General features: G+C 37.9%; 1 protein-coding gene across 1 annotated transcript; it reads left to right on the forward strand.

Moving 5' to 3' along the window:
- Positions 1-19,627: 19,627 nt before the first annotated feature.
- On the forward strand, positions 19,628-79,968 carry LOC128572601 (ankyrin repeat domain-containing protein 26-like). The gene is given in 15 exon segments (XM_053572583.1): positions 19,628-19,758; positions 26,746-26,922; positions 27,999-28,032; positions 34,941-35,082; positions 53,105-53,318; positions 55,072-55,255; positions 55,795-55,932; positions 57,582-58,535; positions 59,872-60,021; positions 65,342-65,632; positions 66,418-66,635; positions 68,211-68,439; positions 77,571-77,616; positions 78,821-78,932; positions 79,761-79,968. Coding segments are annotated over 15 exon segments (3,228 nt in total).
- Positions 79,969-144,179: the final 64,211 nt, after the last annotated feature.

A 144,179-nucleotide genomic window follows, 5' to 3' on the forward strand; every position in this document is an offset into this window, starting at 1 on the left:
TAGAGTTTTAAAGGTTGGAAGTCAATTTTTCAGGCAAACAGAATTCAGAAGAAAAGAGGGGTTGCAATCTTATTTTCAGATGCATGTGGATTTAAAACAACTAAAGAAAAAAAAAACAAAAACAATGATGGTCACTTCATATTAGTCAAGGGAGAAATACAACAATAAGACATTTCAATTCTAAATATTTATGCACCCAATTTAAATGCTCCCAGATTTTTGAAACAGACCTTGCTTAGTCTGAGCACTATAATATCCTATAACACCATTATAACAGGGTACTTTAACACTCCTCTCTCAGACCTGGACAGATCCTCTAAACAGAAATTAAACAAAGATATTAGAGATTTAAATGAGACCTTAGAACTACTGTGCTTTATAGATGTATACAGAACACTCCATCCCAAAGATAAAGAATATACACTTTTCTCATTGTCCCATGGAACATTCTTCAAAATTGATCAAATCTTAAGACACTAAACAAACCTCAACAGAATCAAAAGAATTGAAATTTTACCTTGCATCTTCTCAGACCATTAGGCACTAAAAGTGGAATTCAACTCCAATAAAAACGTTCAACCCCCCACATAGGCATAGAAATTAAATAACCTTCTGCTGAATGACACTTGGGTGCAGAAAGAAATAAAACAGGAAATCATTAACTTCTTTGAGCACAACAACAATGAAGACACAAGCTACCAAAACTTATGTGATACAGCAAAAGTAGTCCTGAGAGGAAAATTTATTGCTTTAGAAGCCTACATTTGAAAAACAGAAAGAAAGGACATCAACAAACTCACAAACCATCTTATGGAATTGGAAAAAGAAGAACAATCTAAGCCTAAACCTAGCAGAAGAAAAGAAATATCCAAAATTGAGAGGAGAGCAAGATGGCAGCCGAGTAACAGCTTCCTTGCATCTGAGCACCGTGAGTCCGGGGAGATAGGACTCCAGGCATCTCTAGCTGGTGGGACCTGCCTATCATCACCCCTGTGAGGATACAGAGAGTCAGCGAGAGACTTCTGGACCCAAAGAGGAGGACTAAAACAGTGGAAAACCTGCGTGGAAAACCTGCAAGTGGTCGCGTGTGTTCAATCGGTCTAAACCCGCCCACAACTGTAAGTTTAGTAGCAGCGAGACTGCAAACCGAAAAGGCCTTACCTGTGAACTGTTTTGGTGTCTTTGGACTTGGCATTTAGTTGAACTGTCTTGGGGAGAGCCTGAGAGGGAATACGGAGAACGTTGGCCATTGTCTAGGGCCCCAGTCTGAGCGCTGAGCCAGACGGAGCTAATAGTGTTTGGCTGTGGGCCACAGGGAGCCATTGTGAGCGATCTGCCCCGGCAAGCTCCACCCTCTGGGTCGCAGAGCTAGAATCTGGTGGGAGCAGGTAACCCAGAGACCAAGTAGCCTAAGGGTGGGGTCTGAGCCGCCTTGCAGCCCTAACCCTCAGGGGCAGAGTGAGACAGGTTTTGGCACACTGGGTAAGTGGATAGCCACTTCAGCAGTGATTCCAGCGACAAGCACTTTCCTAGGAAAGCTTCTGCTCAGCAAGTTTACACGTTCAAAGTGCCTTTTAAGTGGGCTGAAGAGAGATTTAGGGTGTCTACCTGTTGGGATTGAGAAATCAGCAGCCTCCAGTCGTATCAGAAGTGTGATTAACATCTCATACCCCAGAAGACTACGTGTTGCCCAGACAATATTCAACAACATATACATACTGCTTTGTTTTTGGTTGTGTTTTTTTTTTTTTTTTTGGTTGTTTTTTTGTTTATTTTGATGTTGTTGATGTTGTTTTGTTTTTTAATTTCAACCTTTTCCATACCGATCTTTTTTCTTTCTCAATCTTTCTAGTTTATTTATAATTTCCCATTGCTGCCTTTCTTAATAACTAGAACTTCATTTTTGCTAGTGTTTCTACCGCTATGATTTGGTTTTTCACCCAATATTATCCCATAAAGTTTTCTGTTTGCTTGTTTTGGTTTGATTTATAGCATTTTTGTCTTTCCTCTCTACTTGGTGGAGGTGGGGTACTGTGTCTGATCAGGTTAGCAAAGAGCTGCTGACCTCAAGGGAACCACCCAGCTGGGCACCCCCGAAGGTGGTTTTTATTTAAGGTTGTGTCAAAATACCCTACTGTACACCTATATTGCTCTGTCTCCATCTTTCTGTGCCTCTCTTATTTTTGTCAATATTCCTTTTACCCACCCCCTCTCCTTTCTCTAATTTTTTTTTTTTTATTCACTCAGTCCTCCTTTCTTTTATCCCTTTCTTGCTGTTAAACCTTCTCACCCTTCGGGTCCTGTACCAAAAGGACTCATCTAACCCTTAGTCCACAGGCACGAGAACTCAAAGAGCAAGAGGAAGTGAAAGGAAAATTAGGGCAAGGAAACAGATAAAAGAAATCACTCATGAGGAAGAATCAGCAGAAAACTCCAGGCAACATGAAGAACCAGTCCAGAACAACCCCGCCAAGGGACCATGAGGTAGCTACTGCAGAAGATTCCACCTATAAAGAAATGTTAGGAATGACAGAAAGGGAATTCAAAATACACATGATGAAAACCATGAAAGAAATGATGGAAACCATGAAGGAAACTGCTAACAAAGTGGAAAATAACCAAAAGGAAATCCAAAAACAGAATCAAATAAGGGATGAATGATATGAAGAATATAAAAAGGATACAGCAGAGCTGAAGGAACTGAAACAGTCAATTAGGGAACTAAAAGATGCAGTGGAAAGTATCAGCAACAGCTTAGACCATGCAGAAGAAAGAATTTCAGAGGTACAAGACAAAGTTCTTGAGATAACTCAGATAGTAAAAGAGGCAGAAAAGAAGAGAGAGAAAGCAAAATGTTCACTGCCAGAATTATGGGACTTTATGAAGTGTTCCAACATACGAGTTATAGGAATCCCAGAAGGGGAAGAAGAATGACCCAGAGGAATGGAAGCCATACTAGAGAATATTATAAAAGAAAATTACCCAAATATCACCAAAGATTCTGACATATTGCTTTCAGAGGGATATTGGACCCCAGGTCGCCTCAACTCTAACTGAGCTTCTCCAAGACACATTGTGATGAACCCGTTCAAAGTCAAGACAAAAGAAAACATTCTGCAAGCTGCCAGGAGTAAGCGCCAGTTGACCTACAGGGGCAAATCCATCAGAGTGACTGCAGACTTCTCTAATGAAACTTTCCAAGCAAGAAGACAATGGTCATCTACCTTTAATCTACTTAAACAGGACAATTTCCAGCCCAGAATTCTGTACCCTGCTAAGCTAAGCTTCAAAATTGACGGAGAAATCAAATCATTTACGGATATATGAACATTGAGAAAATTCACCACCACAAGACCAGCTCTATAGGAAATACTTCAACCTGTTCTGCACACTGACCACCACAATCAGCAGCAAAGTAAGAACTCAGAAATTAAAGGACAGAACCTAACCTCCACACTGATGCAAAAGATAAAAGTAAGCAATGGACTCTCACAAAATAAGATGAATAGAATACTACCACACTTATCAATTATCTCAGTAAATGTTAATGGCTTGAATTCCCCACTGAAGAGGCATAGATTGGCTGACTGGATTAAAAAACACAAGCCATCCATTTGCTGTCTGCAAGAAACACACCTGGCTTCAAAAGACAAATTAAAGCTCAGAGTCAAGGGTTGGAAGACAATTTTTCAGGCAAATGGAATTCAGAAGAAAAGAGGAGTTGCAATCTTATTTTCAGATTCATGTGGATTTAAAGCAACTAAAGTCAAAAAAGACAAAGATGGTCACTTTATATTGGTCAAGGGAAAAATACAACAAGAAGATGTTTAAATTCTAAATATTTATGCACCCAATTTAAATGCTCCCAGATTCTTGAAACAGACCTTACTCAGTCTGAGCAATATGATATCTGATAACACCATAATAACAGGGGACTTTAACACACCTGTTACAGAGCTGGACAGATCCTCTAAACAGAAATTAAACAAAGATATAAGAGATTTAAATGAGACCCTAGAACAACTGTGCTTGATAGATGCATATAGAAAACTCTGTCCCAAAGATAAAGAATATACATTCTTCTCATCACCCCATGGAACATTCTCCAAAATTGATCATATCCTGGGACACAAAACAAATATCAACAGAATCAAAAGAATTGAAATTTTAGCTTGTATCTTTTCAGACCATAAAGCACTAAAGGTGGAACTCAACTCTAACAAGAACGCTCGACCCCACACAAAGGCATGGAAATTAGACAATCTTTTATTGAATAACAGATGGGTGCAGGAAGACATAAAACAGGAAGTCATTAACTTCCTTGAGCATAACAACAATGAAGACACAAGCTACCAAAACCTGTGGGATACTGCAAAAGCAGTTTTGAGAGGAAAATTCATTGCTTTAGATGCCTACATTCGAAAAACAGAAAGAGAGCGCATCAACAATCTCACAAGCCATTTTATGGAATTGGAAAAAGAAGAACAATCTAAGGTTAAACTCAGTAGAAGAAAAGACATATCCAAAATCAAATCAGAGATCAATGAAATTGAAAACAAAAGAATCATTCAGAAAATTAATGAAACAAGAAGTTGGTTTTTTGAAAAAATAAATAAAATAGATAAACCATTGGCCAGACTAACGAGGAATAGAAAAGTAAAATCTCTAGTAACCCTAATCAGAAATGATAAAAGGGAAATAACAACTGATCCCACAGAGATACAAGAGATCATCTCTGAATACTACCAGAAACTCTATGCCCAGAAATTTGACAATGTGAAGGAAATGGATCAATATTTGGAATCACACCCTCTCCCTAGACTCAGCCAGGAAGAAATAGAGCTCCTGAACAGACCAATTTCAAGCACTGAGATCAAAGAAACAATAAAAAATCTTCCAACCAAACAATGCCCTGGTCCAGATAGCTTCACTCCAGAATTCTATCAAACCTTCAAGGAAGAGCTTATTCCTGTACTGCAGAAATTATTCCAAAAAATTGAGGAAGAAGGAATCTTCCCCAACACATTCTATGAAGCAAACATCACCCTGATACCAAAACCAGGAAAAGACTCAAACAAAAAGGAGAATTTCAGACCAATTTCACTCATGAATATAGATGCAAAAGTTCTCAACAAAATCCTAGCCAATAGATTACAGCTTATCATCAAAAAAGTCATTCATCATGATCAAGTAGGCTTCATCCCAGGGATGCAAGGCTGGTTTAACATATGCAAGTCCATAAACGTTATCCACCATATTAACAGAGGCAAAAATAAAGATCACATGATCCTCTCAATAGATGCAGAAAAAGCATTTGATAAAATCCAGCATCCTTTTCTAATTAGAACACTGAAGAGTATAGGCATAGGTGGAACATTTCTAAAACTGATCGAAGCTATCTATGACAAATCCACAGCTAATATTTTACTGAATGGAGTAAAACTGAAAGCTTTTCCTCTTAGAACTGGAACCAGACAAGTTTGTCCTCTGTCACCTTTACTATTCAACATAGTGCTGGAAGCTCTAGCCAATACAATTAGGCAAGACAAGGAAATAAAGGGAATCCAAATGGGAGCAGAGGATGTCAAACTCTCACTCTTTGCTGACGACATGATCTTATACTTAGAGAACCTCAAAGACTCAACCACAAGACTCCTAGAAGTCATCAAAAAATACAGTAATGTTTCAGGATATAAAATCAAGGTCCACAAGTCAGTAGCCTTTGTATACACCAATAACAGTCAAGATGAGAAGCTAATTAAGGACACAACTCCCTTCAGCATAGTTTCAAATAAAATGAAATACCTGGGAATATACCTAACAAAGGAGGTGAAGGACCTCTATAAAGAAAATTATGAAATCCTCAGAAAGCAAATAGCAGAGGATATTACCAAATGGAAGAACATACTATGTTCATGGATGGCAAGAATCAACATTGTTAAAATGTCTATACTTCCCATAGCAATCTACCTATTCAATGTCATTCCTATCAAAATACCAAGATTGTACTTTCAAGATTTGGAGAAAATGATTCTGCGTTTTGTATGGAACTGGATAAAACCCCGTATAGCTAAGGCAGTTCTTAGTAATAAAAATAAAGCTCGGGGCATCAGCATACCAGACTTTAGTCTGTACTACAAAGCCATAGTGGTCAAGACAGCATGGTACTGGCAAAAAACAGAGACATGGACGCTTGGAATTGAATTGAAAACCAAGAAATGAAACTAACATCTTACAACCACCTAATCTTTGATAAACCAAACAAGAACATACCTGGGGGAAAGATTCCCTATTCAATAAATGGTGTTGGGAGAACTGGATGTCTACATGTAAAAGACTGAAACTGGACCCACACCTTTCCCCACTCACAAAAATTGATTTAAAATGGATAAAGGCACCCTCCCACCTCTGGAAGAGCTGCACGGGGACCCGTGATCGGTACCCTCCCGGACCTCTGTAAGAGCTGCACTGGGACCCACTACCCCGCCCGCCAGGCCTCCCCATGCCCTTGATCAGGAACTCTGGGAGCCACGCAACCCAGGGTCCTCCCTTCTGTACCCACCCCGCCTCCACACCACCCGCTTGTCTGGCCAGGGACTCTGGTAGCCGTGTGCTCTCTGGAGCCCTTCTCCTGGCCAGAGACTGCTGGAGCCTTAGGCACTCTGTGCCAAAGTCAGTGGGCGCTAGGCACTCCCAGAACCGTGGGCACCACCCCCTGCCCTGTTCCTGGATCCGGGGGTGTCACACTCCAGAGCTGCTCCCACAACCAAAGCTCCCTGGCTGGGGCAGTCCCAGAAGAGCTACACAGGGTCACTCCCTACAAAGATCCAGCAACAATAGAGTGATCCCCCCGGGGTCTAATCTCAGAGAGACACCACCCCAACTCTGAGGATGGCCAGAGGCAATGGTGGAAAACAATCATGAGATGAAATCAAAGGAGAAACTCTGGCAATATGAATAATCAGAGTAGATCAACTCCCCCAAGGAAGAGTGGGGCAGACACAGCACAAGATCCCATGCACAAACAAATAGCTGAGATGTCAGAAATTGAATTCAGAATCTGGATAGCAAATAAGATCGAATTAGAATTCCAAGCAGTAACCCAAAAGATGTCTCAAGAATTCAACAAATTCAAAGACCAAATGACCAAAGATTTTGACACATTGAGACGAGAAGTTGCAGTCCTCAAATATTGGAGAAACACAGTAGAATCCCTCAGTAACAGAATGGAGCAAGCAGAATAAAGGATTTCTGACATTGAAGACAAAGCTTTTGAAAGCTCCCAAACTCTCAGGAAGAGAAATGGAGGGCAAAAACAAATTACTCTCTCAGAGAGCTCTGGGATAATTCTAAGAAACCAACATTCATCTTATAGGGATCCCTGAAAGTGATGAAGTGGCTTCACAAGGCATAGAGGCTCTTCTCCATGAGATTATGAAAGAGAACTTTCCAGACATGCCAAGGGATTCTGAATTTCAGATAGCAGACAGTTTCGGAACTCCAGCACGGCTCAACCCAAATAAGACATGCCCCAGACACATCATAATCAATTTCACTAAAGTTAATATGAAGGAGAAAATTCTGAAAGCAGCCAGATGAAAGAAAACCATTACCAGGAAGAATATTAGAATAATTGCAGATCTCTCTGCTGAAAACTTTCAAGCTAGAAGAGGATGGTCATCAACTTTTAATCTCCTAAAACAAAATAACTTTCAACCCAGGATCCTGTACCCAGCTAAACTGAGTTTCATTTATGATTGAGAAATTAAATACTTTAATGGCATTCACATGTTGAAGAAATTTGCCACAACTAAACCAGCTCTCCAGGATATTCTCAGACCTATTCTCCATAAAGACAAGCGTAATCCTCCACCACAAAAGTAAACTCACCCAGAAAATTTTGATCAAATTCCAACTTCCACAGTCAAAAAAGGATTAAAAATGTCCACCGGACTCTCGAAAGGCTTATCAATATTCTCAATTAATGTGAATGGTTTAAATTGTCCTGTAAAGAGGCACAGGTTGGCTGACTGGGATACAAAAACTCAAGCCATACAAGAATCTCATTTTACATTAAAAGACAAATATAGACTCAAGGTGAAGAGATGGTCATCTATACCCCAGGCAAATGGAAAGCAGAAAAAAGCAGGTGTTGCAATCCTATTCACAGATGCAATAGGCTTTAAACCAACCAAAATAAAAAAGGATAAGGATGGACACTTCATATTTGTTAAAGGTCATACTCAATATAAGATTTCAATTATTAATATTTATACACCCAACCAGAACGCACCTCAGTTTATAAGAGAACCTCTAACAGACATGAGCAACTTGATTTCCTCTGGTTCCATAGTAGATGGAGATTTTAACACCCCTTTAGCAGTGCTGGATTGGTGGTCACATAGAAACTTAATCTATAAACTTTATTATTACCTAAATCTTACCTAACTTACTCTATCTAAAATTAACTTGTGGGTAAATATCAAATCTTCACATTAACACAATTTCTTCTGTTTTTTACATTCCTCTCAGACATGCGTCAACTCTAACTACAAATCTGATTAAATGTAATGCAGAAACTGCAGGGGAACTGAGGAAGTGTAACTCCCCATAAGCACATTCAATTTACCTGGGATAGATTTATGGCTTTGTTTCTCCACAGCACAGAGACCTATAGGCTCTTTGCGACATAATGTTTTCACATATGTCAACCTCTGATCCGTGACTCTAGGAGTGAGGCTGTAACACCTGTGACCCCCAGGTCTGATGGAATGCATGACTTCAGAGCCATTGTTCCTGGAATTTTTCATTTCCATGGAAACAAGCCCTGTGTTTGCTCAGGGGAGCCCAGCCCTGTGTCCAGCCTTTTTGCTGTTTGCAAAAGCTGCTTCTGTGTTAGCAAAAGCCAATTAACCCTTACCAGGCTCACTTCATGTGCTTCATGTGGGGAGCTCTGTCACCCCACATAATTTGTTATATTTCACACTGAGATTATTTATAAATTTAAATGCTTTGGGGAAATTCTGGATTTGATTCCATAATTTGTCATTAATTCCTAAGTATATCACAATTCAAAATTCTTCTGTAAGTCCACAGCTACACTTGTTTTCTATTTCTATGTATTCTGTGGCAAATGTGGATAGTGAGGCTTATAAAACAGATGCTCTTTAAGAGATACATGGATTATACTTCTTAGTGGTAAAAATAATTTTTCAGTATTTCAGGAACATTTGATAGGATGTCAATTAATTTATATGAACATTGCAAATATTGACACTAGATTTTAACTTTTAAATAACCTACATTTGGCTAGATGCAGTGACTCATGCCTATAATCTTAGCATTCTGGGAGGCCGAGGTGAGTGGATTGTTTGAATTCAGGTGTTCGAGACCAGCCTGAGCAAGAGTGAGAACTTATCTCTACTAAAAATAGAAAAACTAGCCAGATGGGCCTCTGTAGTCCCAGCTACCGAGGAGGCTGAGGCAAGAGGATTCCCTGAGCCTGAGAATTTGAGGTTGCTGTGAGCTATGATAATGCCACGGCTCTCTAACCAGGATGACAGAGTGTGACTGAAAAAGAAAACAAAAACAAAACGCTTCATTTTCATGCTCAATATCTTTTTTTCTATCTCCTGTGGAAAATATGAAGTTGCTGCTGGTGGATTTTGGCAAGATGAGATCTCAAATGCTGCTGCTAATATTTCTCACAGATTATTTCCAAAGGTACCTTTCTGATTTTCCTAGAATACTAGTTTCTCCTAACTTTTAGTGGTATTTGATATTAAATGTTTGAACTCTAATGGATTTAAATTTTGGAAAATAAATTTCTCCTGTGCCAGGTCCACTCTTGCATACAGTGACAGTATTGCAGCCCACCCTACCTCCCCTGGGACAGGCCTGGGTGCAACTGGGGCCCAGCCATGATAAGATGGATGTGAATTCAGATCAGCTCTTCCTTCTCGTCAGTTATGTGACCCAGGACAAGTCATTGTACTCCTAGGGCCCTCCAAGTAGGAGAGAGGAAAAGTAGGATGGTGGTTTCCAGGGTCTGGGGCAGGGTAAATGGGGAATTATTAGTTAAAAGTATAGGGATTTTTGGTCTCATGCTTGAACTCTAATGTCCCAAATAATCTGTGAGAAACATCTGTAGCACGTGCAGTTGGTATCTGGTCTTGCCAAAATCCAGCCAGCAGCAACTTCGGATTTTCCACCTAAACTAAAAAAAGGAGGTAGTAACTCCATGTTTTATATTAAAATGTATTGAGGATATACTAGTTCAATAATTCTACTTAAAAATTTGAAGTTTACTTTTGGGTTTTCTTAAGTGTTCATATGAAGTAATGGACATTTTATCAATTGTTCCTGGAAATATTAAAAAATTATTTTTATTAATTAAAAACAAAATCCACCTATCTTCTAAAAGTACACTTTTAACATGCCTCATTATCCACACTTTTCAGAAAACATTCGGAAATGGAAGACAGAAACTTAGACGTGAAATTACAGAAATGTTTGGAATTACAATTTATTTAGTAATGAATGGCAAATTATAATCATATGAACAAGTATTAAATAGAAGAAATTTAATGGAAAGCACAGAAACTTCTGTCTCTACAAGCAGAAATCTTTATTCCTTTAAAACAAAACCTCACCCTCTATCCTGAGGACCAAGTCCTGCCTAGAAAGTCCTGACCCTCAGGCTGGGGCTGCTTCCCCACCTGCCAGGTGGGTGAATGGGGACAGGAAGAAACTGGGGTGTGATACTGTCCCTATGAAATGGCACACTCCTCAGGATGTGTGGGTCACATTCTTGTTTCCATCCCCAGGACCCTTAGCACAGACTTAGTTAAACTACCTGTCACCCTCCAATGTGGACCCAAGATCCCTGCCCCCCTCAGCTAGTCACCTGGGGCACTGCAAGACATGAGCCTGGTCTGGCTTGCAAAAGGATGAAAAATGCTACATTTTTCAACTGGTTAAGAAGAAAACAGTTCAGCAATCCTTGGCAGATCCCTCACAGCTCTGGGATTCTATGTTAAATTGTGTGAAACATTTAACTTGAGTAGGTGGATTCAAGTAGACCGCCTGGACCCCAAGCCACCCAGCCTGACCTGACACAGGGCCCTGAAGTCTGTCAGTAGTGACAAGGGGAAGAGTGGTGGGGCCCAGGCCCAGCTACAAGGCCCCGCCTTCTATGGACTACATATCTGTGCCCTTTTACAGCAGCCCAAGGCCCCGCCCACAGGCTGCCTGTCCAGAGAAATTCCACCCCTCTTCAGGCTGATTTGCTTTTTTAATAGTTGATATAGATATTGTTAATTAATTATTACTACTAAAGAGCAAAGATTTATTTTACTGTACAGTGTATGTACTTGCTCATTTTCACCAAATTGTTATTTTAATTGTTCCTGTTCTATGTGTAATGGCACCAGCTCAGCTGCCTCCTCTTCCTCCTCAACTATTTGTTTCATTGATTTTCTGAAGATTCTTTTGTTTTCAATTTCATTTATTTCTGATTTAATTTTGGTTATTTCTTTTCTTCTGCTAAGTTTACAATTGGATTGCTCTTCATTTTCCATTTCCTTAAGATGATTCATTAGGCTGTTGGTGTGCTCTCTTTTTGTTTTTCTGATGTAGGCATCTAATGGATAAATTTCCATCTTAGGACTGCTTTTGCAGTATCCCACAGGTTTTGGTAGCTTGTACCTTCGCTGTTGTTATGCTCAAGGAATTTAATAATTTCCTCTTTTATCTCTTCCTTGATCCAACTGTCCTTCCCCTCCAAGGAAGCTCCAGCAAGCAACCCAGTCCAAAACCAAATTTTAGGACAGCCCTTTCCTGTCTCCAGTGCTCCACTGGAGACAGCCTCTTGCACATACCCAGGCACTTGCCTTCTGCGCTGGTCTTCCTCAGTTCCTGACCTCCTCGTTGGAGTTCCCTACTGCTTCACTGTGCCCCCCCGAGTGATGTTTCTGGGCAGGAATCCTGAGCCGGAGGTGGATAGAGTCAGTGAGTGGCTGGTAAGAGGATGTCTTTAGTCCACCGTCTTGCTCCAGTCACTTCTTTTCTCTCATTAAAAATTTTACCTAATACTATTTGTCTCCCCTCTGAGCATGCCAATCATAGCTTGTTGTTTTATTTATGGCTTTAGTTGTGCAATTTTAGTCACTGGTTCTGAGTTTTCACTACACATTGACAAGTAACCCAGGTTCCCTGTTCAGTGACACTACGCTACTTCTCTGGATGTGCAAGAACCACATATAAAATATTCCCAATTCCTCTCTCCCAGTTTTTTGTAACATTGCTGAATATATATATATATATATATATTCACTTACCCAAACTGTAATCTATTCCTATTATAATCTGTTTCTATTAAGTTATATACTGTTCTATTAGCATTTTGAACAAACTCATGTGTGATAAATACTTGTAGTATAATGATATAAATTATTCTGGTGGATGGCATTAAAGATATGCTGTAGCACCCTATCATCAGCTTTGACATTTATCCTCTCAAGGTCACGAGTCACTCCTCTCATTAAAGGATATTGGTATATGTACACTTTTTAATTAGTTAATGGTTATTTGATACATAATCTCACTTTTAGAATCTTAACTGCATATGATATTAAATCCATATTCCTGTTTTTCTTCAGTATATTTCTGTTGTGTTGCTGTCCTAATAACACCAAAAATCAACAAATGCTAAAGTAAGCATTTTCAAAGCCAAACATGAGGATTCAGCTTGATAGTAACTCTGTGTGAAGGAATGATTGGCTTTGTCAAGTGTATGTATTTACATATAATTGATTATATGTACTATTTGCTTGCTGAGTCTCCTGAGAAATATCTTAACTGGAAAGGAATAACTTTCATATTTTAATCTTGAATTAGTCTTTACATAGTGTATGAAATATACATTATTTTTTAAATACTTTGTTTCAAATCCCATTCAACCTACCATCAATATAAAAGAGTCTACTTGGATTCGGCAATAAGGATGAAGGATGTACAAACATCCAGACCAGGTAAATTTTCCAATACAAATTTAATTCTGGAAAGAAGTATATTAAAGTAATTGAAATGCTTCCAATCTTCTTATGCTTCATTTGTTAATGTTCTCAACTCTGATGAAAGGATTTGACGTAAACAATGTAGACATTTTTGTTGGTACAGGTATACATGTCTGACAACAGGATATGTTCAAGCATAAGAAAAAGATTTTAAACATGTAAATTTTCACTCAGATGTCTCTGCATTTATGTTCTGACACACTAATGTTCCCGGTTTGAAATCAATCCTTATACTTGTTAGGAACTCACAGAGGTGAATTATTAGACTGTACATTTTTTTCAGCACTTCAAATGCTTATTGGAATTCTGATCTTTGCTTAGAGGAAAGCTTTACTTGCTAACATGTCAATTGTGTTTTAATTTTTTCATCTTAGTACCCTATGATCTTAAGTCAAGCAGATGTTCTGATTAGCAGACTATGTGTGTGTGTGTAATAGTTGATAATTAAAAATAAGGAAAGTAATTAACATTCCTTAATGTTAGTAAGGAATGTTACTTACTTACATTTGTTACTTAGATTTGTTACAATGTTACTTACATTTGGGCTTCAGTTTCTTTTTACTACTAAAAATTATTGCATAGAATTAACCAGTATCCTGAATTAAGTGTTTATCATTTCCTTGAACTTTTAAAATATTTTACTACATATGTGTATAGTCATAAATAATATGTAGAATTCATTTTTATGGCCTAATATTTAAGTGACTGTACATGTCATTTGACAACTTTCTTTTGTTGTTCTGCAATTATATTTTTCATATCTAGTTTTATTAACACAAGTAACTCTGGTTCATAGGATTTCATCACAACTGTACCATATTTAAACTCTGTTGATTATGGTAAGGAAAAATGATTGTAGATTTTGTTTAAGTGAGTTATAACTATTGATATTAACTACACTAGTAATTAAAACTAAAAAATTTAAAATACAGGCATGCACATCATACATCCCACTGGTCACATCTACCACGTTGTCTCCCACTAACCTTTGGAGCTGTGTATGACAATGCATGTCTCTGAAAAACTCAGCTGTACACTTTGAAGAAAATGAGTGTGCCATTGGAAAATGACATTTTTTATCAGTAACTTAGTGGACCCCTGAATGAATGAATCTAAGATTCTCAGATCACAATTTAAATCCATTGTGTTAAACCATATTGTTTATGGGTATCAAATGATAAGTGAGCATTTTATAAAAAAAAAAAATGGCCTTTAAAGTTTCACTTGGTTTTCTTTTTTTATTTTACTTCTCTTAAAGAATTTAAATCCAACCATTTTTTGTATGAAGAGAAAAGGACTCACCTAATGTTGCACAATGTGAGGGTGTTCAGCACGCCCCTTAGGTGAAGGGCTCACTTAACTACAACTTGAACTTTATCTTAAAAATGAAAACAATGTATTCTAAACATTTGCACCCTCATATTAATCTGAAATTTAGAAAAAGAAAAAAACTATAAAGTCATGTGAAAAAGTAAAATTTTTAAAAATTTTACTATTTTAAATAATTTAAAATAGAAAAATACTTATAGAACAAGGTTATCAATAAAGAAAATATTTTTGTACAGGTACCCAATGTGTGTTTAAGCTAAGTGTTATTACAAGAGTAAAATTAAAAAAATCTGAAATGTTTATGAAGTAAAAATGTTACAATAAGCTAGGGTTGATTTATAACTGAAGAAATAATTTTTAATAAATTAAAAAAAGAAAAAAGGAAAGTATTTTTGTTATATGTTCATTTCATAGCTCAAGGCCCTCTGAATTATTTGGATACTGTGTGGACCTAGACTTCCCCTCTTTTTACAGGGAAAAATTAGGGCACTTAGAGCTATCATTATTCATGTAAGTTTCTGATGTTTATCCAAGGCTTCCAGTGTGAGTTTAGACCAGAGTTGGAACTCAGAAATGAGGAAAGAAACCCCATCCTCCAAGCTCCCTTCCTCAGGAGTAGAATCTTCCCCATCTGTGCCCAACTGTAAAGAATAGCAGTTGGAGGCTACAAGGCACCAGCTGTATGGAACGGCAGTAGGAGCCTGAGTGGCACTGGTCAGTGGGCTGCTTCTGCCTGAAGACTCCACTCCGAGTGGCTGCTGTTGGGCTGGCAGCTTTTGGCTTTTTAAGAACCCTGGTTGCCCCCAAGAAAGTGTTGTGCTTGGCTGGAGTCCAGACGGAGACCGGAGTGGCTTGACCTCACTTCGGTGAGGGACAGAGGTAATTTAGGGGCTTCTGATTCAGCTGGTGTTGAATGTGGAAGCTGGATGAGAATGAGACACTTACTGTTAGTTAGCAAGTTCTGCAAACAGGAGCATGATGACCTCGTGTCTATGGTCTGTGTCCTGGGCTCTGGCACACCAGGCTGTCAGCATAGCAAAGATTTCTGCATCTTAGTTGGAGGCCCTGCTCAGCAGATGGCTCTGAATTCAAGCTGGGGTCACACTGGGTAGGTTGCCTGTTTATCTCATGCAGTGGAGACAGTAGAGCTTTGCTCTGTGATACCCACTGCCCCACCCTGGCATCACAGGTGGCTGTGGTGTCTCTGGACGCCTTCTCACTTCTGGTTTTGCAGCCTCAGCAAGGTGAAGTCTTTGCCTTTGGTTGTGAGACTGGGATTGTCTCCCTTGGGGACACCTAGAGTATAGGCTGTGACCACATCTCAGCCCCCTACATTCCCTGTGTCATGGGCTGGTGTTCTACCCACAGTGTTACCTGCCTGATCAGTGTGGATTGCTCACTTGCTGTGCTGGACTCCAGTCTTTCCAAGGTGTTTAGGAGCTGAGTCCATAGAGACTTTGTGAGAGATGCTAATTGGTCTCCACTCAGTCACTTCCTGCTTATCCCAGTGGGCTGGAATTATCAGACCATCCATCATATTGTATCCACAGAACCTCTCCAGGCCCCCAGACTTCTTCAGTGCTGATGGGTAGCTTGGATTTAAGAAAAAAGCAAGTCCCATAAGTATCTACTTCTTTGCCTCTGACCCCTCAGTTTGTGAGCTGATTAGTGTAGGAGCCTTCTGTAGTGTGTTGATGTACTAGATCTGTGCAGTCAATAGGTCTGGTCTCTTGCCTGAGGGAGGCTGGATTCTGGGATCCTGTAGTCACAGGGAGAAAAAACTTCTTAAAATGTATGTATGTGTGCATTTGAGTGTGTGTGTAGATGTATAGTTTTTGGTGGTGAGGGCAATAAAAAAATATTCGCACATCTTCACTAAGTATCAGCCCTCCCTTTGTTATTGAACTCACAAGGGGGGAGGATTTATGCTGCTCATTGCACAGAAAGCCAATGACTGAGACAATGACAATTGTCAAGGGAGAAAGGATTTACCACAGGAGATGCAGCTAATGGGAGCGGGTGGCACAGACTACCTCAAATCCCCCGCCCAGCCAACAGGGTCAGGGGTGTTTATGGAGGTAAAAATGATAACGCTTGAGGGGAATGAACATCATGATGTGTTTGGAGTGGAGTGCAAGCGCACAAGTGCAATGAGACATTGTGCTGGTACGTACAGCCCATGAACAAAAAATGGCGGATAAGTTTAGTATTATGAGCCAGGGGTTAACACTGGTCATTCTTTCAGGCTTCTGAGCAGGCACAATCTTCAGTGGCGTATCACTTATCTTGTCTTTTCTGGACAAACAGGTGATGGAAGGCTCTGTAGTTGTCTCAAGGAGGTTCTGCTATTCCTGGGAAAGAAATTCAATAGGGAATGCATCAGTGCAATGGAAAGTTACAAAGTTCTTGTCAGCAAGGCCTTACTGGCCTGGAAACTTGAAACATAAGAGAACTGCAGAACTGTATAAAAAATGTTGAAATGTTAAAAAAAAAATGTTGTCTTGCTTATGGAACTGGTTACACTTTCTCCCCCCAGAAGTTGACAAGAGGGTGCTTTGCTTCCCTTAGGTAGCTGTCTATGAGAAGTGGCCATGTCTAGGTGAGGTACTGGATGTTGGCATCTTTGGATTCTTGGAAGATGCTCTTATGCTATCCATAGACACACAGAGTTAATTTATTTTTATAGAACTTAATTCATCATTACTGTGAGAAACACTTTCAATCACAGAAATACGGTGCAGCTCACTTTGAGGAAGAGGCAGAATATTCACAACTCCTTGCCATTAGATGGAATCAGAAGTGCATTTTTCTGCTTAAATTAAAAGTTTGGCTGGTGCCTGAGTAATGCCTGCTCCCCTCCCCTCCCTCCCCAGTGGCATTTGTATCAGTGAGGAGAGTTTTCTGTCATAGATGCCATAGAGATAGGTTTGGGAGTAATGGAGAGCTTAAAGGCATTTCAGCTAAGTTAGAAAACTGACACAAATTGGTACAAAGAAGTCTGCTACTTTTCCAACACAAGACAGCTTGGATCTGACCTTTTCTTCCTCTGGGCCCCTTTTTCTGGATATAGAAGGTCCAAATGCTTTGTGGCTACTTATGGTTTTTAATTCCAGTATCCAGAAGAGAATCAGAAATACTGCTTGGTGAAATAAAGAGTTTGGTGTTATTTCACTGTTTGGTGAAATAAAGAGGGATTGTTTAGAAAATAAGGTGGAGTTTCTAGCTTTGAAGAAAGAAAAAGTTCAACTTAGAAATATGGGAAGGTTTACTTGCTATTACTCTTTGTTTTTTTTCTGTTTTTCTATTGTCTGATCCATGCTGATTTCCTGCTTGTGAAATGTTCATGTATAACAATGGAGTTATATAAATATATAATTATGTGTAGAAATAAATTGTTTCTAGTAGCTAAACCATAGGAGTTCAGGTAAACTTTCTCATAATCTTTGTTCCTTAATTGACCTAGTCTTCCAACTGGCATATGATCTGGGAAACTAATTTAGCCACATACTATGTGACCTTATGAACCAGGATTAGCATATGGGAAATTGCTAAAAACTGTAATAAGTGGTAGGCTTTTTTTTCCTTTTGACTTAAAGATGAATTGCCTTTATTTAAACAATCAAATGGAAATGTAACAGGAAGGAAGCAATGTCTGAGAGGAGAGATAACAATGTACCTCGCCATGCGACAAGGTACCCAAAGGAATCTGTTCCTTGTATTTTCACATGAGCTACTTTATCTATTTACCTCAAGGTGTTGAACTTTACAATTCTATAATGACAGTTTTAAATATTTGGAAACAAATATACATACTTTCACATATTTAAAAAAAAATCAACAATTCATATATTTCTGTTGAATCAAAGTTTTATTTTGTTTAAAGTATGATAAGTTTTGGCATGTATGATTTTATTATGTAAGTAGCATAAATCCTTAGCCAAAAATTTAGTATTTAACTCCCAAGTAGAAAGCTGAGTTCTGTACATTCTGTACATTGAGTTTTAAAGGTAGACAAACATCTAGAAATATTTTTCTTTAAGGGTAAAAATAGATGAGACCTCCCACCCCCCCACTAAGGTACAAAATTACCTGGCTAAATTCATTTTTTAAATTGATCTAGTTAACTTGACGAATTTATCTGATTCACCATTATGGAATTCTATCATCTCTCTTGGTGTCATAAAATGCCACTTTAGGAAATTTGGATGAATCATTTACTCTTTCTTGATTTTATTCCCATTATCAGTGAATAATGAGACAAAAGTAGATAATTACTTATACTGAGTATCTTCTAGATGTAAAATTTTATAGTCATTGCAGGTAACATTTGGGGAACATCTCATTTTCCAGAATTATGCACTAGCAACTCAGCAGTTTCTTTTCTTTATTAAATCATAACTGTGTACCTTAATGCATTCATGGGCTACAATATGCTGATTTGATATACAGTACAAAATGCTTACATCTAACTGATTAACATAACCATCTCCTCACTTACTTATTTGTTGTGGTAAGACATTTATACTCTATTGTTAATAGTTTTGAAATATGTCATTGCATATGATCAGCAACTCAGCAGTTTTACTGCCCCTCTTGTGTGGCAAACTTTGGTTTCCGTGAGTACCTTCAGTTTTGTGATATCCCAAGATCCAAATGAAAAAAGGAATGATAAGAGGAAAGGATTAAATGAGTAGTTTAATGCAGGAAGGGGATGCCTGACAATGTCACATCCTCTGAAACTGCTTGTTTAATGTAACATCCATGTGGTCAAGACAGAAAAGGACACATTTTGTGTCTTTACCTTTTTATTTCTCTGTTTCTGCCAATCAAATGGGGTTTTAAAGGTAGACAAAAATGGGGTCAAAATTCCTATTAGATAGTGAAGATTAAATAAGCATAAAAGCATGAATTTAACAAGGGCCCTTTTGAAATTTTGGAAAATTCTTTCATTCACCAAAACAGAAATGGAGCAGACTTTACAAAAAAATCCATGATAAAATTATAATAATTATATATTATAATTATGTGATATTCATATGTGAAGGTAAAATTAAAGTTGGCACAAAATGTTTTCATGACCCAAATTATGACAAACTGGGTCAAATGATAAAATGAGTAAAAAAACACAAGTTATTTTTATTGAATAAAGTAATAACAATTATTATTAGTATTAAACATTAATTAAAGGTTGAAGAAGAAAGCAAGAAATAAAAAGTAATGAAATGGAAGTACCAGAAAACCTGTGTGATGCTGCTGCTGCCAACAGTGATGGTAGTGGATCAGTTCAACAAGGAGAGATTAGAAAAACTGATGATCTGTCGTTTGCCAAGAAGGAGGATGTTGAGTGGGACAGGTAAGCCTGTGGCACTATGCGTCTCTAACAGTACATAATTATTATGGTTCAAGAAAAACTAATTCTAATTTGGGCTAATATTCATGAGTAACAAATTTTATACTTTTCTAGGGATATTCTGCCTTACCTGGAAATCAAAACAAAGGCAAATTAGCAAACAATGATACCATTTTTTCAATCATACTGATATTTGATTAAATAATAATAACCACTGTTGGGAAGTATGAGGAAAATAACATTCTCATATACTGTTTTTAATCTTTTTCATGGCTAGTAAAAATTTAGTAGCATGTATCAAAATTTCATATATATCACATACTTTAACCCAGTAGCTTCATTGCTGGGATGAGATATTACAAGAAAGCATGGTTTGTGAAAACGCACATATTAAGGTTATTTTCTATATACTATTACATATAACATACAATAAACCTATATATGTATATATATGATCTGTATAACATATATTAAGGATATATGTGTGTATGATAAGAATATTTATCATAACATTGTCATATCAAAAAGTTGGAGATTGTCTAAATGCCCATCCATAAAGAAATAGTTAAATTGTCCTACCCATAAAATAATATGGTATGCAACCATTTTAAAAAAGAGTTTAGATTAATAGTATACAGAGTATTTCACAATTAAAGTATATTTAAAGCATTTAATTTGATGACAGATCTTAAAATTTTATTAGAATTCTTAGAATATCTGCTGAGTTAGAAAAGGAAGCCATATACTACCTTGGCACTGTACCTTGTTATTAACAAAGTAGCCAGTAATTAAATTTTTAATTTTGTTTATTGTTCTCAATGCATGAATGCTCAGATATTAGACAATCAAATTAATCTGAATATTATCAAAGAATTGCACATAGGGATCCATATTCCATATAAACATTCAATGTAACTTATTAATATAAATCAAAGGATCTTTGATCTGCTAAACCAGGAGTTGGTAAACTTTTTCTGTAAAGAGTTAGGTACTAGGGCGGCGCCTGTGGCTCAAAGGAGTAGGGCACCGGCCCCATATGCCAGAGATGGCAGGTTCAAACCCAGCCTTGGCCAAAAGCTGCAAAAATTAAAAAAAAAAAAAAAAAAGAGTTAGGCACTAAATATTTTAGGCTTTGTGACCCCTAAGGTGTCTATTGTAGTAGATCTGTAATAGACAGTGAGTGGGGTGGCTGTGTTCCAATAGAACTTTGCTTATAAAAACAGGAGTGGGCTGGGTTTGGCCCACTGCACTAATTTGCTGACCCCCTGTACCAAGGTGTTGTTAATGCAGTGAATCAACTTTTCAAAGGTACCCTGCACAGGTACCATTGTCTTTCTTTTGAAAAGATAATATATTTCCAGTATGCACTATAGCCTGTGTTCCATTAGTGGCTTCATATTATATAATTTACAAAAATTTAGTTTACAAAATCAGATTTCTTTTTGCATTTCTCTTCTTCTTGTTATAGAATTCAATATTTTAATATGACTAATTACTTTGTATATTCAGTGAGTATAAAATATCCTGCGCTGGGATGGTTTTTATCAAGCAAGAAATACTGCCCTTGAAAATTTAGTCTTTCCATGGTCCTTATTTGTACACATGAGCAAAACGACATTAGCTTAAATAGTATAGAAATGTTCAAGTGGTCTTTTAGTTTCATAATTTTGGGAATTATTTATTTAATACTTTTCTCTGGCATTAAAAAAATGCCATATGCATATTATTTTAAAAAGCTTTAAAGTGTTAAAATATACCATATAATTATTATCAGAGACTTGAAAAATATAATTAAACACGAAAGTTAGATCAACCATGATCATGTCAGGTAGGTATGATGTCCCTGAAAGAGTTGTTTATACTCACAGCCTCACATTTCTTTTCCATTCAATCTTGAACTCACTGCAGTAATTTTCACTCTCGTCACCCCTCCAAAATTGTTTCACCCAAGGTTACCACTGATTTTCACTTTAATAAATCTAGACATGGTTTCTTAAACCTCATTTGATTGACCTATCAGCAATATTTGACCCAGTGGAAAATTCTTCTATAACACTTTCTTCATTCACTTGGCTTTCAGAATGTCACTCACTCACTCACCTGAGTTTTCCGCCTGCCTTTCTAGTCCTTCCATCCTAGTCTGGTTTGTGCTTCTCCCTCTTCAACCCCCTCACCTTGTACACATGTAAGTGTCAATAAATATTTATTAATGAGTGAATATAGTTTACTTTGAGTGCATTGCTTTTTTATTATTTTATTAAATTATAGCTGTGTACATTAATGAATTTATGGGGTACAATGTGCTGGTTTTATATATAATTTGAAATGCTTTCATCAAACTGGTTAGCATAGCCTCCACTGCGCTTTCTTAACTATTGTTAAGACATTTATACTCTACGCTTAGTAGATTTGACATGTACCCTTGTACAGTGCACCACCAATTCTCTTCTCTCCCCTTCCCTCCCCTTCCCTTTTCCCCTTCATCATGGGCTATAGTTGGGTTATAGCTTTAATATGGAAGTGTGGGTGCTTATATATTGCTTTCATTATAGAGCTGAGTACATTGGATACTTTTTCTTCCATTCTTGAGATACTTTGCTGAGAAGAATATGTTCCAGTTCCATCCATGTAAATATAAAAGAGGAAATTCTCCATCTTTTTTAAGGCTGCATAATATTCCATGATGTACATATACCACAATTTATTAATTGATTTATGGGTCGATGGGCACTTGAGCTTCTTCCATGACTTAGCAATTATGAATTGAGCTGCAATAAGCATTCTGGTGCAAATATCTTTGTTATAATGTGATTTTTGGTCTTCTGGATATATACCTAGTAGAGGAATTACAGGATCAAACGGCAGGTCTATTTTTACATCCCTAAGTGATCTCCAAATTTCTTTCCAAAAGGGATGTATTACTTTGAATTCCCACCAGCAGTGTAGAAGTGTTCTTTTTCTCCATATCCACACCAACGTCTATAGTTTTGGGATTTTGTGAGGTGGGCTAATCTTACTGGAGTTAGATGATATCTCAACGTGGTTTTGATTTGCATTTCTCTCATGATTAAGAATGATGAGCGTTTTTTCGTGTTTCTGTAGGTCATGTACCTGTCTTCTTCAGAGAAGTTTTTATTCAAATCTCTTGCCCATAATGAGATGGGATCATTTGTTTTTTCCTTGCTTATACTTTTGAGTTCTCTGTGGATTCTGGTTATCAAACCTTTGTCAGAGACACAACCTGCAAATATCTTCTCCCATTCTGAGGGCTGTCTGCTTCCTTTACATACTGTGTTCTTTGCTGTGCAGAAGCTTTTAGTTTGATCAAGTCCCAGTAATGTATTTTTGGTGTTGCCTGAATTGCCTGGGGGGTCCTCCTCATAAAATATTCTCCTAGGCTGATTTCTTCAGGTGTTTTCCCTGCACTCTCTTTTAGTATTTTTATAGTTTCATGTCTTAAGTTTAAATCTTTTATCCAGTGAAAATCTATCTTTGTTAATGGTGAAAGATGTTGGTCCAGTTTAAGTCTTCTACAGGTCGCCAGCCAGTTCACCCAGCACCATTTGTTAAATAGGGAATCTTTTCCCCACTGAATGTTTTTGATAGGCTTATCAAAGATAAAATGATGATAAGTAGCTGGGTTCATCTCTTGGTTCTTTATTCTGTTCCAGACATCTACCTCTCTGTTTTTGTGTCAGTACCATGCTGTTTTGATCACTATTGATTTATAGTATAATCTGAGGTCTGGCAGCGTGATTCCTCCTGATTTGTTTTTATTTCTGAGTAATGTCTTGGCTAATTGAGGTTTTTTTCTGATTTCATATAAAATGAAGCATTATTTTTTTGAGGTCTTTAAAGTATGACAGTGGTGCTTTAATAGGGATTGCATTAAAATTGTATATTGCTTTGGGTAGTGTGGGCATTTTAACAATGTTTAACATTAAAAAATGTTGATTCTTCCCAGCCATGAGCATGGTATGTTTTTCCATTTGTTGACATCTTCAGCTATTTCTTTTCTCAGTTTCATAGGTCTCTTTATAGAGATCTTTCATGTCCTTTGTTAGGTAAATTCCCAAATATTTCATCTTCTTTGGCACTAGTGTAAAAGGAATAGAGTCCTTGATTCTCTTGACCATTGTTGGTATATATAAAGACTACAGATTTGTGAGTACTGATTTTGTAACCTGAGACGCTGCTGTATTCCTTGATCACTTCTAAGAGTTTTGTAGTTGAGTCCCTGGGGTTTTCCAGATATATAATCATATCATCTGTGAAGATTGAAAGTTTGATCTCTTCTGATCCTGTTTCGATATGCTTGATCACCTTTTCTTGCCTAATTGTGATGTATAAGACTTCCATTGCAATGTTGAAAAGCAGTGGAGACAATGGGCAACCTTGCCTCATTCCTGATCTGAATGAAAATGTTTTCAATTTTATTCCATTCAATATGATATTGGCTGTGGGTTTGCTGTAAATGGCCTCTATCAGTTTAAGAAATGTCTCTTCTATATCTATTTTTTAAGTGTTCTAATCATAAGAGGATGCTGGATATTTTTTAAAGTGTTTTCTGCATCGATCGAGAGAATCATATGGTCTTTGTTTTTTATTTTATGTGATGTATTATATTTATAGATTTACGTATGTTGAACCATCCTTGAGATCCTGACATAAAACCAATTTGGTCATGGTGTATAATTTGTTTGATGCGTTGCTGGATTCTGTTTGCTAGGATCTTGTTGAATATTTTTGCATCTCTATTCATTAAAGATATTGGTCTATAATTTTCTTTTCTTGTTGGGTCTTTTCCTAGTTTGGGGAATGCATTACTTTAAACATGATACTAATTCAATTCTCACCAAAAAAAGTTTCACCTGGGTTCACTCTGACAATTTTACCAGGCTGTATACATCCGTTGAATTCTGTTTGCTCTATTGTAATTAGCTATATTTTCTTTGTAAATGGTTTTCCATTTAGGGAGAAAAGCCTAATTTTGTGGTTGCTCACTATTTATTCATTTACTGGTAATTATGACAGTTTTAGTTATGTAAGATGGATAAAAGGAATTGTAAATTTCATTTGTATTTAATTAAAAATTGCAATATAAAGATGGTAAATTTCATGGGTTTTTAAAAATCTTTTCAAGTAGTACTGAGTACATTGGATACTTTTTTTCCATTCCTGAGATACTTTACTAAGAAGAATATTTTCCAGCTCTATCCATGTAAACATAAAAGAGGTAAAATCTCCATCTTATAAAACCAATTTATAATCACTCACACTTTCATATGAGAGATAAATCACAACTATAGCCCAGGATGAAGGTGGGAACAGGAGGAGGATGGGAAGGTTGGGGGGTGGTTCAATAGAGGGAGGGTTAATGGTGGGACCACACCTATGGAGCATATTGCAAGGGTGCAAGTCAAATCTATCAAGTATTGAACACAAATATCTTAACACTGTGTTTAAGTAAATAAGGTGAAAGCTATGTTATATAGTAGGATGTAAGCACTCCAAATTGTACAAATAATCAATACATTGAATCCCACAAAGGCATAAATGTATTCATGATCTATGCTTATATGACTTAATAAAAAGAATCTTTTCAAAAGGACTATAAGCCTTCAATATCTCTAGTAAGAGAGCTATGCTGGTCAGGCACAGTCTCTTATGATAGATCAGCTGCTGATATTATATAGGGTTCTGGGAAGAGTAGAGTTTGGGGATTAGCAGATTTTTAGAGGTGCAGGTGGGTTGATATCATTTGCAGCAGCATGCTAATTTGAGACTCCTAGGCATGCTTAGTGGAGTGAGTTTGTTTCTGGCAGTCTTTGAGAAGAAATGAAACCAGTGGTCACTGATGGATTGACTAATTTAAAATTGGTTTTGGGTGCCTCCTTGTTATTGTGGCTAGGGTCATTCCTTTCTGAAGTTTGAAGGGGAACTTTAACCACATGTTTTCTGCTTAAAATTGACTTCCATCATCTAGGTTTAAAAAGAAAAATATTTGTAGAATTGTAGACTGGAAGTTTGAGTCAAGAGGAGTTGTTTAATAATTGTTCCAAAGAAGATCTCCCCCTTTTTGTTAGATACTTAGTCTGAATTAGAAAAGTCATGTATCAGGGTTTTGTTTTTTGCTTTTTGTTTGGTTCATATTGTTAGATTTTTTTTTTTGTCTTGGGTATTTTTAGGGGCTTACATTCAATCTTCTAACATAATGATCTCCAGTGGGAAATTTCAGTCTCTTTGTAAATTAATGTAGGGAGATCCTTATGACAGGGAGATTCTTATGTTTGTGTTTACACCACAAAAAAGTAATCACAAATTTCTACAGGCAAATTCAGCTTTTCATATTAAGATTATATACTAGACTAAAAGTGTACAAAATTTGCCACATTATTTTATCTTAAGGGAAATCATAACTAGTCAGAATATTGCTATTCTTTATATAGAATGGCATATAAGCATTTTAAAAGTAAGGTTTGTCTCACCCAAGCTAGTTTCCCGTTTTTTTGTTTTTTTTTTTTAACGTTACATGTGGCTCAAAACATTACTTAAATGAAATATCATATTTAAAAACAAAACCAAAGATACAGCACACTTTTAACAAACCTAATGATTATTCCCACGTCCAAGCATGTTGCTCGTAGGTGGTGGGCTCTAGCCTTTCAGTGTACCATCAAATTTAGTGCAGCAGTAACCTCTCATTATTTTCTGTTTTTCTTTTCAAGTCCCTAGAAAACACTTAGATGCCATGTGCTCACATTTTGTTCACATAAAGTTTGCGTGCAATTTTAAAATAGTAGAGCTTTATGGCTACCCTGTATATTTACCTGCTTTTGTTGACATAGGGAATATACATTTCTATGTATGTTGCTGGTACTTAACAGCTGTTTTTTGAATTGAGAGAAGAACAAGGTGAAATTTTATAATTTTAAAATTCTTTGTCAATAGAATTATTAGGAAAGAAAACACTGGCTTTTTTTAATATAGATCTTTTTGAAGTAGTGGTCCTGTCTTGCATAGGAAGGAAGTCAAGAAAAATGAAATTGATGAATGGACCTCAGAAGAATCTGTGATGACACCAATGTTTGATGATTTCTTAACTGGTGACCTGCTACAAGTGAATGATGACAGCATTTTAAGTTTAATAGATCAAGATGAAGGAAGGTAAAGTATTTTAAGCTTTTTATTTCCCAGTGAAGGAATGTTAGCAATGGCTTCCTTTATTCTGGGAATAGAATAGCATGGCCTGCCAAAGTTAGTGAATACTCAAGTATAACAATGCTGCTGAAGGACTGATTACAATGAGGGCCAGTGATTAACAAAAAGCAGTTTCAGTAAATAGTAAACATCTTCGACTGGGTCTGCTACTGGCCAGCTATATGGGTTTGGGAAAGTTACTTGGTCTTTTTGTGCCTACTTTCTTCCTTTATAAAAGATCTAATATGTCACCTACCTCACAGAATTGTTGTGAGGATTAAATTCAGTTTAATATGTGTACAGTGCTTAGAATAGTAACTGCATAGTACATCCTAAAACAGCAAACTAGTTTGTATGATCATTTAAAAAGGTTTTCCTTCATATAAGGACATAATATTTTCCCAATAGGTTTTTGTGTCAGTAAAAGCTTACTGGGAAGGGAAGGGAAGAAAGAGGAGGAGGAAGGAGGGAAGGGAACGGGAGGAAAGGGACAATTATTTACTGTTGAAAAGGACAATAAGAAAACTTATATTTCTCTAGTATCTAATTTTTTAATATCTAATGATTCAGTATCTAGTTTTTAATTATTTATTGTTGAAAAGGACAATAAGAAAGAAAACTTGTATTTCTCTAATATCTAATTTTTTAATATCTAATGATTTAATACCTAATTTTTTATTGTTTATTGTTGAAAAGGACAATATGAAAGAAAACTTGTATTTTTTAAATATCTAATAATGCAAGTAACTTGTTTTTCCTTTTGTTTTGACTGTTAGAAAGCTGGATCTAAATTTAGCTCTTTGTTATGACCTTTTTTTTTATTGTTTGTTAATGTTGCTCTTTGTGTCAATATTAATAGTTTAATATCTCTTGTAGAAAATTATTATATTTTACAGTACTTGTGAAACAAATTATCTATAAACTTTACAAATTATAGATGTAAATTATAACTGCAGTTTATTTTAATTTTAAAGCTATAATTGTGTATGCTTTTCATTTTGTACATTTATTATTTACCTGAAAGGAATTCTTTGTTTCTTTAGGCCTACAGAAGAAATGCCTAAGGAAAAGAACAAGGTATTGTAAAAAAACAAATCGTCAAAAATATTATTGTTAAAATATGTTATAAAAGGTAAAGTGATAAAAAAGAGAATCTTTTTTTGTGAAGACATTGACTTTGATAAGGTGATTAAGAAACAATAGCCATTGATATAGGTATCCTTTTAATAAAAATTAGTTCTTTTAAGAAGTACTTGTAAGGGTGAGAGCAAGATGGTGGCCAAGTAACAGCTTCCCTGCAACTGGGCACCGTGAGTCTGGGTAGATAAGATCTCTGGCTGGTGGGATCTGCCTATAATCATCCCTTTGAGGATACAAGGAGTCAGCGAGAGACTTCTGGACCCCAAGAGGAGGACAAAAATAGTGGAAAACTGGCAAGTGGTTGTGTATGTTCAATTGGTCTAATCCTGCTGGCAGCTGTAAGTACAACAGCAGTGAGACTGCAAACTGGAAAGGTCTTACCTGTGAACTGTTTTGGTGTTTTTGGACTTGGCACTCAGTTGAACTGCCTTGGGGAGAGCTTGAGCAGGAGTGCGGAGAACTTGTGGGTGTTGTCTAGGGCTCCAGACTGAGCCGCTGAGCCGGACAAAGCTAATAGTGTTCAGCTGTGGGCCGCAGGGAGCCATTGTGAGAGAACTGCCCCCACAAGCTCCGCCCTCAGGGTTGCAGAGCAAGGATCGGGCAGGAGCTAGTAACCTAGTGACTGAGCAGATTAAAGGCAGGGACTGAGCTGCCTTACAGCCTTAACCGTCAGGGGCAGAGTGAGACCGGTTTTGGCACACTGGGTAAGTGGATAGCCACTTCAGCAGTGATCCCAGCGACAAGCACTTTCCTGGAAAAGCTTCTGCTTAGCCAAGTTTAGAAGTTTTAAATACCTTTTAAGAGGGCTGAAGAGAGATTTAGGGTCTCCACCCTGTGGGGTTTGAGAAATCAGTGGAGGCCTCCAGTCATATCAGCATTGTTATTAACATCTCATACCCCAGAAGACCACCTGTTGCCCAGACAATATTCAACAAGATATATATACTGCTTTGTTTTTTTTTTTTTTTTTTTTTGTTGTTGTTGTTGTTATTTGTTTGTTTTTTGTTTATTTTGTCATTGTTGTTTTGTTTTTTAATTTCAACCTTTTTGGACAGTTTTTTTTATTTCTTTTTCTTTCTTTTCTATCTCCATTTTTCTACTTTAAATACAATTTCCCATTGCTGCCTTTTTCAAAAATTAGAACTTCATTTTGCTAGTGTTTCTACTCCTATTATTTGGTTTTTCACCCAGTTTTATCCCATAAATTTTTCTATTTGCTTGTTTTGGTTTGATGTATAGCATTTTTGTCTTTCCTCTACTTGGTGGAGGTGGGGTACAGTGTCTGATCATGTTAACAAAGAGCTGCTGACCTCAAGGGAACCACCCAAACGGGCACCCCCAGAGGTTGGGGTTTTCTGAGGTTGTAACAAAGTACCCTACTATACACCTATATTGCTCTGTCTCCCTCTTTCTGTGCCTGTCTTCTTTTTGTCAATATTCCCTTTTACCCACCACCTCTCCTTTTTCTATTTTCTTTTCTTTTCTCCTTTCTCTATTTTCTTTCTTTCTTTCTTTCTTTCTTTCTTTCTTTCTTTCTTTCTTTCTTTCTTTCTTTCTTTCTTTCTTTCTTTCATCCCTTCTTACTCTTCAACCTTCTCATCCTTCTGGTCCTGTACCAATAGGACTCATCGAAACCTTAGTCCACAGGCATGGGAACTTTAAGAGCAAGAGGAAGTGAAAGAAAAAATAGGGCAAGGAAACAGATAAAAGAAATCACTCATGAGGAAGGATCAGCAGAAAACTCCTGGCAACATGAAGAATCAGTCCAGAGCAACCCCTCCAAGGGACAACGAGGTAGCTACTGCAGAGGATTCCACCTATAAAGAAATGTTAGGAATGACAGAAAGGGAATTTAGAATACACACGATGAAAACAATGAAGAAAATGATGGAAACAATGAAGGAGACTTCTAATAAAGTGGAAAATAACCAAAAGGAAATCCAAACACAGAATCAAATAAGAGATGAACGATATGAAGAATATAGAAAGGATATAGCAAAGCTGAAGGAACTGAAGCAGTCAATTAGGGAACTTAAAGATGCAATGGAAAGTATCAGCAACAGGTTAGACCATGCAGAAGAAAGAATTTCGGAGGTAGAGGACAAAGTTCTTGAGATAACTCAGATAGTAAAAGAGGCAGAAAAAAAGAGAGTGAAAGCAGAACATTCACTGTCAGAATTATGGGACTTTATGAAGCGGTCCAAAATACGAGTTATAGGAATCCCAGAAGGGGAAGAAGAATGCCCCAGAGGAATGAAAGCCATACTAGAGAATATTATAAACGAAAATTTCCCAAATATCACCAAAGATTCTGAAACACTGCTTTCAGAGAGATATAGGACCCCAGGTCACCTCAACTCTAACTGAGACTCTCCAAGACACATTGTGATGAACCTGTCCAAAGTCAAGACCAAAGAAAAGATTCTGCAAGCTGCCAGCAGTAAGCGCCAGTTGACCTACAGGGACAAATCCATCAGAGTGACTGCACACTTCTCTAATGAAACTTTCCAAGCAAAAACAGTGGTCATTTACCTTTAATCTACTTAAACAGAACAATGTCCAGCCCAGAATTCTATACCCTGCTAAGCTAAGCTTTAAAATTGACGGAGAAATCAAAGCATTTACAGATATACAAACATTGAGGAAATTTGCCACAACAAGACCAACTCTCCAGGAAATACTTCAGCCTGTTCTACACACTGATCATCACAATGAATCAGCAGCAAAGTAAGAACTCAGAAATTAAAGGACAGAACCTAACGTCCACACTGATGCAAAAGATAAAACTAAGCAATGGATTCTCACAAAATAAGATGACTAGAACACTACCACACTTATCAATTATCTCAATAAATGTTAATGGCTTGAATTCCCCACTGAAGAGACATAGATTGGCTGATTAGATTAAAAACACAAGCCATCTATTTGCTGTCTGCAAGAAACACACCTGGCTTCAAAAGACAAATTAAAACTCTGAGTCAAGGGTTGGAAGAGAATTTTTCAGGCAAATGGAATTCAGAAGAAAAGAGGAGTTGCAATCTTATTTTCAGATACATGTGGATTTAAAGTAACTAAAGTCAAAAAAGACAAAGATGGTCACTTTATATTGGTCAAGGGAAAACTACAACAAGAAGACATTTCAATTCTAAATATTTATGCACCCAATTTAAATGCTCCCAGATTCTTGAAACAGACCTTACTCAGTCTGAGCAATATGATATCCGATTATACTATAATAACAGGGGACTTTAACACTCTTCTTACAGAGCTGGACAGATCCTCTAAATAGAAATTAAACAAAGATATAAGAGATTTAAATGAGACCCTAGAACAACTGTGTTTGATAGGTACATATAAAACACTCCATCCCAAAGATAAAGAATATACATTCTTCTCATCACCCCATGGAACAGTCTCCAAAATTGATCATATCCTGAGACACAAAACAAATATCAATAGAATAAAAGAACTGAAAATTTACCTTGTATCTTCTCAGACCATAAGGCACTAAAGGTGGAACTCAACTCTAACAAAAACATTTGACCCCACACAAAGGCGTGGAAATTAAACAACCTTCTGTTGAATGACAGATGGGTGTAGGAAGAAATAAAACAGGAAATCATTAACTTCCTTGAGCATAACAACAATGAAGACACAAGCTACCAAAACCTGTGGGATACTGCAAAAGCAGTTTTGAGAGGAAAATTTATTGCTTTAGATGCCTACATTCAAAAAACAGAAAGAGAGCGCATCAACAAAGTCACAAGCTATCTTATGGAATTGGAAAAAGAAGAACAATCTAAGCCTAAACCCTGTAGAAGAAAAAATATATCCAAAATCAAATCAGAGATCAATGAAATTGAAAACAAAAGAATCATTCAAAAAATTAATGAAACAAGGAGTTGTTTTTTTGAAAAAAATATATAAAATAGATAAACCATTGGCCAAACTAACTAGAAATAGAAAAGTAAAATCTCTAGTAACCTCAATCAGAAATGATAAAGGGGGAAATAACAACTGATCCCACAGAGATACAAGAGACCATCTCTGAATACTAGCAGAAATGCTATGCCCAGAAATTTGACAATGTGAAGGAAATGGATCAATATTTGGAATCACACTCTCTCTTTAGACTTAGCCAGGAAGTTATAGAGCTCCTGAACACACCAATTTCAAGCACTGAGATTAATGAAACAATAAAAAAGCTTCCAAGCAAAAAATGCCCTGGTCCAGATGTTTTCACACCAGAATTATATCAAACCGTCAAGGAAGAGCTTATTCCTGTACTGCAGAAAATTATTCCAAAAAATTGAGGAGGAAGGAATCTTCCCCAAAACATTGTTTGAAGCAAACATCACCCTGATACCAAAACCAGGAGATGACCCAACCAAAAAGGAGAATTTCAGACCAATCTCACTCATGAATATAGATGCAAAAATTCTCAACAAAATCCTAGCCAATAGATTACAGCTTATCATCAAAAAAGTCATTCATCATGATCAAGTAGGTTTCATCCCAGGGATGCAAGGCTGGTTTAACATATGCAAGTCCATAAATGTTATCCACCGTATTAACAGAGGCAAAAATAAAGATCATATGATGCTCTCAATAGATGCAGAAAAAGCATTTGATAAAATCCAGCATCCTTTTCTAATTAGAGCACTGACGAGTATAGGCATAGGTGGCACATTTCTAAAACCGATTGAAACTCTCTATGACAAACCCACAGCTAATATTTTACTGAATGGAGTAAAACTGAAATCTTTTCCTCTTAGAACTGGAACCAGACAAGGTTGTCCTCTGTCACCTTTACTATTCAACATAGTGCTGGAAGTTCTAGCCAATACAATTAGGCAAGACAAGGAAATAAAGGACTAATTAAGGACACAACTCCCTTCACCATTGTCTCAAAGAAAATGAAATACCTAGGAATATACCTAATGTAGGAGGTGAAGGACCTCTATAAAGAAAATTATGAAATTCTCAGAAAGGAAATAGCAGAGGATATTAACAAATGGAAGAACATATCATGCTCATAGCTGGGAAGAATCAACATTGTTAAAATGTCTATACTTCCCAAAGCAATCTACCTATTCAATGTCATTCCTATTAAAATACCAACATCGTACTTTCAAGATTTAGAAAAAATGATTCTGCATTTTGTATGGAACCAGAAAAAACCCTGTATAGCTAAGGCAGTTCTTAGTAAAAAAATAAAGCTGGGGGCATCACCATACCAGATTTTAGGCTGTACTACATAGCTATAGTGATCAAGGCAGCATGGTACTGGCACAAAAATAGAGACATAGTCACTTGGAATTGAATAGAAAACCAGGAAATGAAGCTAACATCTTACAACCACCTAATCTTTGATAAACCAAACAAGAACTTAACTTGGGGTAAAGACTCCCTATTCAATAAATGGTGTTGGGAGAACTGGATATCCACATGCAAAAGACTGAAACTGGACCCACACCTTTCTCCACTCACAATAATTGATTCAAGATGGATAAAGGACTTAAATTTAAGGCATGAAACAATAAAAATCCTCCAAGAAAGCATAGGAAAAACACTGGAAGATATTGGCCTGGGGAAAGACTTCATGAAGAAGACTGCCATGGCAATTGCAACAACAACAAAAATAAACAAATGGGACTTCATTAAACTGAAAAGCTTCTGTACAGCTAAGGAGACAACAACCAAAGCAAAGAGACAACTTACACAATGGGAAAGGATATTTGCATATTTTCCATTAGACAAAAGCTTGATAACTAGGGTCTATAGAGAACTCTAATTAATTCACATGAAAAAAGTCAACAATCCCATATATCAATGGGCAAGAGACATGAATAGAACCTTCTCTAAAGATGACAGATGAATGGCTAACAAACATATGGAAAAATGTTCATCATCCCTACCTATTAGAGAAATGCAAATTAAAAACCACCCTGAGATACCAACTAACCCCAGTGAGAATGGCCCACATCACAAAATCTCAAAACTGCAGATGCTGGCATGGATGTGGAGAGAAGGGAACACTTTTACACTGCTGATGGGACTGCAAGCTAGTACAACCCTTTTGGAAAAAAGTATGGTGAAACCTCAAAGCACTCAAGCTAGACCTCCCATTTGATCCTGCAATCCCATTATTGGGCATCTACCCAGAAGGAAAAAAATCCTTTTATCATAAAGACACTTGTACTAGACTGTTTATTGCAGCTCAATTTACAGTCGTCAAAATGTGGAAACAGCCTAAATGCTCACCAACCCATGAATGGATTAACAAGCTTTGGTATATGCACACCATGGAATACTATTCAGCCATTAAAAAAATGGAGAATTTACATCCTTCATATTAACCTGGATGGAAGTGGAAGACATTATTCTTAGTAAAGCATCACAAGAATAGAGAAGCATGAATCCTATGTACTCAATTTTGATATGAGGACAATTAATGACAACTAAGGTCACAGTGTGGGTAGGGGAAGGGGAGAGCAGAGAAAGGAGGGAGGGTGGTGAAGAAATGGAAGAGCAAAGAGAGGGAAAGAGGGAGTGGGTGGGACCTTGGTGTGTGCCACACCTTTTGGGGACAAGACAGGATTGCAAGAGGGACTTTACCTAACAAATGCAGTCAGTGTAACCTGGCTTATTGTACCCTCAATGAATCTCCAACAATAAAAAAATAAACAAATAAATAGAGAAAAAAAAGAAGTACTTGTGTGTTTTTGCTCATATAAAAAGATGGATAATTAGTATATATTATAACTGGGGCATTTTTTTATGCATATAGTATACATTTTATCATTTTATTTGGGGGATATTTTGAAACATTATTTGTTTTATAGGTCAAAAACCAAATACACTTTGGAGATGACCCTGATGACTTAACTCAGTCATCTGAAGCAATCTCAGAGGATTGTGAGTTGCCTTACTCAAATTATAAGAACTTTACATTGCTCATTGAACAACTGGGAATGAATTGTAAAGGTAGGCCCCTTGCGTAAGTATGGCCTTTTCACGTATCCTAAAGTAATGTATGCACACATTGCTTACCACTGCACCTTGGTGATACTCATTCCATAGTGGGACTCATATCATAAATATGCTTTATGTTTAAAAAGAATAACTGTGGCATATCGTACATTCTCAGCAAAAGAGCTATGATAATTCCACTGTACTTTTCTCAGTGTGAATGGCTATCCATTGTCTTCGGTGACCCTGCCTCTCCCCTATTGTAGCAGGAATTCAGGCAAGGTGGGGAGATAGCGGAGAGAAAGAATCACCTGAACATCGGTGATAGAAGAGGAAGGGGTTTTATTTTAGCCACCCAAGCTGTGACAGACTGGAAGCCAAAATGAGCCCAAACTCTCCTACTAGCTCTGTCCCTGTCCTTTTATGGGACTCACAAGTAGACAGACAAAGGAATTACCATATTACTTCTCATTGGAGGTTTCAATCATGTGCAGGGTTTATAGAAGCAGAAGAAAGCAGCAAGTGTTCGTTTCAAGGACCCAGGAAACTAAGTTTTACAAATTCTTCAGAGCTCAGTTACAAATGGGGGGGAGGGGACACCTTGCAGGAGTGTGCTTAGGCTTTAAACATCCCCCCCTTTATTTTATCTTTTTTGTTTTGTTTTTTTCTTTTTTTTTTTTTTTTATTAAATCATAACTGTATACATTGATATGATCATGGGGCATCATACACCGCTTCATAGACCATTTGACACATTTTTATCACAATGGTTAACATAGCCTTTCCGGCGTTATCTCAGTTACTGTGCCAAAACATTTATATTCTACATTTACCAAGTTTCGAAAATACCCCTGTAAGATGCACCACAGGTGTGATCGCACCGACCCCCCTCCCTCTACCCACCCCCCTCTTTCCCACTTCCCCCTATTGTTAGGTTGTAACTGGGTTATAGCTTTCATGTAAGAGCCCCAAATTAGTTTCAAAGTAGGGCTGAGTACATTGGGTACTTTTTCTTCCATTCTTGAGATACTTTACTAAGAAGAATATGTTCCAGCTCCATCCATGTAAACATGAAAGAGGTAAAGTCTCCATCTTTCTTTAAGGCTGCGTAGTATTCCATGGTGTACATATACCACCATTTATTAATCCATTCGTGGATCGATGGGCACTTGGGCTTTTTCCATGACTTAGCAATTATGAATTGGGCTGCAATAAACATTCTGGTACAAATATCTTTGTTATGTTGTGATTTTTGGTCTTCTGGGTATATGCCCAGCAGAGGGATTACAGGATTGAATGGCAGATCTATTTTTAGATCTCTGAGTGTTCTCCATATATCTTTCCAAAAGGAATGTATTAATTTGCATTCCCACCAGCAGTGCAGAAGTGTTCCCTTTTCTCCGCATCCACGCCAACATCTCTGGTCTTGAGATTTTGTGATATAGGCTAGTCTCAGTGGAGTTAGATGATATCTCAAAGTAGTTTTGATTTGCATTTCTCTGATGATTAAAGATGATGAGCATTTTTTCATATGTCTGAAGGCCTTGCGCCTGTCTTCTTCAGAGAAGTTTCTCTTCAAATCCCTTGCCCAGCCTGCGATGGGATCCCTTGTTTTTTTCTTGCTGATGCGTTTGAGTTCTCTGTGGATTCTTGTTATTAAACCTTTGTCAGAGATATACCCTGCAAATATCTTCTCCCATTCTGAGGGCTGTCTGCTTGCTCTGCTTACTGTGTTCTTAGCTGTGCAGAAGCTTTTTAGTTTGATCAAGTCCCAGTAGTGTATTTTTGAAGCTGCTTCAATTGCCCGGGGGGTTCTCCTCATGAAATACTCACCCAGACCAATTTCTTCAAGGGTTTTCCCTGCATTCTCCTCTAGTATTTTTATAGTTTCATGTCTTAAGTTTAAATCTTTAATCCAATGAGAGTCTATCTTAGTTAATGGTGAAAGGTGTGGGTCCAGTTTCAGTCTTCTGCAGGTTGCCAGCCAGTTCACCCAGCACCATTTGTTAAATAGGGAATCTTTTCCCCACTGAATGTTTTTAATTGGCTTGTCAAAAATCAAATAGCGGTAAGTAGCTGGATTCATCTCTTGGTTCTCTATTCTGTTCCAGATATCTACTTCTCTGTTTTTGTGCCAATACCATGCTGTTTTGATCACTATGGATTTGTTGTAAAGTCTGAGGTCTGGTAGTGTGATTCCTCCTGTTTTGTTTTTATTTCTGAGTAATGTCTTGGCTATTTGAGGTTTTTTCTGATTCCATATAAAACGAAGTATCGTTTTTTCAAGATCTTTAAAATATGACAGTGGAACTTTAATAGGGAGTGCGTTGAAATTACATATTGCTTTGGGTAGTATGGACATTTTGACAATGTTGATTCTTCCCAGCCATGAGCATGGTATGTTTTTCCATTTGTTAACATTTTCAGCTATTTCTTTTCTTAGAGTTTCATAGTTCTCTTTATAGAGATCTTTCACGTCTTTTGTTAGGTAAATTCCCAAATATTTCATCTTCTTTGGCACTACTGTGAATGGGATAGAGTCCTTAACTGCTTTTTCAACTTGACTGTTGTTGGTGTATATAAAGGCTAGCGATTTATGGATGTTGATTTTGTAACCTGAGATGCTGCTGTATTCCTTGATCACTTCTAGGAGTTTTGTAGTAGAGTCCCTAGTGTTTTCCAGATACACAATCATATCATCTGCGAAGAGCAAAAGTTTGATCTCTTCTGACCCTATATGGATACCCTTGATCGCCTTTTCTTCCCTAATTGCGGTGGCTAAAACTTCCATTACAATGTTGAAAAGCAATGGAGACAATGGGCAGCCTTGTCTGGTTCCTGATCTGAGTGGAAATGATTCCAATTTAACTCCATTCAATATGATATTGGCTGTGGGTTTGCTGTAGATAGCCTCTATCAGTTTAAGAAAAGTCCCTTCTAGACCAATTTTCTTGAGTGTTCTGATCATGAAGGGATGCTGGATATTATCAAAAGCTTTTTCTGCATCGATTGAGAGAATCATATGGTCTTTGTTTTTTAATTTGTTTATGTGCTGAATTACATTTATAGATTTACGTATATTGAACCAGCCTTGACACCCTGGGATAAAACCAACTTGGTCATGATGTATAATTTGTTTGATGTGTTGTTGGATTCTGTTTGTTAGGATCTTGTTGAATATTTTTGCATCTATATTCATTAGTGATATTGGTCTATAATTTTCTTTTCTTGTTGGGTCTTTTCTTGGTTTGGGCATCAGGGTGATGTTTGCTTCATAGAATGTGTTGGGTAGTCTTCCTTCTTTTTCTACATTTTGGAACAGGTTGAGTAATATAGGTACTAATTCCACTTTAAAGGTTTGGTAGAATTCTGACGTGAAACCATCTGGTCCCGGGCTTTTCTTTTTAGGGAGATTTTGTATAGTTGATGCTATTTCTGAACTTGATATGGGTCTGTTCAACATTTCCACTTGATTCTGGTTAAGTCTTGGAAGGTGGCGTGCTTCCAAGTGTCGGTCAATTTCCTTCAGATTTTCATATTTCTGAGAATAAAGTTTCTTGTAATATTCATTAAGGATTTTTTGGATTTCTGATGAGTCTGTGGTTATTTCATCTTTGTTGTTTCTGATTGATGAGATTAGAGATTTTACTCTTTTTTTCCTGATTAGGTTGGCCAGAGGTTTATCTATTTTATTGACCTTTTCAAAAAACCAGCTTTTTGATTTATTGATCTGTTGTATTATTCTTTTGTTTTCAATTTCATTTAATTCTGCTCTAATTTTGGTTATTTCTTTTCTTCTACTGGGTTTGGGGTTGGAATGTTCTTCCTTTTTCAGTTGCTTGAGATGTCCCATTAAGTTGTTAACTTCCTCTCTTTCCGTTCTCTTGAGGAAGGCTTGCAGTGCTATAAATTTCCCTCTTAGAACTGCCTTTGCGGTGTCCCAGAGGTTCTGATAGTTTGTGTCTTCATTGTCTTTTTGTTCCAAAAAATTGGTGATTTGTTTCTTAATCTCATCTCTGACCCAGCTATCATTCAGCATAAGGTTATTTAACTTCCATGTTTTTGTATGAGTATGCAGATTCCTGTTGTTACTCAATTCAAGTTTTATTCCATGATGGTCCGAGAAGATGCATGGAATAATTTCTATTCCTTTAAATTTACTGAGGTTAGACTTGTGACCTAAAATGTGGTCAATTTTGGAGTAAGTTCCATGGGTTGATGAGAAGTATGTGTATTCAGTTTTGTTGGGATGAAATGTTCTGTAGATGTCTGCTAAATCTAAATATTGGATGGTTAGGTTTAAATCTAAGATTTCTTTGCTCAGCTTCTTGCTTGAGGATCGATCCAACACTGCCAAGGGAGTGTTGAAATCTCCGATGATTATGGAGCTGGAGGAAATCAAGTTACTCATGTCTGTTAGAGTTTCTCTTATAAATTGAGGTGCATTCTGGTTGGGTGCATAGATATTAATAATTGAGATCTCATCATGTTGAGTATTACCCTTAACAAATATGAAGTGACCATTCTTGTCCTTCCTTACTTTTGATGGTTTAAAGCCTACTGTATCTGCAAATAAAATTGCAACACCTGCTTTTTTCTGATTACCATTTGCCTGAAATATGGATGACCATCCTTTCACCCTGAGTCTGTATTTGTCTTTTAAGTTGAGATGTGACTCTTGTATGCAACAAATATCTGGCTTGAGTTTTTGTATCCAGTCAGCTAACCTATACCTCTTTAGAGGACAGTTTAAGCCATTCAAATTGATGGAGAGTATTGATAAGTCTGGTGGAATTTTGGGTATCGAGTTTTCAAAGGTCCAGTGGACATTTTTAATCCTTTCGCCAGTGTGGATGTTGGAGTTTGATCCGAAGTTTCTGAGTGAGTTTACTTTTGTGGTATAGGATTGGGTTGATCATTGTGGAGAATAGGTGAGAATATCCTGAAGAGCTGGTTTACTTATGGCAAATTTTTTCAACATATGAATGTCATTGAAGTATTTAATTTCTCCATCATAGATGAAACTCAGTTTAGCTGGATACAAGATCCTGGGTTGAAAGTTATTTTGCTTTAGGAGATTAAAAGTTGATGACCACTCTCTTCTGGCTTGAAAAGTTTCAGCAGAGAGATCTGCAGTTATTCTAATATTCTTACCTTTGTACGTAATAGTTTTCTTTCACTGGGCTGCTTTGAGAATCTTCTCTTTCATGTTAACTTTAGTGAAGCCAATTATGATATGTCTGGGGGATGACTTATTGGGTTTGAATCGTGCTGGGGTTCTGAAGCTGTCTGCTATCTGAATTTTTAGATTCTCTAGGCATGTCTGGAAAATTTTCTTTCATAATTTCATGCAGAAGGGCCTCTGTGCCCTTCGAGGCCACTTCATCATTCTCAGAAATCCCAATAATTCGTATATTGCTTTTTTCAAATTATCTGAGAGCTCTCTTAGTGAGTGATCTGTTTTTGTTCTCCATTTCTCTTCCTCTTTGAGAGATTGGGAGTGTTCGAAGATTTTATCTTCAATGTCAGAAATCCTTTCTTCTGCTTGCTCCATTCTGTTGCTGAGGGATTCTACTGTATTTTTCATATCTTTGAGGGCTGTATATTCTTGCTTCAGTGTGTCTAAGTCTTTGGTGGTTTTGTCTTTAAATTCGTTAAATTCTTGAGACAACTGTTGAATTTCTCCTCGAATTCCTAATTCCATTTTATTAATCTTGTCTGCAATCCAAATTCTGAATTCGATTTCTGACATCTCAGCCAGTTGTTTATGAATGGGATCTTCAATCACATCTGCCGTATCTTTTCTTGGGGGGGTTGATCTATTCTGGTTATTCATGTTACCAGAGTTTTTCTGCTGATTCTGCCCCATGGTTATTTTTACTCCCTTTGATTTTTCCCCTGGGGCTTTATCAAGGGCCCATACAGTGTTGTGGCCTGAGAAACTGGGGCCCTGTCTTGTGAGGTGGAGCTAAGTGGTTCTGTCTTGTTTTCAGCTGGTTTCTGTTCGATCCTATTGCAACTTCTACTCTGGCTTGAAGTCTCAGCTGTGTGGAAAAATCAGCAATTAAGTCACCCTGCCTGCCCCCCTCTGGCCCCAGTTGGAAAAGGAGAATCAAACCTTCCTACAACCGCACACCCAGGGCACCACCTGAAAAGTCCTCAGTCTATTAGCCCAGTTCAAAATGTCCAAATCAACTGTCTCAATCGGCACCTGTCTCGGGTGGGAGAGTTCAAGAGGTCTCTGGGAACTGGATCACAGGGGCCTGGTGACTCCTCTGACACAGCTCATCCCAGTGCAGCGTGGAGTCAGGAGGAGCCACCCAGCAAACAGAGCAGTCTCGGAAGGTTGATGTCTCCTTCCCCATTTTGCCCCTCCGTCGGACCCAGTCACTGGTATCTCTGCAGATGGCTAACCCAGTTGCCTGCAGTGAACAGACACTCCAGGGGTTTGCACCTGCCTGAATTGCAAGGAAGTCTGCCAGGCCCCCGCAGACTGCCGCTATTTAGCAGGAGGAGATGGGGCCTGACATCTTTGAGTGCTTGATGCAGGTGATGGGAAGGAGGTGTTCACTCAGGCTTAGCCCCATCCCTGATGGGTGCTGTTAACAGAACAGAACAGAACAGACAACTTTGCGGGGTTCTGTCTCTGTTCCTGCCGAAATCGCCTACAGAAGACAGGCTGTTCTGAGTTCAAACGTCTTTGCTGCTGGAGGTTTGTGTCCTCTTTGCTGCTGAAGGCTTGCATCCGATCACCTCTCTGGGTTGGCCCCGCCCTGGAAGCTTCCCGGGTTTGTGAGCAGTGTCAGGAAATCCCCCGCTCACCGGTGGCCTCCTCTGGTTGCCCAGGGAGACAGGGTGTGTGGCCTCAGAATATCCAGAAGTGAGCTGGTCTGCCGTTAAAGTAAAAACGGCTGTTGCTCTGCCTCCAGGGAACTGCCGCTCTGGTGTGGGCACTCAGCCGACCCTTTTCTCGCGCCCCAGAGTCAGCACTGAGCAGCCGCAGTTTATGCTGGGTCCACACCCCTCGCGAGATCCCCGAAGAATCTGAACTCTTGGGGGACAGGCCCCCAGACCCTGAGTGGGAGTGGGGGGGAAGCTAGAGTTTCATTCAGTTTTATGCCTGGCCGTACTGTTGCCCGCCCTGGGAGGGCTGCTGCACCGCACCGCACCGCAGGGAAGTGCCACCAAGGCTTGATTTCGCCTCAGCAGAGTGCCCTCTCCTCGCTCACATGTCTCAGAGTCAGCGCTGACCTGACGCAGCTCGGGCACTGTGCACTCCCCTCGAGAAATCACCCAAGGATCCGAACTCCTGGGGAATAGGCCTCCAGACCCCGAGTGAGAGTAGGGGTGCTCAGCGGGGAATCTAGAGTTTTATTCAGTTTTGTGCCCGGCTGTAATGTTGCCTGGGGAGGGCTGCTGCACCGCACCGCAGGGAAGTGCCGCCGAGGTGTAACTCCCCCTCAGCCCGGTGCCCTCTCCTTGCTCGCGTGTCTCAGAGTCAGCGCTGACCAGTCGCGGCTCGGGCACTGTGCGCTCCCCTCGAGAAATCACCCAAGGATCTGAACTCCTGGGGGACAGGCCCCCAGACCCCGAGTGAGAGTGGGGGGGAAGCTAGAGTTTCATTCAGTTTTATGCCTGGCCATATTGATGCACAGGGAGGGCTGCTGCACCGCACCACAGGGAAGTGCCGCTGAGGGGTGAGTCCCCCTCAGCCCGGTGCCCTCTCCTCACTCGCGTGCCTCAGAGTCAATACTGACCAGTCGCAACTCGGGGACTGTCCACTCCCCCTGAGAAATCACTCAAGAATCCGAACTCCTGGGGGACAGGCCTCCAGACCTCAGTGGGCGGGAGGGGAGTGTTGGGGATTCAGGGTTGCCAGCAAAGGATTTTTAAAGTTTTATTCAGTTTTATGCCCGGCAGGAGAACGCCACGGCACCCCAGTAGGGGAGGTAGGTCCAGTTTTTAGAAGGTCTCTCCCGTGGAGTGTAGTGGGAGGGCCTTTAATTTCTGCCCGTTTGTTTAATTGTGGGGCTCTTAAGCCAGTCTCATGGGGGAGGGGGACTCCTGTCCACTTGGTGGTGGATTTTGTACCTTTTGTTTGCGTCCTTGTGATCACAGCTTGCCTCAGCGGTGTTGATGTGCGTTCTTCAACCTTCTCTCTTGGTGTGGCTCAAGGCTCAAGTCCACCAGGATACTTACTAAATTCCTGTCCCTTAACTCTCCTTCTGGACGGGAGCCTCTGTTGAAAGCTGGCTTCAGTCCGCCATCTTGTCTCCCTCACTCCCCCCCCCTTTAAAAGTCAGAACATGTTTCCCCAGATATCCTCCTCTCTCATTGTGTTTTTTTTTTTTTTTTTGAGACAGAGTCTCACTATGTTGCCCTGGGTAGAGTGCCGTGGCATCACAGCTCACAGCAACCTCAGATTCTTGGGCTTAAGCGATTCTCTTGCCTCAGCCTCCCAAGTAGCTAGGGCTACAGGTGCCTGCCACAATGCCCGGCTATTTTTTTGTTGCAGTTGTCATTGTTCTTTTTAGCTGGCCCTGTGAGGTTGTCATTTAGAAAAGTTTTGGTGATTTTTTTTCCTTTGATTTTTTTCTTCTGTTTGTCTTCCTCCCTCTTTGGGGACAGGTATTATAGCTGCTTGAAGTTTTCTCGTAATTCACTTAAGTCTCAAATGTATGAATGTTTTCTTTTGTGATGTCCAGTCTGTATTTATTTTTATTCAATGTAGTTTTCATCTCTGACCTTGCAATTTGCATCTCTCTGAGTGCAATTTAAAAAAAAAAGCTTCCGTGCCTCTACTTATCTTTTTGAGCTTTTTTGGAATACGGTGAGTTACTTATTAACAACTGGATCCTTTCTGGTCTTTTATGATTTGGGCTAATTCTCGATTCTGAAAACAAGACCTTTCTGGTTACTATATTCATTATCCCGTGAAGTCTGAGTTTTTCCAGCCTGACTCATGGGAATGGACGCTCTTCCTGGCACTGTGTGAGCCCTGGACACAATTACCTCCAATTTTTTTAGATGTTTTCTTGTTCCCTGGGTCCCGGGTAGTTTTCTAGTGCACAAGCACTGTTCATTACTCTGCCAAAGGGTAACCCAAGAGGCATCTCTTCAGATCTCCAGGGTCCTTTCTGTGTACTGCTGTCTCCTCTCTAATGCTCTGTCCTGTGATCCTGTGATCTCTGTCTGCCTTGCGAGACTCTCAGCTTCATCACCACAACTCTAAGAATCTGGTAGACTCTACCTTGAGTTTTCTCTGCCAGTGTCATGTCCTGGAAACTCTGCCGAGGTAGGGAGGTGGGGCATTCATAAAGCTTACTTCATTTGTTTTTTTGTCTTTCAGGGGTCAAAATCTACTGTCCAAAGTCCACTGTCTTGAAAAGTCCAAAATCCACTGGCCAAAGTCCACTGTCTTGAAAAGTCATTGTTTTATGTGTTTTGCCTGTTTGGTTTTGGTTGTTTTAGGTAAGAAGGAAACTCAGTACTTGTCACTCCATTGTGGCTAGAGGCAGAGAGCAGTAGAGCTTCATTATGTGTCGTCAGTGGCTAGAACGCTTCTTCCCCCTTTGGTTTCCTTCTTCTTTCTCTGTGTCATCTCTGGGAGGAGTCACCTCTTCCTCAAGGAAATCTTCCCCAGGGCCCAGTGTAAATCACATTCTCTTATGTGATCACAGAACTCTGTTTTCTATTTATTTATTTTTTTTATTATTTTTTTTAATTTTTTTTATTAAATCATAACTGTATACAATGATATGATTATGGGGCATCATACACTCACTTCATAAACCATTTGACACATTTTTATCACAGTGGTTAACATAGCCTTTCCGGCGTTATCTCAGTTACTGTGCCAAAACATTTACATTCTACATTTACCAAGTTTCGCAAATACCCCTATAATATGCACCACAGGTGTGATCCCACCGATTCCCCTCCCTCTACCCACCCCCCCCTTTCCCACTTCCCCCTATTGTTAAGTTGTAGCTGGGTTATAGCTTTCATGTGAGAGTCCCAAATTAGTTTCATAGTAGGGCTGTGTACATTGGGTATTTTTTCTTCCATTCTTGGGATACTTTACTAAGAAGAATATGTTCCAGCTCCATCCATGTAAACATGAAAGAGGTAAAGTCTCCATCTTTCTTTAAGGCTGCATAGTATTCCATGGTATATATATACCACAATTTATTAATCCATTCGCGGATCGATGGGCACTTGGGCTTTTTCCATGACTTAGCTATTATGAATTGGGCTGCAATAAACATTCTGGTACAAATATCTTTGTTATGTTGTGATTTTTGGTCTTCTGGGTATATGCCCAGCAGAGGAATTACAGGATTGAATGGCAGATCTATTTTTAGATCTCTGAGTGTTCTCCATATATCTTTCCAAAAGGAATGTATTAATTTGCATTCCCACCAGCAGTGCAGAAGTGTTCCCTTTTCTCCGCATCCACGCCAGCATCTCTGGTCTTGAGATTTTGTGATATAGGCTAGTCTCATTGGAGTTAGATGATATCTCAAAGTAGTTTTGATTTGCATTTCTCTGATGATTAAAGATGATGAGCATTTTTTCATATGTCTGAAGGCCTTGCGCCTGTCTTCTTCAGAGAAGTTTCTCTTCAAATCCCTTGCCCAGCCTGCGATGGGATCCCTTGTTTTTTTCTTGCTGATGCGTTTGAGTTCTCTGTGGATTCTGGTTATTAAACCTTTGTCAGAGTTATACCCTGCAAATATCTTCTCCCATTCTGAGGGCTGTCTGCTTGCTCTGCTTACTGTGTTCTTAGCTGTGCAGAAGCTTTTTAGTTTGATCAAGTCCCAGTAGTGTATTTTTGAAGCTGCTTCAATTGCCCGGGGGGTTCTCCTCATGAAATACTCACCCAGACCAATTTCTTCAAGGGTTTTCCCTGCATTCTCCTCTAGTATTTTTATAGTTTCATGTCTTAAGTTTAAATCTTTAATCCAATGAGAGTCTATCTTAGTTAATGGTGAAAGGTGTGGGTCCAATTTCAGTCTTCTGCAGGTTGCCAGCCAGTTCACCCAGCACCATTTGTTAAATAGGGAATCTTTTCCCCACTGAATGTTTTTAATTGGCTTGTCAAAAATCAAATAGCGGTAAGTAGCTGGATTCATCTCTTGGTTCTCTATTCTGTTCCAGATATCTACTTCTCTGTTTTTGTGCCAATACCATGCTGTTTTGATCACTATCGATTTGTAGTAAAGTCTGAGGTCTGGTAGTGTGATTCCTCCTGTTTTGTTTTTATTTCTGAGTAATGTCTTGGCTATTCGAGGTTTTTTCTGATTCCATATAAAACGAAGTAATGTTTTTTCAAGATCTTTAAAATATGACAGTGGAGCTTTAATAGGGAGTGCGTTGAAATTATATATTGCTTTGGGTAGTATGGACATTTTGATAATGTTGATTCTTCCCAGCCATGAGCATGGTATGTTTTTCCATTTGTTAACATTTTCAGCTATTTCTTTTCTTAGAGTTTCATAGTTCTCTTTATAGAGATCTTTCACGTCTTTTGTTAGGTAAATTCCCAAATATTTCATCTTCTTTGGCACTACTGTGAATGGGATAGAGTCTTTAACTGCTTTTTCAATTTGACTGTTGTTGGTGTATATAAAGGCTACCGATTTATGAATGTTGATTTTGTAACCTGAGACACTGCTGTATTCCTTGATCACTTCTAGGAGTTTTGTAGTAGAGTCCCTAGTGTTTTCCAGATACACAATCATATCATCTGCGAAGAGCGAGAGTTTGATCTCTTCTGACCCTATATGGATACCCTCGATCGCCTTTTCTTCCCTAATTGCGGTGGCTAAAACTTCCATTACAATGTTGAAAAGCAATGGAGACAATGGGCAGCCTTGTCTGGTTCCTGATCTGAGTGGAAATGATTCCAATTTAACTCCATTCAATATGATATTGGCTGTGGGTTTGCTGTAGATAGCCTCTATCAGTTTAAGAAAAGTCCCTTCTAGACCAATTTTCTTGAGTGTTCTGATCATGAAGGGATGCTGGATATTATCAAAAGCTTTTTCTGCATCAATTGAGAGAATCATATGGTCTTTGTTTTTTAATTTGTTTATGTGCTGAATTACATTTATAGATTTACGTATATTGAACCAGCCTTGAGACCCTGGGATAAAACCAACTTGGTCATGATGTATAATTTGTTTGATGTGTTGTTGGATTCTGTTTGTTAGGATCTTGTTGAATATTTTTGCATCTATATTCATTAGTGATATTGGTCTATAATTTTCTTTTCTTGTTGGGTCTTTTCCTGGTTTGGGCATCAGGGTGATGTTTGCTTCATAGAACGTGTTGGGTAGTCTTCCTTCTTTTTCTACATTTTGGAACAGGTTGAGTAATATAGGTACTAATTCCTCTTTAAAGGTTTGGTAGAATTCTGACGTGAAACCATCTGGTCCCGGGCTTTTCTTTTTAGGGAGGTTTTGTATAGTTGATGCTATTTCTGAACTTGATATGGGTCTGTTCAACATTTCCACTTGATTCTGGTTAAGTCTTGGAAGGTGGCGTGCTTCCAAGTATTGGTCTATTTCCTTCAGATTTTCATATTTCTGAGAATAAAGTTTCTTGTAATATTCATTAAGGATTTTTTGGATTTCTGATGAGTCTGTGGTTATTTCGTCTTTGTTGTTTCTGATTGATGATATTAGAGATTTTACTCTTTTTTTCCTGATTAGGTTGGCCAGAGGTTTATCTATTTTATTGACCTTTTCAAAAAACCAGCTTTTTGATTTATTGATCTGTTGTATTATTCTTTTGTTTTCAATTTCATTTAATTCTGCTCTAATTTTGGTTATTTCTTTTCTTCTACTGGGTTTGGGGTTGGAATGTTCTTCCTTTTCCAGTTGCGTGAGATGTCCCATTAAGTTGTTAACTTCCTCTCTTTCCGTTCTCTTGAGGAAGGCTTGCAGTGCTATAAATTTCCCTCTTAGAACTGCCTTTGCAGTGTCCCAGAGGTTCTGATAGTTTGTGTCTTCATTGTCATTTTGTTCCAAAAAATTGGTGATTTCTTTCTTAATCTCATCTCTGACCCAGCTATCATTCAGCATAAGGTTATTTAACTTCCATGTTTTTGTATGGGTATGCAGATTCCTGTTGTTACTCAATTCAAGTTTTATTCCATGATGGTCCGAGAAGATGCATGGAATAATTTCTATTCCTTTAAATTTACTGAGGTTAGACTTGTGACCTAAAATGTGATCAATTTTGGAGTAAGTTCCGTGGGCTGATGAGAAGAATGTGTATTCAGTTTTGTTGGGATGAAATGTTCTGTAGATGTCTGCTAAATCTAAATATTGGATGGTTAGGTTTAAATCTAAGATTTCTTTGCTCAGCTTCTTTCTGGAGGATCGATCCAACACTGCCAAGGGAGTGTTGTAATCTCCAACGATTATGGAGCTGGAGGAAATCAAGTTACTCATGTCTGTTAGAGTTTCTCTTATAAATTGAGGTGCATTCTGGTTGGGTGCATAGATATTAATAATTGAGATCTCGTCATATTGAGTATTACCCTTAACAAATATGAAGTGACCATTCTTGTCCTTCCTTACTTTTGATGGTTTAAAGCCTACTGTATCTGCAAATAAAATTGCAACACCTGCTTTTTTCTGATTACCATTTGCCTGAAATATGGATGACCATCCTTTCACCCTGAGTCTGTATTTGTCTTTTAAGTTGAGATGTGACTCTTGTATGCAACAAATATCTGGCTTGAGTTTTTGTATCCAGTCAGCTAACCTATGCCTCTTTAGAGGACAGTTTAAGCCATTCACATTGATGGAGAGTATTGATAAGTCTGGTGGAATTTTGGGTATCGAGTTTTTCAAAGGTCCAGTGGACATTTTTAATCCTTTAGCCAGTGTGGAAGTTGGAGTTTGATCCGAAGATTCTGAGTGAGTTTACTTTTGTGGTATAGGATTGGGTTGGTCATTGTGGAGGATAGGTCTGAGAACATCCTGAAGAGCTGGTTTACTTATGGCAAATTTTTTCAACATATGAATGTCATTGAAGTATTTGATTTCTCCATCATAGATGAAACTCAGTTTAGCTGGATACAAGATCCTGGGTTGAAAGTTTTTTTGCTTTAGGAGATTAAAAGTTGATGACCAGCCTCTTCTTGCTTGAAAAGTTTCAGCAGAGAGATCTGCAGTTATTCTAATATTCTTACCTTTGTACGTTATAGTTTTCTTTTGCCGGGCTGCTTTGAGAATCTTCTCTTTCATGTTAACTTTAGTGAAGCTAATTATGATATGTCTGGGAGATGGCTTATTGGGGTTGAATCGTGCTGGGGTTCTGAAGCTGTCTGCTATCTGAATTTCAGATTCTCTAGGCATGTCTGGAAAATTTTCTTTCATACTTTCATGTAGAAGGGCCTCTGTGTCCTTGGCAGCTACTTCATCAGTCTCCGAAATTCCTATAACCCTTATGTTGTTTTTTTTCGAATTATCTGAGAGCTCTCTGAGTGAGTGATCCGTTTTTGCTCTCCATTTCTCTTCCTCTTTGAGAGATTGGGAGCGTTCGAAGACTTTATCTTCAATGTCAGAAATCCTTTCTTCTGCTTGCTCCATTCTGTTACTGAGGGATTCTACTGTATTTTTCGTATCTTTGAGGGCTGTAAGTTCTTGTTTCAGTGTGTCTAAGTCTTTGGTGGTTTTGTCTTTAAATTCGTTAAATTCTTGAGACAATTTTTGAATTTCTCCTCGAATTCCTAATTCCATTTTATTAATCTTGTCTGCAAACCAAATTCTGAATTCGACTTCTGACATCTCAGCCAGTTGTTTATGAATGGGATCTTCAATCACATCTGCCGTATCTTTTCTTGGGGGGGTTGATCTATTCTGGTTATTCATGTTACCAGAGTTTTTCCGCTGATTCCGCCCCATGGTTTACTCCCTTTGGTTTTTCCCCTGGGGTTTTATCGAGGGCCCGTACAGTGTTGTGGCCTGAGAAACTGGGGCCCTGTCTGGTGTGGTGGAGCAAAGTGGTTCTGTCTTATTTTCAGCTGGTTTCTGTTCGATCCTATTGCAACTTCTACTCTGGCTTGAAGTCTCAGCTGTGTGGAAAAATCAGCAATTAAGTCACCCCGCCTGCCCACCTCTGGCCCCAGTTGGAAAAGGAGAATCAAACCTTCCTACAATCGCACACCCAGGGCACCACCTGAAGAGTCCTTAGTCTATTAGCCCAGTTCAAAAGGTCCGAATCAACTGTCTCAATCGGCACTTGTCTCGGGTGGAAGGGTTCAAGAGGTCTCTGGGAACTGGATCACAGGGGCCTGGTGACTCCTCTGTCACGGCTCACCCCAGTGCAGCGTGGAGTCAGGAGGAGCCACCCAGCAAACAGAGCAGTCTGGGAAGGTTGACGTCTCCTTCCCCACTTTGCCCCTCCGTCGGACCCAGTCACTGGTATCTCTGCAGATGGCTAACCCAGTTGCCTGCAGTGAACAGACACTCCAGGGGTTTGCACCTGCCTGAATCGCAAGGAAGTCTGCCAGGCCCCCGCAGACTGCCGCTATCTAGCAGGAGGAGATGGGGCCTTACATCTTTGAGTGTTTGATGCAGGTGATGGGAAGGAGGTGTTCACTCAGGCTTAGCCCCGTCCCTGATGCATGCTGCTAACAGAACAGAACAGAACAGACAACTTTGTGAGGTTCTGTCTCTGTTCTTGTCGTCGCCTACAGGAGACGGGCTGTTTTGAGTTCAAACGTCTTTGCTGCTGGAGAATTGCGTCTGAACACCTCTCTGGGTCGGCCCCGCCCTGGAGGCTTCCGGGTTTGTGAGCCGTGTCACCGGTGGCCTCCTCTGGTTGCCCAGGGAGACAGGGGGTGTGGCCTCAGAATATCCAGAAGTGAGCGTTCTGCCGTTAAAGAAAAAACGGCTGTTGATCTACCTCCAGGGAACTGCTGCTCTGGTGTGGGCACTCAGGCGACCCTTTTCTCCTCTGTCCCGCGCCCCAGAGTCAGCACTGAGCGGCCGCAGTTTGTGCTGGGTCCACACCCCTTAAGAGATCCCCCAAGAATCAGAACTCTTGGGGGATGGGCCCCCAGACCCCGATTGGGAGTGGGGCGGGGGGAAGCTAGAGTTTCATTCAGTTTCACGCAATACTACGGTCCGGGGAGGGCTCCTGCACTGCACCGCAGGGAAGTGCCGCCAAGGCTTGATTTCCCCTCAGCAGAGTGCCCTCTCCTCGCTCACGTATCCCAGAGTCAGCGCTGACCTGACGCAGCTCAGGCACTGTGCACTCCCCTCGAGAAATCACCCAAGGAGCCGAACTCCTGGGGGATAGGCCCTCAGACCCCGAGTGAGAGTAGGGGTTCTCAGCTCTCAGCGGGGAGGCCAGAGTCTGATTCAGTCTTGGGCCCCGTATGCCTGGGGAGGGTTGCTGCACTGCACCGCAGGGAAGTGCCGCGAGTTGTGACTCAGCCCAGTGCCCTCTCCTCACTTGCGCACCTCAGAGTCAATGCTGACCAGTCACAACTCGGGGACTGTCCACTCCCCTTGAGAAATCACCCAAGGATCCGAACTCCTGGGGGATAGGCCCTCAGACCCCGAGTGAGAGTAGGGGCTCTCAGCTCTCAGCGGGGAGGCCAGAGTCTGATTCAGTCTTGGGCCCCGTATGCCCGGGGAGGGTTGCTGCACTGCACCGCAAGGAAGTGCCGCGAGGCGTGACTCCCCCTCAGCCCGGTGCCCTCTCCTCACTCGGCGCGCCTCAGAGTCAATGCTGACCAGTCGCACTCAAGGGGACTGTCCACTCCCCTTGAGAAATCACCCAAGGATCCGAAGTCCTGGGGGACAGGCCTCCAGACCTCAGTAGGTGGGAGGGGAGCGCCGGGGATTCAGGGTTGCCGGCAGAGGATTCCCAAAGTTTTATTCAGCCCTATGTCCGGCAGGAGAACGCCACGGCACCCCAGTAGGGGAGGTAGGTCCAGTTTTTAGAAGGTCTCTCCCGTGGAGAGACCGTGGAAATTAAAGGGCTCTAATTTCTGCCCGCTTGTTCAATTATGGGGCTCTAGAGCCGGTCTCATGGGGGAGGGGGACTCCCGTCCGCTTGGTGGTGGATTTTGTACCTTTTGTTTGCGTCCTTGTGATCACAACTTGCCTCAGCGGTGTTGATGTGCGTTCTTCAGCCTTCTCTCTTGGTGAGGCTCAAGTCCACCAGGATACTTACTAAATTCCTGTCCCTTAACTCTCCTTCTGGATGGGAGCCTTTGTTGAAAGCTGGCTTCAGTCCGCCATCTTGTCTCCCCCTCCCTCTCATAATTTGTTCCACTGTCCGACTTCCTTGTGGTAGGAGAGATGGTAGTGAGCCACTGTTTATCATCCAGGAAACCACCACAGCTGCGGCCGCGCACACGCACAGCACAGCCAGCAGCAAGCATCCGCGGGAGAGAAAACCGGGAGCGTCAGGTGCAGAGCGCTCAGATCGGAAGCCCTGGACAATGTGCCTTTCCACAATGGAAACGGGGCAGGAGGCCAGCAGGGACCAGAGCGCCCACCCGCAGCTTGGCGCAGAGCAGAACCTCTGGCAGCACACAGACCGGGGACAGAGGCACGTGGAGAGGGAAGCCCGGCTGCAGCGGCTCCTCACCTTGCCGAGACCCGCCTGGTGCCCGCAGCTCCAGCCGGAGACGCAGCGCCGCTCTGCCCACTCCCCGCGTCTGGAGCCGCTGCCCGCGCTTGCGCCGTCCACTGCGACCGGCACTGCCGCCCCGCCTCCCACGCACAGCCCCGCGACTCCGTGCCAGAACTCTGTTTTCTGATAGCATGTATCTGAATTTATAATTGCCACTTTTTTTTCTTTGTCTTCTCTACACTTTAAGCTAAACACACAAGCAGAGGTCTTGTCTGTTTTATCTGCAGAGCTTGGTATAGTATAGTCACATCATATACATTCAATATATGTTTGTCTAGTGTATAAATGAGTAAATGTTAAAAAGCACAGTCCTTTATATCCAAAAAGGACTAATATATTTTATGTCTACCTTTTTTTCTCCCTGAGACAGATTCTGTCAGCCTATTGAAAATCCAGGATGCAGTTCTTTCGTGTGAAAGATTAATAGAACTTAAGAAAAATCACTGTGAACAACTTACAGCAAAACTAAAAAAAATGGAAAATAAGGTTAGTGTATTACAAAAGGAGCTATCTGAAACAAAAGAAATGAAAGCACAATTAGAGCATCAACAAATTTGCTGGGAGCAAGAACTATGCAGTCTGAGGTATGATATCTTAGTTTTAAAGACATATTTGAACTAATTGACTTTATATTCAAGATATGGAAGAGAATTTCTGTAATTGCTGACATGCCTTCTAGGATTTAACGGGGAGAAAATGTATTAGTCTTGTAGAGTATGAAATTTGGGGGAATAATATAATGAGTTGTTAACTTGAATATTTCTACTGAAAATTGAATAATGTTCTTTTAAATGATGATTTTATTGGCTATATAGATGTCTACCATACAGAAATCTCATTACTTATTTTACAAATTGTATCTTGGTTTTAAACTTTTTGTAGTATAATTAATGCTGCAAGGGCCATCTTTTATGTGTCCCTTTCTACATTTTTAATTATTTACTTTGATTAAATTCTTTGATACAGAATTATTTATTTAAAGTATAGGAATTTTTTATTTTGTTGTTGTTGTTGCTGTTTGGCCAGGGTGGGATTGAACCTGACACCCTCGGTATATGGGGCCGGTGCCCTACTCACTGAACCACAGGCACTGCCCCAAGTATAGGAATTTTTAAAAAGGTCTTTGATCAATATTTTTAAATTGTTCTTAAAAGGTTTTTATTAATTTGTAATTGAACCAACAGAGTAGGCTTTTTTCCTCAATGCAGAATAATTTTTTTAATACAGAATAATTTTTAAAAACTTAGACAGTTTTGTTTTGTTTTTTGAGACAGAGTCTTTCTCCCTGTCATCTGAACTAGAGTGCCATGGCCTAGCTGAGCTCACAGCAACTTTAAGCTGCTGAGCTCAAAGTGATCCTCCTGCCTCAGCCTCCTGAGTAGCTGAGACTACAGGTGCCCACCACCATGTCTGGCTAATTTTTCTATTTTAGTAGAGACAGGGGTCTTGCTTTGCTCAGCCTGGTCTCAAACTCCTGAGCTCAAGCAATACTTTCACTTCAGCCTCCCAGAGTGCTAGGTTAACAGGCATATGCCACAACACTTAGTCCAGTTTTATTGTTAATACTTGTGGAATAAAAAATCAAATAGAAAGTGATTACTGAGTAGTTTTTTCAACGTCTCTATCTTATACAGATAAAATTAATTCAAAGTTCTATGCTGAAAACACACATTATTTTTATTATTTAATTAAATATTAGATCTTATTTAAAAATGGATTTTATAATTCTTTATAAAATACACAATAATCGGCAAGACACATTGAATGTATTACCAAGAATGGAAACATAAATGTGAGGCAATAGATACTTGAGTCTTTAGCTTTGTCTTACTTTATAGAAATCTGCAGGGGTATGTTGTGTGAAGGCATCTGAAGGTTCTCTCTTTTAGGGATACTTTGTGCTATTTCATAAAGATGAAAATTTATTCCTAGTGGATTTATAAATTTTTTTATAAAAAGTGAATTTTTAAAAATTAGTTGACTCTAAATCATCTTTCCTAATTGAGGAGTAATTATGACTGTTTTGGGGGGAAAAGGTAATTTTCAACTTGTAACTTTACTAAATAATTTCCAGTATATTTTTTCATAATATTTACCAGCGTGACTAGGAACAGAAACTTATCAACTAGTAGAATGTTATTTCATCACTACTTTTCAAGTACATATGCCTTTTGGAAGAGCTTGAAATGAGAAATTAAAAACATGAGAACTAGAAAAAAAATTCAAGTACATAGAAATTTACTAGGATAATGAACCAATACATGAAGAATCAGGTCAGAAATTGAATTGTTTTATTCTCTTACAAAATGAATTTTAAGATAAGCTATTTAACTTCAGATTTACCTTAAAACAAGAGGAAGAAAAGAGAAGAAATGCCTATATGTTGTATGAAAAAATCAGAGAACAGTTAAGAAGAAAAGAAGAGGAATATAGCAAAGAAGTCGAAGTGAAACAACAACTTGAACTGACTCTGAGAACACTAAACATAGAATTGAGGACAGTGAGAAATAATTTGGATCAGGTATAAATTGTAGATTTCTAACTTTATTTCATCAATAATACTTACCATAGTCATTCGGTTTAATCTATGTTATTTAGGTTAAAACAAGAATGTTAGCTCATCTTAAATATGAACTATGACATTTGTAGTGTGAATTATTTGTTATAAATCTTGGCATCTAACAGATGCTCAGTATATATTTTCTGAATGAATGGAGGGGAAGTTGAGTTTCATTACTAACATAAATGTTAATGTAGGCATTTTTATGTTAGAATACAAGCTAAATAGCCTTGTACCTATAATGAAAGTAGTTTAATGTTTTGTAAAGATTTTTTTTCACAATACTGTTATCTACTATATTTAAGAACTGCTCTTTGCTTTTTGATCAATTTAGATCTGTCATTTATGCATTTCAAATGTAAGTAATTCTTGAGGGATAAAGGTTTTTGCAATCTAATAGGCTACTTCTTTTTAACAGATTTTTTTTTATGACTCTGCTCTTAACCTTTTAGACTTTTTGTTCCAATGCTGTTAGACCAAAAAAGTTAATATATCTCTAGGTTATACAAGAGCGAAATGATACCCAGAGGAAACTTTCTCAAGAGAAGAAAGACAAAATTTTGCAAGTTGAGATTCTCAATAATCACCGTGATGAACAGAAGACGCTAGAAATGGCTCTAATGGAAATGAATTCTGAGGTATTTTCTTTAGTAATTTTCAAATATCTGTGTTTATGTATTTGTATGTGCATACATTTTAAAAAACAACTATAGGCATCTTGGAAAGTATAGAGTTTTTAAACTATATCTGTATACATATATATGTTTGGAGGATGGGTGTTGTGGTGGTGTTTTTGGGCCAGGGCACCAAGTAATATTCTTAATTCAGATCCATTTGTGAGTATCAGTCAAACAGTGACATTCATAATGGCTTCATCCAAAGGAGAGGCTTTCAGTATTTTCCAAAGGAAATGATGATCTTTCTGTTATCTTGAAACCCTTGCTACTAACAATAGATGTTCTAGTTTTTGGAAGTGATTTTGTTCCCTTGATATGTTAATGCAGAAGTTAGTTCATTACTTCCACTGACGGGTAAGGAGGAAACATGTAGCCAATCCAGAGACCATATTTCCATGTCATTCTCCTGACTTTTGGAAGAAAAAACATGCTAAGTGAACATCTTCCTAGTGGCATCTTATTTTAGAACAAAGAGCTTTTGAAAATAATAACATCCTATTAATATACACTTAGTAACAATTTATTGATAAGCATTTTGTTTTTAGTAGTTAGCTGTATTTCCCCATATTTTATTAATATATTTATTACTGTTTCAAACATTACTAAGAGAAACAAAAGGCATTGCAATCGACAATAATCTCATAATTTTCTAAGAAGAGCTCTATAAATTTTGTTATTTATTATTAGTGTTTTGAAATAAAAGAAGTCTTTATTATTTATGTATTTACCCCACAGAAATAACTGTGATTTGGCAGAGGATCACAGAAGCACACTCAGAAGATCTGGGGCAAATGCTACAGCTTGCTTATTATATTTTTAACCTTTCCTTTTCAGAATTGTGATAACCAAATGAGTTCACTGATGAACAGAGGGTGCCAAAATAATGTATACGAAGTTTAAGAAAGGAAAAACTGGTATTAAAATTGTAATTCTCAAGTCATATCTGACTTCTGCAATGACAAGAGATACAAGATAACAAACATCATTGGTATATATTGAGTATTATAATTTTAATACCGTTTTTTCCTTTCTTAAAATATGTTTACATTTTTTTGGCACCCTCTGTTGTGCTTAGTACAATGTCCAGATTTTTATCAATAAATGTAATTCTTATAACTAACTATAACAATGTCAAAAAACTAGAGTATCTATAGAATATTATCAGGAAAATAGGTGCTTAAAGACATTTGGGAAATTTCATTTGTCCAAACACTACATATGCAGAGTGAAGACTCTTATTATAGGATAGTGTATAGGTCAGATATCACAGTGTAAACAAAATTGTTAAATGTAGTCAAATTTATTAATGTTTTATGTCTTTGAGTTTCTTTGTAATTCAGAGAAAGGCTTTTCCACGTCTGAGATTCTTAAAAAATCTCTACTGATTTCTTTTTTACTTTCATTTTTACTTGAAATAAAGTTTTGGGAGAATTTTTGCTCTATAAAGTTTAAGATTTTGATTCAATGTTTTGTCCAGTTAGTTATCCACTTACTACAAATGTTTCATTGTATAAACGGACAGGTTATTCTTTAATTTCAGAGGAAATCATTGCATGTCATATTTTATTGATTGCTAGTGAAAAGGCTTTTTAAAATTTTGTTTTACTTAGATTTCTCATAGATGTGAAAAAGAAAAAGACTTGTTGTGCAAAAATCACATGTTGGAGAATGAAATTGTGAGTCTAAAACTGGAAATAGACACAATAAAAACACATAACCAGGAAATGGAAAAGAAATATTTCAAGGACATTACAATTGCAAAAGAAAAGACTGAAAATCTTCAAAAGACTATGAAACTGAATAAAGAAGCATTAACACAAACAGTATCCCAGTATAGTGAGCAGCTGAATGTTCTGAAAGCTGAGAATAAAATGCTGGATTCTAAACTGGAGATTGAAAACCAAGACAAGGAAAAACTGGAAACAGAAGTTAAATCATACCGTTCTAAACTGGCTGCCGCACTACATGATTGTGATCAAAGTCAGACATTAAAAAGAGATTTAGAACTGGCTTTCCAGAAGGCAAGAGATGAGTGGTTTAACGTGCAGGACAAAATTAATCGTAACATGTCCAACCTAAAAGATAAAAATGAGATTCTTTCTCAACAACTTTCTAAAGCCAAACAGAAATGCAACAGCCTAGAAAGTGAACTCAATCACACAAAAGATGCTCTCAAAGAAAAGACTTCATTTTTAGAACTTGTACAAAGAGACCTTAGCCAAACACAGTGTCAAATGAAGGAAATTGAACAAATGTATCGAAAGGAACAAGGTAAAGTTAGTAAATACATAGGAGAGCAAGAATCTGTAGAGGAGAGATTATCTCAACTGCAAAGAGAAAACATGTTGCTTCAGCAGCAACTGGAGGAGGCTCACAACCAAGCTGTTGATAACAACAAGGAAGTAATTAATATTGAGGATGAATTTCATGCTATTGTAAACAGATTTCATCTTGAATGTGAAAAGGAAAGGCTTGTGCGACAAGAGAGAAATGTGTTAATCAATGAATGTAATTATTTGAAAGAAAGGCTGCACCAATATGAAAAAGAGAGAGCAGAAAGAGAAGTAAGTATCAAGAAAGATAAATATTTTTTCAACCTTCCTGAAAGAAAATTTAAAGTAACATTTAGTTATAGCTAAATGTTGAATCTGGTTGCATATAAAAATATACAGATTATAAATGTATTTGCTGTATCAGCATAGAAACATAACCTTCTTTCCAGCAAATAAGAGCTGAGAGATGCTTTATTTGGAGTGAAGACATTGTGTCACCTATGAAACTTTAAGAGGTTAAGGCATAAATTATTAATCGATATAGGCTAATATCAGTGTATTCTTATACTGCTGAAATAATAGTTATAATGTTTTTATGCTGCCGCATTTTAAGATCATAATGAATCAGGTAAGCAGAAATGCTTGTACCTGTAATGAGAATTTTGAAATTAAGATGGAATTAAATGGATATCTTTGACAGTTAATTCCAGATTTTTTCCGATGAACTGACGCATAGTGCTTATCTCATAATGATTTTCTATCAGTAGCTTTATATATATTAGATCATGTCAATATGACTGAAGTCTAGAAATATTTCAGTCTCAAATTATGTATTGTTAGGACCTCTCAATTCTCTAAAGGGAACTACCTTTTATTAAATCATAATTTGGGAAAAATGTGAATTTTAGCAAAATCGAATTTGATTTAATCTTCTCCCTGGTATTTATAATTTACTTTGAATGTTTTTATAAAAAATTGCTCATTATTTTCATTTCAAGGCTGAATGACTGTCATTTGGATGTACTGGATATAACTTTGTCCAGCGTAAGTGCAGCTATCTGTGATTTTTATCGGTTTGAGATTGGGTTCCTCTTTCCAGAATGATGAGGGGGTGGCAGGAGTCATGTCTAGCAGGAATGCAGTGAATAGGGGAGAGAGTTGTAGGCTGAGGTCAGGGAGGGAGGTAGAGTCCAGGTTACCTAGAGCTATTGGAAGAGTTTGAGCAAACGATTGAATGTGAGAGGGACTCTAAAGTTGATTTGATCTTTTAATAAAGAAGAGGGAAAATATTTTACAGTGTAGAATTTACTACCACCAGTCTCACCTAGGTATGTATTTCTTTTGAGATTTCAGTTAGTTGTTAAGCTTTTCACATTCATCAGGGGACAAAGGAATAATGGGCTGAATCTGTTGTTTGAGTAACAGATTGTCACCTTAACAGAAAGATAATACCTTCTGTGACCTTAACTGAACTCCCTCATAAACAGGAATGTGTACAAATGAGGAAAAGAAGGCGAATCCATGTATGTGGTAATATTTTCCAAGCATATATGTTAGAGTTAAATATTATTGACATAATTAAGTGATAAGGTGACTTGTTACATCAGTTACAAAAATATTTTACCAGGTATTTGTGAGACAACTTCAAGAACTGGATGATACCCTAAAAAATCTATTTAGGTCCAAGGCTTCATTAGAAGTTATATCACCTTGTCACAGTCATTTGGAAGATGAGACAAAGGATTCCAAAAAGAAATTAGATCAAAGTAGAGCTCAAGTATGTATGAAATTTAACATGTCAACAGTTAATAGCTCAATTAGATTCAGCTAATTGGATGAATAGTATAAAGTGTTTTGGCCCACTAATTTTTTTTTTATGATGTACTTATTTCTTAAAGTCTGAGTTTCATTCTGCCATTTTTAAAATAATTACATACACTTTTTCTCATAATATTTACCCTTAGGAAAGCTGAGGTTCATACATCTTTCCTCACACAAGGTTATGGACATTTTTTCTGTTGAGCAGTATTTTTTACTGGTTTCTCTTTTGCCATGGTGAGGCAAGCCAAGGTAAATCAGAAGATAATAGACACAGAATTAAATAGATTTGTTTTATGGATTTTGGGGATAACTAGCATAAAAAGGTCATTATACTGTTCTCCAAAAACGCATACATTTAGCTTAATTTACAGACTATTTGAAAAGACAGGCATTTTAATTTTTCTTTCATTTAAAATATATTATAAAACCATAGAAATATTCAGATACTATCCAGCATGTACATCCAACTTACAGTAGACTCTCTGTAAGTTGACCACCCAAGAAACTGTAACAAACTAGTCAACATAAATGGAAGGTCAACATAAGGAAGTAGGTCTCCTATATGGACAACGACATGTGGTGCATTAAGGAGGTGGTCCATGTAGGAAGGTCGTCAATTATGGAGGTTCTAACTGAGAAAATTACATCGATCCTACCATTGAGTTTTTAAAAACTTTATTGAGATATAATTTGCATACCACATAGTTAACCCATTTAAAATGTACAACACACTGCCTCTTAATATATCCACGAGTCACGTAACCATTACCACAGTCAATTTGGAACATATTCATCACTGTGACTTTCGTTCCCCATTCCTCCATAGATTTTGTCTCCATAGATTTGCCTGTTCTGACATTTCATATACATACAGTCATACAGTACCTAGTCTTTTATGACTGGTTTCTTTCACTTAGCATGTTATTTAGCTCAAGAGATCCTCCCACCTCAGCCTCCCAAGTAGCTGGAACTACAGGCACATGATGCTGCGCCTGGCTTCCTTTTTTTTCAGTTGACACGTAGGAGATACAGAATGATATTTCAATATATGCATCCAGTGTTTAATGATCAAATAGGGCTAATTAGTGTATCCATTACCTCAAACATCGATCATTTCTTTGTGTTGTGAACACTCAAAATTCTCTCTTCTAACTTTTCAAAAACACACAATCAATCGTAGTTAACCATATTCACCCCAAAAGACCAGAGAATACCATAACTCTTTCCCTCTGTCTAGCTGTAATTTTATCTCTGTTAAAAAAAAGAAAGCTTCTCCATTTCCCACTTCCTCTTAACCTTTCCTCACCTACAATACCTATAATTTTTTCTACTTCCATTGGCTTTGTTTGGTTTCTAGCTCCCACATGAGTGATACATGGTACTTCTCTTCTGGTATTTATTTTGCTTAATGTAACGGAGGTAAGCTCATTCATGTTGCTGTGAATGACACAATTACATTCTTTTCTAAAGTTATATATATCTATATTTTTTCTTTCAGATTAATATGAGGGTACAATTGATTAGGCTACATTGTTTGCATTTCTTTCTTTCTTTCTTTTTTTTTTTTACTAAATCATAGCTGTGTACATTGATATGATCATGGGGCATCATTCACTAGCTTCACAGAGCATTTGACACACTTTTATCACGCTGGTTAACATAGCCTTCCTGGCCTTCTCTCAGTTATTGTGCCAAGACACTTACATTCCACATTTACCAAGTTTCACATATACCCTTGTAAGATGCACCACTGGTGTAATCTCACCAATCCCCTTCCCTCTACCCATCTCTCCCCTTCCTCCCCTCCCTTTCCCCCATCCCCCTGTTCTTAGGTTGTAACTGGGTTATAGCTTTCATGTGAAAGCCCTAAATTAGTTTCATAGTAGGGCTGAGTACATTGGATAATTTTTCTTCCATTCTTGAGATACTTTACTAAGAAGAATATGTTCCAGTTCCATCCATGTAAACATGAAAGAGGTAATTTGTTTGCATTTCTAAGGTAAAGTTCAAGTTGTAGTTGAACTCAGGGAAGTGTGAAGTCACCCAGGGAGCATGCTGTATACCTTTACATTGTGCCCGTTAGGTGAGCGCACACCAATCTCCCTCCCTCCTTTGCTTTCCCCTTTCCCTCCTTTCCACTAGACTCCACTTGAATATACTTGTGTTTTTCTCTTGTGTGGGCTTGTAGTTATTTTTCTATTGGTTTCATATTAGTATTGAGTTACACGGATACTTTATGTCTGTTCTTGTGACACTTTACTGAGAAGAATGTGTTTCAATTTCATCCAGGCAAATACAAATGATGTTAAGTCTCCGTCTTTTTTATGGCTGACTAGTACTCTATCGCATACTTATACCACAGTTTGTTAATCCATTTATGGGTTGATGGACACTTGGGTTGCTTCCATGTGTTGGCAATTGTGAACTGAGCTGCAATAAACTTTCTGGTGTAAATGTGCTTGTGATAAAGTGATTTTTTTTTTTCCTTCTGGGTAGATACTTAGTAAAAGGATTGTGGGATCAAATGGAATGGCCAAAAAAACACATGAAAAACTGCTCATCATCGCTAGTCATCAGAGAAAGGCAAATCAAGACTACCTTGAGATGTCATCTTACCCTAGTGAGAACAGCCCACATCACAAAGTCCCAAGGCTGCCAATACTGGCATGGATGTGGAGAGGAAGGAACACTTTTACACTGTTTTTGGGACTGCAAACTAATACAGACCCTATGGAAAGGAGTATGGAGAATCCTTGAAGAGCTAAATGTAGACTTTCCATCTGACCCCAATTTGATTTTTTTTATGATTGTTTATATATACCACATTTTCTTTGGCTGTTCATCTGTTAGTGATCGTTTAGGTTGGTCCCATTATCTTAGTCATTGTGAATACTAGTGATCATTTAGGTGGATTCCACATCTTAATGATTGTGAATACTGCTGCAATACGCACGAGGGGCAAGTGTCCCTCTAATACACTGATCTCCTTTAATTTGGACAGATGTCCAGTAGCGGGGCTGCTGGCTCATATGGCCATTCTATTCTTAGTTTTTTTGAGAAAATTCCACACTGTTTTTCATAGAGGTTGTACTAACTTAACACTTTTACCTCCAGGGAACTGAGAATTCCTTTTTCCCTGAAACCTTGCCAGGGAAAGGTTACTTTTTATCTTTTTGGTGGTAGCCGTTCTAATTGTGGTGAGATGATACCTCATTGTGGTTTTGATTTGCATTTCTCTAATGATCAGTAATGTTGAATATTTTTTCCTATACTGTTTTTTGGCTATTTGTATTTCTACTTTTGAGAATATCTATTCATATCCTTTGCCTACTTTTTAAATGGATTATTGATTTCTATTGTTGTTGAGGTGTTTCTAATATGTTTTCTGGATATTAGACCCTTGTCAGATGGAGAGACTTCTGCACCCATGTTACAGGTTATCTCTTCACTCTGCTGATTGTTTTCTTTGCCGGGCAGAAACTTTTTAGTTTAATGGAGACCCACTTGTCAATTTTTGCTTCTTGTCATTTGCATTGAAAGTGTGAGTCATAAAATCTTTGCCTACATCAACGCCCTGAAACATTTCCTCTATGTTTTCTTCTAGCAATTTTATTATTTTGGGTCTTACTTTGAAGTCTAATCAATTTTGAGTTGATTTTTCTCCATGGTGATAGATAGGAGTCTAGTTTCATTGTTTTGCATATGGATATCCAGTTTTCCAAGCACTGTTTATTGAAGAAGATGTCATTTCACTAATGTATGGTACCATTTCTTGGCAACTTTGTGGAAAAATCTGTCTGTAAATATGTGAATTTATTAATATTTTAGATTTTTCTATTCTGTTCCCTCAGTATATGTATCTGTTTTGATACTAGTATCATTTTTTTTTTTTTGGTTACTATACTCTTGTAATATATTTTCAAGTCTTATAGTGTGATGCCTTCAGCTTTTTTCCTTTTGCTAGATTCCGCTAAAGGCTTGTCCATTCACATCTGTCAGTTGAAGCTGGCTCTGTTGGGACTCTAGCTGGGGCAGTGAGCTGGAACACCTATGCAGGGATTTACTGTGTGGCTTGGGCTTCCTCACAATATGGTGGCCGGATTCTAACAACAAGCTTCTCTAGAGAAAGAAAGTCTGGTGGAAGCTGTATTACATTTTCTAACCTAACTTTAGAAGTCACACAGAAATTCCACAGTATTATATTCACTAGAAGCCACTTATTAAGGCTAGCTCATATTCAGGAGAGGAAATTTCATGGGATAAATGTCAAACAATTTGTAGATGTCTTAAAACCACCCTTATACTCACCTTTTTAAAAAATCAAATAATCATTATATCTAAAGGTCAATAATTCCCTCCAACTCAGTGCCACAGCAATTCCAATGAGTTTTTTGTTGTTGCTCTTATTTAATATGCTTACTTATTTTGTATAAAGAAACAAAGTATTAGTGAATTAAAGCATTCCCCCCCACCCGAAAAAAAATGTATGGATCATATCACCAAACATTTATACTGGAAGATAATTACCACCAAACATTTATACTAGAAGGTAATTACCTCTTAACCCCAATCATTACTTCTTGGAGTAATTTCTTGGAGTACAATTCAAATTTGCATAAAACATTTGCTCTCACACAAAAGGCTTATAGCATTAGAATCTATATTTATATTTATTAGAGTCCTTTTTTTCTTTTCTTCTTTTTTTAAATTTTTTGGTAGAGATGGAGTCTGGCTATGTTGCTTAGGCTAGTCTTGATCTCCTGGGCTCAAGCAATCCTCCTGCTTCAGCCTTCCAAAGTGCTGGGATTACATATATGAACCATCACATCCAGCATTGTTTTCAAAGTCATAGTCAAAGCCATTCCTTGACTCAGACCTAAATAACTTAATATAATATTCCTAAACTTTCTTTAGAAATTGTGAGGAGTGTTGATTGCAGGTAATAGGTAAGAGATTTTCTCCTAATAGTTAACTTAAAGTCATTTTAAGGGGTAAAGACATGAAAGAGTCATAGAAAAATAAAAGTCTAAAATCAAATGAAAATGTTGGATGGCAAAGATGAGGAGAGTAAAGAACGCGTATTTATAACTCCTGGTGATTTTAACTTTGTTCCTGATTTTCTAAATAATTCAAGGGTCCATATTTTAAGAATCTACTGTTATCTAGATAGCATTTTATTGGAACTGAATTTATTTCAAAACTTGTTGGTATTGTGTTAGTAGATCATTCTCAACCTACTTCCTTTATTATCAAACTATACAATTTTCTTAATGCAGCTTGATAATCTTAAAGCAGAACTGGAAACTGTATCTTTAAAATGTCAAAATCTGGATGCAAAGAATCAAAGTCTTCAACAAGAGCTGAAGTCTATGAAAGCAATACAAAAGAAATGCGAGAAGCTGAAGAAGAAGAACAGTAAGTTGGAAGAAGAAGTAGTAAACCTCAGAAGTCATATGGGGATGGATATGGTAGAACGTAAACAAGTAGACCGGTATAAACAGGACATTGAAGAAAGAGCAAGACAGGATATTGTCGAAAAGTTAAAAGAGGTCAATCTATTTTTACAGGTTAGTTTATTTATCTGTAAGTGCTTTCATTTATTTCACTGCATATTATATTTTGGATATGCATGTTGTATATATTTCCTCTACTTCCCTTATAACAATTTGTTATGTAGATTTCTCCCTTGACATGGTTCAGTTTCCAGTGATCCTCTAATAAGATTGTCAAGAGCAGTTAGTGTAAAATAACATTATCAGGAAAGAAAAGAAAAATTGTGATTTAGAAATTAAGCCATTAGTTCATACACTAGAATTTTTCTTAGTTATATCAGTCAGGCCCAGCCTGAGATGGGCAGATTGCTGGAGCTCTTGAGTTTGAGATCAGACTCAGCATGAGTGAGACACCGTCTTTGCAAAAAAATAAAATAAAATAGAAAAATTAACTGGGCAGGAGCTGCTTGGGAAGCTGAGGCATGAGGATCGCTTGGGCCCAATAGTTTGAGGTTCCTATGAGCTATGATGACACCATGGCATTCTACCCAGGGAGCCAGAGTCAGACTCTTGTCTCAAAAACAAAAAAATTATATTGTTCACACTAAAATTTTTTAATTGATTCTGTTATTCTTTGGATTATTAGATTACATGAATACTAACGTAAGACTTATTCTGTTTTTTATAATTCCAATTAAATTATCAATTTAGTTGATATTGATAAAGACTTCAAAGTTCAGCTTCTTTTTCTTTTTCCACACATTTAAAATTGCTCTCTGAATCATTGTCTCAAAACTAAATGTAACAAATATCTATTAATTATCATTGTTTTTCAAATTTATCTTTTCAATTTGTTTTAGGTTCAAGCAGCATCTCAAGAGAACTTAGAGCAGTTACGAGAGAATCATATTGCTTCAATGAGAAGTCAGATGGAACTCAGAATTAGGGATCTAGAATCTGAAATCTACAAAATGAGAACTTCTCAAGAAGACTTTAATAAAACTGAATTGGAAAAATATAAGTACCTCTATCTAGAAGAATTGAAAGTTAGACAATCCTTGTCAAATGAACTGAACAAGTAAGTCAAAACATAGAGTCATAGAAAATAAATTAAGATCATTACACCTCACAAGCATAATTTCTAGTGATAGTGACACATGAGATTAGTGGGAACTGAAAATGAACTAGATAAAATAATTTCAGAAAATTATGTTAATGAATGAATTTACCTTTAAAATATTAGTTCAGGACAGTTTATTTTCCCTCCCTCCCTTCCTTCCTTCCATTTTTCACTCTTAATATTCTTATAGTTACCTTGATTTATTATCTTTCAGCAAATTATTTTTGAAATTTTATAATTTAGAAAGTGGTATTGTTATAAAATTTCTTTTCGCATTTTCTGAATAGAGCTATTTACATGTTTAACCATTTTTTGGAAGATTAGATCTGAAACTGAAAGATCAACTAATACTGTTCTGCACAGCTGGCACTTGCCAAATTGTGATCTTTGGTATTGCCACTAGAGGGAGCCTTGAGACAAAGTATCCTGCATAGTTTTTCCACTCCTCATACAGGCAAACCTGTAAAATAGGGAGTGATTAACATAGGGATGAAAGGATGTGAATTCACGAAGTGGTTAAAAGTAATACCTCAGTCAGCAGGCGGGTCAGGTGTGTAGAAGACAGAAAGGGCAGGTCCCACCTCTGGTGCCTTGGTAGCAATGTTAGCTGCTAATTTTCTTAGAAGCTGCTTTAGTTGTTTTTGATCACCAGGTCAGCTGTCTCATTCTCCCCTAGAAGTTGTTGCTCTGAATTATTCGTCAGTGCCAAATGCTTAATTTTTCCCAGTTAATGGATGAAATACACAAGGTGACGAAAGCAAATGCCTGAAACTGTCTTTGAGGGACAGTTTGTTAATAGAAGTATTTTCAGCCTTTTTTTAAAATTGTTTGTTTAAGGAGTACATCATTGTGTCTTTTTGTTTGTTTGTTTGTTTTTGTTTTTGTTTTTTGGAGACAGAGCCTCACTCTGTAGCCCTGGATAGAGTGCCGTGGTATCATCATAGCTCACACAAACCTCACACTCCTAGGCTCAAGCAATCCTCTTGCTTCAGCTTCCTAAGTAACTGGGATTACAGGTGCTCACTACAACATTTGGCTAATTTTTTCTGTTTTTAGTAGAGACATGGTCTCACTCTTGCTGAGGCTGGAACACATTATGTTTTGATGCATATTTATACATAGTGAAATGGTTATTATAGTCAAGTATTAACATATTAATCACCTTACATAGTTACTCTTTAATACAAGTATTTCTAATGGCATCCTCAAGAATTTTATAAGGAAGGGCATTGCAGAAGGCTGCAGGTGTTATCTGCTAATAAATAAAACACTGAAAACCATTTATCTCTCCTCCCTACATTGTTTGAATTACTTGCTTGTTAGAAATACCCTAGGAATATATGTACCTCTTTGGAATGATTTTAAAGTTATACTTACATTCAGTAGGCATACTCTGACACATTTTCATTGATAAAACACTGTTTCATGGGCAATTTTATTTACTCATATGGCAACTTTAAAAAAGTGTAAGTCATTTAGAAATCATGTAGGGAAAAATGAAATACTGAGCTTTTTTTTTTGCAATATTCACAGAGGTCATGAGAAGCTAGTGGAGGTTAGGACTGAGCTTCTTGTGGAGCAAGAGAAAAACAGATCTTTACGGAACACTCTTACTAGAAGGCCCGTCCTAGAGTTACCTTGCTTTGGAAGTGTTAGTGATAGTCCAGTTCTCAACAGAACACTGATTCCAAGGGAAAACCTAATACTCTGCACCCCAAGCCCACAGACTTCAAATAATGGCGTGGAGAACTACTTTACCAAGGTTAGTTACATTTTTTCCTTTGTTTTTTTTTTTTTTTTTTGTGGTTTTTTGGCCGGGGCTGGGTTTGAACCCGCCACCTCCGGCATATGGGACCAGCGCCCTACTCCTTGAGCCACAGGCGCCACCCTTTTTCCTTTGTTGATATAATTTTCGTTTTTAATTTAGTGAAACACTGAGTTTAATTGACTTATGCAAGTTAAGGAAACATCATATTTATGTATGCTAATACAGAAAGGAAAGTTTGTATTAAGCCCCTAAACTTCTCACTTTCAAGGGATATCCATTTGTTGATTTTATTCAATAAATGTAACTAGACTGACACATTTGAAATTTTCTCTTTTTTTTGAGACAAGAGACTCAAGCTGTCACCCTGGGTAGAGTGCGGTAACATCACCGCTTACAGCAACCTCAAACTCCTAGGCTTACGTGATTCTCTTGCCTCAGCCTCCCAAGTAGCTGGGACTATAGGCACCTGCCACAACACCCAGCTATTTGTCGGTTGTAGTTTTCATTGTTGTTAGGCAGGCCCAGCTGGATTCAAACCCACCAGTTTCGGTGTGTGTGGCTGGTGCCTTAGCTGCTTGAGCTACAGGCACCAAGCCTTAAAATTTCTTTAGAAGCTCTTTTCAGCTATATTAGAAGTTGAATATGATTAGTTTGAGATGGTCTGACATTTTTTAAAATTTCAGAATTCTACAGGGGTACACACATTTTAGTTACATAATTTACATTTGTACCTTTTAAATCTAATTCCGAAGTGTGATGTGCACCCATGTGTTAAGCAACAGTTTAGGCGTGAATTTACCCTACCTCTACACCCCCCCCAACCTATTTGATTTCCATTGAGTTTTACTTACTTATGTACATATGAGTGTTTATTGACTAGTTCCAATTTAGAATAGAGAATGTGTGGTGTTTGTTTTTCCATTCTTAGTATCTTCTAAGTGATTCTGTACTTAGAGGAATGGCCTCCAGTTCCATCTAGGTTGTTTCAAAAGATACCAGATCACCATATATATTTTTTAATGACTGAGTAGTGCTCCATGTTATACATAGCCTACATTTTATTAATTCATTCATGCTTTGGTGGGCACTTGGGTTGTTTTCATATCTTTGTGATTGTTAATTGTGCTATTATAAACATTTGAGTATAAGTGTCTTTTTTTTATTATTAAATCATAGCCGTGTACATTAATGTGATCATGGGGCACCATATACTGGTGTTTTAGACCGTTTGACACATTTTTATCACACTGGTTAACATAGCCTTCCTGGCATTTTCTTAGTTATTGTGTTAAGATATTTACATTCTAAATTTACTAAGTTTCACATATACCCTTGTAAGATGCACCGCAGGTGTAATTCCACCAATCACCCTCTCTCCACCCATCTCCCTTTCTCCCTTTCCCCTATTCTAGGTTATAACTGGGTTATAGCTTTCATGTGAAACCCATAAATTAGTTTCATACTAGGGCTGAGTACATTGGATACTTTTTCTTCCATTCTTGAGATACTTTTCTAAGAAGAATATGTTCCAGCTCCATCCATGTAAACATGAAAGAGGTAAAGTCTCCATCTTTCTTTAAAGCTGAATAATATTCCATGGTGTACATATACCACAATTTATTAATCCATTCGTGTATCGATGGGCACTTGGGCTTTTTCCATGACTTAGCAATTATGAATTGGGCTGCAATAAATATTCTGGTACAAATATCTTTGTTATGATGTGATTTTTGGTCTTCTGGGTATATGCCTAGTAGAGGAATTATAGGATTGAATGGCAGATCTATTTTTAGATCTCTAAGTGTTCTCCAAACATCTTTCCAAAAGGAATATATTAATTTGCATTCCCACCAGCAGCATAGAAGTGTTCCCTTTTCTCCACATTCACACCAACATCTCTGGTCTTGGGATTTTGTGTTATGGGCTAATTTTACTAGAGTTAGATGATATCTCAAAGTAGTTTTGATTTGCATTTCTCTGATGATTAAAGATGATGAGCATTTTTTCATATGTCTGTAGGCCGTGTGCCTGTCTTCTTCAGAGAAGTTTCTCTTCAAGTCCCTTGCCCAGCCTGCCATGGGATCACTTGTTCTTTTCTTGCTTATACGTTTGAGTTCTCTGTGTATTCTGGTTATTAAACCTTTGTCGGAGACATAACCTGCAAATATCTTCTCTCATTCTGAGGGCTGTTTGCTTGCTTTACTTACTGTGTTCTTGGCTGTGCAGAAGCTTTTTTAGTTTGATCAGGTCCCAGTAGTGTATTTTTGAAGCTGCTTCAATTGCCCGGGGAGGTCCTCCTCATAAAATACTCACCCAGACCTATTTCTTCAAGGGTTTTCCTTGCACTCTATTCTAGTATTTTTATAGTTTCATGTCTTAAGTTCAAATCTTTGATCCAGTGAGAGTCTATCTTAGTTAATGGTGAAAGGGGTGGGCCCAGTTTCAGTCTTCTACAGGTTGCAAGCCATTTCACCCAGCACCATTTGTTAAATAGGGAATCTTTTCCCCACTGAATGTTTTTAATTGGCTTGTCAAAGATCAAATAACGGTAAGTAGCTGGATTCACCTCTTGCTTCTCTATTCTGTTCCAGACATCTACTTCTTTTTGTGCCAGTACCATGCTGTTTTGATCACTATCAATTTATAGTATAGTTTGAGGTCCGGTAGCATGATTCCTCCTGCTTTGTTTTTATTTCTGAGTAATGTCTTGGCTATTTGAGGTTTTTTCTGATTCCATATAAAACGAAGTATTATTTTTTCAAGATCTTTAAAGTATGACAGTGGAGCTTTAATAGGGATTGCATTAAAATTGTATATTGCTTTGAGTAGTATGGACATTTTAACAATGTTGATTCTTCCCAGCCATGAGCATAGAGATATTTCACATCCTTTGTTAGATAAACTCCCAAATATTTCATCTTCTTTGGCACTACTGTGAATGGAATAGAGTCCTTAACTGTTTTACAGCTTGACTATTGTTGGTATATATAAAGGCTACCGATTTATGAATGTTGATTTCGTAACCTGAGACACTGCTGTATTTTTTGATCACTTCTAAGAGTAGTAGAATCCCTGGTGTTTTCCAGATATATGATCATATCATCTGCGAAGAGTGAAAGTTTGATCTTTTCTGATTCTATATGGATACCCTTGATGGCCTTTTCTTCCCTAATTGTGGTGGCTAAAACTTCGATTACAATGTTAAAGAGCAGTGGAGACAATGGACAGCCTTGTCTGGTTCCTGATGTGAGTGCAAATTATTTCAATTTAACTCTATTCCATAGGAAATTGGCTGTGGGTTTGCTGTAGATGGCCTGTATCAGTTTAAGAAATGTCCCTTCTATACCAGTTTTCTTAAGTGTTCTGATCATGAAGGAATGCTGGATATTATCAAAAGCTTTTTCTGCATTGATTGAGAGAATCATATGGTCTTTGGTTTTTAATTTGTTTATGTGCTGAATTACACTTATAGATTTACGTGTATTGAACCAGCCTTGAGATCCTGGGATAAAACCAACTTGGTCATGTTGTATAATTTGTTTGATGTGTTGCTGGATTCTGTTTGTTAGGATCTTCGTTGAATATTTTTGCATCTATATTCATTAGTGATATTGGTCTATAATTTTCTTTTCTTGTTGTGTCTTTTCCTGGTTTTGGGATCAGGGTGATGTTTGCTTCATGGAACATGTTGGGTTCCTTTTTTTTCTACCTTTTGGAACAGGTTGAGTAATATAGACATTAATTCCTCTTTAAAGGTTTGGTGGAATTCTGACATGAAGTCATCTGGTGCCAGGCTTTTCTTTTTAGAGAGATTTTGTATGGTTGATGCTATTTCAGAACTTGATATGGGCCTATTCAACATTTCCACTTGATTCTGGCTAAGTCTTGAAAGTTGATGTGCCTGCAAGTATTGGTCAATTTCCTTCAGATTTTCATATTTCTGAGAATAAAGTTTCTTGTAATATTCATTAAGGATTTTTTTGAATTTATGAGGAATCTGTTGTTATTTTGTCTCTGTAGTTTCTGATTGATGAGATGAGAGATTTTACTCTCTTCTTCCTGGTTAAGTTAGCCAAAGGTTTATCTATTTTTTTGACCTTATCAGAAAAGCAACTTTTTGATTTATTGATCTGTTGTATAATTCTTTTGTTTTCAATTTCATTTCATTCTGCTCTAATTTTGGTTCTTTCTTTTATTCTAATAGGTTTGGGGTTGGAATGTTCTTCCTTTTGCAGTTGCTTGAGATGTCCTATTAAGTTGTTAACTTCCTCTCTTTCCGTTCTCTTGAGGAAGGCTTGCAGTGCTATAAATTTCCCTCTTAGGACTGCCTTTGCGGGATCCAATAGGTTCTGATAATTCGTGTCTTTGTTGTCATTTTGTTCCAAAAATTTGGCAATTTCCTTTTTAATCTCATCCCTGACCCAGGTATCATTCAGCATAAGGTTATTTAACTTCCATGTTTTTGTATGAGTATGCAGATTCCTGTTGTTACTCAGCTCAACTTTTATTCCATGGTGGTCTGCAAAGATGCAAGGAATAATTTCTATTCCTTTAAACTTACTGAGGTTGGACTTGTGACCTAAGATGTAATCAATTTTGGAGTATGTTCCGAGGGCTGATGAGAAGTATGTGTATTCAGTTTTGTTGGGGTGAAATGTTCTGTAGATGTCTGCTAAATCCAAATGTTAGATGGTTAGGTTTAAATCTAAAATTTCTTTGCTCAGCTTCTTATTGGAGGATTGATCCAACACTGCCAAAGGAGTGTTGAAATCTCCAACTATTATGGAGCTGGAGGAAATCAAGTTACTGATGTCTGTTAAGAGTTTCTCTTATAAATTGAGGTGCATTCTGGTTGGGTGCATAGATATTAAGAATTGAAATCTCATCATATTCAGAATTACCTTTAACAAATATGAAGTGATCATTCTTATCCTTCCTTGCTTTTGTTGGTTTAAAGCCTATTGTATCAGCAAATAGAATTGCAACATCTGTTTTTTTCTGATTACCATTTGCCTGAAATATGGATCACCGTCCTTTCACCCTGTGTCTATATTTATCTTTTCAGGTAAGATGTGACTCTTGTATGCAACAAATATCTGGCCTGAGTTTTTGTATCCAGTCAGCTAACCTGTGTCTCTTTAGAGGGCAGTTTAAGCCGTTCACATTAATGGAGAATATTGATAAGTCTGGTAAAATTTTGGGTATTGTGTTTTTCGAAAGTCCAGTGGACATTGTCAATCCTTTTACCACTGTGGAAGTTGGAGTTTGATCAAAAATTTCTGAGTTTGTTTACTTTTGTGGTAGAGGATTGGGTTGGCCATTATGGAGGATAGGTCTGAGAATATCCTGAGGAGCTGGTTTGGTTATGGCAAATTTCTTCAACATATGAATGTCATTAAAGTATATAATTTCTCCATCGTAAATGAAACTCAGTTTAGCTGGATACAGGATCCGGGATTGAAAGTTATTTTGCTTTAGGAGATTAAAATTCGATGACTACCCTCTTCTGGCTTGAAAAGTTTCAGCAGAGAGATCTGCAGTCATTCTAACATTCTTCCCTTTTTAGCTAATGGATTTCTTACGTCTAGCTGCTTTCAGAATTTTTTCCTTCATATTAACTTTAGTGAAGTTAATTATGATATTCCTGGGGGATGTCTTATTAGGATTGAGACATGCTGGGGTTCTTAAACTGTCTGCTATATGAATTTCAGAATTTCTTGGCATGTCTGGAAAATTCTCTTTCATAATTTCATGGAGAAGGGCCTCTGTGCCTTGCATGGCCACTTCATCACTTTCTGGGATTACAATGAGGTGGATATTAGCCTTCTTCAAATTATCCCAGAGCTCTCTGAGAGAATGATTCGCTTTTGCTCTCCTTTTCTCTTCCTCTTTGAGAGTTTGGGAGTGTTCAAAGGCTTTGTCTTTAATGTCAGAAATCCTTTCTTCTGCTTTCTCCACTCTGTTACTGAGGGATTCCACTGTATTTTTCAGATCTTTGAGGGCTGCAAATTCTTTCTTCAGTGTGTCAAAATCTTTGGTGGTTTTGTCTTTAAATTCATTAAATTCTTGAGACAACTTTTGAATTTCTCCTCGAATTTCTAATTCTGACTTTTGAATTGCTGGTCGAATTTCTAATTCCAAATTTTCCTCCATTCTATTAATCTTGTTTGCAATCCAAATTCTCAATTCAATTTCTGACATCTTAGTTAGCTGTTTATGAATGGGATCTTCAGTTATATCTGCCATATCTTTCCTTGGGGGGGTTGATCTATTCTGGTTATTCATATTATCAGAGTTTTTCCACTGATTTGGCCCCATGATTGTTTTACACTGTTTGATTTTTCCCCTGAAGCTTTGTCGATGCCCCATACAGTGCTATGGCCTGAGAAACTGGGGACCTATTTTGTGTGGTGGGGCTAACTGGTTTTGTCTTGTTTTCAGCTGGTCTCTGTTCAACCCTAGTGAAACAATTACTCTGGGTTGAAGTCTCAGCTGTGGAGAAATACCAGCAATTAAGTCACCTCGCCTCCCACAGGCAACAATTGGAAAAGGAAAATCAAACCTTCCTACAACCACACACCCAGGGCACAACCTGTTGTTGGCATACTGATTTGTGTACATTGATGTTGTAATATTGAGACATTGCTGAATTTATTTATCAGTTCCAGGAATCTCTTGGTTGAATCTGTGATCTTTTCTACATAAAGGACCATATTGTCGGCAAAAAGTGATAATTTGATCTCTTCTTTCCCCATTTGGATCTTCTTGATTTTCTTCTCTTGTCTGATTGCTCTGACAATGACTTCTAGCAGTATGTTGAATGAAAGTGGTGAAAATGGGCAACCTTGTCTGGTTCCAGTTCTAAGCAGAAATACTTTCAATTTTCCCCCATTTATTATGAGGTTAGCTGTAGGTTTGACTTATGTTACTTCTATAATTTTGAGGTATGCCCCATCTCTACTGAATATTCTTATTATGAGAATAATAAGAATTTGAATTCATATTTTGAATGAATTCTGAGTTTTGTCAAGTGCTTTTTCTGCGTCAGTTGAACAGGTCATGTGATCTTTGTTTTTGCTTCTATTTTCACATTGTACTGAGGATTGATTACTATGTATATATTTTGCTAATTTTTACTTTCAGTTTTCATATTCTTGTTTAATTCTGGGATGCCTCATCTTATATATGAGAGGTAATTTTTTAGTTTTTTTTTTTTTTTTTGTGTGTGTTCCTTACAGTAGAACCCCTGTAAGTAGACCATCTTAGTTAAGAGCTGCTCTGATAAAATAAATGTTTGCATAAATATAACACATTACTGAAGGTTCTGGTTTCAAAAACTTGACTCAGGACTTGATAGAAACTTGATTGCAAGGGACATTTGAAATTGTAATCCTTCTGATAGACCTTGATTGATTTAATGAATATTTTCCAGGGGCAATTTCTAGATACAATGGTAGTGTTAAAATACAGTATAACCTCTGTAAGTTGCCCATCCAGGGCACTTCATCAAACTTGTCAGCAGCATACAGAGGTGGTCACTATAATGAACTAGGCCAACAGTACTAATAGTACATGTGGTACATGTCTGGTGTATGAAAATTAGGTCAACTTAAGTTATTTGTGTGGTCAACTTAGAGAGCTTCTGTTGTATATGAATATGATCAGTTGGCACAGAAGCCCAGGCACAGTAAGAACTAAAGCCCATTCCTGGCCTGTAGCTAATTGTCTTTGTGAACTCAGTCAAGCTACAATCTGTCTGAGCCTATGTTGCCTTTATGTAAATTTAGGGACTAAATTAGGGACCTCTAATACTAGAATATCATGAATCAAACTAAGCTTGAAAAATCAGTTGTATGGGACTGCAAACTAGTACAACCTTTCTGGAAGGAAGTATGGAGAAACCTCAAAGCACTCAAGCTAGACCTCCCATTTGATCCTGCAATCCCATTACTGGGCATCTACCCAGAAGGAAAGAAATCCTTTTATCATAAGGACACTTGTACTAGACTGTTTATTGCAGCTCAATTTACAATCACCAAAAATGTGGAAACAGCCTAAATGCCCACCAACCCAGGAATGGATTAACAAGCTGTGGTATATGTATACCATGGCATACTATTCAGCCATTAAAAAAAATGGAGACTTTACATCCTTTGTATTAACCTGGATGGAAGTGGAAGACATTATTCTTAGTAAAGCATCACAAGAATGGAGAAGCATGAATCCTATGTACTCAATTTTGATATGAGGACAATTAATGACAATTATGGTTATGGGGGGGAAAAAGAAAGAGGGAAGGAGGGAGGTGGGTGGAGCCTTGGTGTGTGTCACACTTTATGGGGGCAAGACATGATTGCAAGAGGGACTTTACCTAACAATTGCAATCAGTGTAACCTGGCTTATTGTACCCTCAATGAATCCCCAACAATAAAAAAAAAAAAATCAGTTGTAACCTGCATTTATCCTTTTTTAAAGCAAATTTCCTGAAACATTTGTGTCCTTATGAATAAAGGAATGTTAACTATAGTATAGATAGCATAATATTTTTACTTAATCTTTGCCAACAGAATTTTCACATAACATTACGACAATACCACTTCCTCCATGTATATATTTAAGATTCTGTGCTGCAGAGTTGGTAGCACAGAACACAATTTAAAAATCATAATTTTCTAAAAATGGCAAGTGAAAAGTTCACTTTTAGGAAAAATACATTAAAGTGAAAAAACTAATGAAACTTTTATAAAGGGCAAGAGTTTTGCTAAGAATTAAGTAAGTGCATTCTTTGTAAAATATGAATGGAACTGTTTAACTTTTGTAGTAATAAAAGAAAAAATCATTCTGAAATGAGGTATATTCAATATAAATTGCACCTTTTATCAGATTAATCTCAACAGCATTACAATAGCTATCTTCTATTATTTAGATATGAAATAATTAGGAATTTCATTTACTTTTGTGATTCTTTCTCTATTTAAGCAATGCTCAAGTCAGGCCTGGTCTCTGAAAGTCTTTAAAACTTTGTAAAAGATTGAGGTATCACTTACTAAAATTTTGTGATTGAGGTATGATACCCATAATAATAATATACTTAAACCTTGTAAGTAACACTTCATTTATTTCAGATGCAGCTGGAGTTTGAACAAAATATAACTAGAGAACTAGAGAAAGGTATGTTGCCAAAATTTATGAATGAAATTTAGATTAATTAATTGATTTCTGAAATAAATTGTCAGCATAAATGATATCCCTTTCTATTGTTTGCTTAATAGATATTGCATTAAATGTTTTTTTCTTTTACACATCTAATGAAAGGTGTGAAAACATAAAGATTTATATGGAGAGGAATATACTTACTCCTCATTAATTAATCATATTATACAGCTTTAAGATAATCTCAAGAAGTCTGTGTATCTCTTTTCTCTGGCTCTACTCTTTCTTCACTTCTGTAACTGTCAGCCAGCACAATGACACCATCTCAGAAAACAAAGGCACCATCAGCTTCTCAGGTTTATGGTAGTAATTTAAGGCCCAAAGCCCCCAGACTCATCTAGTAGCACTTACAGTTCATAACCAGTCACTTGACAGGTGACATTTTGAATCTCCAGTTATTTACTTTGTAACTGGTTTACCTTTGTCCTCAAGAAGAGTTCAAAATTCCTTCACATGAAAGAAATACAGAAATTGCTCAGATTAATTTGGTCCTTGTCAGGTTATTCAGTCTTGTGTCTGTTTTTTTCTTTTTCTTTTTCAGTCTTATGTCTTGCCGTTTATTGTATGTACTCTGCCGCTTTGCTCTAGCGTCTGGCCCTACCAGACTCCTAGAACTCCCAGTGTCCTTCCTCACCTCCATCTCTTTCCATTTGCTTCTTCCATCTGCCATACTTTTCCTTTTCCTTCAAGTATCAACCCACATACTGCCTTCAGCAAAAAGCCTATAGCATTGACACAACACTGGGATAAATGACGCTGCTCTCTGTGTGTGGTTTTTAGTAGCATCTTATTTTATACCTGTCATGGTGTAAAATGGTGTCAGAGACTCTGTGTGAAAGTTGCCCTTGTGTGTGTTTTCAGGTTGTAGTATATGATTATTGGGGAGGGGCAACTATATCATCTTCATCTTGCAATTTCCTTGCTTGTTGTAGAGCCATAGCACATGGTTGTTGAACAATGAGAAAGCCAGAAGCTCAGATACTTAACTATAATGATAGTTCTATTGTGCAATTATGAGTAAATTATATTTAATAGCAATTTTGTAGTTATAAATTATAGTTATATACACCTATTTTTCAATTCCTAAGTTTTTAACTCTTCATTGACTTAGTAAGCTATGGAATCTTTTAGATAAATATTATTTTTTTCTGTTTCTTTCCAGAAAAAAAAGTTTTTCCTGCTGATTCTAGATCCTCTATAGCTTCTCCTATAGCATCTTCTGAGGATCTACTTAGGAAAGCATCACACGAATATGTACAGATTTTAAAAGAAAAGTATACGCTCTGAAAGATAATAAAATTTATTTTCTGGGGTATTTGCATAGAATTTTCATTATCTTTCATTAAATATATGCTGTGGGGGGGAAGAGGCAAGATGGCCAACTGAAGCCAGCTTTCAGCAGAAGCTCCCGTTCAGAGGGAGAAATAAAGACCAGAACCAACCCAATAAAGTGGAAGATCAGGAGCGAGCTGAGAGGGAGGATTGATAGGTTCGCATCACCCCTGCTGAGGCAAGCTGAGACTCCAAGGAAACAAATTTCAGATACAATACCCATCCCAAAGAGGATGGAAATCCTTCCTCTCCCCCTCATGAGAGCAGCTTGAGGTGAGTAGTGAACAGAGGAATTTTTGTTTCAACAAAGGGGAGAGAAGAACTGAGGGCTGGGATTCCCTCCACAGAGAGATACTACCACAAGCCCAGGCAGTCTCTTGCCTGGGACAGAAGTTGATCTAATATTCTCCCTACCTTCCTGAACTCCCAATCCACCCCTCCCCCCTCTCCTGACAGTCTGGAAGACCACCCTCTGCAGAATCCAGAGTGTCTGACAGATTTTTGCTATGGTGGGATATCTTATGGGCTGTGGGGCAGTTGCACTGAAACTATAACTTTAATAGAGGCAGGGAGTCAAGGGGAGGGAGACTTGCTCCATGTTGGAAAGAGCATAGCATGGGACCTGTGCCACTGACCACTGGAGACTGCAGTGGCACCCTGCCTGCTTCTGCTACCCCAGGGCACCACCCACCAGCTCCCCAGCTCCTGCAACCCACAACCAGTGGCAACCCCCTCCAGCTCCCTGCCTGGCTCCAGTGACCTGTATATAGCAGTACTCCAGACCGTAGCACCACCCCCAACAGTGGCAGTGCCACCCCTGAAAGCAACGGTGGGCCCACAGTCCCTCCCACTGGGATCAAATTTTGGAAAGAGCATAGCATGGGACCTGTGCCACTGACCACCGGGGACTGCGGTGGCACCATGCCTGAGATTTGGGAGAGATACCTCCCCAATTCTGTGGAACACGAAGGAACCTGACCTGACCTGCAGGGGTTCTAGAGGTGGAGTGTGGCCAAGGCAGAGGCATAATCTCTGAGGGAGAGAACCATCCTTCTTCATAGTAACTCCCAACTGGGTACAGATGCAGGTGGAACACTCCCCAGTTTCCAATGATCACCAGAGGGAATTAGGCTTGAACTCCTCCTGCCTGCAGGTTACACAGTGAGATGGCCTGGTTGGGGAGGCATTATCTCCTCTTTGACTTAGGTGCAAATACCTGGTGTACTTGAGTATTAGAGAGAACTGGGCTGCAGCCCTGCAGGGTAACCAGTGACTGTGGATGACGGTGATATAAAGTGAGAAAAGAGGCACCAGCCCCCCTGGAATAATTCTTTTGCTGGGTGGGACTTTCTGACTCCATGAATAACCAGAGTGAGTGACACTTGACCTGCCATTGGACCCCTGCTGTCCAGTTGCTGGAGACCTTTTGAACTTTCTCTCTTGATCTGTGTTTGTGCTGAGTGGGACAATAGGTTTGGAACTCTTGATCTGGACCAATCACTCAGGGACTCTCCAAGGTTATATACCCTGGTTGTGTTGTAGGGGGAAGGTCTGATTCTTCTCTCCAAGTTATTGCCAGTGGGGGGCAGGGTGTCTTAATTGCTTGTATTCCTCCACAGCTGAGATATCAACTCAAAGTCACTGATCCACTAGGATTGGTCAGAGTCTAGCTAAATATAAGACAGAGTCACCTAGCCCCATCATACAAAGTGGATTCAGAGTGTCAGGCTGTAGTACTGAACGAGACTTGGAAAAGCCATAGGGGAAAAGCTGCAGTCACCAGTCCCAGAACTCTGGTAAAGGGCTGGTTAACTACATCTCCAGGAGCCCTCAATTTACTTCCACATTACCAGTCTTTCTAAACAAATAGTGAAAAATAACCATGGGACGGAGTCAGTGAAAACTCATGGGCAACATGAAGGACCAGAGTAGATCAACTCCCCCAAGGTATGACAAAGGAGACACAACAGAAGATCCTATTTATAAAAAATGGCTGACATGTCAGAAATTTGAGTTCAGAATTTGGATAGCAAATAAGATTAACAGAATTGAAGTAAAATTGGAATTAGAAGTTCAAGGAGCAGAGTGAGAGCAAGATGGCAGCCGAGTAACAGATTCCCTGCAACTGGGCACAGTGAGTCTGGGAAGATAAGACTCCAGGCATCTCTGGCTGGTGGGATATGCCTATAATCATCCCTTTGAGGATATAAGGAGTCAGCGAGAGACTTCTGGATCCCAAGAGGAGGACAAAAACAGTGGAAAACTGGCAAGTGGTTGCATGTGTTTGATTGGTCTAATCCTGCTGGCAGCTGTAAGTACAGCAGCAGCGAGACTGCAAACTTGAAAGGCGTTACCTGTGAACTATTTTGTTGTTTTTGGACTTGGCACTCAGTTGAACTGCCTTGGGGAGAGCTTGAGCAAGAGTGTGGAGAACTTTGGGTGTATCTAGGGCCCCAGACTGAGCTGCTGAGTCAGACGGAATTGATAGTGTTCGGCTGTGGGCCTCAGGGATCACTGTGAGAGAACTGCCCTAGCAAGCTCCGCCCTAAGGGTTGCAGAGCAAGGATTGAGCGGGAGCTCATAATCTAGTGACTGAGCAGCCTAAAGGTGGGTACTGAGCTGCCTTACAGCCTTAACCCTCAGGGGCAGGGTGAGACCGGTTTTGGCACACTGGGTAAGTGGATAGCCACTTCAGCAGTGATCCCAGCAACAAGCACTTTCCTGGGAAAGCTTCTGCTTAGCCAAGTTTAGAAGTTTAAAGTACCTTTTAAGAGGGCTGAAGAGAGATTTAGGGTCTCTACACTGTGGGGTTTGAGAAATCAGTGGAGGCCTCCAGTTGTATCAGCATTGTGATTAACATCTCATACCCCTGTTGCCCAGACCACCTGTTGCCCAACAATAATCAACAAGATATATATACTACTTTGTATTTTTTGTTTATTTTGTTGTTGTTGTTTTGTTTTTTATATTCAACCTTTTCTGTACAGATTTTTTCTTTTCCTTTTTTATCTTTCTTTTCTTTGTCCATTTTTCTAGTTTAAATACAATTTCCCATTGCTGCCTTTTTCAAAAATTAGAACATCATTTTTGCTAGTGTTTCTACCCCTATTATTTGGTTTTTCACCCAATTTTATCCTGTCAAGTTTTCTGTTTGCTTGTTTGATTTATAGCATTATTGTCTTTCCACTCTAATTGGTGGAGGTGGGGAACTGTGTCCAATCAGGTTAGCTGCTGACCTCAAGAGACCACCCAACCTCGCACCCCTAGGGGTTGGGGTTTTTGAAAGGTTGTGTCAAAGTGCCCTACTGTACAACTATTGTTCTGTCTCCCTCTTTCTGTGCCTCTCTTCTTTTTGTTAATATTCCCTTTTACCCACCACCTCCCCTTTCTTTATTTTCTTTTCCCTTCTTTCTTTCTTTCCTTTCCTTTCTTTTATCCCTTCTTGTTCAACCTTCTCATCCTTCTGGTCTTGTACCAAAAGGACTCATCGAAACCTTAGTCCACAGGTATGGGAACTTAAAGAGGAAGAGGAAGTGAAAGGAAAATTAGGACAAGGAAACAGATAAAAGAAATCACTCATCAGGAAGAATCAGCAGAAAACTGCTGGCAACATGAAGAAACAGTCCAGAGCAACCCCTCCAAGAGATCATGAGGTAGCTACTGCAGAGGATTCCACCTATAAAGAAATGTTAGGAATGACAGAAAGGGAATTTAGAATACACACGATGAAAACAATGAAGGAAATGTTGGAAACAATGAAGGAAACTGCTAATAAAGTGGAAAATAACCAAAAGGAAATCCAAAAACAGAATCAGATAAGAGATGAACGATATGAAGAATATAGAAAGGATATAGCAGAGCTGAAGGAACTGAAGCAGTCAATTAGGGAACTTAAAGATGCAATGGAAAGTATCAGCAACAGGTTAGACCATGCAGAAGAAAGAATTTCAGAGGTAGAGGACAAAGTTCTTGAGATAACTCAGATAGTTAAAGAGGCAGAAAAGAAGAGAGAGAAAGCAAAACATTCACTGTCAGAATTATGGGACTTTATGGAGCATTCCAACATACGAGTTATAGGAATCCCAGAAGGATAAGAAGAATGCCCCAGAGGAATGGAAGCCACACTAGAGAATATTATAAATGAAAATTTCCCAAATATCATCAAAGATTCTGACATACTGCTTTCAGAGGGATATTGGACCCCAGGTCACCTCAACTCTAACCGAGCTTCTCCAAGACACATTGAGATGAACCTGTCCAAGGTCAAGACAAAAGAAAAGATTCTGCAAGCTGCCAGGAGTAAGCGCCAGTTGACCTACAGGGGCACATCCATCAGAGTGACTGCACACTTCTCTAGTGAAACTTTCCAAGTAAGGAGACAATGGTCATCTACATTTAATCTACCTAAAAAGAACAATTTCCAGCCCAAAATTCTATATCCTGCTAAGCTAAGCTTAAAAATTGACAGAGAAATCAAATCATTTATGGATAAAAACATTGAGGAAATTTGCCACAGCAAGACCAACTCTACAGGCAATACTTCAGCCTGTCCTGCCTGTCCTACACAAAGACCATCACAATGGATCAGCAGCAAAATAAGAACTCAGAAATTAAAGGACAGAACCTAACTTCCACACTGATGCAAAAGATAAAACTAAGCAACTGACTCTCACAAAATAAGATGAATAGAACGCTACCACTTATCAATTATCTCAATAAATGTTAATGGCTTGAATTCCCCACTGAAGAGACATAGATTGACTGACTCGATTAAAAAACACAAGTCATCCATTTGTTGTCAGAAGGAAACACACCTGGCTTCAAAAGATAAATTAAAACTCCAAGGCAAGGGTTGGAAGACAATTTTCCAGGCAAATGGAATTCAGAAGAAAAGAGGAGTTGCAGTATTACTTTCAGATACATGTGGATTTAAAGCAACTAAAGTCAAAAAAGACAAAGATGGTCACTTTATATTGGTCAAGGGAAAAATACAACAAGAAGACGTTTCAATTCTAAATATTTATGCACCCAGTTTAAATGCTCCCAGATTCTTGAAACAGACCTTACTCAGTCTGAGCAATATGATATCCACTTATACTATAATAACATGGGACTTTAACACTCCTCTTACAGAGCTGGACAGATCCTCTAAACAGAAATTAAACAAATATGTAAGATTTAAATGAGACCCTAGAACAACTGTGCTTGATAGACACATACAGAACACTCCATCCCAAAGATAAAGAGTATACATTCTTCTCATCACGCCATGGACATTCTCCAAAATCGATCATATCCTGGGACACAAAACAAATATCAACAGAATAAAAAGAATTGAACTTTTACCTTGTATCTTCTCAGACCATAAGGCATTAAAGGTGGAACTCAACTCTAGCAAAAACATTTGAACCCACACAAAGGCATGGAAATTAAACAACCTTCTGTTTAAAGACAGATCGGTGCAGAAAGAAATAAAACAGGAAATCATTAACTTCCTTCAGCATAACAACAATGAAGACACCAGCCACCAAAACTGGTGGGATACTGCAAAAGCTGTTTTGAGAGGAAAATTTATCACTTTATATACCTACATTCAAAAAAACAAAGAGAGCGCATCAACAAACTCACAAGCCATCTTATGGAAATGGAAAAATAAGAACAATGTAAGCCTAAACCCAGTAGAAGAAAAGAAATATCCAAAATCAAATCAGAGATGAATGAAATTGAAAAGAAAAGAATCATTCAGAAAATTAATGAAACACGGAGTTGGTTTTTTGAAAAAAATAAATAAAATAGATAAACCATTGGCCAGACTAACTGGAAATAGAAAAGTAAAATCTCTAGTAACTTCAATCAGAAATAATAAAGGGGAAATTACAACTGATCCCACAGAGATACAAGAGATCATCTCTGAATACTAACAGAAACTCTATGCCCAGAAATTTGAAAATGTGAAGGAAATGGATCAATATTTGGAATACCACCCTTTCCCTAGACTTAGCCAGGAAGATATAGAGCTCCTGAACAGACCAATTTCAAGCACTGACATTAATGAAACAATAAAATAGCTTCCAACCAAAAAATGACCTGGTCCAGATGTCTTCACACCAGAATTCTATCAAACCTTCAAGGAAGAGCTTATTCCTGTACTGCAGAAATTATTCCAAAAAATTAAGGAGGAATGAATCTTCCCCAAAACATTCTATGAAGCAAACATCATGCTGATACCCAAACTAGGAAAAGATCCAAACAAAAAGGAGAATTTCAGACCAATTTCACTCATGAATGTAGATGCAAAAATTCTCAACAAAATCCACAACAAAATCCTAGCCAATAGATTACAGCTTATCATCCAAAAAGTCATACATCACCATCAAGTAGGTTTCATCCCAGGGATGCGAGGCTTGTTTAACATACGCAAGTCCATAAATGTTATCCACCATATTAACAGAGGCAAAAATAAAGATCATATGATCCTCTCAATAGATGCAGAAAAAGCATTTGATCAAAACCAGCATCTAATTAGAACACTGACAAGTATAGGCATAGGTGGCACATTTCTTTATTTTTTTGGCCGGGGCTGGGTTTGAACCCGCCACCTCTGGCATGTGGGACCGGTGCCCTACTCCTTGAGCCACAGGCACCGCCCAAGGTGGCCCATTTCTAAATCCGATTGAAGCTACTTATGACAAACCCACAGCTAATATTTTAATGAATGGAGTAAAGCTGAAAGCTTTTCCTCTTAGAACTGGAACCAGACTAGAAGTCATTAAAAAATACAGTAATGTTTCAGGATATAAAATCAATGTCCACAAGTCAGTAGCCTTTGTATATGCCAATAACAGTCAAGATGAGAAGCTAATTAAGGACACAACTCCCTTCACCATAGTTTCAAAGAATATGAAATACCTAGGAATATACCTAATGGAGGAGGTGAAGGACCTCTATAAAGAAAATTATGAAATCATCAGACAGGAAACAGCAGAGGATATTAACAAATGGAAGAACATACCATGCTCATGGCTGGGAAGAATCAACATTATTAAAATGTCTATACTTCCCAAAGCAATCTACATATTCAATGCCATTCCTATTAAAACACTAACATTGTATTTTTGAGATTTGGAAAAAATGATTCTGAATTTTGTATGGAACCAGAAAAAAACCCATGTAGCTAAGGCAGTTCTTAGTAATAAAAATACAGCTGGGGGCATCAGCATACCAGATTTTAGTCTGTACTACAAAGCCATAGTGGTCAAGACAGCATGGTACTGGCACAAAAATAGAGACATAGACACTTGAAATCGAATAGAAATTCAGGAAATGAAACTAACATCTTACAACCCCCTAATCTTTGATAAACCAAACAAGAACATACCTTGGGGTAAAGACTCCCTATTCAATAAATGGTGTTGGGAGAGCTGAATATCCACATTCAATAGACTGAAACTGGACCCACACCTTTCTCCACTCACAAAAATTGATTCAAAATGGATAAAGGACTTAAATTTAAGGCATGAAACAATAAATATCCCCAAAGAAAGCATAAAGAAAGCATAGGAAAAACACAGGAAGATATTGGCCTGGGGAAATACTTAATGAAGAAGACTGCCATGGCAATTGCAACAACAAAAATAAACAAATGGGACTTCATTAAACTGAATAGCTTCTGTACAGCTAAGGAGACAATAACCAAAGCAAAGAGACAACCTACACAATGGGAAAGGATATTTGCATATTTTGAATCAGACAAAAGCTTGATAACTAGGATCTATAGTGAACTCAAATTAATCCACATGAAAAAAGCCAACAATCCCATATATCAATGGGCAAGAGACATGAATAGAACCTTCTCTAAAGATGACAGATGAATGGCTAACAAACATATGAAAAACTTTCATCATCCCTATCTATTAGAGAAATGCAAATCAAAACCACTCTGAGATACCATCTAACCCCAACTAGAATGGCCCACATCACAAAATCTTAAAACTGCAGATGCTGGCGTGGATGTGGAGAGAAGGGAACACTTTTACATTGATGATGGGACTGCAAACTAGTACAACCTTTCTGGAAGGAAGTATGGAGAAACCTCAAAGCACTCAAGCTAGACTTCCCATTTGATCCTGCAATCCCATTCCTGGGCATCTACCCAAAAGGAAAAAAATTCTTTTATCATAAGGACACTTGTACTAGACTGTTCATTGCAGCATAATTTACAATCGCCAAAATGTGGAAAGAGCCTAAATGCCCACCAACCCAGGAATGGGTTAACAAGCTGTGATATATGTACACCATGGAATACTATTCAGCCATTAAAAAAAAAAGGAGACTTTACATCCTTCGTATTAACCTGGATGGAAGTGGAAGACATTAATCTTTGTAAAGTATCAGAAGAATGGAGAAGCATGTATCCTATATACTCAATTTTGATATGAGGACAATTAATGACAATTAAAGTCACACAGTAGGGGTGGGGGAAGGGGAGAGCAGAGAGAAAAAGAAGGAGGGAGGGGTGGGGAAAGGCAGAGGAGAGATAGGGAAGGAGGGAGGGGGGTGGGCCTTTGTGTGTGCCACACATTTTGTGCGCAAGACATGGTTGCAAGAGGGACTTTACCTAACAAATGTAATCAGTGTAACCTGGATCATTGTACCCTCAATGTATCCCCAACAATAAAAAAAAGAAAAGAAAAAGAAAAATGAAGTTCAAGGAACAATTCAAAAGTTGTCTCAAGAATTCAATGAATTCGGAGGCGGAGCAAGATGGCGGCCGAGTAACAGCTTCCTTGCATCTGGGCACCGTGAGTCTGGGGAGATAGGACTCCAGGCATCTCTGGCTGGTGGGAAATGCCTATCATCACTGCTATGAGGATACAGGGAGTCAGCGAGAGACTTCTGGACCCCAAGAGGAGGACTAAAACAGTGGAAAACCTACAAGTGGTCGCGTGTGTTCAATCCATCTAAACCCGCCCACAACTGCAAGTTCAGTAGCAGCGAGACTGCAAACCAGAAAGGCCTTACCTGTGAACTGTTTTGGTGTCTTTGGACTTGGCATTCAGCTGAACGGCCTTCGGGAGAACCTGAGCGGGAGTGCGGAGAACTTTGGCCGTTGTCTAGGGCCCCAGTTTGAGCCGCTGAGCCAGACGGAGCTAATAGTGTTTGGCGGTGGGTCACACGGAACCATTGTCAGTGATCTGCCCCGGCAAGCTCCGCCCTCAGGGTCGCAGAGCTAGAAATGGGTGGGAGCTGGTAACCCAGCAACCAAGTAGCCTAAGGGTGGGGTCTGAGCTGCCTTGCAGCCCTAACCCTCAGGGGAAGAGTGAGACCAGTTTTGGCACCCTGGGTAAGTGGATAGCCACTTCAGCAGTGATTCCAGCGAGAAAGCTGGGAAAGCTTCTGCTCAGCAAGTTTACAAGTTCAAAGTGCCTTTTAAGTGGGTTGAAGAGAGATTTAGGGTGTCTACCTGCTGTGGTTTGAGAAATCAGCAGCCTCCAGTCATATCGGAACTGTGATTAACATCTCATACCCCAGAAGACCATGTGTTGCCCAGACAATATTCAATAACATATACAAACTGCTTTGTTTTTGGTTGTGTATTTTTTCTTTATTTTGTTTGGTTGTTTTTTTTTGTTTATTTTGACGTTGTTGATGTTCTTTTGTTTTTTAATTTCAATCTTTTCCATACAGATCCCTTTTTCTTTCTCAATTTTTCTAGTTTAATTATAATTTCCCATTGCTGCCTTTTTCAATAACTAGAACTTCATCTTTGCTGGTGTTTCTACCACTATCATTTGGTTTTTCACACAATTTTATCCCCGTAAAGTTTTCTGTTTGCTTGTTTTGGTTTGATTTATAGCATTTTTGTCTTTCCTCTCTACTTGGTGGAGGTGGGGTACTGTGTCTGATCAGGTTAGCAAAGAGCCGCTGACCTCAAGGGAACCACCCAACTGGGCACCCCCAGAAGGTGCGGTTTTTTAAGGTTGTGTCAAAGTACCCTACTGTACACCTATATTGCCCTGTCTCCCTCTTTCTGTGCCTCTCTTCTTTTTGTCAATATTCCTTATACCCACCCCCTCTCCTTTCTCTATCTTTCTTTTTTTTCTTATTACTCAGTCCTCCTTTCTTTCATCCCTTTTTTGCTCTTCAACATTCTCACCCTTCTGGTCCTGTAACCCTTAGTCCACAGGCACAAGAACTTAAAGGGCAAGAGGAAGTGAAAGGAAAATTAGGGCAAGAAAACAGATAAAAGAAATCATTCATGAGGAAGAATCAGCAGAAAACTCCAGGCAACATGAAGAACCAGTCTAGAACAACCCCGCCAAGGGACCATGAGGTAGCTACTGCAGATGATTCCACCTGTAAAGAAATGTTAGGAATGACAGAAAGGGAATTTAGAATACACATGTTGAAAACAATGAAAGAAATGATGGAAACAATGAAGGAAATTGCTAATAAAGTGGAAAACAACCAAAGGAAATCCAAAAACAGAATCAAATAAGAGATGAATGATATGAAGAATATAAAAAGGATATAGCAGAGCTGAAGGAACTGAAACAGTCAATTAGGGAACTTAAAGATGCAATGGAAAGTATCACCAACAGGTTAGACCATGCAGAAGAAAGAATTTCAGAGGTAGAAGACAAAGTTTTTGAGATAACTCAGACAGTAAAAGAGGCAGAAAAGAAGAGAGAGAAAGCAGAACGTTCACTGTCAGAATTATGGGACTTTATGAAGCGTTCCAACATACGAGTTATAGGAATTCCAGAAGGGGAAGAAGAATGCCCCAGAGGAATGGAAGCCATACTAGAGAATATTATAAAAGAAAATTTCCCAAACATCACTAAAGATTCTGACACACTGCTTTCAGAGGGCTATCGGACCCCAGTTCGCCTCAACTCTAACCAAGCTTCTCCAAGACACATTGTGATGAACCTGTCCGAAGTCAAGACCAAAGAAAAGAGTCTGCAAGCTGCCAGGAGTAAGCGCCAGTTGACCTACAGGGGCAAAGCCATCAGAGTGACCACAGACTTCGCTAATGAAACTTTCCAAGCAAGCAGACAATGGTCATCTACCTTTAATCTACTTGAACAGAACAATTTTCAGCCCAGAATTCTGTACCCTGCTAAGCTAAGCTTAAAAATTGACAGAGAAATCAAATCATTTACGGATATACAAACATTGAGGAAATTCGCCACAACAAGACCAGCTCTGTAGGAAATACTTCAACCTGTTCTGCACACTGACCACCACAATGGATCAGCAGCAAAGTAAGAACTCAGAAATTAAAGGACAGAACCTAACGTCCACACAGATGCAAAAGATAAAACTAAGCAATGGACTCTCACCAAATAAGATGAATAGAATACTACCACACTTATCAATTATCTCAATAAATGTTAATGGCTTGAATTCCCAACTGAAGAGACATAGATTGGCTGACTGGATTAAAAAACACAAGCCATCCATTTGCTGTCCGCAAGAAACACACCTGGCATCAACAGACAAATTAAAGCTCTGAGTCAAGGGCTGGAAGACAATTTTTCAGGCAAATGGAATTCAGAAGAAAAGAGGAGTTGCAATATTATTTTCAGATACATGTGGATTTAAAGCAACTAAAGTCAAAAAAGACAAAGATGGTCACTTTATATTGGTCGAGGGAAAAATACAACAAGAAGACATTTCAATTCTAAATATTTATGCACCCAATTTAAATGCTCCCACATTCTTGAAACAGACCTTACTTAGTCTGAGCAATATGATATCTGATAATACCATAATAACAGGGGACCTTAATACTCCTCTTACAGAGCTGGACAGATCCTCTAAACAGAAATTAAACAAGGATATAAGAGACTTAAATGAGACCCTAGAACAAAGGTGCTTGATAGATGCATTAACAACACTCCATCCCAAAGATAAAGAGTATACATTCTTCTCATCACCACATGGAACATTCTCCAAAATTGATCATATCCTGGGACACAAAACTAATATCAACAGAATCAAAAGAATTGAAATTTTACCTTGTATCTTCTCAGACCATAAGGAACTAAAGGTGGAACTCAACTCTAACAAAAATGCTCGACCCCACCCAAAGGCATGGAAATTAAACAATCTTCTGTTGAATAACAGATGGGTGCAGGAAGAAATAAAACAGGAAATCATCAACTTCCTTAAGCATAACAACAATGAAGACACAAGCTACCAAAACCTGTGGGATACTGCAAAAGCAGTTTTGAGAGGAAAATTTATCGCTTTAGATGCCTACATTCGAAAAACAGAAAGAGAGCGCATCAACAATCTCACAAGAGATCTTATGGAATTGGAAAAAGAAGAACAATCTAAGCCTAAACTCAGTAGAAGAAAAGAAATATCCAAAATCAAATCAGAGATCAATGAAATTGAAAACAAAAGAATCATTCAGAAAATTAATGAAACAAGGAGTTGGTGTTCGGAAAAAATAAATAAAATAGATAAACCATTGGCCAGACTAACGAGGAATAGAAAAGTAAAATCTCTAGTAACCTCAATCTGAAACGATAAAGGGGAAATAACAACTGATCCCACAGAGATACAAGAGATCATCTCTGAATACTACCAGAAACTCTATGCCCAGAAGTTTGACAATGTGAAGGAAATGGATCAATATTTGGAATCACACCCTCTCCCTAGACTTAGCCAGGAAGAAATAGACCTCCTGAACAGACCAATTTCAAGCACTGAGATCAAAGAAACAATAAAAAAGCTTCCAACTAAAAAATGCCCTGGTCCAGATGGCTTCACTCCAGAATTCTATCAAACCTTCAAGGAAGAGCTTATTCCTGTACTGCAGAAATTATTCCAAAAAATTGAGGAAGAAGGAATCTTCCCCAACACATTCTATGAAGCAAACATCACCCTGATACCAAAACCAGGAAAAGACCCAAACAAAAAGGAGAATTTCAGACCAATCTCACTCATGAATATAGATGGAAAAATTCTCAACAAAATCCCAGCCAATAGATTACAGCTTATCATCAAAAAAGTCATTCATCATGATCAAGTAGGCTTCATCCCAGGGATGCAAGGCTGGTTTAACATACGCAAGTCCATAAACGTTATCCACCATATTAACAGAGGCAAAAATGAAGATCACATGATCCTCTCAATAGATGCAGAGAAAGCATTTGATAAAATACAGCATCCTTTTCTAATTAGAACACTGAAGAGTATAGGCATAGGTGGCACATTTGTAAAACTGATTGAAGCTATCTATGACAAACACACAGCCAATATTTTACTGAATGGAATAAAACTCAAAGCTTTTCCTCTTAGAACTGGAACCAGACAAGGTTGTCCTCTGTCACCTTTACTATTCAACATAGTGCTGGAAGTTCTAGTGAATACAATTAGGCAAGAGAAGGAAATAAAGGGAATCCAAATGGGAGCAGAGGAGGTCAAACTCTCCCTCTTTGCAGATGACATGATCTTATACTTAGAGAACCCCAAAGACTCAACTACAAGACTCCTAGAAGTCATCAAAAAATACGGTAATGTTTCAGGATATAAAATCAATGTCCACAAGTCATTAGCCTTTGTATACACCAATAACAGTCAAGATGAGAAGCTAATTAAGGACACAACTCCCTTCAGCATAGTTTCAAAGAATATGAAATACCTAGGAATATACCTAACGAAGGAGGTGAAGGACCTCTACAAAGAAAACTATGAAATCCTCAGAAAGGAAATAGCAGAGGATATTAACAAATGGAAGAACATACCATGCTCATGGATGGGAAGAATCAACATTGTTAAAATGTCTATACTTCCCAAAGTAATCTACCCATTCAATGCCATTCCTATCAAAGTACCTACATCGTACTTTCAAGATTTGGAAAAAATGATTCTGCGTTTTGTATGGAACTGGAAAAAACCCCGTATAGCTAAGGCAGTTCTTAGTAACAAAAATAAAGCTGGGGGCATCAGCATACCAGATTTTAGTCTGTATTACAAAGCCATAGTGCTCAAGACAGCATGGTACTGGCACAAAAACAGAGACATAGAGACTTGGAATCGAATTGAACACCAAGAAATGAAACCAAAATCTTACAACCACCTAATCTTTGATAAAGCAAACAAGAACTTACCTTAGGGGAAAGACTCCCTATTCAATAAATGGTGTTGGGAGAACTGGATGTCTACATGTAAAAGACTGAAACTGGACCCACACCTTTCCCCACTCACAAAAATTGATTCAAGATGGATAAAGGACTTAAATTTAAGGCATGAAACAATAAAAATCCTGCAAGAAAGCATAGGAAAAACACTGGAAGATATTGGCCTGGGGGAAGACTTGATGAAGAAGACTGCCATGGCAATTGCAACCACAACAAAAATAAACAAATGGGACTTCATTAAACTGAAAAGCTTCTGTATAGCTAAGGAGACAATAACCAAAGCAAAGAGACAACCTACACAATGGGAAAGGATATTTGCATATTTTCAATCAGACAAAAGCTTGATAACTAGGATCTACAGAGAACTCAAATTAATCCACATGAAAAAAGCCAACAATCCCATATATCAATGGGCAAGAGATATGGATAGAACTTTCTCTAAAGACGATAGACGAATGGCTAACAAACACATGAAAAAATGTTCATCATCTCTATATATTAGAGAAATGCAAATCAAAACAACCCTGAGATATCATCTAACCCCAGTGAGAATGGCCCACATCACAAAATCTCAAAACTGCAGATGGTGGCGTGGATGTGGAGAGAAGGGAACACTTTTACACTGCTGGTGGGACTGCAAACTAGTACAACCTTTCTGGAAGGAAGTATGGAGAAACCTCAAAGCACTCAAGCTAGACCTCCCATTTGATCCTGCAATCCCATTACTGGGCATCTACCCAGAAGGAAAAAAATCCTTTTATCATAAAGACACTTGTACTAGACTGTTTATTGCAGCTCAATTTACAATCGCCAAAATGTGGAAACGGCCTAAATGCCCACCAACCCAGGAATGGATTAACAAGCTGTGGTATATGTATACCATGGAATACTATTCAGCCATTAAAAAAAATGGAGACTTTACATCCCTCGTATTAACCTGGATGGAAGTGGAAGACATTATTCTTAGTAAAGCATCACAAGAATGGAGAAGCATGAATCCTATGTACTCAATCTTGATATGAGGACAATTAGTGACAATTAAGGTTATGGGGGGGAGCAGAAAGAGTGATGGAGGGAGGGGGGTGGGGCCTTAGTGTATGTCACACTTTATGGGGGCAAGACATGATTGCAAGAGGGACTTTACCTAACAATTGTAATCAGTGTAACTGGCTTATTGTACCCTCAATGAATTCACAACAACAACAACAACAACAACAACAACAAAAGAATTCAATGAATTCAAAGATAAAATCGCAAAAGATTTTTGACAAATTGAGGATAGATTTTGCATCCCTCAAAGATCTGAGAAATACAATGGAATGCCTCAGTAATAGGCTGAAGCAGGCAGAAGGAAGAGTCTTGGATATTGAAGACAAAACTTTTGAATGCTCCCAAATTGTCAAATATGAAGAGAAATGGAAAGCAAAGACAGATATTTTCTGTGAGAGTTGTCGAACCATTCTGAAAAAGCAAACATTCACCTTATTGTAATTCTTTAAAGTGATAAGAATGATTTGAACGGCAGAGATGCTATACTCCAAGAGATTTAGAAATATGGCAAGAAATTCTGAAATTCAGATAGCAGACAGTTTCAGAACCCCTGCAGGACTAAATTCAAATAAAGCATCCCCTAGACACATTCTAATTAACTTTTCCAAAGTTAACATGAAAGAAAAAGTCCTGTTGGCAGCCACACATAAGAAAATCATAACCTACAGGGGAAGAATATTAGAATGACTCCAGATCTTTCTGCTGAAACTTTAGAGGTTGGCATCAACCTTCAATCTCCTAATACAAAACAACTTTCAGCTCAAGATTCTGCATCCAGCTAAACTGAGTTTCATTTATGATGAAGAAGTCCAATACTTTAATGACATTCACACGTTGAAGAAATTTGCCATAGCTAAACCAGCTCTTCAAGATATTCTCAGACCCATCCTTCATAATGACCAGCACAGTGCTCTACCACCAAAATAAACTCACTCAGAAATTATCAATCTAAACCCAACTTCCATAGTGGCAAAAGGATTAAAAACGTCCACTGGTCTTTCAATAAACTGGACACCAAGAATACCACCAGGCTTCTCAATACTCTCAATTAATGTGAGTGGCTTAAATTGTCCACTAATGAGTCATAGGTTGGCTGACTGGATTCAAGAACTCAGGCCAGATATCTCCTGCATACAAGAATCTCATCTTATCTTAAAGGATAAATATTCTGAAATTCAGATAGCAGGGTGAAGGGATCAACATCTATAATCAAGGGAAAATGGAAAACAGAAGAAATCAGGGTTTGCAATTTTATTTACAGATAAATTAGGCTTTAAACCAACAAAAATAAGGAAAGACAAGGATGGTCACTTCATATTTGTTAAGGGAAACACTCAACATGACGAGATTTCAATTATTGACATTTATGTACCCAACCAAAATGCTTCTCAATTTATAAGCAAGACCCTAATAGACATGAACAATTTGATACCTTCCAGAACCATAATAGTTGGATGTTTTAACACCCCTTTGGCAGTGTTGGATAGATCCTCCAAGAAGAAACTAAGCAAAGAAATTTGGGACTTAAACACCAGACAAAAATTAGATTTAATAGACATCTACAGAATATTTCATCCTAACAAAATTGAATACACATTCTTCTCCTCAGCCCATGGAACATCCTCCAAAATTGATCACATCTTAGGTCACAAGGCTAAACTCAGCAAATTTAAAAGAATAGAAATTATTCCCTGTAGTTTTTAAGATCATCACAGATTAAAAGCTGAACTCACCAATAGCAGGAATCCGCATACTCATACAAAGACATGGAAACTAAATAACCAGTTGAAAGGTACCTTGGTCAAAGATGAGATTAAGAAGTAAATTACCAAGTTTTTGGAACAGAATAATAATGAAGACGCAAATTATCAGAACCTGATGCAAGCCTTCAACAAGAGAATGGAAAGAGAGGAAGCTAACAACTTAATGGGACATCTCACACAAATGGAAAAGGAAGAACTCTCTAACCCCAACAAAGCAGAAGAAAAGAAATAACCAAAATTTGAGCTGAATTCAGTGAAATAAAAAACAAAAGAATTATTCAAAAGATCAATAAATCCAAAAGTTGGTTTTTTGAAAAGTTTAAGAAAACTGATAAACCCTTGGCTAGCCTAACCAGAAATAGAAAATTACAATCCCTACTTTCATCAATCAGAAATGACAAAGACAAAATAACAGTAGACATCTCAGAAATTCAAAAAAATCTTTTTTTTTTTTTTATCGTTGGGGATCCATTGAGGGTACAATAAGCCAGGTTAGCCTGATTGCAATTGTTCGGTAAAGTCCCTCTTGCAATCATGTCTTGCCCCCATAAAGTGTGACACACACCAAGGCCCCACTCCCCTCCCTCCTTCCCTATTTCTGCTTCCCCCCCATAACCTTAATTGTCATTAATTGTCCTCATATCAAAATTGAGTACATAGGATTCATGCTTCTCCATTCTTGTGATGCTTTACTAAGAATAATGTCTTCCACTTCCATCCAGGTTAATACGAAGGATGTAAAGTCTCCATTTTTTTTAATGGCTGAATAGTATTCCATGGTATACATATACCACAGCTTGTTAATCCATTCCTGGGTTGGTGGGCATTTAGGCCGTTTCCACATTTTGGCGATTGTAAATTGAGCTGCAATAAACAGTCTAGTACAAGTGTCCTTATGATAAAAGGATTTTTTTCCTTCTGGGTAGATGCCCAGTAATGGGATTGCAGGATCAAATGGGAGGTCTAGCTTGAGTGCTTTGAGGTTTCTCCATACTTCCTTCCAGAAAGGTTGTACTAGTTTGCAGTCCCACCAGCAGTGTAAAAGCGTTCCCTTCTCTCCACATCCACGCCACCATCTGCAGTTTTGAGATTTTGTGATGTGGGCCATTCTCACTGGGGTTAGATGATATCTCAGGGTTGTTTTGATTTGCATTTCTCTAATATATAGAGATGATGAACATTTTTTCATGTGTTTGTTAGCCATTTGTCTGTCGTCTTTAGAGAAAGTTCTATTCATGTCTCTTGCCCATTGATTTACGGGATTGTTGGCTTTTTTCATGTGGATTAATTTGAGTTCTCTATAGATCCTAGTTACCAAGCTTTTGTCTGATGGAAAATATGCAAATATCCTTTCCCATTGTGTAGGTTGTCTCTTTGCTTTGGTTATTGTCTCCTTAGCTATACAGAAGCTTTTCAGTTTAATGAAGTCCCATTTGTTTATTTTTGTTGTGGTTGCAATTGCCATGGCAGTCTTCTTCATCAAGTCTTCCCCCAGGCCAATATCTTCCAGTGTTTTTCCTATGCTTTCTTGCAGGATTTTTATTGTTTCATGCCTTAAATTTAAGTCCTTTATCCATCTTGAATCAATTTTTGTGAGTGGGGAAAGGTGTGGGTCCAGTTTCAGTCTTTTACATGTAGACATACAGTTCTCCCAACACCATTTATTGAATAGGGAGTCTTTACCCCAAGGTATGTTCTTGTTTTGTTTATCAAGATTGGTGATTGTAAAATGTTAGTTTCATTTGTTGGTGTTCAATTCGATTCCAAGTGTCTATGTCTCTGTTTTTGTGCCAGTACCATGCTGTCTTGAGTACTATGGCTTTGTAGTATAGACTAAAATCTGGTATGCTGATGCCCCCAGCTTTATTTTTGTTACAAAGAACTGCCTTAGGTATACGGTTTTTTTCCAGTTCCATACAAAATGCAGAATCATTTTTTCCAAATCTTGGAAGTACGATGTTGGTATTTTGATAGGAATGGTATTGAATAGGTAGATTGCTTTGGGAAGTATAGACATTTTAACAGTGTTGATTCTTCCCATCCATGAGCATGGTATGTTCTTCCATTTGTTAGTATCCTCTGCTATTTACTTTCTGAGGATTTCATAGTTTTCTTTATAGAGGTCCTTCACCTCCTTCGTTAGGTATATTCCTAGGTATTTCATATTCTTTGAAACTATGGTGAAGGGAGTTGTGTCCTTAATTAGCTTCTCATCTTGACTATTATTGGTGTACACAAAGGCTACTGATGTGGACATTGATTTTATATCCTGAAACATTACTGTATTTTTTGATGACTTCTAGGAGTCTTGTAGTTGAGTCTTTGGGGTTCTCTAAGTATAAGATCATGTCATCTGCAAAGAGGGAGAGTTTGACCTCCTCTGCTCCCATTTGGATTCCCTTTATTTCCTTGTCTTACCTAATTGTATTGGCTAGAACTTCCAGCATTACGTTGAATAGTAAAGGTGACAGAGGACAACCTTGTCTGGTTCCAGTTCTAAGAGGAAAAGCTTTCAGTTTTACCCCATTCAGTAAAATATTGGCTGTGGGTTTGTCATAGATAGCTTCGATCAGTTTTAGAAATGTGCCACCTATGCCTATACTCTTCAGTGTTCTAAATAGAAAAGGCTGCTGTATTTTATCAAATGCTTTTTCTGCATCTATTGAGAGGATCATGTGATCTTTATTTTTGCCTCTGTTAATATGGTGGATAACGTTTATAGACTTGTGTATGTTAAACCAGCCTTGCATCCCTGGGATGAAGTGTACTTGATCATGATGAATGACGTTTTTGATGATAAACTGTAATCTATTGGCTAGGATTTTGTTGAGAATTTTTGCATCTATGTTCATGAGTGAGATTGGTCTGAAATTCTCCTTTTTGTTTGTGTCTTTTCCTGGTTTTGGTATCAGGGTGATGTTTGCTTCATAGAATGTGTTGGGGAAGATTCCTTCTTCCTCAATTTTTTGGAATAATTTCTGCAGTACAGGAATAAGCTCTTCCTTGAAGGTTTGATAGAATTCTGGAGTGAAGCCATCTGGACCAGGGCATTTTTTGGTCGGAAGATTTTTTATTGTTTCTTTGATCTCAGTGCTTGAAATTGGTCTGTTCAGGAGCTCTATTTCTTCCTGGCTGAGTCTAGGGAGAGGGTGTGATTCCAAATATTGATCCATTTCCTTCACATTGTCAAATTTCTGGGCATAGGGTTTCTGGTAGTATTCAGAGATGATCTCTTGTATCTCTGTGTGATCAGTTGTTATTTCCCCTTTATCATTTCTGATTGAGGTTACCAGAGATTTTACTTTTCTATTCCTCATTAGTCTGGCCAATGGTTTATCTATTTTATTTATTTTTTCAAAAGCCAACTCCTTGTTTCATTAATTTTCTGAATGATTCTTTTGTTTTCAATTTAATTGTTCTCTGATTTGATTTTGGATATTTCTTTTCTTCTACTGGGTTTAGGCTTAGATTGTTCTTCTTTTTCCAATTCCATAAGATCTCTTGTGAGATTGTTGATGCGCTCTCTTTCTGTTTTTCGAATGTAGGCATCTAAAGCGATAAATTTTCCTCTCAAAACTGCTTTTGCAGTATCCCACAGGTTTTGGTAGCTTGTGTCTTCATTGTTGTTATGCTCAAGGAAGTTGATGATTTCCTGTTTTATTTCTTCCTGCACCCATCTGTTATTCAACAGAAGATTGTTTAATTTCCATGCCTTTGGGTGGGGTTGAGCATTTTTGTTAGAGTTGAGTTCCACCTTTAGTTCCTTATGCTCTGAGAAGATACAAGGTAAAATTTCAATTCTTTTGATTCTGTTGATGTTTGTTTTGTGTCCCAGGATATGAGTAATTTTGGAGAATGTTCCATGGGGTGATGAGAAGAATGTATATTCTTTTTCTTTGGGATGGAGTGTTCTATATGCGTCTATCAAGCACAGTTGTTCTAGGGTCTCATTTAAATCTCTTATATCCTTGTTTAATTTCTGTTTAGAGGATCTGTCCAGCTCTGTAAGAGGAGTGTTAAGGTCCCCTGTTATTATGGTATTATCAGATATCATATTGCTCAGACTGAGTAAGGTCTGTTTCAAGAATCTGGGAGCATTTAAATTGAGTGCATAAATATTTAGAATTGAAATGTCTTCTTGTTGTATTTTTCCCTTGACCAATATAAAGTGACCATCTTTGTCTTTTTTGACTTTAGTTGCTTTAAATCCACATGTATCTGAAAATAATATTGCAACTCCTCTTTTCTTCTGAATTCCATTTGCCTGAAAAATTGTCTTCCAGCCCTTGACTCGGAGCTTTAATTTGTCTTTTGATGCCAGGTGTTTCTTGCAGACAGCAAATGGTTGGCTTGTGTTTTTTAATGCAGTCAGCCAATCTATGTCTCTTCAGTTGGGAATTCAAGCCATTAACATTTATTGATATAATTGATAAGTGTGGTAGTATTCTATTCGTCTTATTTTGTGAGAGTCCATTTCTTTGTTTTATCTTTTGCATCAGTGTGGAGGTTAGGTTCTGTCCTTTAATTTCTGAGTTCTTACTTTGCTGCTGATCCATTGTGGTGGTCAGTGTGCAGAACAGGTTGAAGTATTTCCTGTAGGGCTGGTCTTGTTGTGGCAAATTTCCTCCATGTTCGTATATCCGTAAATGATTTCATTTCTCCATCAATTTTGAAGCTTAGCTTAGCAGGGTACAGAATTCTGGGCTGGAAATTGTTCTGTTTAAGTAGATTAAAGGTAGATGACCATTGTCTTCTTGCTTGGAAAGTTTCATTAGAGAAGTCTGCGGTCGCTCTGATGGATTTGCCCCTGTAGGTCAACTGGCGCTTACTCCTGGCAGCTTGCAGAATCTTTTCTTTTGTCTTGACTTTGGACAGGTCCATCACAATGTGTGTTGGAGAAGCTCGGTTAGAGTTGAGGCGACCTGGGGTCCGATAGCCCTCTGAAAGCATTGTGTCAGAATCTTTGGTGATATTTGGGAAATTTTCTTTTATAATATTCTCTAGTATGGCTTCCATTCCTCTGGGGCATTTTCTTCCCCTTCTGGAATTCCTATAACTCGTATGTTGAAATGCTTCACATAGTCCCATAATTCTGACAGTGAATGTTCTGCTTTCTCTTTCTTCTTTTCTGCCTCTTTTACTATCTGAGTTATCTCAAAAACTTTGTCTTCTACCTCTGAAATGCTTTCTTCTGCATGGTCTAACCTGTTGCTGATACTTTCCATTGCATCTTTAAGTTCCCTAATTGACTGTTTCAGTTCCTTCAGCTCTGCTATATCCTTTTTATATTCTTCATATCGTTCATCTCTTATTTGATTCTGTTTTTGAATTTCCTTTTGGTTATTTTCCACTTTATTAGCAGTTTCCTTCATTGTTTCCATCATTTCTTTCATTGTTTGCAACATGTGTATTCTAAATTCCCTTCTGTCATTCCTAACATTTCTGTATAGGTAGAGTCTTCTGCAGTAGCTACCTCATGGTCCCTTGGCGGGTTTGTTCTGGACTGGTTCTTCATGTTGCCTGGTGTTTTCTGCTGATTCTTCTTCATGAGTGATTTCTTTTATCTGTTTCCTTGCCATAATTTTCCTTTCACTTCCTCTTGCTCTTTAAGTTCTCGTGCCTGTGGAAGTTGCGGGTGGGTTTAGACGGGTTGAACATACGCGACCACTTGCCGGTTTTCCACTGTTTTAGTCGTCCTCTTGGGGTCCAGAAGTCTCTCGCTGATTCCCTATAACCTCTCAGGGGTGATGATAGGCAGATCCCAACAACCAGAGATGCCTGGAGTCCTATCTCCCGAGACTCACCGTGCCCAGATGCAAGGAAGCTGTTACTCGGCTGCCATCTTGCTCCTCCCTCTCCAAGAGTCACATCTTAACTTAAAAGACAAATACAGACTCAGGGTTAAAGGATGGTCATCCATATTTCTGGCAAATGGTGATCAGAAAAAAGCAGGTGTTGCAATTTTATTTGCAGATACAGTAGGCTTTCAACCAACAAAAGTAAGGAAGGACATGAATGGTCCCTTCAGATTTGTTAAGGGTAATACTCAATATGATGAGGTCTCAATTATTAATATCTATGCACCCAACCAGAATGCACCTCAATTTATAAGAGAAACTCTAACAGACATGAGCAACTTGATTTCCTCCAGCTCCATAGTAGTCGAAGATTTCAACACTCCTTTGGCAGTGTTGGATTGATCCTCCAACAAGTAGCTGAGCAAAGAAATCTTAGATTTAAACCTAACCATCCACCATTTGGATTTAGCAAACATCTACAGAACATTTCATCCCAACAAAACTGAATACACATACTTCTCATCAGCCCATGGAACATACTCCAAAATCGATCACATCTTAGGTCACAAGTCTAACCTCAGTAAATTAAAGGAATAGAAATTATTCCATGCATCTTCTCGGACCACCATGGAATAAAACTTGAGCTGAGTAACAACAGGAATCTGCATACTCATACAAAAACATGGAGGGTAAATAACCTTATGAATGATAGCTGGGTCAGAGATGAGATTAAGAAAGAAATCGCCAACTTTTTGGAACAAAACAACAATGAAGACTGAACTATCAGAACCTCTGGGACACCGCAAAGGCAGTTCTAAGAGGGAAATTTATAGCACTGCAAGCCTTCCTCAAGAGAACGGAAAGAGAGGGTGGCGCCTGTGGCTCAGTGAGTAGGTCACCAGCCCCATATGCCGAGGGTGGCGGGTTCAAACCCAGCCCCGGTCAAACTGCAACAAAAAAAATAGCCGGGCGTTGTGGCAGGTGCCTGTAGTCCCAGCTGCTTGGGAGGCTGAGGCAAGAGAATTGCGTAAGCCCAAGAGGTAGAGGTTGCTGTGAGCCGTGTGACGCCACGGCACTCTACCTGAGGGTGGTACAGTGAGACTCTGTCTCTACAAAAAAAAAAAAAAAAAAAGAGAACGGAAAGAGAGGAAGTTAGCAACTTAATGGGACATCTCAAGCAACTGGAAAAGGAAGAACATTCCAACCCCAAACCCAGTAGAAGAAAAGAAATAACCAAATTTAGAGCAGAATTAAATGAAATTGAAAACAAAAGAATAATACAACAGATCAATAAATCAAAAAGTTGGTGTTTTGAAAAGGTCCATAAAATAGATAAACCTTTGGCCAACCTAATCAGGAAAAAAAGAGTAAAATCTCTAAACTCATCAATCAGAAACAACAAAGATGAAATAGCAACAGACTCTTCAGAAATCCACAAAATCCTTAATGAATATTTCAAGAAACTGTATTCTCAGAAATATGAAAATCTCAAGGAAATTGACCGATACTTGGAAGCACATCACCTTCCAAGACTTAGCCAGAATCAAGTGGAAATATTGAACAGGCCCATCTCAAGTTCGGAAATAGCATCAACCATACAAAACCTCCCTGAAAAGAAAAGCCCAGGATCAGATGGTTTTACTTCAGAATTCTATCAAACTTTTAAAGAGGAATTAGTACCTATATTACTCAACCAGTTCCAAAGGGTAGAAAAAGAAGGAAGACTACCCAACATGTTCTATGAAGCAAACATCACCCTGATCCCCAAACCAGGAAAAGACCCAACAAGAAAAGAAAATTATAGACCGATATCACTAATGAATATAGATGCAAAAATATTCAACAAGATCCTAACAAACAGAATCCAAATTATACATCATGACCAAGTCGGTTTTATCCCAGGGTCTCAAGGCTGGTTCAATATACGTAAATCTATAAATGTAATACAGCACATAAACAAATTATAAAACAAATAATATGATTCTCTCAATCAATGCAGAAAAAGCTTTTGATAATATACAGCATCCCTTCATGATTAGAACACTTAAGAAAATCGGTATAGAAGGGACATTTCTTAAACTGATATAGACCATCTACAGCAAACCCATAGCCAATATGAATGGAGTTAAATTGGAATCATTTCCACTCAGATCAGGAACCAGACAAGGCTGCCCATTGTCTCCATTGCTTTTTAACATTGTAATGGAAGTTTTAGCCACCACAATTAGGGAAGAAAAGGCGATCAAGGGTATCCATATAAGGTCAGAAGAGACCAAACTTTCGCTCTTCACAGATGATATGATAGTATATCTGGAAAACACTAGGGACTCTACTACAAAACTCTTAGAAGTGATCAAGGAGTACAGCAGCGTCTCAGGTTACAAAATCAACATTCATAAATCGGTAGCCTTTATATATACCAACAATAGTCAAGTTGAAAAAATAGTTAAGGACTCTATTCCATTCACAGTAGTGCCAAAGAAGATGAAATATTTGGGAATTTATCTCACAAAGGTCATGAAAGATCTCTATAAAGAGAACTATGAAACTCTAAGAAAAGAAATAGCGGAAAATATTAACAAATGGAAAAACATACCATGCTCATGGTTGGGAAGAATCAACATTGTTAAAATGTCCATACTACCCAAAGCAATATATAATTTAAATGTGATCCCTATTAAAACTCCACTGTCATACTTTAAAGATCTTGAAAAAACAATAGTTCGTTTTATATGGAATCAGAAAAAAACCTTGAATAGCCAAGACATTACTCAGAAATAAAAACAAAGCAGGAGGAATTACGCTACCAGACCTCAGACTATACTACAAATCTATAGTGATCAAAACAGCATGGTATTGGCACAAAAACAGAGAAGTAGATGTCTGGAACAGAATAGAGAACCAAGAGATGAACCCAGCTACTTACCGTTATTTAATCTTTGACAAGCCAATTAAAAACATTCAGTGGGGAGAAGATTCCCTATTTAACAAATGGTGCTGGGTGAACTTGCTGGTAACCTGTAGAACGCTGAAACTGGACCCACACCTTTCACCGTTAACTAAGATAGACTCTCACTGGATCAAAGATTTAAACTGAAGATATAAAACTATAAAGATACTAGAGGAGAGTGCAGGGAATACCCTTGAAGAAATCGGTCTGGTCGAGTATTTTATGAGGAGGACCCCCTGGGCAATTGAAGCAGCTTCAAAAATATACTACTGGGACTTGGTCAAACTAAAAAGCTTCTGCACAGCCAAGAACACAGTAAGTAAAGCAAGCAAACAGCCCTCAGAATGAGAGAAGATATTTGCAGGTTATGTCTCTGACAAAGGTTTAATAACTAGAATTCACAGAGAACTCAAACACATTAGCAAGAAAAGAACAAGGGATCCCATCGCAGGCTGGGCAAGGGATTTGAAGAGAAACTTCTCTGAAGAAGACAGGTGTGTAGCCTTCAGACATATGAAAAAATGCTCATCATCTTTAATCATCAGAGAAATGCAAATTGAAACTACTTTGAGATACCATCTAACTCTAGTGAGAGTAGCCTATATCACAAAAATCCCAAGACCAGAGATGTTGGCGCGGATGTGGAGAAAAAGGAACACTTTTGCACTGCTGGTGGGAATGCAAATTAATACATTCCTTTTGGAAAGAGATATGGAGAACACTTAGAGATCTAAAAATAGATCTGCCATTCAATCCTGTAATCCCTCCACTGGGCATATACCCAGAAGACCAAAAATCACATCATAACAAAGATATTTGTACCAGAATGTTAATTGTAGCCCAATTCATAATTGCTAAGTCATGGAAGAAGCCCAAGTGCCCATCGATCCACGAATGGATTAATAAATTGTGGTATATGTACACCATGGAATATTATGCATCCTTAAAGAAAGATGGAGACTTCACCTCTTTCATGTTTACATGGATGGAGCTGGAACATATTCTTCTAGTAAAGTATCTCAAGAATGGAAGAAAAAGTACCCAAAAGTACTCAGCCCTACTATGAAAGTAATTTAGGGTTGTCACTATGAAAGCTATAACCCAGGTACAACCTAAGAATAGGGGGAAGGTGGAAAGGGAGGGGAGGGAGGGGGTAGGTGGGTAGAGGGAAGGGGATTGGTGGGATTACACCAGCGGTGCATCTTACAAGGGTATATGTGAAACTTGGTAAATGGTCTGTGAAGCTAGTGAATGATGCCCCATGAATATATCAATGTACACAGCTATGATTTAATAAAAAATAAATAAACTCTATTCTCAGAAATACAAAAATCTGAAAGAAATTGACCAATACTTGAAGCATGCCACCTTCCTAGACTTAATCAGAAAGAATTAGAAATGCTGAACAGACATATATCAAGCACCAAAGTAGAATCAACTATACGAAATCTCCCCCCCCAAAAGAGTCCAGGATCAGATGGCTTCAAATCAGAATTCTACCAAATAGAACTAGTACCTATATTACTTAACCTTTTTCAAAGCATAGAAAAAGGAGGTATACTTCCCAACATTTTCTATGAAGCAAATATCACCCTGATCCCCAAACCATGAAAAGACCCAACAGAAAAGAAAATTATAGACCAATATCTTTAATGAATTATAGACCAATATCTAAAATATTCAATAAGATCCTACCAAACAGAATCCATCATCACATCAAACAAATCATACACTATGAAAAAGTAGGCTTTATCCCAGGGTCTCAAGGATGGTTCAATACATGTAAATCTATAAATAAAATACATCACATAAACAAAATAAAAACAAAGGCCAATTGATGCACAAAAAGCTTTTTGATAATATCCAGAATCCTTTTATGATCAGAACACTTAAGAAAATAGGTATATGAGGCATATTTCTTAAACTGATAGAGGCCATCTACAGACAACCTACAGCCAATATGATATTGAATGGAGTTAAACTGAAATCATTTCCACTCAGATCAGGAACCAGGCAAGGTTGCTCGTTGTCTCCACTGCTTTTGAACATTGTAATGGAAGTCTTAGCCATTGCAATCAGGCAAGAGAAGGTGATCAAGGGTATCCACATAGAAACAGAGGAGATCAAACTTTCTCTCTTTGCAGATGATATGATAGTATATCTGGAAAACCCCAGGGACTCAACTAAAAAACTCTTAGAAGTGATCAAGGAATACAGAAGCATCTCAGGTTACAAAATCAATACTCACAAATCTGTAGCCTTTATTATATATCAACAGTAGTCAAGCTGAAAAAACAGTCAAGAACTCTATTCCTTTTACAGTGGTGCCAAAGAAGATGAAATATTTGTAAGTTTACCTAACAAAGGACATGAAAGATCTCTATAAAGAGAATATGAAACTCTGAGAAAAGAAATAGCTGAAGATGTTAACAAATGGAAAAACATACCATGCTCAGGGCTGGGAAGAATCAACATTGTTAAAATGTTAAACATTGTTAAAATGCCCACACTACCCAAAGCAATATACAATTTTAATGAACTCCATATTAAAGCTCCACTGTCATACTTTAAAGATCTTGAAAAAATAATACTTCATTTTACATGGAATCAGAAAAACCTCGATTAGCCAAGACATTACTCAGAAATAAAAACAAATCAGGATGAATCACGCCACCAGACCTCAGACAATACTAGTGATCAAAACAGCATGGTACTGGCACAAAAACAGAGACGTAGATGTATGGAACAGAATAGAGAACAAAGAGATGAACCCAGATACTTACCGTTATTTGATCTTTGACAAGCCAATCAAGAACATTCAGTGAGGAAAAGATTCCCTATTTAACAAATGGTGCTGGGTGAACTGGCTGGTGACCTGTAGAAGACTGAAACTGGACCCACACTTTTCACCATTAACTAAGATAGAATCTCCCTGGATAAAAGATATAAACATAAGACATGAAACTATAAAAATACTAGAAGAAAGTGCAGGGAGAACACTTGAAGAAATTGGCCTGGGAGAATATTTTCTGAGAAAGACCCCCCCAGGCAATTGAAGCAACACCAAAAATACATTACTGGGATCTGATCAAACTAAAAGCTTCTGCATAGCCAGGAATACAGTACATAAAGCAAGAAGACAGACCTCAGAATGAGAGAAGATATTTGCAGGTTATGTCTCTGACAAAGGTTTAATAACCAGAATCCACAGAGAACTCAAATGTATTAGCAAGGAAAATCTCAGTGTGGGCAAGGGACTTGAAGAGAAACTTCTCTGAAGAAGACAGACACATGGCCTACAGACACATGAAAAAATGCTCATCATCCTTAATCATCAGAGAAATGCAAATCAAAACCACTTTGAGATATCCTCTATTTCCAATAAGATTAGCCCATCTCACAAAATCCCCAAACCATAGATGTTGGCATGGATATGAAGAAAAGGGAGCACTTCTGCACTGCTGATGGGAATGCAAACTAATATGTCCCTTTTGGAAACATTTTTGGAGATCACTTAGGGATCTAAAAATAGATCTGCCATTTGATCCTGCAATTCCTCTACTAGGTCTGTGTCCAAAAAATCAAAAATCATTTTATAACGAAGATATTTGCACAAGAATGTTTATTGCAGCCCAATTCATAATTGCTAAGTCATGGAAGAAGCCGAAGTGCCCATCGACCCATGAATGGATTAGTAAATTGTGGTATATGTACACCATGGAATATTATTCAGCCTTATAAAAAGATGGAGACTTTACCTCTTTTCTGTTTATATGGATGGAGCTAGAACATATTCTTCTTAGCAAAGTATCTCAAGAATGGAAGAAAAAGTATCCAATGTACTTAGCCCTACTGTAAAACCAATTTATAAGCACCCACACTTCCATATTAATGCTATAACCCAACTACAGCCCAAGATAAAGGGAAAAGAGGAGGAAATGGAGGGAAAGGAAAGGGGCAGGATGGGTGGAGGGGGGGGTAATTGGTGGGACCATACCTATAGTACATTTTACAAGGGTACATGTTAAATCTACTAAGTGTGGAATATAATTGTCTTAACCCAAAAACTAAGAAAATGAGGTGAAGACTTTGTTTGATGAAAGTATTTCAAATTGTATATAAAACCAACACATAGTATCCCTTAATTGCATTGATGCACACAGCTATGATTTAATAAAAAAAAGACAAGAAATGAAAACAATGTAATCTATACATTTATACCTTCATATTAATCTGAAATTAAAAAAATTTAAATAAATAAAAGGAATAAGCAATGATCCAAAGCTCAGACATATATATATATTTTCACCATATATATATATATATATAGTGAAAATCTTTATTAAAGGACAATACTTGTATCATACATGTCCAATGACTATTTATATAGGGGTTTAAATGATGTTTCTTGGCCTGTTTAACTAACTTTTAAGCAGATTTTGCAATTGAATATCACTATTATTGAGTGATATTTATATATATAAATGACCAAATGTCAGCTGTTTAATCAGTTGAACAACCAAGCTGTCATTAGTATTTTAGTGGTGTTCGTTGAGGGCATATTTGTATTTTACAATTTTTATCACTATTTATAGTGATCTATTTAGATTAGGACAGACATAATTTTGGTGTACTGGTATGATAGTCATGGTCAGTGTTTAGATTATAATTGATATAGTGTCATCATATTTGTATAATTTTAATTATTTTTATTTATATAAAATTAAGGAATTATAGTGCAGTTTTGATCATGGATACATTGCATAGTGTGAAGTCTATGAATTTACTATATCCATTACCCCAATAATTTGCATTGTACCATTAATTGATTTCTCATCATTCACACTCCTCCCTCCTCCCACCCTTCCAAATCTTTAGTGTTTATCATTCCATACTCTATGTCCATGTATTTGGCTACCACTTATAAGTGAGAACATGTAGTATTTGACTTTGTTTTGGTGTTTTTTTACTTAAGATAATGGCCGTTAGTCCCATCAGCACTGATACAAAAGACATGATTTCATTCTTTTTTGTGGCTGAATAGTATTAGATTTTATATACATATCTCAATTTTTTTTTTTGAGACAGACTGTCACTTTGTTGCCCTGGGTAGAATGCCATGGCATTATAGCTCATAGCAACCGTCAACTCTTGGGTTCAAGTGATCCTCTTGCCTCAGCCTCCCAAGTAGCTAGGACTACAGGCATCCATCACAACACCTGCTAGTTTTTCTTTTCTTTTTTTTTTTTTTAGTAGAGACTAGGTCTTGCTCTGGCTCAGATTGGTCTTAAACTTCTGAACTCAGGCAATCTATTGCCTCAGACTCTCAGAGTGCTAGGATTACAGGTGTGAGCCACTGTGCCTGGTCTATGCTACATTTTCTTTAACCATTAATTTATTAATGGACACTTAGATTTATTTCATATATTTTCTCTGAGCCAGCCACTTTAGTACTTTAATTTTTATTTGAGTTTTGCTTGCGTCTTTTATAAATCTGCTAAAACTATATATGTATTTTTTCTATTTTCTAAAGAGAAAATTATTATATAGATGGACAGATGATTGTTTTCTTGTCTTTGTCTTCATCCATTTTCTACTGTTGTAACAGAATAGCACAGACTGGGTAATTTATAAAGAACAGAAATTTATTTGACCTAAGTTTCTGGAAGCTGGAAAGCTTAAGAACATGATACCAGGATCTAGTGAGGGTCTTTCCATGGTGAAAGGACTAACATGTGGCAGAAACATGTACTCAAGGACAGTGAGAGAAAAAATTGGCCATGTATGAGGAGCCAACTTAATGCAACAACTTAATCTATTCCCGTGATAATGGCATTAATCTACTTATAAGGGGAGAACCCTCATAGACTAATCACCTCTTCAGGGCCCCACCTCTTGATACTGTTACTATAGCAATTAAATTTCTAATATACGAACTTTCAGGATACATATTCAAACCATAGCATTTCGCCCTGGCCCCTAATATTTATGTCTTTCTCACATGCAAAAGATAGTCGTTTCACTCCAACAGTCTCAAAAGACTTGTTCCAGCATCAAGTCAAAAGTCCAGAGTCTCATCCGAATCAAAGATGAATGAGACTCAGGGTGCAATTCGTCCTGAGGCAACTGCTTTTCCACCATGAGACTGTGAAAGTGAAACAAGTTTTCTGCTTTCACAATTCAATGGTGGGACAGATGTAATATAGACATCCCTCATTCCAAAAGGAAGAAGTCGGCAAGAAAGGAGCGGTAACTGGTACCAAGTAAGTCCAAAATCCCAACAGGAAAACAACATTAAATCTTAAATTTGGAGAATAATCTCCTTTAATTCCATATTCCTCTATGGGATTTTGTTTTGGTTAAAATGTAAGGATGTAGCCCTTTCATGTTCCAATTTAATATGGGGAGAAGTTTTCTATAAAGACTTAATACCTTGATTGAGTCCTGGGTATTAATTAAGTTCTCCTCATTACACAAGACTATACAAAACCGTAGTTCATATTTGTTGGTTCAACAAATACCTCTGAAATCAAAGTTACTTTGATGTGCTTGTATTCTATTTATTTCTCTTAGTTTTAACTTTCCCCATGGAAGTTTGATTGGCAACTCTCCACTATCTTATAAGCTCTTATTACTTCCATGGTAATTAAAAAATTTATTGTTATGCAGCATATTAAACAGTATTAAAGGAAGTACTGGTTCTAACAATGTAGCTTACCATTTCCAGAAAAAGGTGTCCTGAGTTTACTTCATTATATTGTCTTCGAGAGCTTTCTTATCCCTACATATGTGTGTATGTATATTTCTTAGTCACTATGTATTTTTCAATCAGTTAAACATGTGTATATGTGTGTATATATATAATATGTATAAAATACTAGATTTATATATATATACACACACACACAGATATATATATATATGTATATGTATATATACATATGTTAAACACCTACTAGTTGAAATCTAGTATCTGCATAAATGAATGAATCTTACCTTGGAGAAAGAGCTTCCTCTTACCTTATCCATGATAATATTGAAATTTACCTGGGCTCTGGGCTCCTAGCCAACAGGGATGGTTAAGAAATCCCTCCATCTGTGTTTTTGCTTCTGGAAACAACTCAAGAAATCACCTGGACTTAAATAAAACTCACTTGCAATAAGAGTTAAATAAGGTTCTTTTCCTCATGGCTCTCATAAGACTCACAAATGTCTCCCTTGTTTACCTGTGGCAAGCTCAAACATAGACCTTTTCCCTCTTTTGCCTGAACCTGGTGATAAGGGCAGGTATAGATGCACAACTCCTATTTTGCTGTTGTTTTTTTGTTTTGTTCTGTTTTTCTTTTTTGTCCAATGATTGGTTATCTGAACTGTTTGTCCCCTGAAGAGAGGTCAACATGTACTGTTTAGCTGACTGACAGAGGCTGTCTGATTATAAAAATAATCCCAACCAAAACTACCCATATATAATGTGTTTGTGTCTCTATAGGAATATACAAGGTAAAACCACCCTACAAGACCTTCTTATGTTCAAATCATGGGTGTTCTTCCTATCCCGATAGCCTGAACAAAATAAATAATCTTTCTCTGGCATTTTTTGTCTTTGAAATTCACAACAACCAGTAAGGGTGTCAGTTAGAGGTCCACATTTTCTAACTTTAGTTAAGATACACTAGTCACCTATAAAACAAAATATTTGTATGGTTAACAAAAAGAAAGATATCACAAAGAAACAGCAGACATAAGGATCTCAGTCGAGCCTTATTAAGTCAGCTTTTGGATGTGTTTAGGAAAAGCACGAGCCTCAGACACATTTGTGACTCTTTTTTTTTTTTTTCCCTGAAGAGTCTTTCAGGAAGTGTAGTATGTATACATTTCCTTAAAGAAGGGGCCAGGCATGTACAAAGAAGGCCAGGTAGGAGGAGACACAAATGGTTCTGTTCTTTTTTTTTTTGAGACAGTCTCACTTTGTTGCTCCCAGGAGGTGCAGTGGAGCCCTAGCTCACAGCAATCTCAAACTCTCGGGCTTAAGCGAGTCTCTTGCCTCAGCCTCCTGAGTAGCTGGGACTATAGGTGCTTGCCACAAGGCCCAGCTATTTTTAAAGACATGGTCTTGCTGTGGCTCACGCTGGTCTCAAACCTGTGAGCTCAGGCAATCCACTTGCCTTGGCCTCCCAGAGCGCTAGAATTGCAGGTGTGAGCCACCGTGCCCAACTGGTTACATTCTTTTGTGACTTCTTTTATTTAAAATTTATGTTTTGCTATAGAGCCTGCAAGCACAAGATATTATGAGACTTTCATAGTAGCTAGGAAACATGCAGTTTACATAAAATAAGGCAAATGATTGAAGAGGAAAGGGGAAGAATCAGTTATGAAAATATCTTTGGGTAGGGAGATGAATGATCAATCTTATTGCCACTGTTCTGCTCCTGAGAAGATAAGCTTGGAATCCACATTATCATTGTGGAATTGAACAGACTTCAGTATTAGGAGTTCAGACCTAAAGTTACAATTTTCATGTCCTTGTTTATGGGAGTCCTGAAAATATTTTTCTTATGAATGATCTATGGGGACAGTCCGTTAGATGCTAGAAGCCTTTACTTTTCCATAGGCGTCTGACTAATACATAATGTTAGTAACAGCTATTCATTTAGAATGGAGTTTTGCATGTCTTGGCCTCCAGGCTTGACCTTCTCTTTTATATAAGGAGTTGAGGAGGTTGGTTCTGATATCTTCATTTTCCTTTACATTTTCCTCTGTTCTTTAAAATCTTTTGGAGAAAGCATTGGAGAAGACACAAATTTGTGGTTGTATGTTTCATCTAATCCCGTTTCTCCCATTCTTAGGAGATTGTGTCCCATGCAGAAGAGGAAAATTAAATGAGAAAATTACCAATGCTAAATTGGAGGTAAATAACAAAAACTCAAAAATAATTAACAAGGATAGAGTCTAATAACAGATACACTGTAGTTTTTTTCCTAAAGCACTTTTCGCTTTCTAATTTCTCTTTCTTACTAAAGACAAATAATTGTAGGATCAATTTATTTGCAAAATAAATTTTATTCTTATTCTATTGATATTTATTATTTGCATAAATTTTAGTGATGATAATTATTAGCCATATGGGCTCTTTTAAATGGGCTTTTCTGGAAATTTTTCATTAAAAAATCTCAGATTAGATTTTGGAGAATGGAAAGCGAACCCAGAGATTTAACATCAGACTGTCTGCAATACCTGTATGAATTTGGTAATTCTCTTAAGTTGCCAAAATAACTTGGGGTTCCTGGGTCTATCAGAGAGTGACATTGATACTTACCTGTAGGTCAAGAAATTTGTCATAGATAAGACACAAAACCAATCTTTTCAAAGGGCTTTTTACTGACTCTCAAACTTAATTCCTCAAGGCAGTCTGGGCATATATAAAAATATGCCATCCCAGTAAAAGCCCAGGTAAAATAGCCAGTGACTTCAATTTTGTCCTATTATAAAATAAAACAGATTCTTACTGAACTTTTGCAAATAACTATTTTTCCATGAATTAAGAAGACTTCCAAAGAGTTTGCAAATTCTGGAGGAATCAGGTAAAGAGAAAGGCAAATTCTTCCAATTTTTATTGGAAAAGTATACTTTATTCAATTGTACATATAAATAGCTCAAATGTTAAAAAAAGGAAGTTTTGCATCTGGCAACAAAACATGAATAAGCAATGTATCAAATAAATGGGTGGTTAAAAAAGTCTTTTTACTCTTCTATTAGTTCAGTCCCATATAGTGACCCCTTACTCACTTTGATGTTGGCTTATCGATAATCATGAATATATAAGCTATTTCTTTTCTTTAGTTAGAGTCCTGGAAGTTTATTCATTATCCCATATTACGATCTCTTAAGTTATCATAAACCTGTATTCAAGAGTACTTGTCAGAGTTCTTTTCATACTTTTCTGTAGAAAAACAATTTTGGGTGGTAGCATTTTGAGAGGAATCAGTAATAGTCTATGGATGAAAAAAGTCTCAGAATAGCCATGATTAAAAACATGGCTGCCAAGAAAATTTTATTTTTCTGGCATGCAACAATAAACATAATAATCATAATTATGATTGATAACATATAAACATATACTTAGGCATACCAGAATTTTAGGAATCTCATATAATTTTGGAACATATATTAATAACGCATTTCTACAAGTATAACCCAAGCAGAGTTAAAAACCACTTCTTATTTGATAATGCATTCTGTATGATTTTTAACATGTCAAATAAGCCTAATATATCTCTCTTGGACTTCTGGTGGCCCTAACATCCAAAAAGTTTATTTGAAGTCAAAAAGTTAAATTCAGAATTCAAAATTTTGATTTTGGGAAGTTTGTCAAATATTAAGAGATTAAAACACTCACTCAAAATAGGATCACATGTCACTGTAAAATAATAGTCATGCATTTATCCAAAGAGGTAATTTAAAAATTTCAAAAAGCAAAAGCTTTTACTCTTTGTAGGGAAGAAATTTATTTAGTTTCTCAAATAGTCATAAGGCCTATTGACATCACTATGAATTTGTTTCTTCCTCTCCATTTTTGAAGTTTATTCAAAAGATAAACAAAAACCTTTTACTATTTTTTATTAATATTATGTGAAAATCTTGTTCAAAAGGGAAAAACCCAATTTTGCCTTTGTATTAGTGTATTATGAAGTTAAAGCTAATTTTGGTAAACCCTTATGTACTAATCTATCCAATCTTAATATAGTTCTCATAAATCTTTTTAACCCCTTATAATTTTTTCCCTTTTTTTGAGACAGAGTCTCACTCTGTTGCCCTATGCTAGAATGTTATGGCTTCAGGCTAGCTCACAGTAACCTCAAACTCCTGGGTTCAAGTGATCTTCTTATGTTAGCCCCTCAAGTAGCTGGGACTACAGGTACCACCACAATGCCTGGCTATTATTCTAATTTTAGTTGAGACAGGGTCTTGCTCTTGCTCAGGCTGGTCTTGAACTCCTGAGCTCAGGTGATGCTCCCACCTCAACCTCCCAGAGTGCTAGGATTATAGGTATGAGCCAACACACCGTGTAGGATAATCTTTAGAAATAAACATATCCTACATCAAGCATACGAAGTGAACTCAGCATGAGTTAAAAATGGCTTGCTGTTCTTACAGAGGCATAAGGAACCTGGGCCTCCTGGATCGCATGCACAGAGCTGGCTTGCTTGGGGTTAAACTCCCACAGGCTGGGTCTCTGAAGTTGTGCTGTTAAGGGGCAGGTCGCCCCTCCTCAGAGATTTATGGGCCAGAGGGTTGATGTATGTTAAAAACATATTGTCAGAGGTCTATAGGTGTTCTGCCCTGTGGAGAAACACAGTCCTTACTTCATGCTGGGTAAACTGAGTGAACACTTAAAGGCACTCTTCCATTAACTCTGTTCCCCTGTGGCTGTTTTCGTCTTTGTGATCTTTATTTAGATACTAGCCCAAGAGATTAGTCAATGTCTAGAAAAGAATGTTAACTGCAGAAGTGATTGTGTTGATGTGGTAACAGGATATTTCCTTACAAGTTAATTTCAGATAGGTAAAATGAGGTAATGGTGAAACTAACAGATGATAGATTAAGTGTGCATGTGACTAGAAGTGTATAAAATCAGACCCCCGGATAAAAAACTTTGCTACACACCATCCTAAGATGTGTAGTCGCATGTTTCTTGCCCCACTTTTCCTAACATTGCAGGAGGGAACTTCCCCCTAGGCTGCAAGGCTGTTTCTCTGCAGCACCAGCACTTACACCAACACACCTGACCCCCCCCTTTTTTATCTTTTCACGTTTTTATATCCACTCAGTTTTATCTATGTTGTCTTATTCCTTTAAGACAAATTTAAGACAAAAATACTTTCCCTTTAACAAGAACCACATTTTCATATTTAATAATTTTTAACTAAAAAGTAATTTTTTAATATGCTAAGCATATAGATTTTTAAAATTAATTAGTTAATTAATTTTCAGGTTAATATGCAGGTACATATGATTGGGTTATAATATTTGCATTTGTAAGATGAAGTCCAAAGTCTGACTCCTTCACTCAGGAAGTGTGTCTTATCCCCCTACAGTACCCGATAAGTGGGAAATAACTGACCTCCCTCCTTGAATTTAATTATTTTTCTCTCATGTTGGTCTGTACTTGTTGATCTACTATTTTCAGATTAGTACTGAGTAGATGGGATGCTTGCTTTTCCATTCTTCAGATACTTTACTAAGATAATGTTTCCAAATCCATCCAGGTAAATACAAAAGATGTAAAGCCTCCATTTATTTTTACAGCTGAATAGTATGTCATGGTAAACATATACCAAAGTTTATTAATCCGTTCATGGGTTGATGGGCACTTGGGTTGTTTACACATCTTTGCAATTATAAATTGAGCTGCTATAAACATTGGAGTGCAAATGTCCTTATGGTAAAATTTTTTTTGGGGGGATAGGTACCTAGGAATGGGATTGTGGGTGCAAAGGGGAGACCTACTTTTAGTTCTTTGAGGATTCTCCATACCTTTTTTTCCCCCAAAAGTTTGTATTAGCTTACATTCTCACCAACAGTGCATCAGTGTACCCTCTCTCTGCACTCCTGCCAGCATCTGCAGCTTTGGAATCTTGTGATGTGGGCTATTCTCACCATTAAGTGATATCTCAAAGTGGTTTTGAATTTGCATTTCTCTGATGATCAGAGATGATTACCATTTTTTTCATTTGTTTGTTGGCAAGTCATCAGTTTTCTTGGGAAAAGTATCTGTTCATGTCACTTGCCCATTGATTGATGAGGTTGTTTGCTCTTTTCTTGTTGATTTATTTGTGTTCTTTGTATATTCTGTCCTCTCACCCTTTGTCCAATTTGTAATGCGCAAAAATCTTCTATTTGAAGATTGTCTATTTGCTTTATTGACTGTGTCCTTAGTTGTCCAGAAGCTTTATAACTTGACCAGGTCCTATTTATTTATTGTTGTTGCTGAAGATGCCAATAGGGTCTTCTTCATGAGTTAAAGTAGAACTCAATTCCAGAAAAACCTTCATCCCCACACAAAGTCATGGAAACTAAACAACCTGATGCTGAATGACAGCTGGATTAAGGAAGAGATAAATAAAGAAATCACTAGATTCCTTAAACAAAAATGGCAGTGAAGCCACAAACTATCAAACCCTGTGGGATTCAGCAAAAGCAATCCTAAGAGAGAAATTTATCAACTTAAATGCCCACAAGCAAAAAACAGAAAGAGTGCAAGTCAGCAACCTTATAAATCACCTCAAGCAACTGGAAAAGGAAAAGCAATCCAATCCCAAACTTAGCAGAAGAAAAGAAAAAAAGCAATAGTATATCAGAATTAAATGAAATTGAGAACAAAAGAGTCATTCAGAAGATTAACAAAACAAAAAGTTGGTTCTTTGAAAAGATAAAATTGATAAACCTGTGGCCAGATTCACTAGAAACGGAAAAGTATGATCCCTAATAACCTCAATCACAAACAGAAAAAGGATAAATAGCAGCAGATAACACAGAAATACAAAAGATCATCACTGAGTGATACAAAAAACTCTATGCCCAGAAAATTGACATTGTGGAGGAAATGGATCATCACACCACCTCCCTAGACTTAATCAGGCAGAAATAGAACTCTTGAACAAACCAATATCAAGCACCAAAATTGCCACAACAAAAAAAAAAAAGCTTGCAACAATAACAACTGAAATCCCTGGACCAGATGGTTTTACACGAGAATTCTACTAAACCTTCAAAGAAGAGCTTGTACCTATATTGCAGAACCTATTCCAAAACATTGAGAAAGAAGGAACCCTTCCCAATTCCTTCTGTGAAGCAAATCTCACCTTGATACCAAACCCAGGAAAAGACACAACAAAAAAGGAAAAATACAGACCAGTATCTGTAAAGAATATCGATGCAAAAATACTCAATAAAATTCTAGCAAATAGAATATAGCTACACATTAAAAAAATATGTGTCACAATCAAGTGAACTTTATCCCAGGGATGCAAGGCTGATTCAACACATTCAAATCCATAAATGTAATTCACCGCATAAATAGAAGCAAAAACCAAAGACCATATGGTTTTCTCAGTAGATACTGAAAAAGCATCCAACAAAGTTCAGCATCCTTTTCTGGTAAGAACATTTAAGAAAATAGGCATAGATATGACTTTGCTTTAATTGATAAAAGCTATCTGTGACAAACCCACAGCCAATATCATACTGAATGGAGTATAGATTTTTTTTTAAATTTTAGCAGTTTTAATTACATATATTAATTATAATGTTAACTCTTAGTCACCTTCATTCATAGTGAAAAACCTAGTAAGCAATTTAGTCATGTACCAGATGCAGACTTGGGACAAAGTAAAATGTCTGGGTAATCTAATTCCTTTGAGAATGTCCAAGCAGCACAGATGGGCCAAATAGGAAAGGGCTTGGCTGTTGTTCCCAGGACTCACTATGGTCATTTGCCAGAATTTAAAAGTCCAAATCTAAGGTCATATCTTATAAACAAATTAAGCTAGTGTTAAAAATATCACAGAAGTAATGGCATTATGACCTAATGGCAAATATATAACAAACTGGTCTGAACAATTGACCCAGACTCTAAATTAAACTCTGAAGATGTTTTTATTTAATTTTACCAACAATTTTTAAAACTATCTTGATTTACTAATGATCACAAAAGTCACATGAATTTAAAAAAACATTTGTAGGTGGGGCCTGTAGCTCAGTGGGTAGGGCGCTGGCCACATACACCAGGCTGGTACGCCAGCTAAAACATAATAACTGCAAGAAAAAAATAGCCAGGCATTGTGGTGGGCACCTGTAGTCCCAGCTACTTGGGAGGCTGAGGGAAGAGAATTGCTTAAGCCCAAGAGTTTGAGGTTGCTGTGAGCTGTGACACCACGGCATGCTACCAAGGGAGACATAGTGAGACTCTGTCTCAAAAAGAAAAAAAGCATTTGTGTTTACTTACATAATTTATGAGTACTTATTTATTTATACGTCAATTTGTTATCATATAGATAGTGTACAGACATGGGTCCTTACAAAAGCTTTGAGATACACAAAAATCAAGAAACACAAAATCCACATGGATGTAAACAAATGAAACCTTCGCAGCACATATACAATGAATGATACAAGCATAAATTAAAAATCATAGCTTTGATTTTTATATTTATAGCTACTAGACTCATTAGTTTACAAGGACAAATGTATTAAACTGCGTAAGTGGAATAAGTTATGGCTAACTTCTGCCATGGAGCTTTAAAAAAAAAATCATTTCAAATCTTTCATTATTAAGTTTTATTTTAACCAGGACATCTAAGCAGAATGATTTTCTTAGCTTTTGAAATTTCTTATTAACCAATGGTATCCTTCTAAGTAACTCACCAAAATCAATAAACCTTAACAAGGTTAGGATTTAATCAATGTACAAAGCAGTCCTCATGAAATCATGAACCACTCCAAAGACAATTCAAAGAAAGGAAATTTGTTCACTACCAATGAAGTACAGCCCACGTCTGTTCATCAGTATTCTTTAGGGTATTGCCTTCTCTGCTGACTGTTTACACATTAAAGGCCTGGGATGCCTGGGTTCCCATTGACAGAAGAAGACAGGAAATCAAAAGATATAAAGCTATCAGTGGAAGAGAAGGGGATATCCCAAAAAGTCATGAAAATATCAAACCAAAGGGAGTGATTCCATGAACACAAATTGAAACCAGGTCATGATGATAAAAATGTGGAATTTTAACTATACTACAAGGTGGAATGGCTGTCATTGAAAATCCTGTAGGAGACCCAAAACAGGCAGTTTGAATATATGAAGGATTTAAACTTTGTTTTAGGCCATATTTTTGCCTTTTAATTTGTCAAGAAAATTTCTAAGGCTAGACATGAAACTAGTATGAGTCTTTAGCCATGAACTAGTATGAGTCTTTCTTTTATTTAATTTTCTTATAAATACAAATAAGAAAATTGCTTAGAATAAGAGATCCCCCAATTTTTTTTTTTTATTGTTGGGGATTCATTGAAGGTACAATAAGCCAGGTTACACTGATTGCATTTGTTAGGCAAAGTCCCTCTTGCAATCATGTCTTGCCCCCAGAGAGATCCCCAAATTTTTTAAAAAATAATAATTAAAAATAATTAAAAGGTAATTCTAATTTAAAGCATCAATCTCCTGGCCACTAATGATTATAATTTCCAATGGTATACTAATTTCACTAGCAGCTTGATACAACAAACCACTTCCTGGGAAGCTCAGTATGTAATTTTCTAGGTGTAAAGTAAGTCTTTAACTATATGTGTCATCCCAAAACTGTTGAGATAGACTGCATTATTTCACTTCTGTTATTGGTCCATTATTTCACTTCCAGGAAACACAGTCAACAGCGTTCTTTCTGATTTACCTGTTTCAACTTGCTTGGCTTATCAGCGTTGGTGGGAGGGCTTCATTTGTTTCCATCCATGTGGATTTTATGTTCCTTGATTTTTGTCCATCTCAAAGCTTTTGTAAAGACCCATGTGTTTAATGAGAGATATTCCCAGAGAGGACATAGAAGAGGCCATTCCAATGGTCAAGAAAAACCTCACTCTCAGAAATAAGCTTAAAATAGCAAAGACTGTTGTTGCCACAGGTGGTTAAGGACGATATTTATGCATGTTTCCCCTGGTGTCACACAAATTTTTGGGGACACACTCATCACAACTCATTAATCTGTGAGACCAGGTAGGCTCTCCTGAAAGTAGACTTACCTGGGACTAACCACACAACAAATGTTGAGATGATGGAACCATGAGTGGAATGTCTTAAGATAAACTCCACTGAGAGCTTGACATGCTCAGAACAAAAAAATTGCTGCTTAAAATATTTCCATCCCGGGTTCCCTGTCATTTTCAGACTGGACACCAGATAAAACATGAAAATCTTGCCCTTTGGATGGCAGAGACCAAGAGAGGGCGATCCTACCTGGCTAAAAATCAATCTGTCAAGAACATGGAAGGAGACTCTCATCTGGTTTTTACTTCTGGAACCCATAAAATGTCTGCTCAGAACCACAAAACCAACCAGTCTTTAGGGTTGGCTAGAAGTTGGGCTTACAGGGCTTCTGTTCTATCCCCCCCCTTTTTTATCTAGAAAGACAAATATAAAATAAAAGACTATTTCTGGGAGAAAAGAATAAAAAAAGAAATATTTGTAGAAAAAAGTACACTTGGAGCTACATCCAAGACTAGCCAAGACTTTACAGAGAAATAAGAGACAATAATTTTAGCCAACTTCTCAAATGGAGTCCACAGAGAGAGAAAGAGAACCAGAAGCCTGGCTGGTGAAAATTTCTCACATTTTTTCTGGCTTGTCTGGTTCTGGGTTTTTTTGACCATGGCTTCCAGAAGAGCACAGATGTGATATCCTGGCATATACTATCACAGCACCAAAAACATGGAGAATGAGGGAAAAGTTTCCCTTTGCCCTCTGCGGTTCATCTGGAAAATGTACTGACCAAAGGCAGATTAATAGGAGAAATGTCTTACATATTTATTAATGTGCATGAAGGAGAACCCCACAATGATTATCCCCAACCACCCATAGGAGTTAGAAGCTTATCTACCATCATGAGATTGTAGAAATAAGGGGGCTCAGATCATTACCAAAATCAACTTATGGTGATAATTCAGGTTATAGTGACAATACAGGTTATGGCAGTGATTTTCAGCCAGTGTGCCTTGTAATACTGGTGTGTCATGAGAGGATCTTAAGTGTGTTGTGAAAAGTTTTAGAGATCAATAATTAAATTACTTTTGGAATACATTCAAAGCACAGTACGTATGTTCTTTCTTTGTACTCTTTTTTTTTTTTGATCAACATAATTTAAATGTGCTGCAGAACTTTACAAGTTCAAGTGTTCCATGATAAAAAAAGGTTGAAAAACACTGGGTTATGGGAAGGAGAAAAGGCCTGGCTAGCAAAGGTAGTCTCCTGACATATCTGAAATTTTATACTTTCCAGCAGTTCCAATTTTTTTTTCCTTTTCTGCCGTACATTGGAAGAATAAAAGTTGTCTTGGGCCACATGCTAAATACGCAAAGACTAACCATGGCTGATGAACAAAAGAAAAGGTCTGTGTATACTTTTTATAATATCTAACACCACAGATAAGCAAAATAGTCCTCAAATAACCTGCGTGTGGCCTGTGGGCCACATGTTGGACATCAGTGCAGGTACAGCGCTCAAAGAGAATAAATGGTAAATGTTTCTTTCAAATATTTGAAATACTTTGGGGTGAAATACTTTTATTTACTCCACTAGACTAACCAATAACCACCCTGTCTTCTCTTTCTTAGAAGCTTAGGTAGGGAGCAAGCAGACGGGACTTGAGTGGAAGACAAACTGGTATTACTGGGTCCAGTAGTCTTTAGGAATCCCCATTAGCACTGAACTTGTTAGTCAGCACGGTCTGATCTCTCCTTCGGTAGAAGATTTACTTCTTCTGGAAACCAAGGGAAGAAATGGCTGAGACACAAGTCAAATGTACAGCTGTGTCTTCCTGCTTGATCAGAGGATTGACACTTTGGGAGGTCTCAGTGTTTTTTTTTTGTTTTTTTTTTTACGTTTTATTTTTTTTTTCGTAGAGACAGAGTCTCACTTTATGGCCCTCGGTAGAGTGCCGTGGCCTCACACAGCTCACAGCAACCTCCAACTCGGGCTTAAGCGATTCTCTTGCCTCAGCCTCCCGAGCAGTTGGGCTTACAGGCGCCCGCCACAACACCCGGCTATTTTTTGGTTGCAGTTTGGCCGGGGCCGGGTTTGAACCCGCCACCCTCGGTATATGGGGCCGGCGCCTTACAGACTGAGCCACAGGCACTGCCCAAGGTCTCAGTGTTTTAAGATCATTGATCTGGAGAAAAAGTGTAGCACAATCTATCAGTCTGGAGTGACCACAAAAGTCCTTTCCTGCCAGTTTTCCATGACTTTTCACAGATGGCAAATATCTGGCCCTTGTCATTTCTCTAGAACAAGCCCAAGGGCCATCACTCTCTAGTGGGAAATCCACTTCTCCTGAACCTGAATCATAGTTTTCTTTTAAAAATACTTAAGGTCGGTGCATACAATAGTGCCCCAAAGGGGGTGGGTGGAGTGTAGCAGCCCACATAGCGTACAGCAAGGAGTGAGAGTTATAAGAAATACCTGTATAGCTCGTTAATATAACACTTTGGTGAAAATGGCCTGGGGAGGCATTTCACTCTCCTAACAAACATGAGAGCCCACCAGACGAGAGCATCAGTGATTGGCAGTCTCTACACCTGTGGTATAATAGGCTGGAGAAGGCAGTCAGGAGCACACATTCTATCATGAACTGCTGGCTTTGACTCTGTTGCTTCTCCTGCCCACAGGAGGCTTGCATGGCGTCTCCCTATGAAAGACTGTTAAAGACTGCTAAGATGTATTCTTCTTACTAAGACTGCTTTATTCCCTTGAACACTGTCTTTCTTTCTCTCTCTCCCTTCTGCTAAAGCAAATAGCCCTCAGGCACTTAAGAACAATTGTTTCTGAGCAAGATAAGAGCAAAAGGTCTGCATCCAGAACCTAGATAAGCCACCCAATAAGTGTTGACCACAAAGCCATTGATAGTGGAGAAGCAGCTTTCTGGGAAGATGAACAAAGGCTAGGTTTGAGCCTTCAGGATGCAGGTGCCGAGTGGGGGCCAGTGTTCCTGTGTGGGTGTGCTACAGGGCTGGAGAGTCAGCTAGGTCAGAGTGATGGTAGCCACTGTTGTCCTAAATAACCATAATATACAAGGCACTGCTGGACAGGCCCTAGAGCCACCAATCTGGAGTTGTTTATTCATACCAAGGCCTCTGTCATAGATAAAATGGACTCTCCACTGACCATGGTGCCAGTCAAGGACCTAGTGTATGCAGTACACTTAGTAATGCACTTAGTAAGGTAGTGACTAGCTATACGTTTAGTCTAGAGTAGGAATGCTTTGAAAATATAACCACTTTAAGATAGGGGGATATTGTGTAGCACTGTAACCTATGAGGAGGAATCTGTTTAATGTATACTATGATGATTAATAACATTGCTGATACTTGCTTTTTCTGAATAAAAACAACAACAAGAAACAAGAGAGTGGATAGCTCTTTGAGGAGATATGCTCACTGTTTTCTGAAATTGCTAGCTTTTCTGTAAATAAAAGTGTAATTATTGATTTCTTCATCCACTTCTCTGTTGATCGCCTTGGGTCACAGGCAGACAGACTCCTTTGTCTGGCAGTGAGAGTCCAGCCACACTGAGTGCCCTTGACAGACAGTGGGGGCAGGCAAAGTGGCCACAGATGCTTTAGACTACGCACAACAAAGTAACCTTCTTATGATCAGTTCTAGCTGGATCTGGAGAACCCTACAAGGCAGGCCAGACAACTCCTAGGTTAAAGACATCTGGGGTGCCATGGGCTTGAGGTCTCTTCCACACATTTGAGAAGCATACAAACAGGGGTCTGATTTAATACATCATCTGGACTGCAATTAAAGGTGGCAGATAAAGAAATCTAATTCAAAGGCAGAGGGTTGAATGCTGCCATCTCACAGGGATGCTGGGTGCCTGTTGCAAAACTAGGCCTGCTTGTGGCTGAGGAGGGTCCAAAGGGTGAATTGAATTGTGCATATGGAAGCAGGGAAACTACAGAAGAGCCAAGGCCCTGGGACAGGTGTTTGTCCTTGGGCCAGGAGTAATGCTAGCTTTTCTCCTGTTCTTTGAGTTTTAAAGGCCCAGCTGAAAAATATATGGCTGCGCAGGCAAATACAAACAAGCACACACTCCAAAGTTAAAAGCTAAGATTTTCTTATAGAGGAGTAGGATAAAAAACATTTAACAGGATCAGACTATTTTCTATATAAGTTTCCTTTGGGAGTTACAGCAAATTAGTTAGTTACAATTTGTTTTCTTTTCCCTGTGGCTTGTTTTCTTTTCTTTATAGCTGGCTTTCATTTCTTTTCCAATATCAAAGAGTATGTTTAACATTACATGAAGTCCTGATGTGAGGAAGATGAGAGAGGGCTTAACCTCTAAGGAAGGTCAACGGTGAAGAGCAAGGAGTCTTGTTTCTCTCCTGGGTGTTTACATGCCTGTCTGCATGCTGAAATATGTCGATATGTTTGTATGTGTGTACATTAGCTTATTTCCTAGACTTTGGCCATTTTATATTCTTTCATGTATTTTTCAGTATTCTTTTTCTTTGTACTTTATACATAGTAAAAATATTTTTAAAGCTTCTTGTATGTTGTAAACTCTACCAGGTGCTTTGCCAACTGGACAAATTCGTGGACCTCAGCTATTGATGCCTTATTTGAAGCTTTTTTCCCTTTAATATGAATAATTAAAGCTAATATCTGGGAAAAATAAAAAGAGTAAGCAGTCTTCTCTGAAGCCCTTCAGCCATTTACAATATTTTGCAAAACAAAGCAGGTAAAGGAAATGCTTAACTTGAAATCAGAGGAAAAACAATTGCAACTGTCAGGTCAGTGGGGCAGGCCCAATAATTCACATTCTTTTAAGGCTCAAAATAAATTAGAGTTCTAACAGTTCAGATTTTGAATTGCTTATTTTTGCAAATTGTGTCAATATTGTGTATGTGCACCTGTGTGTGTATGTTTGTTTTTCTGAGAAATGATACCTTTCCATAATGGACTAGGGCTACCTTCACAAAGTACCACAATATGAGTGGCTGGAAACAAGAAAAATGGATTCTCTGACAACTCTGGAGGCCAAAAGTTTGCAATTCAGGTGTGGCAGAGCCTCGGTCCCTGCTAAGCCTGTACGAAAAGTGGTGGTTGTGGCATGAGAGGATGATACTTTATATTAAAAAAAAAAAAGATGTAAATGTTTTATTTATTTATGAAATAAAGTTTTGGCACATTTCTGGACTCAGATTAGTGATATTAGAGAACACCACATGTAAAGAGAAAACAAACAGGAGAGAAGACACTTATTCTTAAAAGAAGGATCATTGGAAGACTTTCCATTAGCGCACAAAGACAGAGAAAGGCCTGGGGAAGACCCAAATAAAGAAGTAGATTAGGAGAAATATAGGAGTGAGGAAAATTGCATACAGATTGAGACATCTAGTGAGTTTTTGTTTTCATGTTTTATTCATAGTATCCAGGAAATTGGAAATATAACACAACTGAAAGATTCTGTCATTACGAATTAAAGAAACAATTTAGAATGAATGAATACCTGCTTCAGACTACTCCACATTTGATACAACCTTGGTCTATTGGCAAGCAGCTGTCAGTCAAGACCTTGACTCTGTCAGTCAAGGTCTAAACATAAAAGAATCACTGGCACACTCAGCCAGATTCAGTCTGGCTTTTTTGTTTGTTTGTTTCTGGGAATTGAATCATGTCAATGGAAAAGAAGCCATACTTAGTAAAATAATTTAAGAAAGTTTATTCTGAGCCAAATTTCAAGACCATGACCTGGGACCACAACCAAGAAGCCTTGAGCATGTGGACTCAAGGTGGTGGGATTACAGTTTGGTTTTATACATTTTAGGGCAGTGGTTCTCAACCTTCCTAATGCTGCGGGCCCTTTAATACAGTTCCTGTGGGTGGTGATCCACAGGTTGAGAACCGCTGTTTCAGGGAGACAGGAATTGTTGGTGAGGTCATAAATCAATACGTGGAAAAGATACATTGGTGGCCTGAGAAGGTGGGGCATCTGGAAGCAGGAGCTTACAGATTATATGTGGGTTTAAAGATTCTTTAATTGACAACTAGCTGAAAGTTAGGCTCTGTCTGAAAGACCAGGAGTCAGTGACAAGGAATGCTTAAGATAAAGGGTCTGCTAATTAGGGACAGTACTTGGACAGACTCAAGCGGTTTGTCACCCATATTGAGGACCTGCAGGTAGCTCTTACATAGCCTTTGGCCTATTAGTGAGTCACAAAGGATATCTCTAAGAAGGGGGGAGGGCATGATGAGGCATGTCTTAGCTCCTTTCACATGGCTAGCAAACTCAGTTTTAGGGATCCTTGGCCAAGAGGGGGCTAGTCAGTCAGTCACTGAGGGGGGAGCCTTAAGATTTTATTTTAGATCACACTGCATAACTATACTTTGAAACACAATTACACATTTTAAATGTTACCACATTTTATCCCTTATATTTCTTTTTTTTAATTTAATTTTTATTAAATCGTAACTGTATACCTTTATGGGATATAATATGCTTATTTGATATACGATGTGAAATGCTTAAATCAAACTTGTTAACATAACCATCACCTCACTTACTTATTTTTTGTGATAACACATTTATAATATACTCTTAGATGTTTTGAAATGCACCCTTGAATTGTGTACATTAGGTGAGATCTCACCACATACCCTCCCTTCACTCGCCCTTCACCTTCCTCTCCCCTTCCTCTCCCCCTCCCTCCTCTTTCTGGACTATGTTTGTGTTTTATCATTTGTATGAATATGTAAGTGATTGCTGGTTTCATAATTATTGAGTACATTGGGTACATTTTTTCCCATTCTTGATATACTTTACTAAGAAGAATATGTTCCAACTCCATTCAGGTAAACATAAAAGATGTAAAATCTCCATCTTTTTATGGCTACATAAAAAGTATTCCATGGTATACATATACTACAATTTATTAATCCATTCATGGTTTGATGGGCATTTGGGCTGCTTCCACGACTTGGCAATTATGAATTGGGCTGCAATAAACATTCTGGTGCAAATGTCTTTTTTGTAAAATGATTTTTGTTCATCTGGGTAGATATCTAGTAATGGAATCACAGGATCAAATGGTAGGTCAACTTTTAGTTCCTTGAGAATTCTCCATTCTTCTTTCCAAAAAGGCTGTATTAATTTGCAATACCTCCAGAAATGTAGAAGTGTTCCCGTCTCTCCACATCCATGCCAACCTCTGCAGTTTTGGGATTTTGTGATGTGGGCTAATCTTACTGGAGTTAGGTGGTATCTTAAAGTGGTTTTGATTTGCATTTCTTTAATGATTAAAGATGAAGAGCATTTTTTCATGTGTTTGTTGGCCATTCCTCTGTCATCTTCAGAGAAGTTTCTGTTCTAGTCTCTGGCTCACAAAGAAATGGGGTTGTTTATTCTTTTCTTATTGATTAATTTGAGTTTTCTGTTGAGTCTAGTTATCAGACTTTTGTCAGAATCAAAACCTGTAAAAATCTTCTTCCATTTTGAAGGCTGTCTGTTTGTTTTAGTTGCAGTACCCTTAGCTGTGCAGAAACTTTTTAGCTTGATCAGATCCCAGTAATATATTTTTGGTGTTGCTTCAATTGCCGGGGCGGTGGGGAGGGGAGTCCTCATAAAATATTTTCCCAGGCCAATATCTTCAAGCATTTTTTCCTGCACTCTCTTCTATTATTTTTATAGTTTTGTGTCTTAAATTTAAATCTTTATCCAGTGAGAATCTATTATTGTTAATGGTGAAAGTTGTGGGTCTAGTTTCCGTCTTCTACAGGTCACTAGCCAAGTCCCCTAGCACCATTTGTTAAATAGGGAATCTTTCCCCCAATGAATGTTTCTGTTAGATCAAATGGTGATATGTGGCTGGGTTCATCGCCAGATTCTCTATTCTATTCCATATATTTACATTTCTATTTTTGTGCCAGTATCATGCTGTTTTGATCACGATAGGTTTATAGTATTACCTGAAGTCTGATAATGTGGTGCCTCCAGATTTGTTTTTATTTAGAAACAAACCTATTTGAGGTTTTTTCTGATTTCATATTTTAAAAAGTATTATTTTTTCAAGTTCTTTAACATATGACGTTGGTGCTTTGATAGGGATTGTATTAAATCTGTAGATCGTTTTGGGTAGTTATGGACATTTTAACAATGTTGATTCCACCCAGTCATGAGCGTGGAATGTTTTTCCATTTGTTAACATCAAACATTTCTTTTCTTGGGGTTTCATAATTCTCTTTATAGAGATCTTTCATATCCTTTGTTAGATAAATTCCCAGGTATTTCATATTCTTTGGCAGTACTGTTTAAGGAATAGAGAATCAGGCAAGAGAAGGGGATCAAGGGTATTCAAATGAGGTCAGAGGAGATCAAACTCTCACTCTTCATGGATGACGTGATCTTATACCTGGAAAACCCCAGGGAGTCAACTACAAAGCTCGTGTAAGTGATCAGGAATATAGCAGTGTCTTGGGATACAAAATCAATACTTACCAATCATTAGCTTTTATATATCCCTTATATTTCATGGTTCTGTAATGGACCAGGAGACTTGTAAGTTCAGAGTGCCTGTGGCCAGATGCTGACATTCTAAATGTCTACTTAGAATAAATTTTTTAAAATGCCAAGCAATTCTTAGAAAAGGTAAGAGATAAAATGCTTTATTATGTTAACTTTGTTTTCTCCTCCAAGAATGAGTTAATGTGTCTAATGTCATGCACATCATAGAGAATGAACAGAGTCAAGAGAGACTTAGTAATAGATTTTGTCATTGTCTCATGACAGCCATTTGGTGGACAGCTTCTGGCAATTGAGGGTAAATTTCAAATATTTTGAGGGGAAGAAATGGATGTTTTTGGGGGAGTTTAAGCATGGGATGGTGTTTTTTTTTTTTTTTTTTTTTTTGTAGAGACAGAGTCTCACATACCGCCCTCAGGTAGAGTGCCGTGGCATCACACAGCTCACAGCAACCTCTAACTCTTGGGCTTACATGATTCTCTTGCCTCAGCCTCCCGAGCAGCTGGGACTACAGGCGCCTGCCACAACGCCCGGCTATTTTTTTGTTGCAATTTGGCCGGGGCTGGGTTTGAACCCGCCACCCTCGGCATATGGGGCCGGCGCCCTACTCACTGAGCCACAGGCGCCGCCCGGGATGGTGTTTTTGAAAGCAATATAAGTGCCAAGACGTGCAAAGGCACATATTCCAGGGTAGGGATTATTACCTAAAATGTATAGAAGGTCATTGATTCAGACTGAGACCTTGTTCTAGGCCCAACAAACAACACCAACCCAGAATGGAGTCACTTGTGCTAGATGATACATCATTAAACTGATCTTTGAAATGGGCCAGTTGTCAAAAAATTAGGAGATTGACAGGGAGCTATCAGAAAGGGCTGACGTAATAGGAAAGCACTCGTTTGAGGCCTATAAGGAAAGTCCCTTTGAAATAACCCATGAATGTGTCTTTCTCTTTGTCTGCTTTCCTCAGCCCTTTTCTGTCTACAAAGCCCACCTCTCTGCCCAGCTCATCACAATATTCATGCTATGTCATAGAATAAGGTGTTGCCTGATAACTAAAATCGCAAGGTAAATCAAGAGGACATTTTTAAACTCAATGTGTTGTCATTTTATCTCTTGACAAAATATACTGGGCACCTTAGGAAATGTTGAGGAAATCTATTTTTTGGTTTAAAAATATTGTTTGAAAAATTGTACTGAAAAAAACAATGGCCTCAAAGAATCACTCCCATTCAAGAGCAATATTCATCTTTAGTGAAACTATTGAATAGACAGACATTCAGTTGATTAAATTGGAGAATTGCTTTTTTTTTTTTTTGACACAGCAAGAAATCAGTGATGTCAAAATAGAGGAAACTTTCTGCCTGAGTGCTTTGACAGGCACACAAGTTGAGTGGCATGCTCTGAAACCCACTATGTAGTTTTCTAACATCCAGTGCCTCCTGTTCTTCAGTTAGATGAGGAGAGAGGGCCAACTGGCTTAGGTGGGGGTGGGATGGCTGGTGCCTAGAGAATCCATTATTCCCAGTTATCTCTTCCAAGATTTATCCCTGCCCTGCGCTTGGCTTCAGAGAGCAGTGAGGACAGAGTTGGTGGAGTTGCTATGACCCTCCATAAACACAGTATGGATTCTCAAGAGTCTTCACGTATCTTGTGCATTGGGGGGTTTAGTCTAACAACAGTGATCCATGGGGCAGGCCTAGGGCCATTTGATGCCCATTTGATCTACTTGATTTGTAGAGATCTCTGAGTCCTTATTGATTAATTGAGACAGAGTCTTGTTCTGTCACCCCAGCTAGAATGCAGTGGCATCATCATAGCTCGCTGGCCCTCAAACTCCTGGGCTCAAAAGAGTTTCTTGCCTCAGCCTTCAGAGTAGCTGGGACTACAGATTCATGCCAACACACCCAGCAACTTTTTTATTTATTTATTTATTTATTTATTTATTTTTGTAGAGTTGAAGTCTTGCTCTTGCTCAGGCTAGTTTTGAACACCAAGGCTCAAACACAAACAATCTTCCTACCTCAGCCTCCCAGAGTGCTACGGTTACAGCCATGATCCACCCCACTGGGTCAAGATCTGTGAGTCCTTCTAGGCAGTCATTAAAGAAATGGCTGTAGGGCTTTGTGGAAATGAAGTGTTTATAGGTACACATTGGAAGGAGAATGGGCAGGAACTGGTTATGCATTGTTTAGGACACAAGAAGTTACAGAATGATAAAATTCTTGTAGTGTTCTAGAGAAACGGTGCTACAATTTATTGAGATAGTAAGTCTGGGTCACAGCCAAGTCAAGGGAGAAGCAGACCAAGACTTTAGAATTGGATCATTTTTTAATATGTAATGTTTTGGAGGCATCCAAGGCAGGAAACCAACTTACCAACTCTCAATGATTAGATTCTTGATGGTGATAAAATCTGAGATTTGTAACCTTAAGATTTAATACCTTAGAAACAGATTAGATGGCCACAGGGTTTAAAAAAAAATTTTTTTAAGAAGGAAAAAAAGGAAGGAAGGAAGATAAAGGAAAGGAAGAAGGAATGAAAAAAAATTCAGGTAAAAGCATAATGGGGGAAAGATGCAGATCTGAAGCAATTCAAAATTTAGAAATTAGGCATAGGAGTATGTGATGAAAAAAGGAAAAAACAAAGAATATTGATAAAATAATAACAGGAATTAGCCAGGGTGAAGCTTCCCTTGTGAAGGAGGAAGGACTATAGGGAGGGAGAGAGAACTACATTTAAAACATCATTACAAGAGAGAGGAGAGAGCCCCATTGGAGGAAGGTAGGTTAGAACTTTAATCAGAACATAAGAAAGAAACATAGGACATGAATTTCAGAGTGACCCCATGCTCATCCACTTATGACTTCATTAACAGTTGAAGTATTTGTCAGAGCAAAGTACATAAACCCCAAACTCCTAAACAAAGTGTTCCATGGAGAATACAATTTGCACATTCACTCTCATGCCTGGACCCAAAGTACTGTAGTCCCTAGAGCACCCATTCTAAATAATGTTTCACGGAGATACACATAACTGTATGGTGAATTAATCAGAAATCTAGCTCTGTGAATGCTGAAGTTTCAAAAGTTGACATCAAAAACTTCAGTCTATGTACGATACATTGCCCAACCTGCTGTTTCACCATGAGAACATCACTGTCATACTGCCAAGTACCAAAACATATATTTCTCAGAAAATACACATACCCACAGAATATTTATAAGAGTTATACCAAAATGTGGGATTTTTAAATTCAATGCCTTCATGATTGATTTCCCAAGATAGTACATTAAGTTGTATCTCTTGTCTGACTTTTCTTTTTCACAAGCACATGTAATTTTTACCTTTACAAAGAGATGGAAGGAATTGTGCAATGACTTTTCAGAAAAGCAATGTGTCAGGGTGGAAGTAGAATGGATGTGCATATATTTTTGCTTGGAGACCTTGGAGGACCCAAAGGTCTTGTAAATGATAAAAGGGATGAAGTTTCATGCCTATAATTCTAGTACACTCTGGGAGGCGAAGGTGGGAGTATCATTTGAGCTCAGGAGTTTGAGACCATCTTGAGCATGAGGTGCCTATAGTCCCAGCTACTTGAGAGGCTGAGGTAGGAGGATCACTTGAATCCAGGAGTTGGAGATTGCAGTGAGCTATGCTGACACAATGCACGCTAGCCAGGGCAACAGAGGGAAACTTTGTCTTAAACAAAAAAAAAAGAAAAGAGCTGGATGAAGCGTGATGTTCTTAAAAAACTAAAGGAAGGGGACAGTTGATCTAGTTCTGAGAGCTCGTGTGTCATCTTCTCCTCACAATTCTGTAGAGTCTGGAGGAGGAAGAGCAGAGAGAAGTCCAGTTCTCAGGAGGAAGCTGGCTCAGACTTTCTGAGGGATTGGGAGAAATGGCCTTCCTCTGAAGGCTGTAGGAAAAATAATGATTGTGAGCAGAGATGGGGGAAATGGTGTAAATTTTCTATCTATAAAATAATCCAAGTTTTGGACAGAATAGAAAAAAATCAAGCACATCTCTGGACCTAGTTTGGTTAAACTAGAAAACACTGAAAATAAAGATGAAACAACCAAAAGAAAAGACAATTTGTACCAGAATGAAGAATCATTAACAAACTTGTCATTAGCATACAAAGATTGAGAGAAAACTTCCTGAAATGGAAGGTGGAAAGGAGGAGACATTGGTTAGAAGCCATATGGAGCTTGGATCCATTTTTTTTTTTTTTTTTTTTTTTTGAGACAGAGTCCCACTTTATTTCCCTGGGTTGAGTGTTGTGGAGACATCTTACCTCAGCCTCCCAAGTAGCTGGGACTACATGTGCCTGCCCTGATGCCTGGTTATTTTTATTTTATTATTTTTTTTAAACAGATGCTTTTTTTATTTTTTTATTAATATTAAATCATAGCTGAGTACATCAATGTGACCATGGGGCACCATACACTGGTTTTATAAACAGTTGACACACTGGTTAACACTGGTTAACATAGCCTTCCTGGTATTTTGTTAGTTATTGTGTTAAGACAATTATATTCTACATTTACTAAGTTTCACATGTACCCTTGTAAAATGCACCGCAGGTGTAATCCCATCAATTACCCTCCCTCTGCCCATCCTCCCCCCTCCCTCTGATCTTTCTCCCCCTTCCCCATATTTTTAGGTTATAACTGGGTTATAGCTTTCATATGAAAGCCAAAAATTAATTTCATAGTAGGGCTGAATACATTGGATACTTTTTCTTCCATTCTTGAGATACTTTACTAAGAAGAATATGTTCCAGCTCCATCCACGTAAACATGAAAGAGGCAAGGTCTCCATCTTTCTTTAAGGCTGCATAATATTCCATGGTGTACATATACCACAATTTATTAATCCATTCGTGGATCGATGGGCACTTGGGCTTTTTCCATGACTTAGCAATTATGAATTGGGCTGCAATAAACATTCTGGTACAAATATCTTTGTTATAATGTGATTTTTGGTCTTCTGGGTATATACCTAGTAGAGGAATTATAGAATTGAATGGCAGGTCTATTTTTAGATCTCTAAGTGTTCTCCAAACATCTTTCCAAAGGGAATGTATTAATTTGCATTCCCACCAGCAGTGCAGAAGTGTTCCCTTTTCTCCACATCCACGCCAATCTCTGGTCTTGGGATTTTGTGATATGGGCTAATCTTACTGGAGTTAGATGATATCTCAAAGTAGTTTTGATTTGCATTTCTCTGATGATTAAAGATGATGAGCATTTTTTCATATGTCTGTAGGCTGTGTGCCTATCTTCTTCAGAGAAGTTTCTCTTCAAGTCCCTTGCCCAGTCTGCAATGGGATCACTCGTTCTTTTCTTGCTTATATGTTTGAGTTCTCTGTGGACTCTGGTTATTAAACCTTTGTCAAAGTCATAACCTGCAAATATCTTTTGCTGTTCTGAGGGCTGTTTCCTTGCTTTACTTACTGTGTTCTTGGCTGTGCAGAAGCTTTTTAGTTTGATCAGGTCCCAGTAGTGTATTTTTGAAGCTGCTTCAATTGCCCGGGGGGTGTGGGGGGGTCCTCCTCATAAAATACTTGCCCAGACCGATTTCATCAAGGGTTTTCCCTGCACTCTTTTCTAGTATTTTTATAGTTTCATGTCTTAAGTTTAAATCTTTAATCCAGTGAGAGTCTATCTTAGTTTATGGTCTTCTACAGGTTGCCACCCTGTTCACCCAGCACCATTTGTTAAATAGGGAATCTTTTCTCCACTGAATGTTTTTAATTGGCTTGTCAAAGATCAAATAACGGTAAGTAGCTGGATTCATCTCTTGGTTCTGTATTCTATTCCAGATATCTCCTTCTCTGTTTTTGTGCCAGTACCATGCTGTTTTGATCACTATTGATTTATAGTGTAGTCTGAGGTCCGGTAGCACGATTCCTCCTGCTTTGTTTTTATTTCTGAGTAATGTCTTGGCTATTCGAGGTTTTTTCTGATTCCATATAAAATGAAGTATTATTTTTTCAAGATCTTTAAAGTATGACAGTGGAGCTTTAATAGGGATTGCATTAAAATTGTATATTGCTTTGGGTAGTATGGACATTTTAACAATGTTGATTCTTCCCAGCCATGAGCATGGTATGTTTTTCCATTTGTTAACTTTTCAGCTATTTCTTTTCTTAGAGTTTCATAGTTGTCTTTATAGAGATCTTTCACATCCTTTGTTAGATAAACTCCCAAATATTTCATCTTCTTTGGCACTACTGTGAATGGAATAGAGTCCTTAACTGTTTTTTCAGCTTGACTATTGTTGGTATATATAAAGGCTACCGATTTATGAATGTTGATTTTGTAACCTGAGATGCTGCTGTATTCCTTGATCACTTCTAAGAGTTTTGTAGTAGAATCCCTGGTGTTTTCCAGATATACAATCATATCATCTGTGGAGAGCGAAAGTTTCATCTCTTCTGACCCTATATGGATACCCTTGATCACCTTTTCTTCCCTAATTGTGATGGCTAAAACTTCCATTACAATGTTAAAAGGCAGTGGGGACAATGGGCAGCCTTGTCTGGTTCCTGATGGTTATTTTTAGAAAAGGGGTCTTTCACTTGCTCAGGTTGCCCTTGAACTCCTGAGCTCAGGCAATCCACTCACCTCAGTTTTGCAGAGTGCTAGGATTATAGGCATGAGCCACCACTCCTGGCCTCATTTTGTGAAGGGAAAATGGGGTACAAGCTAAGTTGTGCAAGTGTGGATTTATGTAAAGCTTTTGTTTTTGTGTTTTATTCTTATGATCCAGGAAACTGGAAATGCAATGTGACCAAGGGAGTATGTCACTAAAAAGAAAAAAAAATGAATTAAATGTTCCTCTCCTTCTAGCCAAATTCGTATTACCTGAATTGCGATTTTTATGACCCAAATAAATTTCTTATCTTATTGCTTTTCAGTCTGATATTTAGTCTTTTCTTGGTTGACACAAACAGTAGTAATCTATAGTGGAGGTCTCCTTTAGTCGTCAGGCAGGGAGCCAGCTTCCTAGAGTTTTCTGAATCCATCTAGAAAGTGACCCAACCCAAGCATGGTCTTGAGGACACCACCACAGACAGAACAAGAGTTATAGTCACACAAAATCCTAGACATGAACCCTGTCAGAGGGCTTATGCCCCACAGATGAAAAGCTTAAACAACTTCTGATATGCCTTTGAAAGTGTGAATGGTTAAAGGAATAGCTGTGGGTCACTGTGAAATTGTAAAGAAAAGTTTGGAGGTACTTAGGGGGCAAAGAATGGAAAGGACACAGTCACAAGTAGTTAAGAACACAGGGAAGTACAGAACGAGAAAACTCCAATTCAATACTGTGTCTTCCCACTAGAGCAGTGGTTCTCAACCTTCCTAATGCCTCAGCCCTTTAATACAGTTCCTGTGGGTTGCAACCCACAGGTTGAGAACCACTGCCTAGACTAAGGAAGTACATGTGGTAGACCTCATGTAACATAGTCTTGTCAGTCTGGAGTGTTTCAGTACACAGAGAACAAGCAAAGTCATAACTAGAATTAATATACACACACACATAAATACTTTACTATGTAAAGATTTATGACATAAATAAATAAAAATAAAACATTGATATTTATACATACAGCTTTGTAGCAGTATCTTCCAGTCCGTGATGATGTTTCTGCATGCAGGTGTGTATTATATGCATGCGTCATTATACTTATGACTTTAATATTATAATTTTAATACATATTTTCCTTTCTTAAAATGTGTATATTTTTGGCACCCTGTGTGTGTGTGCATATATCTATATCTATATATAGATATATAACACAAAGATATGTGTGTATATATAGATATGTACATACACACAGGTAGAAAAAAAGCACACACACAGGTGCCTTTACATTTATACTAAAGGCAATAGGGCCTTCCTGCTACCTATGTTCAGGAGGTAGCCTGAAGCTTAGTGAGTAGGGCACCCTCCACATACACCGAAGTGGGCGGGTTGGAGTCTGGCCCAGGGCTGCTAAGCAACAATGACAACTGCAACCAAAAAATAGCCAGGTGTTGTGGTGGGTGCCTGTAGTCCCAGCTACTGGGGAGGCTGAGGCAAGAGAATTGCTTAAGCCCAAGAATTTGAGGTTGCTGTGAGCTATGACCCATGGCACTCTACCAAGGGTGACATAGTGAGACTCTGTCTCAAAAAAAAAGAAAAATCCTTTCCTGTCGGTTCAATGTCACCCTATGCTGATGGCAAAAACTTGGCCACTGCCCTTTAACCAGAGCCAGACCAAGGGCTGTCATCTTTTACCAGAAAAGCTGTTAACTTCTGCCAAATCTTTCAATCCAGATTAGGTGCTGTCCCTTTGAACAGCTAGTGTGTGTGCAGACACTGGAGCTTCAGTTTGGGTGGGAAGAGAACATAATTTGAGGGTAGGGGAGAAAAGGCTGGGTCTGAGCCATCACAGTGCCCTGGGGCTATACGAGTGTGGATGGGGTACAATACTGCTGGCTTGGGGGGCAGTCTGGCCAGGGTTGGACCACACTGAAAGCCATACAGAGTGGGTGTTTGGGGACTACACACATGGCCCCAGAAACTGAAGGTGACACGGTGCTGAACCAGTCTGCTCTGGCCAGTTTGAGCTGGATCTAAAGAATCCTACAGAGCTGGCCTGAAGAACACCAAGGTTGGAGATACATGGGAGTCATGTAACTGAGACCTCTTCTGAAAATCTGAGAAGCATGGAAGGCAGTGGAGACAAACTTTTCTGGACTCTAAGGGAGGTAGCAGATGAAGAAAGCCAAGTTAGGCAGAGTATGGGACCCTGTCCTTTTAGGTGGACAGATGGTCTACCTAGCTTGTGGGGCAAGGCAGTTCCCTCCTGGTGGATGTGGCCTGCATAGGCCCATGACAAGAAGCAATAAAGAGCCACAAGGCCCTAAGCCTGGGATCTGATCTTGGACCGGGAGCTCTACAAGCTTTCTGGTTGGCCTTTAGGTGCCAGTCTAGTCTGATATGTACATGGCCATACAGCCAAATAGAGGTTTTTCTCTTCTCTTAGACTGTCAGAGGGGTTGCAACCAGAAAGGACTTGAATGGGCCACCATTATCCTCAGAACTAGTGGACTTCTTCTGCTGTCTCCTAGAGCAAGAACATAACTTCTCCCAAGCACCAAGGGAAGAAATGGACCTAATATCCAATGTCCACCAGGTGGCTGCATTTTTTCAATAGACCAGAGGCACAGCACTGGCTGTGACCTCCATGTTTTGGAATTTCTGCCCACTAGAAAAAATGTTGCTCTGTCTTTCAGACTAGAGTGTTTCATGGACAGGGGGCACAAGCAAAGATGTAACTAGAAATATATAGTATAATGTTGACAGTATTTTTATACGCTTTTCTACCATCTGCATATTTTCTTTGGGGAGGTGTCTGTTAAATCTTTCACCCACTCTTTAATGTAATTATTTTTTTCTTATTGAGTTGTAAGAGTTTTTTTGGTATATTTTAGCTAACAGTCTTTATTAGATGTCTTTTGCAAATATTTTATCTCAGTCTATAGCTTATGTTTTAATTTTTTTCATAGTTTCGCAGAACAGAAAATTCTATCAATTCTTTCCTTCATGGATTATGCTTTTGATGTTGTATCTAAAATATCATTGCCAAACTGAAGGTCATCTAGATCTTCCCCTGTGTTATCTTCTAGGAGTTTTATAGTTTGCATTTTATATTTAAATTTGTGATGAATATTGAGTTAATTTTTGTGAAGGGTTGTAAGGTGTGTTTGCAGATTTTCTTTTCTTCTTTGTACTTGAATGGCCAGTTGTTCCAGTGCCATTTGTTGAGAAATCTATCTTATGTTATTATGTTGCTTTTACTCCTTTGTAAATCAATTGACTATATTTACATGAGTTAACTCTCTCTGGGCTATTTATACTGCTTTACTGATCTATTTGTCTACTCTTTTCCCTATATCCAACAGTCTTGATTACTGTGGCATTATAATAAGTCTTAAACTGGGTAATATCAGTTCCCCAATTTATTCTTCTCTTTCAATATTGTCTATTTTGATCTATTTCCTATCTATAGACGTATAATAAGTTTCTTGATGTTTATAAAATAACTTACTTGGATTTTTGTTGGGATTGCATTGAATTTATTGATAACATTTTGAAGAACTGACATCTTGACAATATTGAGCTGTCCTATCCCTAAGCATGGCATATTTCTCCATTTGTTTAGTTTCTCCTTGGGTTCTTTCATTAGAGTTTTGTAGTTTTTCTCATCCAGATCTTGTGCTTATTTGATTTAAACCTAATATTTCATTGTTGTGAGTGCTAATATGAATATTAATGTATTTTTAGTTTTTAGTTTCACTTGTTCATTATTGTCTTGTAAGTAAGTGAGTGACTTTTGTATATTAGCTATGTATCCTGCAACCTTGCCTATAATGGCTTATTAGTTCTAGGATAATTTTTTTGTTGTTAATTCTTTCTCATGTTCTACATAGATGATTATGTTCTACAAAGAAAGAGAGTCTTATTTCTTTTGTCTCAATCTGTTTGTATCTTCTTTGTTTTTCTTATCTTATTGCATTATCTAGAACTTTTAGTACAATGTTGAAATTGTACTAAATGGTAAGAAGGGACATCCTTGACTTGTTCCTGATCTTAGTGGAAAGCTTGGATTTTCTTACCATCAAACGTCATGTTATTTTAGCTGTTTTAGATAATCTTTATCAAGTTATGGAATTCCTCACTATCCTTAGTTCACTAATTATTTTTATTATGGATTAATGTTGAATTTTGTCAAATGCTTTTTGTGCTTCTATTGATATGATGTGATTTTTTTCTTTTAGCCTGTGGATGTGGTGAATTACACTAATTGATTTTTAAATATTAAACAAGTCTTGCATACTTAGGATAAATCCCACTTGGTCAATGTATATAATTTTCTTTACGTATTGTTAGATTGATTTGCTAATATTTTGTTAAGGATTTTTGCATCTGTGTTCATTGGATATTGTTTTTTTTTTCATTTCTTGTAATATTTTTGTCTGCTCTTGGTATTAAGGTAATGCTCACTACTTAGAATGAGTGAGGAGGTATTCCTTATTCCTTTTGTTACACATTCTGAAAGAGATTGTGAGCAATTGGTATAATTTTTCATTAAATATTTGGTAGAATTCACTAGTAAACCCAACTGTGCCTAGGGCTTTCTATTTATTGATTCAAATGCTTTAGTAGATATGGGCCTATTCAAGTGGTCTATTTCTTGTGTGAATTCCAGCAGATGTGATCTTTCAATTGATCTATTTCATTCAGGTGATCAAATTTTTAGGCATAGAATTATTTATAGCATTTTAATTATCCTTTTGATGTTCATGAAATCTGTAGTGATGACCCCTACTTCATTTCTGATATTAATAATTTGTGCCTCTCTTCTTTTCTTAGTCTAGTAAAAGCTTATAAATTTTATAGATCTTTCCAAAGAATCAGTTTTTGGTTTTGTTGATTTTTTCTATTGATTTTCTGTTTCAGTTTCATTGATTTTTTCCCTCTAGCCTTTACTATTTCTTTTCTTTTGTACTTCTGATATAATTTGCTATTCTTTTTTAAGTTTCCTAAGGTAAACCCTTGAATGACTGATTTTAGGGCCTTCTTATTTAGTAAATGCCTTCAATGTTGTGATTTTCTTTCTATGAATTTCTTTTGCTAATCCCACAAATTTTTATAATTGTGCTTGCATTTTTATTTAGTTCTTGAGATTTTGTCTTTTACCCGTGTGTTATTTAGTGCTATGTTGTTTAATCTCCAAGTAGTTCACTTATTTTAGTGGTCTTCATCTTAGGGATGCAAAGAGGGTTTAACATTAGCAAATCAATAAGTGTGATTTACCACATAAACCTACCCTAGAGGCTAGATCTACAAAGACTGTCCTGGGTCATGAGGCTTCAGAGGTTTTCCTGGGATTCTGGTACAAAAGGTTTTGGGGCATGTGGGCGGCCCCATCCCTGGGATCTACTAGGACAGGGCTGTACTTTGGATCTGCTGGAGCAAGACAGAACCCTGCATGTGTTAGAACTTGGAAAAAAAAAAGAAAAACCCAGAAGCTTATGCTTTGGTTATATAGTTTCTCCTGAGGACAGACTTAGTTAAGAGGGAAAAAAGTGTGCTATTACATTTAAAAATTCTTCTTTTTCTTTTCTCCTTGCTGGATATTTTTCCAAGTTTCACTGGAAACCAGATCAAGGTTTTGGAGGTAAAACTCACAAAACTATGGGTTTTTCCTCCATGGCTGGCTCCTTCTGGAGTTTTTAACACTCAGGTTTGTCCATCCCCAGCCTTTAGCAATTTGTCAATTGTAGTGTAGGACTGGAAGTAATAAAGCACCAAATTGAGTAATGGTCTCAGCTTAGCTTCCATTCTTGCAATAACCTCTCATTTTTCTCTACTTTAGTTATTTTTCACCAGTTTTGACCCTCACTTGAATTCCCTAATTTTTCCACATTGGTTTTTACTCTCATGTGCCTGATATATGGAGATGTCTTTAATAAATATATAATGCTGTGCTTGATGTGTATACATTTTGAATATACATATGTTCGCTACAGATACATAGTAATCATAGCTATATATAATATAGCTATATTATATTATGAAATTGTTTACAATAGCCGTACCACATCTTATGCATGAAGTATTCAAGTAAAGAGAACATGAATTTAGTATGATTTTCATACTAAAAATGTTGTAAATAAGATCCTTGAAAATGGCAAATAAGGTCCTTGTTCATCACCACAGCTTGGGATATGAACATGTCCATATACCTTTCCATGTATTTTTGGTGCAAACCAAATTTATAAAATTCATCAATAAATGTATATAAAGTGTTATTTTATGCCATTTATATAATCACTATATTTGTTGAGTTTCTTTTCACATATTTTTAATCCAGTGGCCTTTTCATTATTTTGAATTGCCCATTCATATCCTTTTCACACTCTTCTGCTAGATTTCCCAAGTTTCTTATCATTAATATGAATAAAATTCCTTACAAAGGGATCATTCCTATTGTAGAATGAGTGTTATGTGTGTCAAGGATTCCTAGTTTCTTCCTATATTTATTCTCCCTTTTTTCTTAATGACAAAACCCCACATATTCATCTGATAACATTATCATCCAAGTAAATTTACATTTATCAGCTTCCCTTGAAGCCCTACATGGCAATGAAACTAAATTGGGAAAAATAGGGTAAGGTACAGGCAGAATTATTTGTATGTGTCTTCCAGGGACTCTCCTTAAATGAGAGGGTCTTTTGTTCTTCCTACTCTTTGTCGTCACCACAGCTTGGGATGCAGTTGTGTTTCCTGGAGTCCCAGCAGCTGTCTGTGACTGGGAGTAATTGAGCCATGACCTGGTTGAGACTGAGGAGCATGAAATCTTGATGACTCATGACGTGGAGCTGCACACCAAACCTAAATGGTCAAACTTTCATCTAACTAGAGCAAGATGTAAGCAAGAAGTATACTAACTGTTTAAGTGGCTATCATTCTGGGGATTTTCTGTTACTTTAAATTGAACCTAATTCTATGTAATAGAGGTAGAATAGAGATATACTCATTAAACAAAGATTATAGAGAAGTGTCATAAATTACATGTGTGATGTGGCTTTTTTAGTCAAACAAAATTATTCTATTTTCATTTCCTAGGTACCTTAATTATAGTATTTAACCTATATTTCCATTTTTCCTCCTTATCACAATCTTAGTACATTGAATGGACTGCTGGGCTAAGCATGGAAAATTGTTTTGCTGGGAGGACAGTAGCCCCAGTTTCATGTCACTGTGCTCTATTGGTGTCATTTGTGATGGCAATAAGAGAATAAAGAGGAAAAGTGAAGCAGGGGAAGAGTAAATGCTGGGAAAACACTCAGAATCTTTATCACCTATTTTATAATAAAAATGATTTCTTCCTAAGAAATTTTTTTTATATGAACAAGAAAAAACTTGAGAAATGCAGCTAAAGAGTGTGCAAAGGATATTAATAAGTAATCTAAATCTCTCAGTGCTGACATGAGAATTCCCTTAAATTTAAGTGAACAGGAAAGTGTAGACATAAATTAGAAACAGGGAGTTCAAAAACAGTCCATTAAATGAGGTTACAGAAACTATGTGGAAATTTAATTTAAAATGTTGAACTCTGTCCACAGT

This window comes from Nycticebus coucang, chromosome 20 (genome assembly GCF_027406575.1).
Source record: "Nycticebus coucang isolate mNycCou1 chromosome 20, mNycCou1.pri, whole genome shotgun sequence".
Taxonomy (NCBI): domain Eukaryota; kingdom Metazoa; phylum Chordata; class Mammalia; order Primates; family Lorisidae; genus Nycticebus; species Nycticebus coucang.